This window comes from Zootoca vivipara, chromosome 3 (assembly GCF_963506605.1).
Source record: "Zootoca vivipara chromosome 3, rZooViv1.1, whole genome shotgun sequence".
NCBI lineage: Eukaryota > Metazoa > Chordata > Lepidosauria > Squamata > Lacertidae > Zootoca > Zootoca vivipara.
In genome coordinates, this window is record NC_083278.1 from 70,738,624 (window position 1) to 70,846,994 (window position 108,371).

General features: G+C 40.5%; 1 protein-coding gene across 6 annotated transcripts; it reads left to right on the forward strand.

The window, feature by feature from the left end:
• Positions 1–15,341: 15,341 nt before the first annotated feature.
• Positions 15,342–106,495, forward strand: AFDN (afadin, adherens junction formation factor). 6 transcript variants are annotated; one of them, XM_035108552.2, is made up of 34 exons: positions 15,342–15,682; positions 37,425–37,620; positions 40,736–40,848; positions 41,494–41,654; positions 43,927–44,087; positions 44,329–44,486; positions 46,450–46,561; positions 47,611–47,778; positions 52,390–52,434; positions 62,412–62,506; positions 63,722–63,981; positions 65,128–65,197; positions 66,636–66,748; positions 68,720–68,781; positions 70,096–70,301; positions 73,030–73,050; positions 73,797–73,942; positions 74,586–74,680; positions 75,494–75,759; positions 76,165–76,308; positions 77,323–77,521; positions 77,932–78,035; positions 78,333–78,419; positions 85,701–85,766; positions 85,895–85,968; positions 87,244–87,362; positions 88,484–88,678; positions 89,275–89,366; positions 89,466–89,654; positions 91,069–92,097; positions 97,011–97,145; positions 99,033–99,321; positions 102,635–102,716; positions 104,420–106,495. In XM_035108552.2, the coding sequence occupies exons 1-34, from the start codon at positions 15,572–15,574 to the stop codon at positions 104,562–104,564; spliced, it is 5,508 nt and encodes a 1,835-aa protein (XP_034964443.2). In that variant the 5' UTR covers positions 15,342–15,571; the 3' UTR covers positions 104,565–106,495. The 6 variants fall into 6 exon arrangements, with proteins under 6 accessions (XP_034964443.2, XP_034964448.2, XP_034964444.2 ...); XM_035108557.2 differs by lacking the exon at positions 52,390–52,434 and having other exon boundaries at positions 40,733–40,848; XM_035108553.2 differs by lacking the exon at positions 73,030–73,050.
• The last annotated feature ends 1,876 nt before the right edge of the window (positions 106,496–108,371 follow it).

Consider the following 108,371-nt stretch of genomic DNA (forward strand, 5'->3'; position numbering starts at 1 on the left):
GGTGCCATCATCTGTGGTACTGCCCATAAAGAATCATTTGCAATTGCAGATCTATGATTAGCAGTCTTCCAGGAACATATGGCTGAGTTTCATAAAATTCCTTCATAGTCAAATTGAAGGACATATTTTGTGTGAAATGGCCCTCCATTGGGTGATCAAGTAGCTATGTAGCAAGAGGAAGGGTGTTGCAATCATATGCTGTTAAGGTTACCATTTTGCATCTTTAAGGGGCAGAAACAATTCTATGATTCCAGGTGCAGTTTTCTCTAACATTGGGAATGTTTAGTTTTGGTCTGTAAGTCTGCTATTAATGGCGAAAACCCTGCATGAAAAGGGTTGCAATACTACAGGCTATACCTGAACATCATCTACTGGGATTTGACAAGCTTTAATCATTTAACAATGTGTATTTGGATGATGCAAGGTCAATAAGATAAATGTGTTTGAAAAAAGAGGGAAATGTTTAAGGAAAACACTGGAAGAACAAGTATTGAAGTGAATTGTTTTCCTTTACTGCCATTATAAAGCCCATCAGGAGGATTATAGTACTTTGAAAATTCAGGATAAAATCCTATACTGTACACACCTACTTTGCAACAAATCCCGCTGAACTCAACAGGATTTACTACTGAGTAAACATGTAAACGGCGTTTCCGTGCGCTGCTCTGGTTTGCCAGAAGCAGCTTAGTCATGCTGGCCACATGACCCAGAAGCTGTCTGCGGACAAACGCCGGCTCCCTCTGCCAGTAAAGCAAGATGAACACCGCAACCCCCGAGACGTCCGCGACGGGACCTAACGGTCAGGGGTAACTTTACCTTTAAACATGTATTGGATTGCAGCATAAGCATATTACCTATGTAAGTCTTATTTCATAACAATCTACAATTCAACACAGTGGAGACCAGAGAAAAATAGGAGAGATGGAGTCATAGGAGAAGGACATGTGTTTCATGCATACACACACTTAGCCTTATTTACAGCAGGCACAGGGTAGCCAATGTGGTGTTCTACAGTTGTTGCTGATCTAATCTTTTTGTCATCCCTGGCCAATGATCATGCTGACTGAGGCTAATGGGAGTTATAGTCAAACAAACTCTGGAGGGCACCATATGATCACTAAGGGGCTTGGCCAAAGGACTGTATCCAACACCGCTCTTTCACTTGTGCAGAAAATTTCACAAGGGAACTTCCCTTTCATCTCCCCTGCATTCCCCCTTGCATCTTCAAAATCTGCTTCAGAAGGTTGGGGAACCCTCTGCATCAGATATTGGGGGGTCTGAAGGAAGAGGAGAGGAAGGGGAACTCCCTATAGTGCAAAGGGAACTCTGCTTACACAGCATTGGGTGCAACCCATAGAGAGGAACTGGAAGGAAGATTTGATGGAATATTCTTCTGAATATAATGTCTCTATCCCATATACAGTAATTTATCAATAAGACATGAAGCCACTTAATTTTAAATGGTTAAGATGCAGTACTCCGAAGGAGTCTATTTTTTGGCAGGAACACTATTTTGCACACACTGAGGCAACATGCTGCTTGATCCTTAATCTTGCACCTGTTGTTTAAGAGCTAAACAACAATTGAGCCATAACATGATGCTTTAAACCACTTGTAGATATGATGCAAAGGCCACCATGCTTTGGAAAAGTACTGAGATTGGGGTCAGGTGTCAAAATGCATCCAACATGAAAGTGCACCTGCAGCAATGTTGTGTGAACAGAAATGTCTCTGAGATTATGGCACTGCAGGAACTGATGCTGAAAACCCCAGTACTGTATATTATAAAAACTTAAGAGATGGGGAGGAATTAATTGTAAGCAGCAGGGACCCATTGGGTGGTGGTCTCATATTTATAGAATTCTTTTGTTAGTGAGAAAGATATGGGCTAGCTACAACTGGTATAAAGGACTGCAGACTGAAATGGGTAAGGAATCAAAAAACAAACCATAGCATTTAAACTTTGGGAAACTGCATTTTTGAAAGCTGGAGTAATGTAATCCAAGTTTTGTTGATTATATGTAAGACATGGGCCTAGAGTCACATGAAACATCATATCCCATTGTTATTGGATAAATCCTCCCTTCTGTTCGCAAACGTCTTTTTAAAAGTGTAAGTTGTCCAGCCCCCATGACAGACATCTGTAAATTACATAAATAGTAGATTAAACAATCTGTTGTTAAGAGTTAATTTTGGCCATAAAGTGCTCCAGGTGAACTGGAAGGGGGATATTGTAAATAGGTTTTGTGATGGCTACATTATATTTAAAGTACAAAATATCCAGGCAAATCCTGAATGATTTAGGTTACAATCCTATAAGCACATTTACCAGAAAAGTAAATCCTATTGAATGCAGTGAAATGTATTTCTATGTAACTATGTTTGGGATTGGTCTGTAAATCTGAATTAATACGGTGCAAGTGTGTTCTAAGAACAAGGTTAGATTGAGTGTGACCAAAAATTATGGCATTTCGGTTACATTAAGCAGTGTGTTCTGCAGGGAGTTTCATATATCCCATCTCTTATCTAAACTGAAGCTTTTTTTTTTTTTTTTTTTAGCAAATTGCCTGTCGGAAAGATAGGCTTTTGGTTCCCCAGTTCTGTAGTTAGGAATAGCTGTCTATGTTACACACAGAGTGATTTGCAATTTTGTGGGGTTCACCAGCAATTCTGTGGTTACTTAGTTTCTGTCATGACTGAAAGCCTTTAAGTCGGTGCATAGGTGAACAGCCTCCAAGCCTATTTCCCACCTGCTCCTGTTGCTAATTTCTTCATTAACAAACTGTTAGAATTTATTTGTTTGTTTAAATTTGTTATCTGAAGATCACAGGGTGGTTCACAACAAAAAAATATAAAACGAGAACACAAAATACACAATAAAACAAGAGCAAACCATTAACCTAATGCATGCTATTGAATTAAGAACATTAAAAATAAAGAACATACAAAAGTAAATATGATAGTTAAAAAACAAAGAGGTTTTGCATGCAACAAAAATTCAATAAGAAGTTGGGGGGGGGGACTCATAAATAATAATCCACAGGAAGTTTTTGTCTGAAACCTCTTGGTTTCTCGCAAATGAGTAATGGGACAAACAGCTCTGCACTGCAACACACTGCAGTAGACAGGAAAATGAAACTTCAGTTGGTTATTATGGTTTCCTGCTGTGGCTTTCACTTATGCATTGATTTATTCTTGTCTGAAAATTTCGAAGGCAATCTGGATTGCTTACTTGACGTTATCATTTACCACCTCTTTTCAAAAGTGCTATGAACTAAATGGTTTTAATGGCAAATGGAAACAGAGACGATGCTGTTCTAATTTATTTATTCCTTATACACATGTGCACATATTACAATTCATAAACTTCTTCTAATGGCATGATTGGGTAACCTTGCATTCCTTACTGTCACCATTGCTGAAGGCAGTGGTGGCCAAAGCTATATTATTCTGCACTAAGAAAATAAATTTCTAAGTCCACTTAATCTGTATTCTGACTCCTGTATAAACTGCAAATCTGCATGTATTTCCATATTTTGTATAATTTATTCTCTGCTTATAAGAAGGAACACTGAGTTATGCATGTCCCACTTCTGAACACTGCATAACTTGCTCAACTTCCCATGCAAGGTTCTGAGATTCCATTGCCCATACACTCTCCCTTCCAATCCTATGGGCTTGAAATAGATCTTTATAAAATGAAAGTGGATCTTTTTGGATGTTCAGTCCTGTGCTTGGAACCAAATTATGTCATTGTGCTTAAATTGAATACATGGCATCTTAATGGCAGAAGCGACTGTGTGTGACGGCTCAGAGATTCTTCTACATCTGTGTAATTTTGTCCCATGTATCCAATGGACAGCCTGGTTCTAGAGCTGAAGTGAAGAGAGGTAGGACTGTGCATAAGCATGGAGAGTCCTGAAAGAAAAGGAATTTGCATATTACTTTATAGGGAACACACTTGCTTAGTTTTTAATGGGTTAAATGCCTGTTTTTACATTGGAATACTCAAAGCAGAATGTGAAGATTTGGAGAAGCTCTCAAAATGCACGATTCATAAATCATGTTCATTTAGAATTTGATTATTAAAGAATTTTACATTAAAATTAGAAAGCTGATTTAAAATCTAAGAGCACATTTCTTAAGATTATCAATAATCTACTGTTTAAATACTAAAGGAACTGACTATACAAGAGATTCATCAGCCACATATATTTGTATCTCATACCAGCTTTATAGTCTGTCAGCTTAATCCAGATGGCTAAATTCTGCTTCCTCAATGGTTCCTGGCAGATTTCAACACGCTGTGAACTATTGGTTTTAGATATTCAAGATTTAGAAGACAGTGGGAAGGAGGACCACATCTAGAATGTATCAGGCTGCTGCTATTGATACTGTGAAGCAAGCCTTGCAAAAGGAAGTCCACTATATGCTAGGAAACTTGGGAATATATGGATAGAAGCTTTATTAGCGCATAATCAGAGAACTGTAGTCGATTCTGAAAGACAATCTATCCTTCTTGCATGACTTGAATATCCTTACTTAAAGACAATTGCCCAAACAGAAGAAACTATGTACCAGCAACAATGGCCCACTCAACAGGGATGCATATATAGGCTCAGCAATTGCTCCTGTAATAAGGTGGCGGCAGCAGGGGTAAGGAATGGGGATGGACCATTTTCTGTTCTGCCTCAAGTGCCCAAAACATCCTGGCCCAGCCCTGTAGATGCTCACTTGAAACTATCAGATTTAGGATCAGGAGAGACTGGGAGGAGCAAGCTCAATATGGAGGGTAACTGTCCCTTGTTAATGTTTATATGTTAATATTGGCTACCAGTTCAATGCCCTCGCTGTCCAGGGTGGGTGCGCTCCTGAGGGAGGTGAGGAGCTGAGGGTGCCCTTCTAGGCACGGGATAGCTGCTCAGGTGCACAGAGAGGTGTGTGCGCCCTGCAGCTGGGGGTGGAGAAAACCGCCCACAGGGGCGAAGCCAGCCGCCGATGGCAGACATTCAGCCTGCTGCCCGCCCATGACTCCCAAGCCTCTCCCAGCTGACAAAATGAAGGGGGAATGGGGGGGATGCCACCAGCAAAGTAGCACAGCTCCCCCCTTCCCCCAACAGCTCGGGGTAGGCTTGGGGGTCGAGGGGGGGTGATGTGCCGAATGTCACCCCCCTCAGGGATGACACCCGGGGTGGCGCCCCCCCACTGCAACCCCCTTCCTCCACCACTGGCACTGATTGGATCTTTTGCCTCCTGGCAGCCCTCCTCTGCCCAGTCTCCTATCTAGACATGTATGTGTAAAATTTGTCAATTGACAAAAGGCACGAAAGCTGATGCTAGAAATATATTTGTTTTAAAGGTTCAATTAAGCTCTTTATTGTATTAGTAAATGAACAAGTTATGGTTTTTAGCAACTAAAAAGGTCAACATTTAAATTGAATGTACACACATCCCCCCCTTCAAAACTTTACAAATAAGTACATTAAAAAAACAACCCAACCTTATATATTGTATGTGCTTGAGACAAACAGCCTGGCTCCATATTTCTAGATTTCAAGCACATAGAATAAGAAGGTGTACTTACAGGTCAGGCTGCACAGTGTGGTGAAGCATGATTTTATTTTATGCTGACATGGCGGGGACCTCATAAAAGAATCACAACAGGATATGCTGAGGTAAAAGTCGGGAATTGAGATGCCACGGATGAATCCTGACATCAGCTTTTTCCAGGTGTTGTAAGCACTATGGTACTCGCAATCAGTCTCGCAAACTGATTCAGACTAGTGAACACCAGCAAACCCAAGCATTCAAGGGGAGAGATGGGGTTGATCTGTTTCAATGTGGACTACTAACAGGGTAACAGGGCAGAGGGAATTAGGACAGCTACTGCATCTAAACAGAAATGGTAGCCCGAAATCCCTAAAACAGGATTTTTTTCGGTATTTTCTGTTTTAGGCACTACTAGCTACTGCTGCTCCTAGTAGCAATGTTTGGAAGCTCCAGTCAGAAATTCTGTTCTATATCTTTGTTCCAGTGATGAACAATCTCAGCTGGCATTAGAATGGAGGTGCAAGAGTTAAGTACACTGATTTTAAGTGGCACTGTGATTTCCAGATTACAGTAAATGGTGGACTGCAAATTAATAGTGCCTGTGAAAGCCTTCCCACGACTTGAATGTGTCATGCTGCCAGCAGAGGATACTGGCAACTTTGCAGCATAATGTGCTAAAGAGGTTTCACTTCTGGTCAAAGGTTTGAACTGGCAGGTATGTTGGGATCATCCAAAAATGTACATCATACCAAGATACTGGTGAAGTCCAAAATTAGGCCTTTAATGAACATGGCTACCAGATGTTTTACAAATGGGAGAAATCAAACAGAAAAACATATAGCTCTTTAGTTTTTTTCTTCATCTAGCTAACAATTTAACTTTTACTTTCTGGCTGTTTGCACTAATTGCCTAGTAAGGCATCCACACCCTCATGGCTTGTTACCAGAAATAGACCTTACTACGGTATGCCTCAGTTGCTTTATAAAGGGGGTACGGGAAGAAGCAACATTTACATTTATCTGTCTCAGAGGGCTGCTGAGCCATAATTAATTAATTCTTGGTGGGGGCTTTTCCTTCTTCAAAAACCAGGTACCTTACATATGCCTGCATACTTTGAAGACTTTCATATCAGCTAATTAGAACAGTGGGACACAGACTGTGCTACTGGTTCTAAATATTAACTTTTGATCATACATTACTGTCATTAAACTAAATGTTTAGCTTGAATCAATTTATAAATCATCCTACATTTGGTGAAATAAAATTACTTTGGGTAGAGTATTTACTTTCCCAATGTTATCAGTATCATAGAAATCCCAAGTGGTACAGAGAGGGGGGAAAGTATTTGATCCCCTGCTAAATTTGCCCGTTTGCCCTCTGACGAAGAAATGACCAGTCCATAATTTTAATGGTAGGTTTATTGTGGCTGTGAGAGACAGAATAACAACAGGAAAACCCCTAGAAACCTAGAAGACAAAAGTCAGAGATTGATGTGCATTATAATGAGTGAAATAAGTATTTGATCCCGTCAACCAGCCAGATGTCAGGCTACCTGGTATCTTCACTGTAATAAAATAATAATAATAATAATAATAATAATAATAATAAATTATTTATTATTTATACCCCGCCCATCTGGCTGAGTTTCCCCAGCCACTCTGGGTGGCTCCCAATTGAATATTAAAACAACTAAAGAGCTATATGTTTTTCTGTTTGATTTCTCCCATTTGTAAGCCTTGGCCTCAGTTCATCAAGCTACTTGTGCATCTCCCTGGGAGGAACTGAGCATAATGTCATGGTGGCTAGTTTGGAATCTGCTGGATTGATTGCTTCTGTCGACAGGTATCTTTTGTACAGGTACTGTAGTGAGCTGGGATTACAGGTAAGACCTCTCCCTTACAGCAGGTGCTTCTAATCTCAGCTCGTTACATATTATTATTATTATTATTATTATTATTATTATTATTATTATTCCTCCCAGGGATATGCACAAGTAGCTTGGTGAACTGAGGCCAAGGCTTGTCGGGAGCATTTTGAAACCATAAAAACAGCATCTATGGCTGTGTACATATAACAGTGGTACCTTGGGTTACAGACTCTGCTAATCCGGAAGTAGTACCTCGGGTTAAGAACTTTACCTCAGGATGAGAACAGAAATTGTGCGGCGGTGGCGCCGCAGTGGCCCCATTAGCTAAAGTGGTACCTCAGGTTAAGAACGGTTTCAGATTAAGAACGGACCTTTGGAAAGAATTAAGTTCGTAACCAGAGGTACCACTGTACTGTCTTAAAATGCAGCGAAGTTGTTCGTTTTTCTCAAAACACAGTATTTAATAAGAAAGAACAGGATATGGGGTAGATATGAATTGTAACTAACGTCATGGGTTCTCCATTTCCCAAACCAGTCATGGAAGTACACTGGAGGCAAAGTAGTGTGTATTTTGAATCCCAGTTCACTTTTTTGGGGTGGGGGTGGGCACTGGAAACTGACCTATACTAAGTCAGACTATTAATCTCCGAGTATATTTCACTTCAGTTGCTATGTTATAATTTACGGTAGCTTTTCTTTTGCAGTTGGTAAATAAGTCTACTTGAATTAGGCTGGAATCCTAACTCTACTTAACTGAGAGTAAACTCCACTGGACTTAATTCTGAGTATACATGGTTAGGATTGTGCTGCAAGTTGTGATTCTTTTGGCATACTATTATATAATTGTTTGCAACTCATGGGAATGGGCGTGAAATGAGAAATAACTAAATTTAAAACCCCAGGGCTTTTTGATAGTTGGCCCATTAATTTCAACAGGCTTAGCCTACAATCCCATACTCACTTAAGTGGGAGGATGCTCTCCTCAACTCAATGGCCCTTCTGATTACTCATGTCAGTGACTGCCCTTTAGGCATCTAACTTTGCATAGGATTGATACGGCTCTTTTAAACACATATAGGGTCGCAACGCATTTGATATGAATTACATGTGTAGAGTTAGGAAGCTGAAGGCCATCAAATATATTCATCTTATAATTCTCATTGGTGTAATAAAGTCCACCCCCCTCATATTGGAAAAACGCATGTTAAGTGTAATTGGCTGGCTTAAACGATACTTTGATGCATGTAATCTACACAACTAATGAGGATGAGTTAATTTTGCAAGGGCAAGATTTTATTTCCTAGTTTGTGTTTACACTGTCCAAACATGTCATTCTTATTCAGGAAAAATATTTTACTTCAACAGGTGTTTTACCACAGTACAGAGAGCAACAACAGAATCAAATGTATTTTTCTCCCTTTCCTGAAAGATCTAACTTCTCTTTTAAACTGACTGAGGGGATGGAACGGGGAAAGTTGACAGAAGCTGAGGAGTATCTGGTTGGGAACAAACTATCCCTCAGATATGAGGTTTTTTTATGATCGACCAAATGAGGGAGGGAAAGACATTGGCACCAAAAGTGCAGGAGCACACCATAACAATTCAAAGTGGACTGAGCACTGAGGGTAAAAAATGACAGACACATATGGAGAGAAATACTGCGCATAGATGTATATATGCTAGTATAGCAACATCTGAAGCAAGATAGACAACTGTTCTTTAAAAAAGTATATAGTAGGTTCAACAGAAAACTGGTATAATTGAGAGAAATGTTATCTCTAGATACAAATGCTATGGGAAAAACAGGGAAGTTGTTGCTTCTTCATCCCAGAATCATAGTGTGTAACCTGGAGGGATTTCAATATTGTATTTATGTAATACTGTTTTATGTAATATTTTGTCTAACATGTTATGGAGAACTCAAAAGCTTATCACACTTTTGTGACAATTTTGGTTGGTTCTAATAAAGATTATGTGGATTTTGGAGTTTTCTTCTTCTCGTGAACCAACACAAAGCAAAACAGTAGGAGAGTTTGTAAGTTATTTCAAGTGTACTGCTGAATCTAATTCCAGAAAACCTGTTGAGTGAGTATCTATCTTTGAAAGGTACTTTCTGGCCTTTAAATTCAGTGACCCAGAAATCTGATCCTGATCCGAGTTCTGAAGTAATTTCATTGTGCAGGTTAACATTACAAATGTGCAACATTTATTCTGGTTGTAAGATTACTGAGAAATTATGCAGGCACTGAATAGCAGAGGGAAATTAGTTGTGACGACCAATGAGAGCCAGTGGTAAGTTGAAGCCAGGCGAGAGCAGGGTATGAAAAAATAGTTGAGGAGCAAAATTACTGAGAATGCTGCAGACCCCATAAGACCCAGCCATGTGTCTACTGAAGCTGTTAAGTTTCTGGATAAGTAGGCAATAATTTTTTCAAGCTTATCTCTACAACAATGAGGACTAGGGTCTGACCTTTATATTCGGCACAAGATATTCTGTCACCACACCATGTACTAGAAAATAACTTCCAGTACTGTACAGTGTTGGCAAAGGAATTCAATAATTTTTTTGATATGAGCCTACCTCAGCTAAGCTTAAGTGGATCCTTTAAGAGCGCTGTGGCAGTTGGCTAAATGCATATATAAATAGCAAAAAACTAAAAGGACAGGCTCTCAACTCATAATTTCCTTGATTTTATATTGGCTTTCAGATACTTCTGATTATTTGAACTATCCCTTCCAGCCGTTAGGATTTTATGGTAATTTCTGCATCTTTTAGAAATGAAATTCCTTAAAAAGAAAACAATGTATAATTTTATAGATAGATTATAACAGTGCAATAAAATCTACATAAGCCTTAGAGCAGTGATGGGAACCTGTGGCCCTTCAGATGTTGCTGGACAACAACTCTTGTTATCCCTGGCCAGTGGCCATACTGGCTGAAGATGAAGTCCAGCAACATCTGAAGGGCCACAGGTGTTCCTACCCTTGGCTTAGAGGTATCCTACAAACATGCAACTTTCTTGCATAAAAATTCAAGAGAAGCTTTGGATCAGATTACAGTTATCTCTTATAACAGTGTTTCTCAACCTTTTTTGGGCCACGGCACAATTGTTCCGTGAAAAAAATCACGAGGCACACCACCATTAAAAAAGTTAAAAAATTTAACTCTGTGCCGCCCTATATTATAATTATGACTGTAAGAAACACTTGCCAAATATTGCTTTCCGGCGGGTCAGTGGTGTGTATTGGCGGCCGCCAGGCTCGTTTGCACTGAGCTTTGGGAAAGAGGAGGAGAAATATTGCTTTCCGGCAGGTTATTGCTGAGTATTGGCGGCCGCCAGGCTCGTTTGCACTGAGCTTTGGGAAAGAGGAGAAGAAATATTGCTTTCCGGCGGGTCAGTGGTGTTTATTGGCAGCCGCCAGGCACGTGACAATGCAAATTGCCCTTCTCGTCGCCGCACGTCGCGGCACACCAGCCAGCGTCTCACGGCACACTAGTGTGCCGCGGAACAGTGGTTGAGAAACACTGTCTTATAGGACTTCAGCAAGTAAATGTAGGCTCTGGACTTTCTAACCACAGATGAATGCACATGGAACAGTGACTATAATAGGCTTTTGTGCATGGCTTTGAGAATGCTACGGGTTTTGTTTCTTTTTTGCTGTTACCACATTTGCAAAGCTGTGATCTGAGTACACTTTTGCCACCTTATTTTTTAAAAAATGAGGAAAAAATGGAACCAAAAAAGGACAAAGATAAGGTCCACCCAACTGTACAGATAGCTATAGCTCACAGCTGGAACAAGTAACTTGTACCAATGATAGGGTAGGTATTGTAGGAGGAAAATATAAAGCCCCATGGCCCACGTGTGTGGGGTAAATAGCAAAAGAATCGGCTGGGCACCTGGATTCAAAACATGGGGCTAAACAGACTCTCCAGCAGGAGAGAACTCTTGGTAACAGAGCTTAAATTCACATAAGTCAAGCAGCAGAATAGTGTGGAAATGTAGGCTGTTAAATCTTTTTATCCTGTCTAGTTTGCTTGCAAAGTATTCCCCTCTTTCTATCCCTCTTGCAATGAACACCCATACACTTTTAAGTAAATTTAAAAGGCTTTACTTACAAAACGTTCAAAAAGTCAGATTCATGCATAAATCCAAGCTGCAGCAAGGAGAACACAGGCAAAATACCCTTGGCTAGAAAATACCCTGTTTCTCATATTTTAAGGCATCCCCATAAAATAAGCCATAGCAGGATTTTTAAGCATTCAAGGAATATAAGCCATACCCCGAAAATAAGACATAGGAGCAGCAGCAATGCCGGCCGCGGCAGGAGGAGGAGGAAAAAAATAAGACATCCCTTGAAAATAAGCCATAGTGTGTTTTTTTGAGGAAAAAATAAATATAAGACGTGTCTTATAATATGAGAAACACGGTACAGAAAGTTAGCTTTAAACATATGCTCTGAAGTTGTTGTTTGCTTAGACACGTCTTCCTTAATCAGTTACATGGCATGGACAGAGATGGAAAAGGAAGAGAATACTTCACTTCCTCCATCAGAGAAGGGGGCTGAGTCTAGAAATCCAGCTCTATTATCTTAACCCCTTCATGCACTAACTAGCATCCATGCATGGTTATGCTTGACTGCAATTTCCCAAAGGTATTACATGAGCTTGATACATTTGTGATTATTGATTCTTGACAAGCATATGAGAATGCTAGCTAAATACCCTCTTGTGGCCTCTTCAGAGGCACATGAACATATCCAAAGCTTTTGTGCAAAATTCTCATGGAAAGGGAGGCCCCCCAATTGAATTATAAAGTTTATTAAAATAATTCTATTACGCCTTTTACATTGGCTGATACACATTTTTAAAAATATTTAAAACCCGTATTTAAATACAACTAAAGCACTCAAGTAATCAAACAGAAATCCAATCAAAGCAAGTACTGAATTAAAACAAAATTAAAAAATTCCTTCCAGTAGCACCTTAAGAGACCAACTAAGTTTGTTATTGGTATGAGCTTTCGTGTGCACGGTGAAGAAGTGCTACTGGGAGGATTTTTTTTATTTTGTTTTGACTACAGCAGACCAACACGGCTACCTACCTGCAACTATGTACTGAATTATTAACTTTTGGATTTTCCTACCCCCCAAAATAATGAATGGGTTATCTGGGGGAAAGTTCTGAATTCTCTTTGTGCAAAGATATCCCTGTAACAGAAACACAACTTTAACAGAATACAAGAGGATAATGACCAAGAAAAGGAAGTAAAATTTATGTATTTTTACAGTTCAGTGATTGTTTAATAAAGCTACAAAAAACAGACTAAAAATAGTATTAGTGTTCCTGAAGAGCCAGTATTATTTTCCCCATTTTTAAAAACAAGGCTTTTCAAAGAGTTTCCTGGAATAACTACTGTACTTCATGCACCTGCAAAGAATGTGCAACTAAAAGGGTTGGCACTGCAAGATAGACGAACAGAGAAAAACTAAGTGTCATAAAAAACACCCACATATACCCCTATCCCCTGCATTAAGAGGAACACCAGTCACTAAAGGAAATTGGGTAAGCCTGGCTGCATGGAAGACAATGTTGGGGAACGCATAGAGCTCACTGGATCCTGACCAGGGTTTTTTTTAAGGGACAGAAAACCCTCCTATATCCACAGCAGTTCTCTGCTAATCTTGACACTGGTGTCAAATAAAGCAATAGCTTTAAAAATTCCATGGACTGAACCCAAGAGGTTATGCACATGCTCTGTTATGGAGTCCTTGATTAATGGAGGAACTTAAGTGACTAGAACTACAATCTCGCGGGAATACTCTTAGGGAAAGACCCACCATTAACAAACTAAGGCATACATCTTATGTGAATTGACAATCAATTTTTTAATTTTTTAATTCCCTCCCACCACTTTTATTATGCTTTATTTCCTAGGGCTCAGCACAGCTCAACATGTTATCCAAACACTTAAATATACGTGGACTAAAAGTTATCCTCAAAAAATCCTCTAATAGCCACCCACAAAATCCTTGCCCTGAACACTGAAGGCTTACGGTACTCCCAGAAAATTGGCAATCTTAGCATTTTTCTGGTATCTGGGAAAGCAAGTTCTAAAACTGGAGAGCTTTATTATGAAACAAATGAGAATGGAGAGAATGTGTATGAAAACATTGCCTAAGGACAGATGAATATTGTACAATGAGCAGAGATATATTCCCCCCCCTACTTTTATCTACTTCCCTTGCTCCAAGAGATGACTCATTCTCCAAACCGGTCTGATGGGCATGGCCTCTCTTGCTTTTTCTCCATACCAATCACAGGCTCTCAGCTGCTCTGTAAAGCCTCTACACATGTTTATCTTGTTTGCATGCATGTGCCCATGTACACCTCCACTCGGTGCCCTGCTCCAAGACACCTGCTATCTCTCCCAGCCTCTCACTACCAGACTAGTGTAAGCCTAAAAGAGCAGTCCATGCATCTGGTTAAACTAATTTATTTCAATCAGCTTAATACATTTTTAGCTGTCCTCTGGGGAAATGGTAAAATCTTCAATTTTAGACAGAAGCCAGGCTTATTCATTCTCACAAGCACATAATGTGAACAGGGAACTGCATTTTACAATATCCTGATGCCAACCCTCCCACTTGTGTCACTCAACAGAGATTCTTACTGGGCAGTTTTTCATCCTAAGTGCTGTTGGCGGATTCTGCAAGGAAGCAACAACTTTGGCAGGGCCTACTTTGCCAGGGCTGTGCCAGGTCCCTGTGCAAGAAGTTCCTTGGGAAGTATTTCCCGTGGCACTTCCAGTCCTAGTGCAAGAGCTGCTGGAGGCAACTGTGCAGCACAACCCACCTGCAATCAATGGGCCTTACTCCAGTAGGTGATCTTGAACACGGCAATACTCTACCCGTCTACGGTACTGAGAAGGCAGCCACGCTGATTTCCATGGGACCAACTCCCAGATAAGCGTGTATAGGATTACACTGCAAAGATGACCTATTTCAACACTACTTTCTCAAGCCTTACCTAAAAATACTGTGGGTAACCCTACCCTCAGACTGCTGTCTTAAACATAATTTCTGAGGAGAAACCTCCGGTGCCTATTATAGTGGGGCTTACTTCCCAGCAAAAACTTGCATAGCAATTCGCTGTGCATAGATATTCCTATTATTCCCATTTTAAACATGAAGCATTGCAGGTGGGTGACCAGGACTTGCCAAAACTCTCGCAGGCAGAGAAGACAGGGTTTATTTCAGCAAGTCCCACCCTGCTTTTCTTTATTTACATTTTTTTTGGTGGAAAATAAATTATATACATGCACACGCTTAGGAAGGCTGCAAGCCTCCCTTCTGAGTCCCCAGAGAGCACCATGGCTAAACAACAATTAATCCCTTCACGCGATTGCCATCCTCCCCAGCGCCTGCCTCCGCAGCCCGCCGCCACGCACAAACCCAGCCCCCTTCAGCCGCCACCCTTCATTGTTCTTGCCGCCACGGCAGGCTACCGCGCAGCTCTCTACCCGTCCTCGCTTAGTTCAAACCAAAACGCCCTCAACTGCTAATTTCCCCCTCACACACGGGCGGGAGGGGAGAAGCAGGAGGAAGCGTGAGCACCGCGCGCTCGGCCCTCTTTCGGTGCGCGCGCTCGCCGGGCTGTTGACCTGACACCCGAGCATTAGAAGCACAGAGGAGGCACGCACGCGCACGCGCGCAAGGAAGGATGGGTGGGGGGAGGAGGAGGAGAGCGGCGTAGGTGACGCGCTCGCGAAAGAACGGCTGAGCGGCCGCGCGCACGGAACGGTGTCTCTCCCTCCCTCTGTGTGTGTGTGTGTGTGTGTGAGAGAGAGAGAGAGAGAGAGAGAGAGAGAAAAGGCGGGGAGGGAGGAAAGGAGACAACCGGGGCGGGGAAGGAGGCGGCGGAGGACTGAGAGACGCTACCGAACAGGAAGCGCTGCCACCGAGCCAGGAGCCGCTTCCCTCAGCAAGCGAGAAGAGGGCAAAGTCTGGGCTGGTGAGAGCGAGGAGGGGCGGCACCAGCGACCGGATTCCTCCCTTCGGACCCCTCCGCCCCCTTACAAATCCGCCGGGAACTCCGCGCGGCCCTCCCGCCGTGTAGCTCCTGGCTCCAGGAGCCCCGGAGGGCTGCTGAGGATGTCGGGCGGCGGCGGCAGCCGGGAAGAGGAGCGGCGCAAGCTGGCCGACATCATCAACCACTGGAACGCGAACCGGCTGGACCTGTTCGAGATCAGCCCCCCCACCGAGGTGAGCGCCCGGCCGGCCGGCATTCTCTCCTTTCTCTCTCCCCGGAGCCGAAAGCGGGCGGAGAGGGAGGGGATCAACGTCTCCACACGCGGCCCTGCTTTCCGCCACACGGACATATCTCCCGGCCAGCTACTGCCCTCCCCCGGTCCCTTCCTTTCCTTACGGAGGTGAGGCCGGCGGTGGCGGCGCTTCCTACAGACGCCTCCATCCTCGCGGAGGGGAGGCTCCGCCCCTTCCCGAGGTGAGGGACCAGGCAGCCCCCCGCTCGCCCCCTCCTCCGGGAAAAGAGATCCTTCATTACAGTATTGCCTTCCGACCTTCCTCGTGCCCACTTCACTGGCACGATCACATGGAGGGAGATTATGTCCAGCGCCCCCTAAAATCCCCTTTGGATGCGGAGCAGGGAGGCAGGCAGGCAGGCCGACCTGCACGGGCCCTCATTTGCTCTGGGCGACGAGATAAGCCCTCCCGTACCTGTACCCGCCGTGTCTCCCTTCTTTTGTAAAAACAGTATCCCCCCGCCCCAATCTGACTATTTACACCCTGCGAGGAAGAGGCGTTGCTCTCGTTTTTCTCTTTTATATGACCCCCCCCCCCCCAATGGCTTGCAGCTCCTACGATTGCGCCCCCAGCCTGGCAAGGTACGGGGCTCGCCCACCCCGCCCCCTCCAGGGTTTGGCTCAGCCTTTCTTTCTAGCGATTGCTAGTGTTTGCTGAACCCTCCCCGTTATCCTCACTATCACCACTGGTCGTCGACCCCCCCCCCCCCAAACTAAAGTACTCCTTTGATTCGAAGTGGTCTCGCGGGCTAGCGGCATTTATGGAAACAGGCTGCCCCTTTTGCCTGAAACATCGTGGCTTAGCTTAGGAGGAAATGTCGCAGGGGATCGTTTGTTTGTTTCTCTGTGTGTGTGTGTTTGGCGGGGAAAACATTGGTGTGTATCGAATAAGAATAGGCTTGTTGTGTAGGAATCCGGAGTGAAAGGGGAGGGAATTACTCTTAATTGAAAGGGATGGTGTGGTGTAGAGATCAAGACCTGGAAAAGGTGTAATTATTATCATCTAACCGAAATAAAGGAGTACTGTACAAAAATCGTCTAATTTATCCGAACCCGTTTTGGAAACTAACCTGTAAAAAGTGTTGCATCTGTCCACAAATAATTTTCTTAAAATGAGCTGCTGAGCTTTAAAGGGGGAGGGGAGCTTTCCTTTCCTATGATATTAGCAGAATGGTTTTGAAAATGCTAATAAAACTAGTATTATGAGCAAGTTTCACAATTATGGGAACAAGTTCTACAGGAAAAACTTAATTTCCTCCTAAAACTTTTTTTAATGAAAAAGATTGGATACTTCTTTAAAATTTAAAAAGTTAAAGCCACACCCCATCAGGTTGTTGTCAACATTCTTTTTGCTGGTCAGTCTGTATGCTTGAGTTAAGTATGAAAGGTGGTGTGGGGGGAAGTTTTGATAGGTAGATTGTTCTCTGCTGGCAAAACAAGACTGCTCTCTGCTTATTGGGTGGAGGCTGATCATGTGCCTGTTCCCAAGAAAAAAAAAGGAAATTTACACTTGCTTTTGGCTCCTGTTAGTCTTTAGTTGTTAACAAAAGCCCAGTGATGAATAATTGAATTATTTTCTTTGGTGTTAAATAGTTAACATCTAGAGAGAATGATTTCAGATTTATTTTCTAAGATCCTGAACTCATATTAACTTTAAATGTGTATGTTCCCTCACACATTTGTGCAGTGTTTAAATTTACATTTTATGTAATATTAAGCCTTCCGTGGTCTTCTGCTGAAACAAAAATGTATGTGACCTATCTCCATTTTAAAAAGTGTTAGCACTAATATAGTTGGAAGTGGCTTGTTAATAGAATTCTTTTTATACCTGATCATTTGGCTCTCCTCATTTTATGACAGGTTAGAGTTGTGCTGTCACGATTGTTGATAGCTGCCAACATAGGAGCTTGAAGATCCAGTTGTCTTAGATCAGCTATTCAAATCTATTGTGATCTTCCTGTTCAAATCTGTTTTAGATAATGGGACTGGTACAACTAGAAAAATGACCTGTCAAATTGGCCAGGGCTCAGTCATTTGTAGACTTATTTTGATGCTTATCTTACTACACATAATGCTAAAATATCTATGCTTCTGATTGGAGCACTAGACCTACATGTTCCTCTGATGGCTTCTTAGTCTAATTTCATTATTTATTATTATGGAGCTTGTTTTAAGCTTCATATTTAATGCAATATAATGCCTTTTTTATCAACCTTCCATGTTTTAATGAACACACACACACACACACACACACACACACACAAACAAACACAATTCCAGGTGCAGGCAGAACTTTGTTGTGGTTGTTGGGTGTGCCATGAGATGAGTTCTGGTGAACCTGAGTCCCTTTGTGCATGTTTGAACTATTTTAGAAAAGCTTTGCTTTGGCAATACAGAAATGTTTCTTGGATTAGTGTGTCCAGTAAGGCTGCCATTTACACACAAGCTTTGCACTTCCTCACAGTGGTTCCACCATCTCCTCCTGTCTGTCTGTGGTGCAGGCGTGTCTCCATCACTGTGGTAACTGGACTGCTCATTGTGTATCCCCTCTACCTCCTTCCCCACAGCTCTATTTTATTTATGCTCTACTACACTTTTATATGTCATGGGGGTGGTATAATTGCTGGTCTGCTAAGGGCAAACATGTATTTCAATGTATTTCAACCAGTTAATTGGGCATAAGTTGTGAAAATGGGCATGTTGTGAAAGCATAGTTTAGCTGAAATATCCCAGATAGGTGTTGGAAAGGTGTTTCAGAAAAGACTCCACAATTATGTTCAGTGCTGAATTATTTTACAGAAACAACTAAGCTATAAACAGAAGTACCGTGTTTCCCCCTTTTTAATACGTAGTCAAAAAGTAAGCCATGGCAGGGTTTTTAATCATTTGAGAAATGTAAGACATACCCCGAAAATAAGCCATACTTCCGCGATGTGCGGAGCAAGACCACTGAGCGCCCCAACCAGCTAGCGGGACCCAGCATGCTGGCTGCAACAGGAGGAGGAAGCCTGCTGGGTCGGGTCAGTGCCCGGAAGCGGTGGCTGCTGCTGCAGCGCCGATAAAGCGTGCAGCAGTGCCGCACGGAGCACCGAGGGCACAAGCCAGCAGGACCCAGCTCCTGCAATGCCGGCGATGGCAGGAGGAGGAAGCCTGCCAGGTCGGGTTGGCGCTCGGAAGTGGCGGCGGCTGCAGCGCTGACAAAGTGCGAAGCAGCGCTGCACACTCTGTGTGTGTGTGTGTGCGTCCGTCTCTTTCTCTGTGTGTGCGTGCGCGTCTCTCTCTCTCCCCGTGCGACTTTCTCTCTCTCTCCCCCTGTGTGCGCGTCTGTCTCTCTCTGTATGTTTGTGATCGCGTCTCTCTCCCCCCCCCTCCCCGACAGAGAAAAGGTGCCGCGCAGGTTCCTCTTTGGCTCATCATTCAGCTGCCCTGGCCTCCTTGCCGAGAGCTGACGCCGCTCCTCTCCCCCTCCTTCCCGCACGGAGCACCAAGGGCACGAGCGTCAGGAGGAAAGAGAGAGGGGCTCGTTGCTTGCGGAGGGAAAAGTGTGGGCTCGTTGCAGGTTTACCTCACAGCTGAGGGGGCAGCAGGGGCCAAGCACCTTCCCACCCCTCCCCAGAGCCCAGCCCGCAGGCTGTTCCCCTCAGGAAATGCGGCTCTTCCCGTCCCCGAGGAGAGCCGCCGGCCCTGGAGCGCCTCTCTGCCGCCCGAGGCTCTCGAAAGGCCGCCTCAGAAGCAGGCAGCTCCCTTACGCCATCTCCGTATCCCGCCGGCGGGGTTACTCAACCCGTTTGGCAGGACTGCCCCCGCCCCCGCCTCTTTGCAGAGTTTGTGCAGCTTGTGCGGCTCTGCCTAACTTCTTGCGCGGCAGGCAGGCGGGCGTCCTCCCATCGGCGCGGCGAGCTTTGCAGAATCGGGTGCTGCAACTCGGAAGCCGGCCAGGCGAAGCTTAGCTGCCAATCAAAAGGACAGGGGTGTACGCAAGACGTTCTCCTTAGTTGCTTGGACCAGTTTGGTGATGGTGATAATGATGCCCTTTGTTGAATCGGTAGAATTGTAGAGTTAGAAGGGACCCTCGGGGGTCATCTAGTCCAACCCCCTACAATGCAAAAATCTCAGCTAGGTCATACATGGCAGGTGGCCATCCAGCCTCTGCTTAAAAGCCTCCAAGGAAGGAGAGCCCTTGACTCAGGATGGGTAGGAGGGGAAAGGGAGAGAATAGAAGAGGCAGAAAACGGAAAGGACCATAACAAAGTGGCAGAGCACCCTGTGCTCTGTATGCATAAGGATCCCAGGTTTAACCCCCAGGTACCCCCAAGTTTGAAATCCTGGAGAGCTGCTGCCAGCCTGGTTGACAGCAATAATGGTAGAGGACACACGTAGCATTAAAAAATCCCAGTTTCAATTGCTGCAATTGCTTGCTATGTATTATGTATTGTATTTAAATAATCTCCTTATTTTCTTGTTTCATTTAATGGATGTTATGTACATCATGTTGTGCGTTATGTTACAGTATTATGTTGTAAAACCTGGATAGCTCAGTTGGCTAGAGTGTGGTGCTGATAATGCGCGTGGAAGAGAGCGCTGAGCATCCTGAGCCAGTGGGACCCAGTTGTACCGGCACTTTAAAAAAAAAGAAAGAAAAAAAGACACCCCCTGAAAATAAGCCACCGTGTGTTTTTTTGAGGGAAAAAAGTTATAAGACGGTGTCTTAAAAAAGGGGAAACACGGTAGTAACAATTTAGTGATTCATACTGCATGCCGCACTAAGATGAATGGTGAATTGTTTACTTTGATTGCACCTAAGAGGTCAATTTACATTTTCCCCTTTCCCCCTACCCCCAAGTACTGGAGGAAGCAAACCATAATCCCTGGATTTGTGTTGTGTCCGAAACAGGAATTCACTCACAAGAAACAATGATATGTAGCCAAGGTTTGTTATTGGCGTACTGTTTGCAGTTTGTTGGCATGAAATAAATCATGATCCCAGGTATAGACATGGCATGAAGCCAGGGAATCATGGCCTGTTTTCTCTGTATACTAGTAAGAAGGAGTGAAAGAATATTCTTAGATGTCATCACTGTAAACTATTAACTGTGATGTGCAATCCGGGGCAGTGCTCTTCAAGTTTTCAAAGTGTTTTACAAATGCTACCTCAATAATTCTTACAACAGTCTGAAAGGCATAATTATCTGTATATTGCAGATGGGCTGAGACAGAAAGTGGCTTCCCTAATGCCTCTTAGTAAATTCACAGCTGATGCTACTAGGAAGTACATTTGACTCACAATAATGACTAGATAATGTACCCAGATTGCTTTTATGGGAATCACTTCTGTAATATATAGTTCATAAGGGCCCAAATTTTGCTTTGCTTTTTATGCTATCTTTTCATACATTCAGTCATGGACTTTCTTGTGAGAGTTATTCCTTGACTGGAAAATGAAGTGTGTGGATCTGTGTAAGTCAGGAGCAGAAAAATGACAATCCAAATTCAGAATGAGCAGGGGTTTTGCCCTCAGAAAACATGAGAGGCAAAATAAGTAGAATTCCTTGAACTCCAACGAGTGTCATATCTTGCTACAGTTTGCAACCTCTCCTGCCCTGCTTCTACTTTAGTACTGGTACCTTTTTTTTCTTTGGCCAGTCTTTTTTCTACCCCTGAGTGATCCCAGGCAATCAGGGATAGTTTGGGAGTGTGGTAATGTCATAAAGTGAATCAGATCTGGACATGTAGTGATGTGTTCCAAGACCCAAAAAGGTTGTGGAGCCCGATATAAGCAAATAGTATATAATTGAATAAAGATGTCTTCTGGGAGAATGCTGTTGTGCTCAGGTCTTGCTTGTGTGCTTCTTATGGGCATGTTGGCCACTATGAGAACAGGATACTAGACAATAGGGGCCTTTGGTCTGATCCAGCAAGACTCTTGTGTTCTTATGATATGAATACTTCCTCTATGTGCCATAGCCTATCATGATAGCCTGCCTTTCCCTTACTCTCATTTATTCTTTTGGGAAAATGCGCATGACCAGTCAAGAAGAGAATGCTGGTAGTGCTATCTGATTGTGAGAATGGGGTCTATAGAATTTTCACCATTGTGTAACATTACATTTTTGATGTGGGTATGCTTGAAATGTTATCTTGGGGCATAATGTGTAGCAGCACTATTATGAGCTTGTGCTACTGCTAGTAAAGAGCAAACCAATATTGACAACCAGGTCAGAGGGCTGCAGGGATCAACCTGTTTCTCCAAAAACTTATTAGTTTTAGTGAGAACAGCCTTGTGCCCATCTCTTTGGCCAAGGAGCCTATACAATGACACAATAGAAAGAGGCAAAAGCAGAAAATGGGACTGTTGTGTCTGTATTCCTTATATCACTCAGTTATGGGGTGGTACTTTTGCCTTTTAAACATGATGGGGGTTGGATATTGGGTTTTTTGTGTTAATGTATTTTGTGCTCTCATTTTGTTTTTTTATGTTGTGACCTTTGTATGAATTAAAATAAGTAAGCAAGTTCTACTGAGTTCGGTGGGATTTATTCTATGAAATGTCTGTGTAGGATACATCTATGCAAGATTGCAATGTTAATCAAGTAATCATTTTAAATGTGAATATGAATGAAACTATAGTTCCTCTGTATTTTCAGATTGTGCATGCAATATTGTAGCAGTCACCACAGGGGTGAATGCCTCTTTTAAGATGATGCTTGTCATTCATAGTGTTTATATGCAAGTCTAATAACAGCTTTTTAAAATAGGCAGCAGATGTTTATACATTGGGACACCCCTGCATATCAATCAGATGTTGCTGTTTTTTAAACTAGGCTAATCTAACTGATTAAACGCTGCATACAGGGATAATGTGTGATTCAGATACCTATTGTTACTGGCAAGCAGAAACTTATACAATTACCTGACACTCCTGAAATTTTTGGGCAGAACAATCCTAATGGAGTGGGGGAGGGGAAACCTGTGGCCAAGCAACTGACAAATCTGACTTATATTTGCTGGGTGGATGGTGAGGGAGAGTGGCTGAAGAGAAAATGAGGACACCATCTCCAGGGCTGGCATATTTTTCCTCCTATGTCAAGTGAATAGGAGCCCTCAGGTCTAAAGCCTCCCTAGATCTACTCGTGACGTGCCCTTTTAATCTTGAGGAGGCCTCTGGAGGTGGACCTCCCTCTCTCCCTGTGGACAGGTAGACCTGCAATATTCTGTGGCAGCCACAAAGGGTCATAGGATTGTGTCCCGACTGATTTTTAGTAATCATTCATTGAAAGGATCACACTTTGAAAGTACAGTGGTATCTCAGGTTACAAACGCTTTGGGTTACAAACACTTCGGGTTACAAACTCCGCTAACCCGGAAGTAGTTGCTCCGGGTTGCAAACTTTGCCCCAGGAACGAAAATCGTGTGGCAGCAGTGGGAAGCCCCATTAGCGAAAGCGGGCCTCAGGTTAAGAACGGTTTCAGGTTAAGAACAGACCTCCAGAACGAATTAAGTTCGTAACCCGAGGTACCACTGTATTTATGGATTGATGCTAACTGATGCTTATTTTTAAGTGAATTGGTAATTATGAAAACTAACATATGTTTTAAGTTTTCTGAACCTACAAGGCTAGAGTTGGTGGTTAGAATAGTAATTTTGGGGGGGTTAGAAAGAAAGGAACTATTGCATTTTTTTGTTTACAGCTTTCAGTGTGGAGATTTCTGGAACTGTATCAGAATCATTTGACCAGTGTGCATACATTTTAAGGTACTCTTCACTGAGTTTATCTATCAGAATAAACCTTCCGTGCCATAATTTTGTTCAAAATTTTAGTTGAGATAACTTAGGAAAAGACAGGTATCAGCAGATTAAAAAAAATGTTTACCCAACCTTAAATATTTCACTAGATATGGTGATTGCTAAGCTTTAGGAATGGAAACATTATGCTTGATTCTTGGAACATACCTTTAGCATCTCTACATAGTGATTGAAATCCTGGCTGTATATTGTATTTATATCATAGCCTGTCCTGACACTAGACCTTAGAACACAAGTAACATCAATGTGAACAAGACAAAAGGATCCCTCATACTTCAGCACTGTGAAAAATCATCTTGAAGAATATACATTGGGTTTTTTATTAGTTTATTATGTCAGTTAGAAAAAGCTTTCACAATTCAGTCTAATATAAACATGTTAAATTTCAAATTTATAAACAAAAATCAATGGTCCTCCTGTCAAACACTTCGAGTAAGACAGTTTTCTATGTATGTAAAAGAATAAACAATGGAGGAAATATCTGACTTCAGGATCAAGCAAAGGTGATTTATTCAAGGATGTGTTGTGAACTTTCTAGTGGCACCAGGGGCTGCACATCATCAAAAGTACCTGTATTAAATAAGATCAATATATGTCTTCTTGGATCTCATTAGGGTCATCTGCTGACACCGTGCCCCCTGGTAATCTTTTACTCCTATTTTATGGCATCCAGCTACCTGAGTTCTGGAGTATGTTGATTTCTCAAATTATAAATATGGGTTAGTCACAGTATAGTCTTATTGACATTTTCAATGAGTAAATGATCTTACTGCAGGGGTAGGGAGCTTGTTTCAGCTCAGGGGCAAACTTCTCGGGGCCACGTGCCACAGGTGCTGGTTTTGCCAGAAGCAAAAATGGGTGAATCAACAAATAACCGTTTTTTAAATCTTTGTACAGTAGGCTAGATTTTTCTCTCTCTCTCTCTATTAGAGGTAGAAAGGATAAGTGTGGGGCAGCTTCAAAGAACAGTACTGGGAGAAACAGTTTACTTTGAATGGAAACTGCTTTCCCAGCAATTAGACTAAAAATGTGTTTTAGCTTTTTCAATCCTTTTTTGTCTTTTTGCAGGGTGGGGGAGTGGTCTTCAAGAGTGTTGCTGGGACAGGAAGGGTTGGACAGTTCTGGATCTAGCCCAGGCATCCCCAAACTGCGGTCCTCCAGATGTTTTGGCCTACAACTCCCATGATCCCTAGCTAACAGGACCAGTGGTCAGGGATGATGGGAATTGTAGTCCAAAACATCTGGAGGGCCGAAGTTTGGGGATGCCTGATCTAGCCCTTAGACTCAAAATGGTATCCCAGACCCGTTGTTATGCATGAATATTTTCTTGTGGCAAAATGCGTCATAGCTGTTACCTTAATATTTTTGTTGAATATTTATGAAAGAAGAAAAACTTTTGAGAAAGCAGTTTTGTCCTGAATAACTTAATAGTTAGCTTCTCATTTGGGTTGATAATTTCAAAGTTTGCATTTTATTTTGCCACAATAAACTGGCTTAGCAAATTCCTTATAAAAGGTGGCTACTGTGGTCACTGATCTGAAGGAAAACATAGGTCCATTGAGTGTTATCTGTTTTAAATCTGAGCAGCTGTTTTGATTGTGTTATAAAAGGAAGTAAGGTGATGACTCATAGGACCCAGAGAGGTGTTGTGAAAAATAGTTTCTGGTTTGGCCTGTGTAACTGAAGGTGGGGTAGGAAACCGTGTAATGAAGTAATAACTTTGAGACTGGTATGCTGTGATGCTGTAGAGAAGAAGAAGAAGAGTTTGGATTTGATATCCCACTTTATCACTACCTGAAGGAGTCTCAAAGTGGCTAACAATCTTCTTTCCCCTCCTCCCCCACAACAGACACTCTGTGGGGTGAGTGGGGCTGAGAGACTTCAGAGAAGTGTGACTAGACCAAGGTAACCCAGCAGCTGCATGTGGAGGAGCGGAGACGCGAACCCGATTCCCCAGATTACGAGTCTACCGCTCTTAACCACTACACCACACTGGCACTAGAGATCTAAAGAATTGAGAGACTGATGTATGGAGATGGTGTTAACTGGTTTTCATTATGATAATTTTAAGATTTCTTAACAGTAAAGCATTTTGTGCTCAAATAAACTCTCCCTGATCCTTGAGATTGAAAGTTTAATGTTTGCTACTTTTTGATTCATTGGTTTTCTCTTTTGTAACCTCTGTACCATTTTCAAGGGCAGCCCCTCATAGAATATATTCCTGTAATCTATCCTTCCTATTCTTGGTTCAGGCCTGGATATGTGACTGAATCAGCTTTTGTTGCCCTAATTTCTTGATTGAGGTGGGACATGGGGAATGTTACTGTTCTTGATTTTTCTGTGGCTTTTGATACCGTTCACCATTGCATCCTCCCGGACCCACTCTCTGAAATTGCTATTTGAGACACTGTACTATAGTGGTTGTGATCTTCTCTGTAGGGGCAAGTCTAGAGAGTAGCATTGGGAGAGTGCTTATTGGCCACTGAAGCAGTGTTGACATTGACAAATATGGCTCATTCAGTATCCACATGCTACACACCTGCTTATTTAGGGGAATGCAACATTATCTAGATCAGGCTGTTCCTTCAAACCCCAGAGAAAGAGTTGAGTGTCACCATTGTACTGACAACACATCACTCCAGGTTCTCTGATAACCCCCTCCTGGTGGCTTCATATACCGTGTTTCTCCGAAAATAAGCCATACCCTGAAAATAAGCCATACCCCCCAAAATAGGCCATACCCCAAAAATAAGCCATAGTGATGGGCAGTTTAACCTTGTAGGTTAAACTGTACCATACTTAATAAACATAAAATAAGACATCCCCTGAAAATAAGCCACCGTGGGTTTTTTTGAGGAAAAATAAATATAAGACGGTGTCTAATTTTTGGAGAAACACGGTAGATGTTAAAAAGTATGGGAGACAGAACAAACTCTGTGGGACAACACGTGCACTCCTATGGGACATTATATGAACAGGTCATTCATATGAACAGGATGCAACTTTAAATGTGCAGTAGTTGAAGTTTTTTTTAAAAAAAATCCTGGGCTTCAGTAGGTTAGAAAGAATGTCTCAGCCAAGAATTAATCTTGTATGTGTCCAATAGTAAGTAAACTTTCATAATCCTTATGAGCATTCTGTGGTTTTGTGGCCTGCCTTTGTATACCTCTGCACTTGAATTAATGGTTGAATAACCTGTTACATTCAGCAGATAGTTGTATTGCTACTCCATGGAATTGCAGACATGTTATAGAACAATAGACTTCAATTCAAGGCTGAAGAAATAAATCTGTTGCAAGCTTCAAAACGATGCTATTTCTGGTCTGGAGTGGAAACAGGTGTAAGAGAGGCTTGTGTGATTGCCCATCAAGAAGTGGCAGGTAAAGGGAAAGGTAGGGAGGCTCTCCCCGCTTTAGCAATTACAGGCAGATTTGGCCTTTGGCTTTCAGTCAGAATACCCTGACCTAGTGATCTGAAAATGAGATTGAAATTCTTGCACTGCATATTATTAGAATGGATGAAACATATTTAAGATGACCTGCATTATTACTGATATGTCCTGGTATTTCTGCCTGTGGAATGTGGTATGGTAGAATGCTGTTCATTCAAATTTTATTTAAGGCAACGTGCTGATTCATCTGAAGCAAGTGACAGCATTTCCTTCTGAGTATGTACCAGAGCTGACCAGAGTTGCCACACAAGTTTTCTTGTCATACACAGGATACACATACTGTAATATTTATTCAGAGAAGTGTTGGTGAAAGGGTGTTGAGAGAAGGTGGCTTTTTCACCCCCTTATCCCTTCCTGAACCCCTAAATAGGATGGGATATATCACAACAGGAGAAAGGGGGAGATGGTCAATATTTGGGCAAAAACACCTTCCGTTAAACATGCCATGGTGGTATTAATTAAATGTGACTTAATTAGGTGAATCCCAACGTGCTAGCCATAGTCACGAACAAGTGTTTCTTTCAGAAAATCTGATTTTGGTTCATTAGAACATTAAAAATCATATCCATGCAAATTATGACAAGTTTGTTAGGTTGTACAACTGAATTACTGTCTAAGCAATGAAGTGCTCAGGGTGCTTTATGTATGTAATTCTCTTTGTACAGTAATATACTTGATTGCCTTTCTTTTTAGTTTTATTTATTTAAAACTTGCTGCCTTTCAGTTTAAATATTTTTCAGGCTAACATAAAATAAAAATTAAATATAACAAGATTAAATAGCTAACTATGAACTCCAAAATACCATTACAGCAGTGATATTTTAAAGTTGTATTGTGGTGGTTTGCTTGTTTTTTGCACGCCGCAATACAAATGGAACATGTTGTAGCCTGCAAATAATAAGCAAACAAAGCAGTATAGTAAGCATGAATATAAATATACAAAGGTGTGTTGATTTGTTCAAGCTCTGTCAAATAATCAGCGTGCATAAGAAGTTGACTTTGATTTCATGGGGTTTACAAGCACAATCCTGTTGTCATTCCCTCTGGGATCAATGCTCAGGGTATGAGTGCAGTGTCTTGTGTAACCAACATGACATAAAGAAAGGTGGATCAAAAGACAGTTGGGCACGGTGGGCTCTTGTTTCTCTTCCTCTTGACCAGGGTTTCCCCAACTTTGGTCTCCAGCTGTTTTTGGACTACAACTCAAATCATCCATAGCTAGCATGGCCAGTGGTCATGGATGATGGGAATTGTAATTCAAAAACAGCTGCAGACTCAAGTTTCGGAAACCCTGCTCTAGAAAAACCACAAACTGTAACCGAGATTTGTTTTGCGGTTTGCAGCTCATGGTTTGGAGAAGACAAAGCACAAACCTGGGTTTGGATAACATGCTTGGCCAAACCATGGCTTAGCTCGCAGCAGTGCAGGAGGTGTAGGAATGCAACAGCTGCAGTCTCCTCTCTGGGATCCCTTACTGTCAAGTCAAGCTGTTTCTTTCTTGCTCTTTTTTGTAATCAGATGGCAGGAATATGTGTTCAAAGCAAAAATGGATAAGCTTAGATTCTTGTGATCTTTAACACATTTGTAGGGTTTTTAAAACAACCAAAGCACTGAATATATTATTGGTTTGTGGAATATTTCATTGGCACTATTTCTCAACAATACTTTTTTGTCTCTCTGCAGACTATTGTCGCTTTCTCTTGAAATTCATTTTCAAATATTTTATTATTTCTCTTATTGCTGTTAGCCTTTTAGCTGTAACTAAATCTGTACATACATTAGACTTTCGGCATTTAATATTAAGAATTTTATGTGTGTCCAATTTTTAAATCTAATGTTATAAAGTAATGTAGCTGAACATGTCTTTGCTTTCAGCTTGATTAATGGGAAGAAATGCAAGTTCTCGCACATGATTCTGTGATTCCGGGACATTTTCATGGAGTTTCCCATGTTGTGTCCTGTAATTATAAGAAATGCTTTTGTAAGATTCCACAGCTCTTTGCTTTCCCCCCTTGCTTTTGTTACATTTTCAGTAGCATATATTTTGTAATTGTTACTCTTGTGTTCTGTTGGGCATAATATTAATATATGTTATTGTTTGATAGCAAGAAGAAAACAGAAACATCACCTTCTAGATGCTAGCATTTAGTAGGGGGGGGGGAAGCTGGTCCAGGGATAAAATGAGATATAGTTAACCCAAGTTCTGAAGAAGGGTTAGAGACAACAAGAAGATAAAGTAGCCCAGGAAAACTGTAGGCTATTTCTCTAGTTAAAAGGTAGTTTTTATATAAGGCTGAATGTGAGGGCTAGTGTATCCTGTCATAAGGAAATGGTAGACCTGCTGACAATTCATTCTTGTCTTAAGTCTATATCAATTATAGACTATATCAATGTGCCAATTATTTGTTGTAGCTGAATTGCCAACAATATTGTGAGCACTCATCTTGAAATTTGTGTTGAACAGAGTCTAATGTTATATGGGAGCTACAAATCTGGAGAAGGTGGAGAAGGGACTCTGCACTCTAAATGGGACCTGTGAAGTTAGGGCTTGGCTCAGTTCTGTTTGTGTCCTGTTTGACTCTGCTTGGTGGTGGTGACTGGTAGTAATTCTGGTAGTGGTGAGTGCACTGGAACACAATCCTTATCCTAAATAATGGGGTTGGAAATGGGAGGTAACAGACTCAATGAAGTTTTAAATGTGTGACACTGTAAAGCGGATGAATGTGTTGTGATTAACCCCTCACTCTACCTGAGATGCATTCTTTGCATTTTAGGGGTCCTTGTACAGCCCAGCTATCACAGTGTTAAGTCATTTTGTTTGTCTGTGTTTAATGGGAGATTAGACAACTTTATTGAAGATAAAGCTAACAGTGACTACTAGGAACAAGTGGGAGAGGAATGTTGCCTTCGTGTTCTGCTTTTGAGCTTCCCATGTGCATTTGGTTGGTCGCCGAGAGCAAAAGGGTATTAGAGAAGAGAGTCTTTTTATGATCTACCATGGCTCTTCATTATGTCTATCTACCCAATCTAAAAAGCCAGTTTCCAACTTTTCATTGCACTGTAGCATTACCAAAAAATAGAATTCAGAATAGTGCTGTCTAAATAGAAACAGGCATCATTTTTTTAAATTGCTGTCCTTGGTGACCACTTCAGGTTTAGCCTCCTGTACCCTTTTGAAGCTACGAACATGAGTTTGACCAAGCTGTAGGAGGCAGTGGAAGATAGGAGTGCCTGGCGTGCTCTGGTCCATGGGATCACGAAGAGTCGGACACGACTAAATGACTAAACAACAACAACACCCTTTCCCTTTGCATGTCAATTAATGGTTGTCATACAATTTTATGATAAAGCATTGTATTTAGGACTGGAAAAATTTTTGACGAGAGCTCCTTCTTCCCAACATTGGGTACTCAGCCTTCATTGACAGAGATTCCACAGGGGGATCTTTCTGCAGAGGGCCCAAGTAGCCTTTACAATACGTATGCAGAAGTTCTTTGTGTGTGTGCATGCAACTTAGCTGTTGAAACAACAGGCATTTTGGGTAGTTCTTAAGACATTCAAATTAGAACCTTTGCTCATAACTCTGCATTGTATATACAGTCGTACCTCGGGTTACGAACTCGATCCGTTCCAGGTTGCAGTTCGTAACCCAAAAAGGTTGCAAACTGAGCGCCATTTTTGCGCATGCGCGGAACACACACGCGCCGAAAACACTTCCGGGGTGCGGAGTTCGTAACCCGAACTGTTCGCAACCCGAGCGGTTCGTAACCCGAGGTACGACTGTATAAACATAAAACTTTATAACAGTGCTTCAGACAATTTATAACAGTGCTTCAGACAATTTCCCAATGAAGAAAATAGAACCATAATTTTTGTGGAACTCCTTGACACAGGAGGTTAGGTTATCTCCTTTGCTGGTGTTCAGTCAACTAGAAAGTTCTTTTATAAAAAGCTTTTGACTTTTGTGGTTTTAGGGGGTTTTATAGTCTGGCTCTCTTGTGTTCTTTCTTCTTTTGCCTTTATTAACAATCTCTTATATCATATGACACATTTCATACAGCATATCTCGTATAATATATATAGTACCTCGGTTTGTGAATGCAATCTGTTCCGCGGAGGTATTCGCTCGCCGAGGCATTCGATTGCCGAAGGCATGCTTTTGCACGTGCACAGATTGCGACTGTGCATCTGACGCCGCGGAACCCGGATGTAAACACTTCCGGGTCCGCGGCGTTCGTAAACGGAGGTTTTCGTAAACAGAAGTAGGCGTAAACCGAGGTTCCACTGTATATATACATATGTATTGTACACCTTCTTGAGTAAGCATATACTGTATATAATCTGTGTAGGCAAAAACCATATAGTGTATAATTAGTATTCTGTTTACTTACATAAATTAAACTGATTTGTATTTTTACTATCTTTTGTTGTCTTATCTATTTGTTAGCATGAATTAAAGAAAGAAAAAAACTAAACAAAAAAGGTGTAGTTGAACTTCCTATCATTTCCTGGTGTATAGCCTTATTCTAGTCATGAATATACCTATCATTATTGAGTTATTCTTTGTTGTTGTTGTTGTTGTTGTTGTTTAGTTGTTTAGTCGTGTCCGACTCTTTGTGACCCCATCGACTATAGCACGCCAGGCACTCCTGTCTTCCACTGCCTCCCACAGTTTGGTCAAACTCATGTTCGTAGCTTCGAGAACACTGTCCAACCATCTCATCCTCTGTCGTCCCCTTCTCCTTGTGCCCTCAATCTTTCCCAACATCAGGGTCTTTTCCAGGGAGTCTTCTCTTCTCATGAGGTGGCCAAAGTATTGGAGCCTCAGCTTCACGATCTGTCCTTCCAGTGAGCACTCAGAGCTGATTTCCTTCAGAATGGATAGGTTTGATCTGCTTGCAGTCCATGGGACTCTCAAGAGTCTCCTCCAGCACCATAATTCAAAAGCATCAATTCTTTGGCGATCAGCCTTCTTTATGGTCCAGCTCTCACTTCCATACATCACTACTGGGAAAACCATAGCTTTAACTATACGGACCTTTGTCGGCAAGGTGATGTCTCTGCTTTTTAAGATGCTGTCTAGGTTTGTCATTGCTTTTCTCCCAAGAAGCAGGCGTCTTTTAATTTCGGGACTGCAGGAGCCCAAGAAAGTAAAATCTCTTACTGCCTCCATTTCTTCCCCTTCTATTTGCCAGGAGGTGATGGGACCAGTGGCCATGATCTTGGTTTTTTTGATGTTGAGCTTCAGACCATATTTTGTGCTCTCCCTTTTCACCCTCATTAAAAGGTTCTTTAATTCCTCCTCACTTTCTGCCATCAAGGTTGTGTCATCTGCATGTCTGAGGTTGTTGATATTTCTTTCGGCAATCTTAATTCCGGTTTGGGATTCTTCTAGTCCAGCCTTTCACATGATGAATTCTGCATATAAGTTAAATAAGCAGGGAGAAAATATACAACCTTGTCGTACTCCTTTCCCAATTTTGAACCAATCAGTTGTTCCATATCCAGTTTTAAGTGTAGCTTCTTGTCCCACATAGAGATTTTTCAGGAGACAGATGAGGTGATCAGGTACTCCAATTTCTTTAAGAACTTGCCATAGTTTGCTGTGGTCGACACAGTCAATGGCTTTTGCATAGTCAATGAAGCAGAAGATGTTTTTCTGGAACTCTCTAGCCTTCACCACGACAAGGCATTGATCCATGAAGGGGGAGTTATTCTTTATATTCCTTCTAATACAGTCTTACAACAGTTAGTGCCTTTTGACTTATTTCTCATATGTTTCACTATATAAGGGTCAATCAAATGCTGCCATACCGGTAGATGTTATACCACTGTTATAATTTTGTAAATATTTCTTATATTTATCCCTTTTTTGTACAAATACTTGTCTTGTGTTGCCTCTCAAGCTATTAGTCAGCTGTGCCATTTCTACATATTCCTGTAATGCTCAAATTTTTTGGAATATCATTGCCGAGAATGCTTAGCAGAAAAGCCTCAGGCTTTTATAGAAAGGTTAACCCATAGATTTTTTTTCAGCTCATCATAAACAAGGCACCAGAATTCTCTAAATCTTCCTACATGTCCACCACATATGATACATGTCTCCATTGCTTTCCCCACATTTCCAACAGTTGTTTGCTATGTTTTTGTACATCTTTGAGAGCTTTGATGGGGTTAGATACCACCTATATTGCATCTTTAACATGTTTTCTTTAATGTTATATATAACATGCCGTAAACTTCATAGTTGTTTTCCAGAGGGAAAACCTCTGGCTCTCTTGTGTTCAGTTCTGGGATGTTTTGTTGTGGTGGCAGTTTTTAAAAATGAAATATCATTGCTATGTTGTTGGTGTATTGTTTTAGCTGTTTTGGGCATCTCTATTCAGAGAGGAAATGTGAGTTATAAATTATAAATGTTCAGCTTTTGCCACACCTTTTCTGTTGTGGAATGCTCTCCCCTGAGAGTCTTATGTGCCTAGATCTATTCTTGCCTTTTAGAAAGTAGATGAAGACTAGGGCATAGAGCCAATGAGTCTTCCTGCATTTGCGTATCTGAATTTGGTTTAGTGAACTGCAGGGAGAGAGATCAAGAGAAAGTATGTGCTTCGTTTCTGAAGAGCTGCTCACATGCCACCTCCTTTTCTCTCTGGCCCATGAAAAAATGTTGGAATTCCTAACTTGAATGGGGTGGTGAGGGCTAGTGGGAGGGATTGCTGTTAGTACTGCACTGTAAAGCAGCACAGTATAAATGATGATTTCTCTTTTTACTCCTGGAAGTATGTGGGGTATGTGGTGAGCAAATGGGGTAGGTTATGGAGTGAGAAAATCAGATGAGTAGATAGGAAGGTTCATTTCTTGATTATTGTTTTTGCAGGGCTAACCAGTCTGTTTTTTACATACAATTTATGAGTGGCTCCCATATTTATTTTTTTAGTTAGTTCTCACTTTGACTCTCCAGGTTTCACAAGTCTTAGGAGGATTTCTGCCCCTTCCCCTCTTCTGTGCTCCTTCCCCTGGCTAGGGAACTACTCCTCAGTGGAAGGGGGCATATATGTGAGTGCATGTCTTGTTTCTGAGCTGCTGAGTTAGCACTTATGCATTAGTTTTGCACTGTGGAGGTTTCCAGTGTACCCTAGCAAGTAAGACCTAGAGATTCCTGTCATGGCTTTTAGTACGTTATTGTTGCTTAGTGTTTGGATGTTCACAAGATGCTTGTGGATTTAAGTAGGATATCATTATCTTAGTTACAATAAACATTCCTGTGAAACAATGAAAGTCGTATGTTGTGCATGTATATGAACTATCTCGCATTCCCTTTATCAGATAATTCCCTAGAACAGGGGTGTCAAACTCAAATTCATCGGGGGCCGCATCAGCAGTTTGGTCACCCTCAAAGGGCCAGTTGCGTCTGTAGGACTATGTGTCCACTCTTTATTATCATAAATTATTGTCACTGCATTCAATTATTACTGTTTTTTGTAATAATGTAAGCTCATTCCCGCCCCCACGCGGATCACATTCCTGCGTCGTGGCGCGTGTGTGGGAGGGGATGTAAACGAGGGAAATTTGAACAAAAGGTGGGGATCGACGGCTTCCGGGGGGGGGCGCAACTAAACCTTCGGCAGGAAGGAGAAAGCCACTGCTGGGATTAAAAACCTGCAGATGGAAAGAGGGCTTCCCTCTCCCGCCCTGCGCACACCCAAACCCCGCTAGGCTGGATGCCACACGCTGCAACCCACCCCATGCTTTGGAGAGGGGCAGGAACATGCAGTGCAACGCCAACTCCCTGCTTTGCTTTTGCATCCTCCTTCCTCAGCGCCAGAGTCCCTTCCGCTCGCGCTGAGGGAGGGCAGCGGATTTCCCGAGGAGGAAGGCGGCGGCAGCCCCAGCAGACGTGCATCTTCGCCTCAGAGCTGCTCTTCCGCCCACCCGCGCTGTTGTCGTCTTCGCCGCCGCCTCTCCCTACAGGGACTGCAGGCAGAGGAGGCTTGAAACCCCCCCCCAAAAAAAATTCCCCTCCCACCTACTCAAACCTCGAGGCGACTCCATCTGGAGCCCTACATCACGAGGGGCTGAGAGGAGGAGGCGGCAGAGCGGGAAGAGCAGGAACCCGTGCCGTCGTCGTCGCCTCCCTCCCGGCCGCCCCCCGGGGAGCAGCTCCGCCGGAACTGAGAAGCCAAAGGGCGGCTCGGGGGTGGGGGGCAGAGCAAAAGCCAGGCACCCTCCCGAGTGTCTATGAGGAGAAACGGGGGAAGAGGGAAGGGAAACCCGGCTCCATCAAGAGAGCGGCTGTTGCGCTTCGCCTACTTCCCCCTCAGGCTCACTCCGCGTCCCTTTCGCCCGCTCGCTCGCCCACCTCCCGGATGCAGCCGAGGAGAGGAAGGGAAGCGGCGGGCGGCGGCTCCCCATTGCCGCCTCACTCGCTCTCAGAGACAACAGCAAAGCCCGCCAAAAAAAAAATCCAGCACTGCTCTGTCCCGGCACCAACTTTGCCGGTGGCACCTGTAGGGCTTTCCTACCTCCTCGGCGGGCTTCCTCCTCCTCCTCCTCCTGCATCTCACTTCCCCGTCTGGCCGCTGTTCCACCGCCTCCCTCAGCCTCATTCAAAATTGAAATTCCCTGGCCAAGGCCGTCAGCGCGGCTCCAGCGCCCCGGCCTCCGCCTGCAGCCCCACCCCCGGTTTTGACCCTCGGCCAATCGCAGGCTCCAGAACTACTGTCAGCGGCTATTGTCGTTGTCGGCTACGCGGGCCACATGACGAGGTCTGGCGGGCCGGATTAGGCCCCCGGGCCTTGTGTTTGACACCCGTGCCCTAGAATTTCACATGGCAACTACTTTAATAACTTGTCTTGAATTTAGGGCTCTAAAGGTTAAAGCTAGCACTTTGAATTGAGCCCAGAAGTGGACTGGGACCCAGTGCAGATGATGAAGCACTGGTGTAATGGGATGATATTGATCATGCTCAAATAATCTGGCCACCTTAATTTGGACCAACTGAAGAGATTCTGGACTGTTTTCAGAGGCAGACCCACACATTATAGTAATCAAACTGGGAGGTTACAAGAATTGGGTGAACTCCAGCAAGCCTTTATTTGTCCATGTAGGGTCACCGTTGTTACATCACCCCAAGTTGATAAATGCATAGTGCATTAATTTAAGAATGCAGCTATTGTAGAGCATGTACCTTGGCTGTCTGAAGACGATAGACTGCTTTGTGAGGGTAATGTTCCTTTAAGATATGAGCTAGAAAGAACCACCTGAAATATACTAGAAGTGAAGGGATGTTGCCAGTAGCAGTCAGAGTGTGTGAGAGAACAACCCAGAATGTTAACTAAGATGGACTGCTATTGTACTAAAGCATGTAAGAAGTTTCCAGCATTGCTGAATAATGCAGGGATTTATTTTCATAACTACAATTTTTTTGCTGGACATTTTAAATATTTTAGGATACATAATTTTGAAAATATAAAAAATAACCCAGCTGCATTTGCCTGAAATTGTTTCTCCTTTCTGTACTTACTCATGGTTTATGAAGCTTAGGGTGATCATCATACAATTAACCAATTGTAATAAAACCTGAAGCAGTGGTGCAGTTAATACACTGTGTTTAAACACCAGTCTATAAAGTCTATATACACCTTGTGTATTGTTTTCAAATAATTCAGATTTCATTCGTGAGATTCTATAGTACAGACTCCAGTTGAGTCTCCCTTGGGGGCTGGAGGTGGATTCCATAAGTAGGGATCATCACCAAGAAGGCCCTTTCTCTGTTTGCCGTCACCTCATGTCACGTGGGGAAACCTGAGAAAAAGAGCCTCTGATGAAAATCTCAAGGTAAAGGCAGATATAGAATCATAGAGTTGGAAGAGACCACAAGGGCCATCCAGTCCAACCCCCTGCCAAGCAGGAAACACCATCAAAGCATTCTTGACATATATGGCAGAAGACGCAATTTGGAACTATTATGATACAGATCATCCAATTGTGGAGTCTTAATGTGATGCATTCACCATGATAAATGTTGTTTTAGGATCAGTAAACATGCTATTCATGAAAAGTGCTAAAATTTAAAACATTGCAGTAGTCAAGCTTCAAATGCAGATCACTTGGAGTTATTTGTTTAAACTGTTTCTGATATAGAACTAAGCATATTTAAAATCAAAGTACTCCAGTTTATATAGGTGTATGGGTATGGACAAGAGTTATCTGCTATGGCAGTTACCTGCTATTTCTAGTTGTGGGAAAAGTAAACATAAGAGACTATTTCCTCCGCTCATACACTTCTCTTTCATAGAATGTGTTGAATATGTAAGAATAACTTGGTGTATTGGAGAGGCAAAATAATTGATAAATGTATAGAAATAAATTATTACATGAAAAAGCAAGTGAATTGACAAAATGTCATTGATTCTATTTTATTTCATTACAGGATCTGGAATTCCATGGAGTTATGAGATTTTATTTTCAAGACAAAGCAGCTGGAAATTTTGCAACAAAATGTATCCGTGTGTCTAGCACTGCTACAACTCAGGATGTAATAGAAACACTTGCAGAGAAATTTCGGCCGGATATGCGGATGTTATCATCCCCTAAATACTCACTTTATGAAGTGCACGTCAGTGGAGGTTAGTGTATTAAGTTTGGGACTACTCAAAACTTAAAACTATATCTATATTAATTGCAGAGAGCGAGGGAGTAAAATTTGGCTTAGAAGATTAAGTAATTTCCAATTACTGCTTGGCAGTTACATTGCTTGGCAGTTTCCCTTGGCAGTTACATTGATTAGATACAACAAAATTGTCGGTTAAAATGACATATTGAAAACTTGCAACATAAAAACATAAAGTCACACACACTCACAAATTACAATATAAGAAAATTCAGATTCAAAATGTCAGACCTCAAGATTTGGCCTCAGAAAAAAAGTCTCCCATTGCCTTAATGAAGAGGAAGATCTTGCATTGGTTTTTGAAGGCTTGAAGGCTTGTTCTGAGATTATTATTTTTTAAAGAAGTGTGTCCACAATGCTGGGTTTACAGTAGTTTAGAAGGATTTTTCATTAACTGATGCCAGCTATTAGTCCACACAGTAATGATAATATGAATTAATTGTATTCTCAAGGATTAATTAATAGAATGCTTTTGAACATGGAGTGTAAATTTCAGCTGGCTCAGAATGTGGTACCGTGTTTCTCATATTATAAGACATGTCTTATATTTATTTTTTCCTCAAAAAAACACACTATGGCTTATTTTCAAGGGATGTCTTATTTTTTTCCTCCTTCTGCTGCTGCGGCCGGCATTGCTGCTGCGCCTATCACTATGTCTTATTTTCGGGGTATGGCTTATATTCCTTGAATGCTTAAAAATCCTGCTATGGCTTATTTTATGGGTATGTCTTAAAATATGAGAAACAGGGTACCTCACCTCTTAAAGACAGTTGGTATTATACACAACTACTTTCTTTCATTTGTACTGGGTACTGATTTCTCTCTAGGGCCCTGCTTGCTAGAAACAATGTGTAATCTTAATATAATCATGCAGGAAAACAGTTTCTACAGAAAGCTCAGAATTGCACATCTGAACAGAATAACCAGTCATTGTCTTGAACAACAGTAGAATGAATGTTAAGCCAAACTCTGAAACTCCTTTAATGCTCTCTTCCATTGACATATTTTTTTTTCAGGCTGTAATATACCAAGCAGTGCATGCACATATAGCATACAGACACTGCCTTTAATAATTATTTTAAAGTATTTTACTCATTTGCATATTTTTCTTTTGGAAATTAACCAAATTTTCTAGGCTGCATGTCAGGATTTGATGCTAACATTGTATACCAGTTGATAGTTAGGAACTTCATTAGGTTTTCTGGAACTGCTTGTAATAGTGTTTTTTGTGTGCATATCTACTTTTCTGTGGGTTCTGCTTATTCTTGACTGGTTGGTACTGTTAAGTGTCTACTGTTTCAGCTTTTAAGAAGCAACGTTGACATAAAATGCGTTGGGCTTCTATCTTGTTAACACTGTTTTTAATTTTTTAATAATCTGTTAGATGTTGATGTCTGGATATCTGGAGTTTGGTATCATCACTGTGTTTATGGCACTCTATTTTATTTCATTCTTGGCTGGTTTAGGAATATGAATATTGACTATGAACTAGTTTGTGTTTTGATTTGGTAGTGGATTGGATATGCCTTGGTAAACTGAAGCTGAATTGAGAGTCAGCATGGTCAAGTGCTGTTTTGTTTTATTGGTTTTAAAAACTGTTTCAGGCTTACAAATTTATCTTACCGTATATACTGGCGTATTAGACGGCTTTTGAACCCAGGAAATTTTTTTCAAAAGTTGGGGGCCCGTCTTATACGCCGGGTCCAAGAATCTGCAGTCACCGCATACGGTGGGGGGAGCTCAAAAACGGCCGCATCCCCACTGTATGCAGTGACCATATGAACGCAAAGAAGCGCGCTTGGGAGGGGGCTGCTCCCCGCCAGGGAGAATGGCTCCCTCATGGCTTTGTGACCTGGATCAGCGCAGAGATACAGTTTTGTGTATTTCATTGGTGTCAAGCTGCTGCCTCTTCTCTTTTTGTCAGCGCAAAGCAAAGGGATCTCTCCGTCTCTCTCTCTCTCTCCGCTCTCTCTTTCACTGCTGCTCAGCGTCTTTCGCTGGCTGTGTGAGCCTCCGATGTCTCTGCCCCTCTATCGCTATCCTCTCTATGGTTTCTTTCCCCCCCTTTTGCTGTCTCTGCCTCCCTCTCCCTCTCCCTCCTTTTGATCGATGTCTCTGCTTCTCTATCTCTCCTCTCTCTGGCTTCTTTCCCCTTCTCAATAACTAAGCAAGCAAGCAAACAAACAAACCACCATTTCCCCGGCTGCAGACTTGAGTGCTGGAGAAGACAGCCTCCCCTCCCCGCCAAAAAAGGGCTGGAGTACATCCCAAATTCTATATTTTAACTTGAAAAGTAAGGGGTCGTCTTATACGCCCAGTCGCCTTATACGCCAGCATATACGGTAATCTCTTACCATAAAATTTTAATCCACATTCCCCATTTCTTATAAAGATGTTCAAAATCTAACAGAACAGCCAGAATTTTAAAAAGTTATATTACATGTTCTTGAATTTAAATTGGATATTTACTAAATATGATGTTTTTGTAAGTACAGCTTGAGGGGCTACTTCTTAGTAGAAGGATGACTTTAAAAATGAAGTAATGGCTAACCTGTCAGTTTCTAGCTTTGGCTTTGTGAGCAATATTAATCTGAAATGGTAATGAGGAAATGGCTTTAATAACTGTCATTTAAAAAAATAAAAAATAGGAGCCATAGAGGAGCCCCTCCTTTCACTTATGGAAGGAGCTTTGAAATGAATAAATATTAGAATTGTCTGAGTTGCCTACTGGCACAGCTTGCCAGTGGTTCATATTCTGCTCTGATTTTAAAACAGGGCAGCTAACCAGGTATCCCCCAAATGTTATGGACTGCAACTCCCATCAGCTCCAGCCAGCATGACCAATGAATAGGAATGATGGGAGCTGATATCCACAACATATGGAAGGTACCATGTCAGCTGCCACTGCTTTGAAAGTTCTGATATGATCTTCTGCTTCAGAAGTGCAATAAATTAAAGCATGAATTAAATCTTGTTCTTTGGCTAGTAAGTTAACAGTCAATGTACTGCAATTGTTGATCTTGAAATAGTAAGTAATCACTAGTTGTGCTTTATTTCATATTTTGAAGAAGAAAGAAGATTGGATATAGACGAGAAACCTTTAGTTGTACAATTAAATTGGAACAAAGATGATCGAGAAGGAAGATTTGTACTCAAGAATGAAAATGATGCACTTTCTGCAAAGGTAAAAGAAAGCAATATTACTGTATATTTTGGACACTATTGTAAATGCATTTGAGTTTTCATAAATTGCCTTTGGGCTTGCAACAACAAATCTGGCAATGTATTGTGGGTACATATGACCGAGTTTTGGATAATCCTTCTCCATTATATTCACATCCTACAGCCTATTAGTGTGTGTCATCAGACAGTCTGCTCTGATTTATTGTCACTGCTGGGCAGCCATCAGGGATCACATCTCTGCTAGCTACTGACTTGACTGATGAGGCTAAGCAGTTGATTGCAAAATGTTTCTGGGGTATCTTCCATGGTCAACAAATTAAGTTAAAATATCATAGTTTTGCTCACAGTCAATGAATATTCAACTGACACTTGCTGAGGTGGCCAGTTGGTCAGATTACTCCAGAGGTCCTGGTTTATGCAAGTGATTTTACTCTTAAAATTTATTGCAAAGAAATTACAGTGAGCCACCATCAGTTCTGCCTATTGCTTTGGGCCAGGCTGTAAAAGAACCATGCTACGTGGAAAAGCTCTGCTAATATGTCGCCTGACTGCATCATGTTTCAAATAAAATGAAATAAGTTTTCATTTGGAAATTAATGTGGTTAGAGTTGCAGTAGATCATGATACTAAACACTGTTTGTTTCAGAAGGCTCAAAGCAATGGCCCTGAAAAACAAGAAAAAGAAGGAGTGATTCAGAACTTCAAACGAACTTTATCAAAAAAAGAAAAGAAGGAAAAAAAGAGGCGGGATAAAGAAGCATCACGGCAAGCTTTAGATGGTGATGGGCTGTTTCATGGGGATGATATGTGAGTATCAGTGCATCAAATAGTACAATGTCTAATCTGTACATAGATGAATACTTTAACTTGGGGAGACGTCTCTTAAAATATATGAATATTATACTTCCTTCAGGGTTGGTGTATACAAGTTCTCATTCAATACTGTCACATAACTTAAGGGTTATAAATTGCATCCAAAGGTAGTTTACATAATCAGAGAGACTGAGTTAACTGCTCTCTTCCAGAGCTAATGTGTGAGGGAAATGCAGATTGGCAGGCTAATGTGACCATTAATGCTTTTTCTAAAAAAAAAACAAAAAAAACATGCGGCCAAACTACACATTGTATTAGACATGCACAGGTAAACCATCAGGCTTAACCTGGTCACTTCTATTTTGGGGGAAAGTGTGCATAGGGTCCCAATCCAGAATGTGTCCCTGATCCCGGCAGTGCTTTTTACTGTAGACACCAGTAAAAGCAAAAGCAGTCGAGAAAGTGATTTTCAGCAGAAACTGGTGTGGACTCCCAATCCAGACCAGACCACCACACCAGGATAACCATGTTTGTTTCCCTACATATGAATGGGCCTGAATAACAGAGTTTTGAGATTCTCAGGAATGTCTCTTTTCATTTTGACAAAATTCCTTTATCTGGTTCTGTAAATTGCCCATTGAATGTATGCATTTCATATGCTCAAATATGACTTCTCCCAAATGGGGAGATGTAGTTTAGTGTTACTAAATGGCCTCGGTCCACCCCCATCGTTCTGCCCAGACACTGAGATCCAGTACAGAGGGCCTTCTCAGTGGTGGCGCCCGCCCTGTGGAACGCCCTCCCATCAGATGTCAAAGAGAAAAACAGTTACCAGATTTTTAGAAGACATCTGAAGGCAGCTCTGTTTAGGGAGGCTTTTAATGTTTAATAGATTATTTTATTTTATTTTTCTGTTGGAAGCCACCCAGAGTGGCTGGGGAAACCCAGCCAGATGGGCGGGGTATAAAAATATATTATTATTATTATTATTATTATTATTATTATTATTATTATTACCTCTGTTTAAAGCCTATACTTACAGCAACAAAGAAGGATGATTCTATGTAGGTTCCTTTTTCGAGGTAGTATATGTATATTTGTGTGTGTGCACGCGCACGGGCAAAAATGGAATTTGGGACCCTATGGCAAATCCATCTCAAGCTTTCTGAAGGAGGTTGGGAATATTAAATCTCCTTGATTATAATCAGTAGAGACTTTTTTCCTCTGTAGATGACAGATGCCTAACACTGTAAGCATGTCATCAATCCTCTGCTGGATAAAAAGCCTTCCTAGGATAGAAATACCCCTTTGGTTCATGGAATACTTAAGTTTGGTTCTACCCCAACATGTAGATGTTTACTACAGGGTATAGAATTGTTGGAGGTAGTGTTTTATGTAAGTTTTATGTTTCTTGTTATGTACCTTTTAAGTGATGTGCACTTGTATGCTTCAAGAGCAGGTTCATTGTTTAGGGTTGCCCCATCTTTGTTACTGGAGGCTTAGTTAGCCTTAGTAACTAGGAGTACCTTTTACCAGCTACAGCTGGTATACCTACAATAGCTGTTTTGGGACAGAAAAGCCTGACCACAGCCAGTCATGTACAGTACTGGTCACCTCAAGGCTCAATTATTGAAGTGCACTCTGTAGGGCAACTTACAGGCATCTTCTGGAAGCACCAGTTTGTGGAAACAAACTAGCTAGACTCTTGGTTCAGACTGACTATATGCTGCTAGGTCAGTTTCAAGGCTCTTGTTTTAATTTACATGATTTAACAGCTTGGATCTGGGAAGCTTTAAGGAGTACCTGACTCCCTATATCACTGGCCAGTCACTGATGTCTCAAGGGGGTCACTGTTAGTGGTCCCCCATGGCTTGTATCCATGAGGAGTGTGAATTCAGTGTTGTAGGACCAACTCTGTGGAACTCCCTCCTAGCTGAGATTAGAGAAACCACTTTCCCCTTTTTGTTGAACTTGCAGCTCCTAGTAAAGACCTTTTTATTTCAGCAGTCATTTTAAGTATGTTAGAGTTAACTGAATAATATTTAATGTTTCAGTGGATCTGAAGAAGTGTGCATGCATATGAAAGCTCATGCCAATGACAAACTTAGTTGGTCTCTAAGGTGCTACTGGAAGGAATTTTTTATTATTATTTATTGTACAGTAAGGTTATAAGGATTCAGCCTGTCTTAGACTATAGTGTTAGGCGGTATAAAAATTGCTGAAATAAATAAGCTATTTCATTATTGCCTTAAATTACTATTGGCAGTGAGAATTCTCGCCTTGCAGCAGAGGTCTACAAAGATATGCCTGAGACCAGTTTCACACGAACAATATCTAATCCAGAGGTGGTAATGAAACGACGGAGACAGCAAAAGCTAGAAAAGAGAATGCAAGAGTTCCGGAGCTCTGATGGCAGACCAGATTCAGGTGGTAATTTAGAATAAATCAATAATATTCATTGGATGGGTGGAACTTACAGAATGTGTGCTGACTTCCATTAGTCTTCCTGGGGACACTTCAGGGGCTTTTGAAGTATAAATACATAAAATACCGAAGTTCCTTCTTTTTGCTGTTTTAGTGGATACTGAAAATCAATTCAAGTGCTTAGGTTGTGTGACTTACATTTCATTATATTTTTAATTTAAGTTACAAATTATGTATTTTTCAGGTGGTACATTGAGGATTTATGCAGACAGTTTGAAACCAAATATACCATACAAGACAATCCTGCTATCTACCACAGATACAGCAGACTTTGCAGTTATTGAAGCACTGGAGAAGTATGGTCTCGAAAAGGAAAACCCCAAGGACTACTGTATTGCTCGTGTGAGTAAATAAAATAGTTCTTGAAATAATCCTGTTGCTTGGGTTTTTTAAATGATGATGTTGTGGTGGGGAGATTCCCCACTCAGCTTATTTATAATTTATTGTCTGTATCAACATGATAACTTGGTTCCTCAGGTTCTTCAGACCTTAGGGTTGGTATGGTTGGGCAGTAATCTTAGTTTTAGTATCATATAACTTTATGATCCTGCCAAGTGATTTTATCTGTTGAGTTCTTGGCTGTCTTGGTTGGCATCTTGCCCTGAAGAAAGTAGCAAAAATTAGTGAAAGCTAACAGTGCTGAATAATGTTCTTGATCTGTTTTTAAAGCAAACTAAGGTTTTGACTAAAAGGCCTAAAGTTCCAACCAGATGCCCACACAGTCTCAGACAGCTGTTATTGTTAGCACATGCTGACATTCAACTGTAATACCATGAGCAAAAGTGGTATATTCCTGTTGACTGACATGGATAGACGTGTCTGTGGGCTTTATTTTGACGGTTGATTAAAGTTGTTACCTAACTCATTGCAGTATGGGCAAAAGCTAAAATGGGTGGTCAAGAGGAACTCTTGTTACAATCTGAGAAAATTCTAAGATTGAATCCATGAAGTACCTTACATACTATGAACAAAATTTATCAAACTTCTGAAAACATAGTACAAAAATTCCTGAGTATGGATTGACTTTTTTCACCACATCATTGGCAGATATCTCTTTAAAGGTTTGTGTATGTAGCCAATTATTTTTCACTGTCAGTACCATTTTTTCTGAAGTGTCTGGTTTTCCCATCTAGAAGGTGCTCTGAATTGTAGCAGTACAGTCCTCTGTGTTAAAAGTTGCAAGGGCTGTTTCGTTCCTATAAGAAGCCTGAATTTAGGCCTGTAGGTACTGGAGCTAGGGTTTTCCTTGATATTGATCTCGACTATGGCAGGAAAGAGGCAGGTTTGCTGTCTAGCAAAAGTCTGAATTATTGCCTTTACTAAGTGAAGGCAGAAGGAAGATAGGATGCCTATCGTGTAGCAGAAGGAAAATGCACATGTAAAAACTAATTTCTCTGTAACCTTGTGTAATCTGAAGTGAGGTGACCAGTGTTAGGGTCTTCTGTATTGTGGTCACTTGGGTGCTGATTTCCTTTCCATGTTAACGGTAGTTAGTAAGATCTTTTAATTTTATGGTTCGATTTATTACTTGGTAGTAGAATTTATATACTGTATATCTAGCCAAATCTTAGATTTGTGGAAGCATATTATTGTATTTGTGTACATCTTTTTCTGGCATATTGAAGCAGAAGTCATAATATAAAGTTATTTGTGTCATTCCTAAATTGTCAGCCATAGTCTCCCCCACACCTTCTTGATCACAATACACAACTTGGCAGATATTTCAGAGTTTGGTCTTGTTTAAATGTAAACATAAAACCATGGTTTTCTGTTCTGAGAATATATCACAGCAAGCCTGGGCATTCAGTCCTTCTTTCTTGTGATAGGGAGGAAGGCATTGAGAGCTTTTGCATTTGAATAAGTCACCCTTCCCCATTACTCCTGAAATTGGTGAACTATGATTGTACAAAGGGTCATGTGAGCCCAAGGTTTCTGCAGGCTTGTTCCCACAACAGAAAAACCATGATTTCCCATTATGGCTGAACAGGGCCACTGTGATACTATCCTACCAGCCGTGATGCAGGCATAAAATTTCACTACCTGCTTTGTAATATCAGAGTCATAAAACTTGAAAGGATGCATTCTTACTACCTTTTGGTTGAGCAGTGAGCACACGTAATATAATAATAATAATAAATTTTATTTGTATTCCGCCCTCCCAAATAATATGGCATGGTGTACTTTGTACCAACAGAATTATGTACTGCTTACGTTTGGAGAAAGGAAATGAGAGGGTGGTTTGGCCTCTGAATGTTTATCCTTGGGTAACTGCTCTGTTCAAACTCATAATTTATCTTTTCTGTAGGTCATGCTTCCTCCTGGTGCTCAACATTCTGATGATAAAGGTGCTAAGGAATCTATTCTTGATGATGATGAGTGCCCACTTCAGATATTCAGGGAATGGCCAAGTGACAAAGGTAATTTTAGTTGTTCATAATATGTAATAAAACCCAATGGTCACATACTGGCAAGGCACTGTGAACAAGCCAGGAGGAGGAGTGGGTTATTAGCCTTAAACCTAAAACACTTGCACTTTGTTTCTCCCCTTGGACATGGATGAGTCCTTGTTGTCTGGTCCTGTTATTGTTTGCCTCAGTGTCTGAATGATCAGACTATTGCTTGTATGATCTTGTTAATCAGGATTTGAAACAATTGTTTGTTGACAGGCAGTCCTCATGCACGAGGGGAGAAAGGAGTCATGAGCCCAAGGCTCGTCCAGGTATATTCATGAAGCACCAAACAATGGCTAATGGAGAGTCATAAAACTTGGCTTACATTGCAGAAGTTAACTGCTTCCACTTTGCTCCTTTCTGCTCACCTGGGAGGAAACAAACCATGATCTCTGGCTTAGCATTACATTTGAGATCATGGTTTGTTTTGCTCCAACAATCCATTTTTTTGTACCCAAGGCTTTGTATCCAGTAGTGTTGCTCAGTGAATGGTGAGGCTTCAGTCAGCAGGATGCAAAGGAAAGCAGGGTTGTTGTTTTTCTGTGTTCCTCTCTCCCACCCCTGGGCTGCAAAGACTTGTTATTAGCTTACTGATTGTGGTTTGTTTAGAATGAAAAGGCTATCCATTCAAATATAATATATGATCTAATGTACTCTAGAGCAGTGTTTCTCAACCAGTGTGCCTCCAGATGTTTTGGGACTACAACTCCCATCATTCCTGACCACTGGTCTTGCTAGCTAGGGATGATGGGAGTTGTAGTCCCAAAACATCTGGAGGCACACTGGTTGAGAAACACTGCTCTAGAGCACTGGATTCTGGAGAACAGTAATAAGTTATGTTGAAAATATTTTAGTTCTTTAATCCTCATATTTAATCCTAATTTTCAATTCGATCATTATGTTTAGGAGAGCACAGTCAAATCTGTATAGTTAATAATATACAATATGAATTTAATTTATTTATACCTTAAGGACAGGAGAGACCTCAGATGTTTTGTTTGTGGTTTTGTGTTTAGGGATACTGGTCTTTCAGTTGAAAAGGCGACCACCTGATTATGTTCCAAAGAAGTTGAAGAAACAATTTGATGGAAAGCCATTAAAGGGGAAGGAAAGAGTTGACGGGTCTGGTTATGGCTCTTCCCTTCCTCCAGAGAAGCTACCTTATCTGGTTGAACTAAGTCCCGGTAAGAATTTCTATTACAATAATGGTCATCCATTTTTTGAATCACTTGCTTTCAGGTCAACCCTGATGGACTCTAATACTTTAGAGTTCACTATCCTCCATTTATTGTGCTTTATGGAATAGAATTGGTAGGGATGGGTTATTTTGATTGCAGTTTCCAACCGAAGTTTTAAGGTTTCTGGATCATTAGTCAAGGGTACTTTTGGATAAGTTGGATAAAGCAGCTTCATCAGATGGTTTTTGAAGGAAAAAAAGGCTATGTTTGATATAGTCATCCATGAAATCACTGAGGTAACAAAAAACACATAATAGCAAAGAAAATAACAGACTTATATTTCAATATTCCATTTGAATATAACTTTATAGATTTTCATTTTTGAAGTGTTTTGTTTCAAATTGTATAAATAGATACAACATTAAAGATAAATGTATATGAAGATAGATTCGCACCACGGAAAAAAGGTTTGCACAAGGATTCACATGGTGCTGTATTAAGTAGCTTCTGTGTTGGAGCTCAGGCTTCTGCTTCCGTAACAACATCTTTTGGCTTTTGTTTCACATTTCTTACACAACACTTTAGAGTGAGGTAAACATTTCTGGGAGGGGTTGAGATTTTGACTCTCATGTTTTTATTGCCTGCTTAATATGTTATTGATGCTGTGCTTTTATTAATGTGGTATTTTATTATATAGCATTTGTATTTTATGAGTTTTTATGATGTATTTGCCCTGAGACCAGATGATAAAGGGCAGGGCGAAAATAAGATGAATAAGTTAAACAGAATAGTCCTTCCCAGAGTGGAGTGCACCTTTTACATAAATTTGGCCATATTGTATCTAAACTGTTGTTTTTAGTAATGGGAGCATAGGAAGCTGCCTTATACAGTGGTACCTCGGTTTAAGAACAGTCCTGTTTATGAACGATTCAGTTTACAAACTCTGCAAAACCTAAAGTAGTGTTCTGGTTTGAGAACTTTACCTCGGTCTAAGAACGGAATCCGAACGGTGGAAGAGCACCAGCGGTGGGAGGCCTCATTAGGGAAAGCGCGCCTCAGTTTAAGAACGGTTTCGGTTTAAGAACGGATTACCGGAACAGATTAAGTTTGTAAACCAAGGTACCATTGTTTTTTGTCAGTCCAATGGTCAATATAGCTCAGAAATGTCTCCATTGACTGGCAGCAGCTCTGCAAGGTTTCGGATCAGGAATTTCCCCCCAGCACTACCTGGAAATGCCAGGGATTGAACCTGGGACCCTCTGCATGCAAAGCAGGTGCTCAACCACTGGTGCTACAGTGCTTCCTATATATTACAGCCCTTCTTATAAGCTACTGTCCTCCTTTGTCTTATTTCTACCAGCTGCTCACACTGTTCTCACAGATGCCAATATCTGTGAAAGAAAATCTCTAACCAGTATTTGGAAAAAAATAGCTTTTAATAGCATTTATAGGCAAATGCTTCATATTAAGGAATGCTGCAAGTTCCCCCCATGTTTTTTAGGAATATGAACAGCAAAAGCCAAGCTCCTCCACCCTTTCACTCTCACCTTTGCACCCCCACAAGTCTAAAAGCCACAAGAAGCATGGGGTTCCTTATGATCAAGGTATAAACTTATACGACCTTGCAAATATAGAATTGGCAACAGAGAGGTGCAGAGGGCAGAAAAGTATTTGACTTAGAAAGCTGATACTATTTGATTTAAGGATTTCCAAATTTAAAATTGGAGGGACAAATGCACCCCTTATATTTTGTATTAGTAATAATTGCTGGTTAGAACAAGCCTTATTAGAAGGAGGGAAGCCCAGTACAGTGATGCATTCACAGTGTTAATAGACAGCTACTTCTAAAGGCAGGTAGTTCTGTTGCATCTGTGCATCAGGAGTGATTGATCCAGTTGCATCAAATGCAGAGATGTGGCAGAATCACTTGCTGTGGTGGAGGATGAATTGCAAGGAGATAAAGCCAAAACAATGAATCCTGAAGGCAGCCCTGTTTAGGGAAGCTTTTAATGTTTAATAGATTATTGTATTTTAATGTTCTGTTGGAAGCTGCCCAGAGTGGCTGGGGAAACCCAGCCAGATGGGTGGGGTATAAATAAATTATTATTTATTTATTTATTTATTTATTTGGACAGACTTTTTGTGGGTTGAGTAGTTTAGGTTCATGTAATTTAATTAATTCCTGGTGAACACAGTAGTTGTTCTCTTGCACTTAGGGCTTATTGTTGCATGAGAGCCAGTGTTGCATCATGAATAGTGTTGTTGTTAGACCTGGGTTCACATCCTTGTTCAGGCATAAGTCTCTTTAGGTAAAGGTAAAGGGACTCCTGACCATTAGGTCCAGTCGTGACTGTCTCTGGGGTTGCAGCGCTCATCTCGCATTATTGGCTGAGGGAGCCTGCGTACAGCTTCCAGGTCATGTGGCCAGCATAACTAATCTGCTTCTGGCAGCACACGGAAACACTGCTTACCTTCCCGCTGGAGCAGTACCTATTTCTCTACTTGCACTTTGATGTGCTTTCGAACTGCTATACTCTTGAGATCATCATCTTCTGATGCCCCTCTTAAGGGGAGGGGAGGGGAGGTGGGTGGGTGGGTTAGTTATTGAGTGGGTGCTATTCATTGGTGTCACCCTGCATGTGGAATGCTCTCCCTAGGGAGACTTGCCTGGTTCCTATTCTGATAATTTTTCAGCACTATGCAAATATTTTTATTTCCTTTTCAATTCTCACCTGTACTGTTTTGTGCTGCTTTTACCTGCTGCTTTTTGCTGTTTTATCATGTGATTTATTTGTAAGCCAACCTGAAAATATTATTATTGAGGGTGGCATGTCAGTATATATAAACCGCAGGTGGAAAATATATTCTGGGTTTACAGTGTGGAAAACAAAGCACACATAAATGTCTGCAGTGATGTGTCAATGGTTTTCCAGTGTAGGAATTGGGACTAGTAGAATTTTGGAGTCTCACCACCTATCAACCATGTATGCAAATGTTCCGTTGCAGAACTGAATTCAGGTTATGCAGAAGGATGAAATCAGAAAATACTGAAACCAGCCTCTGTCATTGTAAACAGTTCTGGTTTGGAGTTCTAGATTGTAGCTTGAATTTTATGATAATATGAAATGTGATCTTTATACTTGGAGTTATTTGTTATGTGGCTTTTGTGTCATAAGTAAAGGGGCCCCTGACCATCAGGTTCAGTCGTGTCCGACTCTGGGGTTGTGGCGCTCATCTCGCTCTGTAGGCCGAGGGAGCCGGCGTTTGTCCGCAGACAGCTTCTGGGTCATGTGGCCAGCATGACAAAGCCACTTCTGGCGAACCAGAGCAGCGCACGGAAACGCTGTTTACCTTCCCGCCAGAGCGGGCCCTATTTATCTACTTGCACTTTGATGTGCTTTCGAACTGCTAGGTGGGCAGGAGCTGGGACCGAGCAATGGGAGCTCACCCCGTTGCAGGGATTCGAACCGCCAACCTTCTGATCAGCAAGCCCTAGACTCTGTGGTTTAACCCACAGCGCCACCTGGGTCCCTTGTGTCATCAGTAGAACACGGTAAATACAACAAAAGTAGTACCACTGTTCTAATCCTTTAAGAATATGTGTCAAGTGTATTCTGATTTTCATATAGTTTGCCTCCACTTGGGAACCATAGGGAGCAGTTCTTTATCCTTTGAAAACAAGTTTTGCTCCATCCTCCTGTCTGTGAATTTTATTATACATACAGTATAGACTTCTTCCTAAAAGAGGATTTTTTTTCTTGTGGTTCTTTCACTATTATTCACTTTCATTTGTCTGATATTAAGGTATGGGAGAGGAGGGTTGAGGCAGTCATAGTGTTTCCAACAAGAACTCTTCTTACCAGAAGGAATATGCAGTTTTGAATGTGCAAGATACTGAAGGCTGTTGCTTCATTTGCACTATCTTTCATATGGGGATAATACGTGTGGAGGTTTTGTACAGCAACCAGTTATCATGTGGGGTGCCCAGTTCATATATGGCAACAAAATAAAACTTAACCTCCAGCATATGTGATAGTGCACATGATTGTATTTGCACACAGATTGTCTGGATGTAGGGAAAATATCTCACATGACAACATATTGGGAGACTGCTACTCTGCCATTTAATTCCAGCTTTACTTAATATTTGAAAGCAGGGTTGTGAGTGGATGTACCTTGGCATCATATTCTGTGCGTTTGTAATGGGTATGATGGTACCCCAGTACATCCACCTATGTGAATGAATGGAAGACACAATATTTTCTTAAATTAAAATGGAAGTCATATGAATTAAGGTTTTAGTTTGTATACAGCTATTGATGGCCTTTCCACTTTGCTTGGTGATTTTTCTGTGCTTTCTTCTAGCAGCTTGCTGCCAACTACTTAACAATCGTATTAATCCATCCACAACACCAATGTCTCTATATTCTGTGCAGTATTTAAAGTTGAAAGCGTTAAAAGCACTTCATCCTTTTAAATTGAGTAAGTGTTGTTGGCTTACAGTTTCACTCTTTCCTATCTTTTCTTTTCTCTGCTCTCCTCCGCATGTTCTGCATGGTATCTGTTCTGCTGATGCTGCCTTCACCTGGGTCCTGTGCATGTGTTTTCTAATCCCAGGGAGAAGGAATCACTTTGCCTACTTCAACTATCACACTTATGAAGGTAATGCTGTTATTTAATACTGTTCTTTCTCACTAGTCACTAAAATCTGTGCTAGCAAAAAAGGCTTTTGTCAATTTTGAAAACAGATCTTGCATTTTTCTTAATAAACAGAAGCTCAGATCTAACCCTTTCTAGTGTTTAGCTTCAGGTGTGGAGGAAAGGAATAATTCAAAATTAAACTTTTTTTTTCTAAAAAAAATCCCTAGTATGCTCTAAACACTATCATCTGGAGGCCACATATATCAATATTAGAAAATTTTGTAAAATTTGGGTACTTGCGAGGGTTTGGGATCACACATCTCAGTTCAATTTCTACATGCACATGTACCATCCACTGAGAAAATTGACAGTTTATAATCTGGGACTGGATAGCATGGACTGGATTCAGCTTCCAGGAGGCTGTCTTCTCCCAAATAGATGGATGAGCATTGTTAAAAATCCTCTGATCAAGGTTATACACATGTAGCAGCCCATTACTGCATATTCATGCAGTTGGCTTGTGGCCAATAACTTGAACAATATGCTTTACATTTCTAGTTGCAATTAGAAACCTCTTTCACAAATCAGAAGATGACATTGTTTTTCTTTCACTACCTAGAGTTTTAGTTTGATCAAGAGGCAGTGTATGTGTGTGTGTAGAGAATGAACACGATTTCTTTTGTAACAGTTGTTAATGAAAAATGTTTATGAATCCTTTGTTTCCCAGTTATGTTGGTAGCTAATCTGTTTTTGTTTTTTGCAAAAGAGAAACAATGGCAATATACTTGGTTAAACATGGTGTTTGAAATATAATAGTGTTGCTTCTCTTCTGAAATATCACCCATTTCTGTAAGTTGGCTGTCAGCTGCAGTGTTTTCATAAACTTGTTCTGTGGGCTGGGGGCGGGGAAAGAATGTATTTGTGTACCAGCAGAAAATGTAAACTCTTAGGCTTAATCTCAGTTAAAGCAGCAGACTGTTTTCTTGCTGCTACTAAGATATTCAATCCATTATGAAGAATATTTAATGCCTGTTCTGTCAATTCTTGCTTTTTAAAACCACTTTTAAAATAATGCATGAATCCTTTTTGGTGGTACAGGAAAAGCCCTAAAGCTCTTGGGTTCTCTTAAGTAGGTCACATAATTTTATATACATCTTTATAATGTGGAATTGTCAAGAGTTGTCTGTAGTTTCCAAGATGTCATTGCATTGGCAGTTCTATTAAGCTTTAATTCATGAGTGGGCAATTTACGCCCCCCCCCCTGTATCGTTGGGCTCCCAGCTCACATTGCGTCCAACCAGCCTGTCACAAGTTTCCCCAGCCCTTATTTAGGTCATCTGTTTATAAGTAAAAATAAGAAAGCTACTGATAGTTCTCAGTTATTGTTGAGCTAGTAAAGATCTTGCAGTAGATAATTCCTCTTCAGGTCAGATGTCAGGGCTATGACAGTTGTTACTTCTGGAGAGAAGGCTCATTTCTGGCTCTGCTTTTGTCCAGGAAGCAAGGCGCCTGCTATTCCTTAGCCTCTGTCTGGGAGCATAGCCCACTTTTCAAATTTTATTTATTAACAACATTTCTAGCCATAATATAAAGCCGTCAGGGAGGCTTACAATAAATAAGAAATAAAATATTAAATGAAAAATAAAAGGAACTTGAATATATAAAAAAAGAAACTCGCCAGAACCCCAAAGTTAGAAATGCAGATTTAAAAACTGAGAGGGCCAGCATATATAAAGGCCTAGGTGAACAGAGAGGTCTTTACCTGGTGTCTAAAAACCATAAGGATGGTACCAAGTGGAGGTTTCTGGGAAGGCTGTTGGAAAGGGAGTGAAAGAGACAAAGGGGAACCACTATGGTAAGTGACTCTAGATCTTGTAACACTCATCTTGTTGAGCATAGGGATGGGCTTCCCACAGCCAGACCTGCAGGACTGCTGGAGATAACAATTGGGTGCAGACAAACACATGGTCATGGTGAAGGAAATGCTCTGCTTCATTTCATTGGGTTAATAAAATAGGTTGTACAGTAGTGCTTCTTGAAAATGCAAGGCCTGCAGAAGAGGAAGCTTTTATCTACTTTTAATGCCATCATCTAGCCTTTTTTTTAAGTAGAATGGCCAGAGTAGTAGAATGAGGTGCTAGTGTATGGGAGGTATGCCTCTCCCATGTCCCTCTCTAGTTTCCACTTTACTGGTTGTGCTGGGGGAAGGGGTGTATGTTTGTATGTCTAGGTTGCCAATGAGAGGTGCATCTGCTGTGTGAACAGGTCAGCATGTGTTGCCATCAGTTATAGGGCTGGTGTCAGGTATCTGCATGGTTGGACATTGCTTAAGGTCCACATCCCAGCAGAAGGCCCACTGGCAAGAGTCCCCTGGACCTCCTGCTCCTCTTCACCACTGCACCCTGCTTATTCAGCTGCTGCTTGCTTTTCTGCACAGTGCATACTGAGGTCTTCTCCATTAAGACAGTTATTGTTAACTTTTACCTTTCTCCATAGTCTGCGGTGGTGCTGTAGAACCTCATGGTCTACAGAGGTTCTACTGGGTTCACAGATCTTTGGAAGGGCCTCAACAAACTAGCCAGAGTGGCAGATTCACCTGTGGATCTGCTCCATGAATTTGTCTATTCCTCTTTTAAAGCCATCCATGTTGGTGACCATCACTACCTCCTGGAGGAACAAGCATCATAGTTTGACTATGCGCTGCATGAAGAAATGCTTTTTAATATGTCCTAAGTCTTCCAACATTCAGCTTGTTTGGATGTTAGAATCATAGAATTGTCAAGTTGGAAGGGACCCTGAGAATCATCTAAAACCCCCTGCAATGCAGAAACATGCAGCTGTCCCACATGGGGATTGAACCTGGCACCTTGGCGTTACCAGCACCATCCTCTACCCAACTGAGCTAGTATTATGAGAGAAGGAGAAAAACTTTTCTCCATCCACTTTCTCAATGCCATGCATTCTTTTTGTTTCCCCCCATCTGTGATTCTTTTACCCCACTCCCTCCCTTCCAGACTTACTATTCCATGCTTCCATATATTTTTCCTCTATGCTGGCAGTCAGGTTCACCATATTGCAGTGAAAGGAGGTGGTGGTTGTTTTGCAGGGGGGGGGGGACATCCTGAAATTTCACTTGAAACAATTTCACTGATTTAAATTGATGGAGAGCCAATTTAGCATGCTTAATTTAGTACAAACAACTTTAATAATTAAAAAGCCATGTTAATATTTTACGTCACTTACATATCTGAAGAGTTTTCCCAATAGCTAAGAGTAGTTTAGCTGTTAAGTCTAAACAAATGCAAAGCTTCGGTTGAATGTTATTTGTACCTGAATACTAGTAAATAATTTAGGCCTCTCAGTTGATTAGCATACTCTTCCCTTATGTTATTTACCTTTTTAAGAAAAAAAATGAAGGTACAGAAAGCTGTTAACATACTAATCTTAACATACCTGAAGAGTTGTGTGCATGAATATATGCACTTCTTAAAGAAAAACACTTTTTAAAAAAGTTAATTGCAACCTTTTTTTGTATTTGTGTAGCACTGTGTCAATCCCAGTTGGGCAATTTGACTTGTGTTCTAATCATTCATTATGCTTCTAATTTATTTTATGCAGCAGTGAATTTCTAAAATTGGAGCATAACTGTGGCAAAATATAGCACTTTGCTGTTTATAAGCTCTTCTCCAAAGAGCGCTGTGTAACAACACATCATAGGAATGGCTTTGTTTTTCTTTACAGCATAATCTGGGGTAACCAACATGGTGCCCACCAGATATTGTTGGACTACAACTCTCATCAACCCAAGTCAGCATGACTAGTAGTCAGGTGGAGGACACAATGTTAGCTACCCCTTTTGTAATCTTATGCCTGTCTGTTCTGAAGCAAGTCCTACTATTTTCTATGGGAGTAGATGTGTATTTATTTTTTGTAATAATATACAAATAATATACTCCGCCTTTCACAAATTTCCTCATAAGTTGGCAAGTGTATATAGACAGAGCAACATACAACTGCAACATATAAACACATAATTTAAAACATTTAAGTTAAAAACAACAAATAACACCACAATAGTCAGCACATTGAAGCAGCGATCAGCCCAATAAGACCCTGAAATGCAGTATACAGTGGTACCTTGGTACTTGAATGGTTTGGTTCCCCAACAAATTGGCTCCTGAAAGCTGCAAACCCCGAAGTAAGTGTTCTGGTTTGCGAACGTTTTTTGGAAGCTGAATATCCGACGCGGCTTCTGCGGCTTCCAATTGAGCGCAGAAACCTCCTGCAGCCAATCGGAAGCTGCACCTTGATTTTCAAACAATTTTGGGAGTCGAACGGACTCCTGAAACGGATTAACGTCGAGAACCAAGGTACCACTGTAACAAGAATAAACGACCTTCTCTGCAACAGCGCCCTGTCTCTGGAATGCCCTCCCCTTGGAGCTATGTCCAACACCAGCCCTGCTTGCTTTTTGTCGCTTGGTGAAGACACAGCTTTGTGCCCAGGCCTTTGTTGAGGAGTGAGAACTGTAATGAGCCACGCAATATGCAGCTCATTGTCACCTGCTGCTGGTTGATCTTCTGTATTATAAGGGTGTTTTATGATGAATGACTTACTTTGTATTTTTGGTTATTGTTTATCTGACGTCTTCGATGTTGCGTTGGGAACCCTCTATAACATTGTGGCATTTGGTGCTGGGGCTCCAGTGGGAAGGTGGAATGTGAAATGTGCAAAACAACAACAACCCACCCTATCTCCACTTAAATACACAGCTGGAAGAATGATTCACACACCCTACAGTCACCTAACTAGGAACTGCCTATTGAGAGATGATGAGGACCATGGCATGAAAAATTTCCTTCTCCCCACTTAGGCTGTTTCTTTAGTGTAAATTGTTCTTCCCTCTCATTTGCCCCCTGGAAAGTTAGCATGAGCACAAATAGCAGTTATTGGGTTACTTTCAGGGGTGAGGAAAAGTATGGAGAAAGGAGAGATAAACCTCCCTTTTTTCCTGTCCTGTGTCTCCAACCAGATCAGGTTGTCGTTCACTGCTGTTTTTAAACATTTTCTTATTACACTTTCCTTTTTAAAAATCTCCTGCCACCAGCTGTCTCTGTTCCAGCTCCTCAGTTTGTTGTCATTTGGTATGCTCTTCCCTCAAACAATTGCATAGCACACCACAAGTTGACAGCAGATAAAAGCTTATTATAGCCCAGCTAAATGATTTAAAAATAATTTTTCCCATCTCTCATTTTCCTTCCTGTTTCTGTCATCCCTTCACCACCAAGAGCTTGTGCAATAGCTCTTGAAAGCCTGGCACATGACCCTTGCTCTGAACATTATAGGTAGTAGTCAACTAAGTTTTACTCAGAGTAGACCTGTTGAAATTACCGGACAAACTTACTCATGGACATTGATTTCAATGGGTCAGTTCTGAGTAAAACTTGGTTTATACTATACAGTAAGAGATCAGGGTAAGTCAGGCATGTGCTACATAATACCACAGTTACTGTATATTTGAAGCCTTTAAAAAATGGAATTGTCTCCTTTGGTTCCCGCCCCTCATTTTTTTGTACTTGAGCATACCTTGGGATTGATCCAAGCATGCTGTTATTTCCCTCTTATTGCTCAGTGAGCCTGTTTTGGCTATAATGATGTTGGTGCACTGGGACTGAGTATTTCAGCATTAGAAGGAGCAATGCTGTTGCTCTTATAAGTAGAAATCCTACACACACACACACACACACACACACACACCCTGCCCTTCTTCCCAAGTACCTAAAGTGTGGTGTACATAAAATGATATTAAACTACCTTTCATATAATCAGGTTAAATGTGTTTGTTTCTCTTAAGGGAAATTCAGCATTTTTTATATTAAAAGTTCTGCTTTTAATGTAGGTTTTATCTGGGCAGATCTTTGTGATCTCTCCACTGCCTCCTGTGACTGCTTAATTAGTACATATTGTTGCTTTTGCTTATGTATTGAATGCAGTGAGAACGAGAACGCTGCTTAAAAACTGAAAGAAAGTCTCATGTTGAGGCAGCTACTTGTGTAAGTGCTGAAGCAAGAATAGATCTACATAAGAGCATCTTAATATTACTTCCCTAAACTGGAATTGATCAGGATTGTTCTTAATGAATACTGCTTTGCTATGTAACTAGATGGTTGGTGTGAATGTTCAGTGGAATCCAGCGAGTGCTCAGTTGGGGAAAAGGGATTTAACATGTACCTGTATGGAAAAATGCTACATCAGGGGTGTGGAACCTCTGGCCCACAGTAGCATTTGGAATGCCATTCTGTTTTCACCCAACCATCGGCTGGGATCACTGGTGGTGTCAGGCAGTGGGTGGAAGGACAGGATTTAATCTTGTATTGGCTGCACAGCATAGAGAGAAGTACCGTGTTTCCCCTTTTTTAAGACACCGTCTTATAACTTTTTTTCCTTAAAAAAACACAGGGTGGCTTATTTTCGGTGGGATGTCTTATTTTTATTGCGTCAGTATGGTACGGTACAGCAATTTGCGCGCTGAACAGGCGGTGGAGAAGTCAGCTGAGAGGCGTGTTTTTTCCCTGCGTCTGTTGCCGGTTTGCTGGCTCCCTGAGCACGCAGGAGGGGCTGAGGAGGTGACAGGAACAGGGCCGTCTTAAGTCTACCCAACACTGTGGGAGGCAACTGAGCAGGAGAGAGGGTGGCGCTGTAAGAAGGACTCAAGAACATGGCCTCATACCAGATAATAACTCTGATCCATCTTGCTGAGGATTGACTGCACTTGGTGATGGAGGCTCGCTAGGGTTTCATGCAGGACCTTCGCAGAGCTACCTGAAGATGTGGGATCTTCTGATACTTCAAGGAGATGGTTGTGTGTTGCGCTCTGGATGACAGATGCATAGATCTGGAACTGGGCTGAGGTTGACTCACTGGAGCTGCTCTCCTGGTTCCAGGGTTTAAGGGCCAGAAGTATAAAGCAGCATCCTATGTTTCTGAGGAGAGAGGGAGGGAAGGAAGGAAGGAAAGAGGGAGTGGGAGGGAGAGAGGAAGGAAAGAGGGGAGAGAAAGAAGAGTAGGAAAGAAGGAAGGGAATAAAGAAGGAAAGAAAAAGAAAGAGGGAGAGAAGACAGAAAGGGAGAAAGAAGGAAGGAGAGGGAAAGAAAGAATAAGAACGAGGGAGAGGAAGAAAGATGGGAAGGAAGGAAGGAAGGAAGGAAGGAAGGAAGGAAGGAAGGAAAGGAAAGGAAAGGAAAGGAAAGGAAAGGAAAGGAAAGGAAAGGAAAGGAAAGGAAAGGAAGGATGTGGAAAAGAGAGGAGAGGAAAATAGAATTTGGTAGGCGGGGAAAGTGGGGAACAAACTAACGAAGGCTGAAAAAGATGTGTCCGAAGGGGAAAGGGGGATGAGGAAAACAAGTGAACCGTAAAGAGGAGGAGAGGCAAAGAGGGGAAAGTGAAAAGGAACAAAAGGAGAAATCTGGAGAGTTGGGCAGGAGGGCAGGGGAGAGGTGGGCAGGGTCCTGCCTGCTCCCACGCAGGGCTTCCACGCCTCGTCAGTGCACGAGGCTTGAGACAAATTACAAAGGCAAACAGGGGCTTTCGGGGACGGTGGCAGCGGAGCTGGCAGCTTTCGCGCACTCGAGGCGAGCCGCGCTGACGGGAGAAAGGTGTCTCTCTTCCCCCACCTCCGGCACAGCGGCGAAGTTTGCTTTGTCTCCCTACTTCACGCCCTGAGGCGCCGACTTCCCCAGGAGCAATCACCCGCCCCAGGATCGGTGCCTGGAGGATCGCTGCCTCTGCAGGACTCTCGCGCGGAGGTTTCCTTCCGCAAGCTCCAGGCACCGATCCGCTAACGGCGCCTGCAAAAGGGGCCTGCCCACATCAGGACAGAAGAAAGGGAAAGGCATCCTAGAAAGAGAAAGCCACGCCATGTCCCTTTCGACCGGTTAACGTCCCTCTCTCCCTTCGTGGAGGCTGTCAGAGTAAGCGCGGCTTCTCTCTCCCCACCTGGGCTGCATCTCATTCGCAACAGTGTGCAGAGAGAAAGGCACCTCTCTGCTCTGTTCCGCCCCATTGTGAACCCAGCGGGCAGCGGCACGATCCCGGCTACATCCCCACGGCAGCTCTCCCTGCCTTCAAGACTGCTTTGCCAGAGGCACGGCGATCTGCACCCCAGGAGAGCACGGCATCGGGCAGCTGGCCTGGCTAAGTGGGGGGGGGGCGCCGCTTGACGGAGGCAGCTCCGCCGACACGTGGGCGGCTCAGTGTGCATGCCTCCTCGATGCGCCTCTGCTGGGCGGGCGCCGGGCTGCACCGTGCCATTCAGCCCAATGGGAAGGACGCCCCTGGGCAGGAGCAATGGCGGCTTACTTTCGGGGTACGTCTTACTTCTATTACTTATAGGAAAACCCTGCCATGGCTTACTTTTTGACTACGAATTAAAAAAGGGGAAACACGGTAAAGCATTTCTGCACAGCATATTTTCCCTTTTTTCAAGGGCTTTCAGACACTGCCTCCACCAGTTTGAGCTTCAAATGGGCATAGAGGGTGCTAAAAACAATGCCTTTTGCAAACAATGGCTACTTGCACACAGGCAATGCTTTCAAAAGACAGCTTTCTTTTGAAATCATTGCTTGCACATGGTGTTTCTAACTTTCACAAAGTGCCCTCCTTCCCTCCCTCCCTCCCTCCCTCTTTCACACACACACACACACACAGAGAGAGAGAGAGAGAGAGAGAGAGCGCTGTTTGAGCTCTGTCAAACAGGAGCATGGGGGCTGTTAGAAAGCCACTTGCAAACAGCAGCACGGCTTTCAAATCTTGCTGCACTAGCTTTGAAGTCCCAACAATCCTAATTTCAAAGCCCATTGTCAGTTGATTGCTCACCTGTCAAATTTGGCCTGCCAGGGGGGTAAGGAGATATGGATCTGGCCTGTCGCATTGCTAGAAGCACCCCTCTGCTGCATTTCTTTTCACCTGTTGCAATAGCCTCAAAGTACTTCTGACAGTCTCTCAGGATAATTGATCCATGAATTACACTTTTAGATACTGTATGTGTACAATTCTCCCCAGCAGCCAAGTTCGGAGTTATGGTGCACATCACCACTACTCATATGCAGTTAGAGTGAGAACTGAGAAACCATGAACTGTAATATATTAAAATGTGAGGAACATTTTTTAAAAAAGAAAATCCACTAAATGGAATATTTTATTTGTTTATTTATGATATTTCTAACTTGCCCTTTATCCATAGACCCTAAGGAAGGGAAATATGCACATCAGCAGCTACTGAAAGATATAATCAGGGATAATTTAGTGCACGAATCCAATGTTTCTTTTTGGGGGGCAGTAGTGGGAGGCAGCACTTCTTAAAACATTTTGTTTGTACTCTTTAAATTTTATGTATGTATGTATTTACATTCTATACTGCCCTTCATTCAAAGATCACAAGGCGGTTTACAATATATACAATATACTGTATATACAAATTGGAAATTATGGTTAGGAAAACAATTGGATTCTATCATATCAACTCGTACTCAGGGTAGACATGTTGAAACCAACTGAAGTCCATTGATTTAAATGGTATACTCCAAGCATCACTTAGTTTGATACAACCAGGTAATGATATCTAGTTCAGAGTAGACCAATTGAAATAAAGGGATTTAACTAACTTAACTCGATTGATTTCAATGTGTCTGCTTTAAGTGTGACTTAGTTGGATGTCAGCCTGTATATTTAATGTTTCTTCCTGTATTATCTCAAATTTCCCCGTGCTAGTATGTTTTTATATGTTTATAGTGTTAGTTATTTGAAGACCTGGATTTATGTATCATAACATAAACATAATTACTGAAATAAATACTATTTTAAAACTTAATTGAAATGTGCTTTGGAATTCCAGCAGTGGTATTTTGTTATTCAATGTCCTTGTGTATATTCATTTTTTTTATAAAAAAGTACATGCTTTAATTACCTCTGCAAACAAAATAACTTGTTCTTACTTGCAGATGGCTCTGACTCAAGAGATAAACCAAAGCTCTATCGTCTGCAGTTAAGTGTGACAGAAGTTGGTACAGAAAAATTTGATGACAACTCCATACAGGTAGGAAATGTATATTGAGTCAAGAAAAAGAGTTTGGTTTGTATAATCTGCAGTCTCCTGTATTTGGATCAGACAAAAAAAAGGGGGGGGTTATTCTTAAGAGCAACTTTAGATCCCCCCTCTCACACGAAGAAGAGAGAAATAGGAAGGAGAGTGCACAATCCTAAAGCCATTGGAATCATAGCAAACTGAGGTTCAGCTTCCCCCCAACAAAAGGCCTGCACCCCCTAAGAAAAATCCTAGATACGCCCATGAATTTGCAACATGTCATCATTGCAACAACCCATCATTTGTTTTGACATTGAATTCTGTTGAAACCTTTGTGTGACCCTGGGAAGAGGAATGATATACTTTCCAGACTTTCAGAACCTAGACAGTTAGTTGTTCTGGCTGGTTGATTGTATCCAGTTGATTGTATTCATTGTTAGTTCCACTCAAAGTACATATAGGCAATGACCAACTTATGTGTGACGACCTGGAGGTAGCCGGAAAAGGAGGTGGGGCAGGGGCAGAAGTGGGTGAAGAGGGCTTATGCTCATTCTTCCAAAGCGTGGATGTCAGGAACGTAACCGCCATACAATTGGTCGTTGCCTGTACTCCCATTTAAATTAATGGACATGACTACCTTAGATTAATAAATTTCAGTGGGATCTTTCCTGAGCATAGGTTACTTTTGATACAGCCCAGTATTTTTAAATGCTCCTGGTCAACCCTTTCTATTGTAACCGCTTAGCTTCATGTTCAATTGTGTACTGAAAAATGTTAAGAAAGTGGGAACCAGGAAAAATAAAATAAAAAAGGCTTCAGTTTTGAAAGTTGTAAACGTATGTCTGTGGACTAGCACAGATGCTAGATGGTATTGTATTTTTTACAAGATAACATAGTTATTACATCAATTAATGTTGCTATTACCCAATCATTATACTTATCAGCTTACATGCATTCACAGATGGCAGCTTTTGGTGGTTTCTGAAAGATATTTGATCCCATCACTCATGGTACATTTTGAGGAACTTGATGCTGAACTACTGCAATTAATATTGGGGGGGGGGGAGTACTTTGCTTATTTAAACCAAAACATATATGTACATATTAGCATGGGTTTTATTTCCTGTTGTTGTTGTTGTTGTTGTTGTTGTTATTGTTATTTTATTATTATTTTAAAAAAACTGATATCAGTTTTGCTGCTTCTAAATTTTGGTTATTTATTTTCAGTTGTTTGGTCCAGGAATTCAGCCTCATCATTGTGACCTCACTAATATGGATGGAGTTGTTACAGTTACCCCAAGAAGCATTGATGCCGAGACTTATGTAGAAGGTCAGCGGATCTCAGAGACCACTATGCTACAAAGTGGTATGAAGGTTCAGTTTGGGACCTCTCATGTATTTAAATTTGTGGATCCCATTCAAGATCACATTCCTAAAGGACGTCTAGATGCAGGACACATGGTGAAAAGTTCACGACTCAAACCTGGGTAAATCACCATTTTCAAGCAATAATCCCAAACTCAGGAAATTATTTAAGATGATGATGGCATATCAATGTTTCATTTTTCAAGTGGCAACCCTGATAACAATAATACGGTTATCTTACCGGTACTAATGTTTAATACTCTTGCTCCATCTTGTGAAATCTTTTGGAATTTCTAGTTGCTTAATTCATACTTAAAACTAATGTTGTGTTATAGAGTTCCATTAATAAAAGAGCAAAGTCAACATAGCTAAAAGCACCATGCTATACTATAATAATTTTATAAATGTTATAATTTTATAAAAACAAGGAAGAAAATGCTGCGCGCCTTTCATATTACATCCATTTAATTGTATTCTTTATATGTCATGAGGTTAGGCATGATGAAAATCACAGTGGTCCCTGAACTGTAGTAGCATGAAGAAACAAGTGTTGGACTATCTTTGTATTTGCATGAGAGAGAGAGAGAGAGAGAGAGAGAGAGAGAGAGAGAGAGAGAGAGAGAGAGAGAGAGAGCGTTTTGTTTACAACATTTCTGCACTGCCTTTCCATAAAATGACTATGAGAGCCAACAATAAGTACAACAAATAAAATAATGACAAGAATATCAATGAGCAGAACAGATTAAAATGTGGCAGTTTTGAAGTAACTTCCTAAATTACTTTTAGTGACCTTTCTATAGTGTCATTCTTTGAAAATGAGATAAAATCTTTCTGTGTGTAAACATAATGTATCAGCTAGTAACAAATTCCAGAAGCAATTAGTCTAAACATTGTGTTATGTTTCTGGATATTGTATGTTGCTAATAATTTAGTTCAGGGGTCCCCAAACTAAGGCCCGGGGGCCGGATGCGGCCCAATCACCTTCTCAATCCGGCCCCCGGACGGTCTGGGAATCAGCATGTTTTTACATGAGTAGAATGTGTCCTTTTATTTAAAATGCATCTCTGGGTTATTTGTGGGGCCTGCCTGCTGTTTTTACATAAATGGAATGTGTGCTTTTATTTAAAATGCATCTCTGGGTTATTTGTGGGGCATAGGAATTTGTTCATTTTTTTTCCAAAATATAGTCCGGCCCCCCACAAGGTCTGAAAAACTGAAAAAGTTTGCTGACCCCTGATCTAGTTCTTGAATATATGTTGTCTTTTTAGAGCTGTACAGGAAACTACATTTGACTTAGAAGGAGATGTCCATAGTGGAACAGGATTGCCTGCAAGCAAGGTAACAAATTGTCACCAGGCCTAGAAATGTGCTAAGTCATTTTACAACTAATAATTTAAATACGTTTTAGTAATATATACTGAAAATCTGGCCATGAAATCAGTCAGTAAGCTTTCTTTAAAGAGTAGTAAGCCTCTACTCTTTGAACGAACACTTTTTGGTTGACTTCATGGCCAGATTTTCAGTATATATTACTAAAACATATTTAAGGCTTCATGTGTTGTCATAGTTTTATTTTATATGCACAAGCCTCAGCCGTTCATATTTCCTCCTTTCTCTTTACTCTTCGGATGTATATATACAGTGGTACCTCGGGTTAAGAACTTAATTCGTTCCGGAGGTCTGTTCTTAACCTGAAACTGTTCTTACCCTGAAGCACCACTTTAGCTAATGGGGCCTCCTGCTGCCACTGCGCCGCCGGAACATGATTTATGTTTTCATCCTGAAGCAAAGTTTTTAACCTGAGGTACTATTTCTGTGTTAGCGGAGTTTGTAACCTGAAGCGTTTGTAACCTGAGGTACCATTGTACATGAGAAGGAGATTGAAAGCTTATGATGGGATATTATTACACTTCTCTGTGACATCCAGACTTGGAATTGTGGTCAGTTTAAACTATGGCTAGTCAGAACTAGGCAGGATCAGAACAAGGTTTCATAACTTTATTAATCATAGCTTATCAAACCACATTTCCCTAGGTTTAGCCATCATAGGGAGTTGTACTTAATTTAAAGTATGGTTTCTCATTAAATATGAACTTCACTTAGGTCTTGTAAAAAGCATTTTTACACTGAAAATCAACCTTTTCAGATAGTTTTATCAAGGAACCTCTGTATTGAATTTCTGTACCTTTCAAAGTAGTATTGGATCACTGTCCAGGAGTCCACTATTGGAACTCACTTCTCACATAAATAGAAACCACACCCTAAAATGTGGCCAACATTAACTTAAACAGTGGAACCTCGGTTTATGAACACCTCGGTTTACGAATTTTCGGTTTACGAATGCCGCGGACCCATCTGGAACGGATTAATTCACTTTCCATTACTTTCAATGGGAAAGTTCACTTCAGTTTATGAATGCTTCAGTTTATGAACAGACTTCCGGAACCAATTACACCCATGCTTCGGGTTAAGTACACTTCAGGTTGAGTACTCTGCGGACCCGTCTGGAACGGATTAATCCACTTTCCATTACTTTCAATGGGAAAGTTCGCTTCAGTTTAAGTACTCCGCGGACCGTCTGGAACAGATTAATCCACTTTCCATTACTTTCAATGGGAAAGTTCGCTTCAGTTTATGAACGCTTCCGTTTATGAACAGACTTCCAGAACCAATTGTGTTCATAAACCGAGGTACCACTGTAGTTGCAGAGAAAGGGTGGGCAAGGCAAATCTCTGATATGTTTTGTGATAAATGCTTCTAATCTTGTGTGGAACAGAGTACCAACAGATTGGACAGTGACAGAATGTCGGCATCCAGCACAGCTGAACGAGGCATGGTCAAGCCAATGATCAGAATAGAACAGCAGGATTACCACAGGCAGGATGGCAGGTACCAAATAACGTTTTTCAATTTCTAAGGTTGATAGGGGCAGTCTGTATATTTTGATAATCAACTTCATTTTACCCCAAAAGCAGGACAGAATATGGTAGGATGTAGATGTAAGATGTAGAATTGTGAGATTATTTTTAATGGCAAAATATTTGATTTCAAATATTCCATAGGTGCTTTTTTTATATATATATACAGTATAAAGCAAGACATGGGTCATTTCATTTTAGCAAAAGAGCATTAAAATATGTATAAATATCAGGCTGTCTGGCAGATCTTTACACGAAGGTGTGGTAATAGGACAATACAACTTTTCAAAAACAAGTGGGCCTTTTGCATGATTTGGATTGGGGAAAGCCTATGCACTTTCAGAACTACATTTGCCATAGATAGCATTATGAACCCTTTACATGTTTTGAATACTGTATTAGGTTTCAAACCACTTCAGGAATTTCTCATGTAAAAGAGATAGCAAAACACAAATCACAATTTCATAGTCCTGCCAATAGTCATGATTCAGATTGTGTTCAAGTTTACTGTGAAATCTGTCCGAGCTAAGGCAGTCATTATATTGCTTTAAAAGTGGGGTGTGTGTGTGTGGATTGTACAACTCAGACATATATTTAAGTGTAACTGTCAGCAGAATAGCTGGGGAAGCCATTGTCATATTAAATTATGGTCAAAAGAGGGAATGAAGGCAGATCTAATTAAATGTTCCCAAGTACAAATTTAACTGAGTTGAAAGAGGTTAGTGAGCAGAGACCATGATGATAAACGACTTGCTGCATCTATTTTCAAATGGGCATTTTCAGGTTGTCAGTTTCTTATGCAATGTCAAGAGAAATATATGCTTATTTCCGATTTAAACTCAGTACACATTTTGAAATGGCTGGCAATAGCCTTGTACTACTGGAGAAAACCTTTACTGGTAATGGAAAAGTGTGACCACATAAGGTTTCAAGTTGCAGGGGAGTACTGTTGGATTGATTCTTTTAAATAGTAATTTTTTATTAGTTTTCAATTACAATTCAATAATGGCCTCATTATAACAATACCAATTTATAATACAATTATTAATACCAATCATTAATACCAGTCAATTATATAATTTAGATAAAGTGGCCTCCTGCATGCTAGGATTGATGGCTTGATTATTTGCTTTATTTCTGTGTTCCAAAATCTTATTAATTTCCATTACATTCCAGTCATCATCATAATCCCATATGCAACAACTGCAATATTAATAACTTCTGTTCGTGTGGAGCAGTTGGATTGATTTGGGGGGGGGGGGGGATGGCTTGCCCTCCAGTCTGTAGGCCATAGTAAATGTCACTTCTGTAATAGACACACACTTCGTCTTGTAACCAGAGACTCTCTGGTTTACACATTTGAAAGTGATAACGGGCAGTTTAAAGTCTAAAACCACAGTTAATTTTCCCTGTCACTTTATGTCACATTAGTTCACATATTAAGCTATTAGTCATTCCTTAAGTGACCTACTTGCATATGACCCAGCCTTCCAGGTCTCATAAAAACATAGTTTTTGAAATAGTTGTATCTATTACATTGTAGTAGCACCTGTGGATTTAGTGTGGTGCTAGTAAGCTAACCTCTCGTTCTTCTTTTATGTAGCCTCATGCAGGGGTCTGTGTGTGTAACATGAGCTGTTTACAGCAGCTGACAGGCTGCCTTGTGCACTGCAAATTCATTAAAATTTCATATTCATCTATAATGCAGACCTTCAGTTCATGATCTATCTTGTTAATGATCAAGTATAACTTGAGAGTGAATCTAACAAGAAGAGGGGAGAATCAATCCCCCCCCCCAGTACTGTATTTTTCAGTTCATGTGAACAAAAATGGTGTATAAAGTCCCAGAAGCAAAGCCTTTGGAGAAGTCTGTATCTTTTGATAGTGGAATTAATTTTCACTCTTTAAACTGGACTTTTAAAGATCTGCTTTCTGTCTGTAGACCTCAGGACGCACATGGACCTGAATTGATATTACCTGCAAGCATTGAATTCAGGGAAAGCTGTAAGTAATAACATTTCAAACAAAATCTGGTTAGGTGTGGCAATTTTTATTAACAGTTTTTATTTCATTCTCATAGATAACTTCAAATATGCGAGCAGTTTGAAAAGTTACAGTGGTCACATTTTCCCCTCAGTTCCGGTCATACTCCTTACAGAAGCCAGTGAAATGCTACAAAGTGAAATAGTTGTTAAAGGTTATAGCTATCAATCCTATGCCTTTCCCATGGGACCACAAAGTTTTTAGAAATAAGAGATGAAGGCAGAAATAGAAGCAACTATTGCATTAAATAAAGACACCGGTTTTATCAATAATTTTAAACTACTTAGGAAATTTAACTACTTAGGTTTTACTAAGTAAACTTGTAAACCACTTAGGTTTTACTAAAATCAACCAGTATCTAAATTTTGTTGAAAATAAAATATTTTTTAAAGAAAAAAAATCATGAAGTTGCATATTTGCAGAGCCATTTGTCAGAAGGTTCCTTTATGTACCTTCAAAATATTTCTAGACCCTCCCAAAGGTTACAGGAATCACTCCCAGATATTTTCTTAGATCAGATAAGTCACACTTTCTTTGGCATAAAGATCTCAACCTATTAAAAAGTTAGCCTCCTGCAAATCAGTATACTGTAGTGGTCCGTTTTCTTTAGTGGCCTGCTTTGCAAATTACAGCAACATCTGGCCACTCTACACTTTGCAGTAGGCCAGTGTGTTGTATATGGGCTGCCCTGCAAGACAATTTAAAATACTCAGGTCCAAAACATAGCAGCCAGATTACTGGTTGGGGTTCATAACCCCTGTTTTAAAATAGCTGCACTGGTTGCCAGTTTGTTTCCAAACCCAATTCAAGGTGTTCACATTGCAGTTTAAAGCAATAAACAACTTAGGTCCCAAGTATCTGCAAGACCATCTGCAGAGGTCTTTGGAGATGCAGAGAGCTCTCAGAACTTCTGTTACCCTTAGAAATGCAGGGTATGATGTCCCAGGAGAGGGCTTTCTCTGTAGCAGCCCCTGAATTGTGGACTGTCCTTGCCATAGAAATGTGTCCAGCATCTTCCTTGTACCCCTTTTGCTATATGTTGAAGATGCACCTCTTTACCTTGGCCTTTGACAGTCCAGTCCCTTGTACTGAGGGACCAAGCTCTTTTGCTGAATTTACATTGTTCTGTTCCACTTGGAACAGTTTTATGTGTTTTATAATTGTATATTCTGTGACCCATCCTGGGACTTGGTGGTGACGGGCACGGAATAAACCTTGCTTATAAATAGAACAAGTTACAAATTCATCTGATCTTGGTTTATCTTGTTTTTGCAGCTGAAGATTCCTTTTTGTCTGCCATTATAAATTACACCAATAGCTCAACAGTTCATTTTAAGCTGTCGCCTACATATGTTTTGTATATGGCATGTCGGTATGTATTGTCGAGCCAGTACAGACCTGACATCAGTCCTGCTGAACGTACTCACAAAGTTATTGCAATAGTCAACAAGATGGTGAGCATGATGGAAGGAGTTATACAGGTAAGCTGCAGTTTTAAGAGAATTTCTGTGAATACATTTTCATAGCTTAACTCCCCACCCCCACCCCCAAAAAACTTCGCTTTTAGCAGGATTGTTTAACTAGATAACTGTGGCTGAAATCACATGGTCAATGTGATAATGGATACCACAGGGCAGTTTATAAATACCACACGAAATGACTTCAATTGCAGTGTAACACAAACAAACAAAAAACTAATCAAGGTCCTCTAAAAACAAAAATAAGATCAGTAACAGGAGTCTCTTACTTGCGTATAGATCTTTATGTCAGATATTGAACAGGAGATTCAGATAATCATGGTTTTAGAAAACCCCTGTATTTAAGCATTTTAAATGGTATTTAGCTAGGTTCTACTCAGAGTAAATTAATAAACCTTAGTCTTTTCCATTATCTTCCATTGGTCTACTCGAGTAGGACTTGAGTAGTAAACCAACCTTTAGGTTTCATTTGTTGCCCAAGTCCATTTCAATAGGTTTAATCTGAGTAGGGCTAAGATTGGGTATCACTCTTTGCCAGCATGGGTCTCCAGCTCAATTTTTTTGTTCCATGCTGTTGTCTACAGGAGGGGTAGTCAACATGATGGTTTCAGGTAGTGGTGGACTACAACTCCAGTCATCCCTGACCACCATACATACAGGCTAGAGTTGGAGTCCAGCAACATCTGGAAGGCCTCACATTGGCTACACCTCTTTTTTTATGTGTTAAATCCAGAATTCTCATGGGTGGAGCTCTGTTGGAGGAAGACACTTTTTATGAAATCCTCCTTCCCCTTGCAGCCTTGTGTATGCCTTGTAAACTACTGGGAAGGGTTAAGAAAACCTCAGTGTGGGATGTGGCTTGTGGATTGCAGGGGAGGCGCCTCTGGTTCACAATTACTTTCAGGAACAGAATGAGTTCTGAACATGGAGGGGGAACTGGATCCAACCCATTGTCTCCTATATATGCTCATTTATGCCTTCATATTAAAAAGAGTTGTTGTTTTTTGAATGCTTGGAAGAAATTACTGAATTAAAAGAAATTCAGGCTTTCAATTGCAAATAGTTTGCTCATCACTCAGTTTTTATTTTTTTATTTTTGGTACACATGGTGCGAATGTGAGCAGCAGCAGCATCACTCAGGGTTTTTAGTTTTTTAGTTTTTTGTGTCCAAGATTTAATTTTTCAATTAAAACATACTTGTCTGTTAAAGCAATTCATTTATTATGGCTCCACTTGTATTTTTCTTTAAATGGTCCTATTTCTGTCTTCACCTGTCTCCCTGTTACGTTAGTAGTGCTATAGATTCGGAACGCAGTCCTGCCTGTACTACACACTCTGAATAATATGGAGATCTATCCCATTGAAGCCAGTAGAACCTTCCTGGCAGCAGAAGTGATTGAGGGTTGTATGGGGTGGTAGCAACACCTTCCTGGTGGTGGTGGTCTTGTGCACTGGTATGTGGCAGGGCAGTGGTGAGGTCAGGGGAGCTCTGGGTTGGTGTCATCAGCATCCCACAGGTGTGTGTAACTGCTAGACACTGATGTCAACCTGGAATGCCCTCAGTCCATCCCTGTTGTGAGCGCAGTGCTGCTGGGAGGTAGGATTCCCTCTTCCAAGCAACATGCTACTGCTGCCTCCTGCCACTATGCTATCACTCCTGCCACTATGCCACACCATGCATTTTGAGGCAGACAATTCCACACAGTCTTCCTTTACAAGATTGTAGCATCTAGATTTCTTGGAATGGTAGTCCTTACCATCATGTAGCAATTTTGAGTGCATATCTGCAATTCTCACAATAGATTGTGCAATAGTTTCTGATAGATTGAATGTTATCAGTTTTGCTTTGATTACAAAAATCTGATCAGCCTTTTATTTAACAGAAATGTAATATAAAACAAAAAGTACAAAAATGTACACCTATCATATTCCCTTGGGCCTCTGTTAAATTTAGGCTGTAATTCTATATTCCTACATGGGAGTAAGCTCCAGTGAATACAGTAGTAATTATTTGTGAGTAAACATGTATAGGATTGTATAGTTTTCAATCTGCTCTAGGCATGCAAATTCTATAGTTTCCATGGAGCTTGAGACAAACTTTTATTATAATTATGTTTATGCTTCCCTTCAATCATATTTCCAGGGTGGTAGGCAAGAAAGTCAAATGTAAATCCATTCTTAAATATGAAGTAAAATAGAAGGAAGAATGTCAGAATTTCAGTTAATCACTGGAGTTCTGTTTGCAGAGACCCTCCTCGATAGTAATTAGATTAAAAGCATTTTTAAAATAAGCTATTGTACAAGCAGTATCCCAGTGAAAATCCAGAAAATGGATTAATTGTCACTGCAGAAATTCTAGTGGCAAAATTACTGGGGATAAAACAGTCACAACCATAGAAGAGTGCTCTTAAACTGTGACATTTCTACTAGTTTTGTTTAATATATGAAAACTGAACTCACCTGACTACAATGCTATATGTCTGGCAGTGAGAAGTGAGAGCTGCCTTCTCATGAAAAGGAAAAGCTCTGTTGTCTTCTGTGGAGCAGATCTCCATGCTACTCTTTGGAGGATTGTGCAAATTTTTCTCAGTTGTATCACATCTAGTGGTAAAATGTTTTAATGTGACTGAGCATAAGTCTTGTGCCTTCATATTTAGTGTTTGATTTCGAAAACTACCATGAATGTTCACAAGTTTCTTTCTTCTGTTTGATTTCCTTCGTTTTTCTCCAGGAGGTAGACCAGGTTGATCAGGTAGGATATATTGCTAGGAACTGATCCTAGCTGTGTTGGCTTAGCTCAGTTTCTCATGCTGCTTCCATGTAAAATACAATATTTCTACAGCTGGATTGAACAGTTCATAACCCTCATTCAGCAGCTGGAACATGCAGTACTAAAATCCTTTTTTGACTGCGCAGCCTATCAGCATTCCATAATTTCTGCTTAACGCACTTCAGTATGGAGACATAATGACAAAAGTTCTTTTTCTTCCCTTTTTTTTGTTTTGTCTGTGGTTCTGTTCTTTGGATCTCATCTGAGGTTGCCTGGCCTAGCATTTGTGGTCGGGAAATGGTGAGATAGATCAGTACTCGATACTGAGTTGCTTGGTGTCAAAGCCAGTGGCTAGCAGTATCTGGGTGACAATGGGCATTAGTCAACATGTGCTTGCGCACATACAGATTACCAGATAATGCATACATCTAAGCTTTCCACATTTCATAACAACATGCTAACTCCATTTCACAAATGGCATTTGGAATATTTAATAATTTATCATTAAAATATCGCTTGTAATTTGAAGCAATTGCAAGATGTCCAGGATATATTACTTACAGTTTCATAGAAAATCATTGCAAATATCTGGTAACTGAGTTACGTTTGGTAATATGGAGGGGGTACTGGTCTATCTAAACAGAGCCTTTTGATAATGAATGCAAGCTGAATTGCCAGAGGAAGACTTCCTTTTGATGTTTACACAACTTTTTGAAAAATATTTTCAGAAACAGAAGAATATTGCAGGGTCACTTGCTTTCTGGATGGCAAATGCATCTGAGCTGCTAAACTTCATTAAACAGGATCGAGAGCTTAGCCGAATCACCTTAGATGCGCAAGATGTTTTGGCACACCTAGTTCAAATGGCATTCAAGTAAGATAATCGGATTTCTGTATATAGTACGTTCATCAAGTTTTTCCTTATTCAGGAAAAGTTATACATTCTTATCTCCAAATGCCTTTAAAAACAGATATTGAGTGTTATCCAATGTTAGTCATACCCAGAGTAAGCTCATTGAAATCAGTGAACTTAAGTGCACTTATTTCAGTAGGTCTACTCAGAGTATAATTAATTGGCTATTACCAGTGTTTTCATTTTTAAAAGAATTAAAGTTGGTTAATTCATTTGTTTATCATATCTGTTAGTTGCTCAATCTACTGGCGCATCTTATTATGCTCTAAGTGAGGAGGAGTTCATCCTTACACTTGGGCACAGTAAAAATTCTGAAGATTCTTTATTAGAATTAATTTATATTAAGAGTGAAATGTACAAGCGACCTGTGTAATTAGAAGTAAAAAAATAAACTCCTTTTGGTGTTATTTTTCCAGTTTCAAGCAATCTGCGTTGTGTGATAGAGCTAGTAGATTATATGTTAAGCTAAATTGTTGACACTTAGGTAAATTCATTTTTTCCATGGCTGCAGGTTTTCATCAGCCTAATTTCTATGTTAATGAATCTAAATATTCTTTAAATGGGTGGAAGCCTTAATATTTATACAAAATTTTATTTTTTTCAGATATCTGGTTCATTGTCTTCAGTCAGAGCTTAACAACTACATGCCTGCATTTCTTGATGATCCAGAAGAAAATAATCCTCAAAGGCCTAAAATAGGTTAGATCACTTTATGATATAATGTACTAAGCATAAGGCCTACTGTCATGAGAGGAGCACAGTGGGAGACCTTATATATTACAGGGAACTGCAATGTGGTTTTGCATGTACAGTAAGACGGAGTTCCTCATCAGCAAGCTGCATGGCAGCCATTGATATCTAACCCATCTTTCCTGATATTGTATGTTAGAATGTAACCATGTGCGTGTGTTTGTGTTATTAATTGTTATTTAATTAATTGTTATTTAATTATTTATTAATTAATATTAATATTAATATTAATTGTGTGGAATAATGCATGGCCCTTCCCACTTGGATAACTCCAGTAACTGCCCTAGGCAGTTTCTTTGAGGACTTTAAGCCATGTTCTGTGGCAGTGCCAAACAATATAAATATAGTATTTGTGCTAAGGACATTACCAATTACGCATATTGACTGGAAGGTCAGCGGTTCGAATCCCCGCGACAGGGTGAGCTCCCGTTGTTCGGTCCCAGCTCCTGCCAACCTAGCAGTTCGAAAGCACGTCAAAGTGCAAGTAGATAAATACCAGCGGGAAGGTAAACGGTGTTTCTGTGCGCTGCTCTGGTTTCGCCAGAAGCAGCATAGTCATGCTGGCCACCTGACCCGGAAAAACTGTCTGCGGACAAACACCAGCTCCCTCGGCCAGTAAAGCGAGATGAGCGCTGCAACCCCAGAGTCATTTGCAACTGGACATAACTGTCAGGAGTCCTTTACCTTTACCTTTTTTTAACGTAACAGAGTAGCTCAACCTGGAATGCATAGCTGAGTAAACTATTGTATTTTTTCTTCTAGATGACGTCTTGCATACGCTGACTGGAGCCATGTCCCTGCTGCGGCGATGTAGAGTGAACGCTGCATTGACCATACAGCTCTTTTCCCAGCTGTTCCACTTTGTCAACATGTGGCTTTTTAACCGATTGGTTACTGATCCAGATTCAGGATTGTGTTCACATTACTGGGGAGCCATCATCCGGCAGCAGCTGGGGCACATTGAAGCCTGGGCAGAAAAGCAGGGCTTGGAGCTGGCTGCTGATTGTCATCTCAGTAGGATAGTACAAGTAGGTATTTGGTAGTAATAGGAAAAATAAGTGCTTGCTTGCATGATCTTGGAAGATTTTCCTCTACTAATTTAACAATGGAAATTCAGACTTAGCCACCTGTATGAAGTCATATGAAACCAGTGTCTGCAAAGTAGGGTTTGGGGTGTTCAGTTGCTTAATTGCATCAATGTGGTTTTCCTCAGAGAGGTCTGTTTTCTTGCCATACTGAGGAGAGCTATTTTGTACCAACTGCCTTATTTTTAAAAAATGTGTTTTCTAGTTTAACCTGTGCTAAGAGTTTCAAACACAAAATGTGTACTCATTCAAGAGCAGGGTTCCACTCCCCAATTTGGTGTGTAGAGGTCCACTGTCATGTTTCTTCATAAAATAAAAGTGATCCTACTAATTGTGCTTCTTTTTCAGGCAACTACTTTACTTACTATGGATAAGTATTCACGTGAAGACATTCCAAATATCAACAGTACCTGCTTTAAACTCAATTCTCTACAACTGCATGCATTGCTACAAAATTATCATTGTGCCCCAGATGAGCCATTTATTCCAACCGTGAGTTAATCTTGACTTTTATTTATTTATTTATTGTGGGGAGGTTCTTATTAAGGCTATTAAACATAATTTCCCTATAAATGTTTATATAGTGAAAGTTACGGGGTAGAGTATGAAAAAATAATGCTAACTTTATGTAATAATAAAAAGTTTGAGACATCTGAACCCCATTTTTTAAACGGTGATAGTAATTCTTAGCTTGAGTAGCCTATTCCGGCTCACATAGAGAAGGAAGAAAATACAGGAACCCCATGTTTTTCATGGGGGTTGTGTTCCAGGTCATTGTATATGACAGTGCTCTGCCCATTACACCCCCTTTTCCGTCCATTTCCAGGTCACCACAATGCTCGCATGCGCAATCATATATCAATTGGACGCACATAAATCTGCTTCATTGTTTTGAGTATCAACAGATAGGTTAATGATGCATTTTCAGTGCTCTTGGACTTATTTGTGTTTCCAATTTTGGGAAACATTGCAGTATTCTATTTATGGAATACATCTCTGGTGTAGCTTGCTACAAGTTCTTGAATTGTAGGTGGGAGGGTGGCGAGAGCAAAAAAAAACCCTGCTAAATAGTCAAACTAGGTTAAAAACCTAATGTTTCCCTTCATTATTTTTCCTGCTCTTCAAAATACAGATTTAATTATGATAAATATGTAACATCCAGTATAAATCAGTTTCTTCCTATTGCAAAAATGAATGCCTGCAATTCTTGTTTTGGTATCAGTATAATAATCCCCTTTGTATTACTTGTTGATCACAAATGTTTAATATATTTCTAATAATTTAAAGAATTTCATTTAAAGGGTACCTGCAGGTGGGGTTAAAGCTCACAGCTACGGTTGAATGAAAGCTTTTGCCTCTTGTATCTGCTTCAGACAACATCAACCTAAACATATCACATACATATTTCGCATTTGCTAATTTGGGGTGGCTAAAGTATAAAATGATAACTTTATATTATTGGATTCTCATGTACAGCATTGTTTACTCTCTCTCCCGCCAAACTAGGAATTAATAGAAAATGTTGTAGCGGTGGCAGAAAATACCGCAGATGAGCTGGCTCGAAGTGATGGTAGAGAAGTACAGTTAGAAGAGGACCCTGATCTACAGCTACCCTTTCTTCTGCCAGAAGATGGTTACTCATGTGATGTTGTCAGAAACATCCCAAATGGGCTGCAAGAATTTTTAGATCCACTTTGCCAAAGAGGTTAGTCCTTTTAGTCTTGTACTGAGACAGAAAATGCTTCCTCTGCTGTAGCTCAGCTAAGTAAAATTCATGTTGTCTTTAGATGTTTGGAAATCTCTTCTTGTCATTATTTTTTATGCAGGATTTCAGCAACTTTTGTTGTCATGGAGATTTTATTTGGGCATCCCTTAAATCAAGAAAAGGAGTTTCTTCTTTCCAGATTTGTATTATCATGTGATGCACATTCTGTGTTGCCTCCTTTGTCTTTTAAAAGCACAGCACTTGTCACATTGATGATCAACACTGTTTTTAGTAATGAACCATTTGTATGCATGGTATTTGTTTTTTTTCTGGACTCTCAAATTACCTCATATGAGACCTGGGAGAATACATTCAGTTATACGTTGTCTCCCACACCCTATCCCTTCTAGGTTTCTGCAGATTGACACCTCATCCACGTTCACCAGGAACTTGGACAATATATTTTGAAGGTGCAGATTATGAAAGTCATCTGTTGCAAGATAATGCTGACCTGGCAAGTACTTATCTTCTGGACATTATGGGAGAGGACGTAAACCATATGCAGAAACTAACCTGTTACTTAGGGTGGCACCTAGAGAGTTAAAATACAGATGATTGGATTTACTATATTTTTCCTTCAGCATAGCATATTAGTGCTTTCCTTAAGCTATTCAAAGTGCTTCATTTTGCAGCATAGAAGTAAGTTGAGAGCAGAATTACCTGCAACTGTATTAAAGTACCCAGAATGAATTCTTACTGCTGTGCTCAGTGTCGTGGAATACAGAGTTTAATCTGTGCTTTGTTTCTGTAGGCTCATCCCTTGAGGAAGGAACCTGAGATAATCACTGTGACACTAAAGAAACAAAATGGGATGGGTCTGAGCATTGTGGCTGCTAAGGTAGGAATATATAAATATACTAGAAAGCTCTGTCCTCCTGCTTGCTCCACACACACACACACACACACACACACACACACACACACAAAAACCCAAGCAAGGCTGTTTTGCAGCCCCTTTCATGCCCTCACTTTCATATTCACTCCTATTTTTGTACCTCCTCCCCCTCCTACTTCTGCAGATAAATGTTACTGTACCTTTAAGAATAGAATTTTGAAGACTGCCAGCTGGTTCAGTTAGGGGTGGTTAAGTGATGGATGTTGTACATATATGGTGTTTGCTTGTTAATAAAATACTTGTACAGTATTAAATTACTGCATTGAATCTGGACACACATGGTACCAGGAGTGAAGTAATATTTGAGGGCTCCTTTATCTTATACACAAGGTAGCTGAGGAATGAAAGAGGGAGACAACAATGGAGAGACATGGGGGGGAAAGTGGCAATTTAAAACAAGCCTTGAGTACCATAAGAAGGGAGTAGAGAAAGACTTTGTTGTGGTAGCTTTTTCATGTTGGCCTCTGTGTTGTCCCCATTTCCACTATTTATCCTTTGTTGTTTTTCCAATCCTCAGTGTTCCTCCCTTCAGATAGCCCCCATTGTCTTAAACCAGGGGTCAGCAAACTTTTTCAGCAGGGGGCCGGTCCACTGTCCCTCAGACCTTGTGGGGGGCCAGACTATATTTTGAAATAAAATATGAACGAATTCCTATGCCCCACAAATAACCCAGAGATGCATTTTAAATAAAAGGACACATTCTACTTGTGTAAAAACATGCTGATTCCTGCACCATCCGCGGGCCGGATTGAGAAGGCAATTGGGCCGCATCCAGCCCCCGGGCCTTAGTTTGGGTACCCCTGTCTTAAACAATCCCTCCCCCCCCTGCCCCGCTCCCAGTGTCCCTCTCTTCTCACTCACATGCTACTGCTGTTGTGCAATAGGCTTTGTCTTTTGGTCCTCTATCCCATCCTGTTTTCATGCAAATCTAGGGTTCTGATGAGGCACTCCAAAACCTGCAATGGGGGGTTGCACAGTGACAGATAGGACAGTGAAAATATAGGATATAGAGATCTATTTTCATGATCTCACGGCAAGAACAAATCTAGACACTCAAGTTTTTCTTTTTGGAATATTAAGTGAATAATTGAAACAAAAACTTTTATGTATTGTGTGATACATATTCTTTATATATGAGAAACACCTTGCTTACAATTTGCACCCTTTACAAACCAGCATTTCCTCTTAATAAGTTGAATGTGACTCATTTTAAGAAGTTAGGTTTGGGAGGGAGGGCATGCAGGGAAGATTTTCTCAAATATCGAGGACAAAAAATAGGGGAGAGAATAATTTTGACTAAAAACACAGCAACTTCTTTAGTTATGAAAAGTTATTGAATATCCTTATACCCATTAGTTATCTTTCTAAAACATTAAAAAGTTTGAAAGGAGTGATATATAAAGTGTGTACGTGTATATATATACACAGAGAAAGAGAGAGGTTTTGATTTTGTCCACAGTAGCCATAAAGTGAGTAACTGAATTGCATCTCATCCTATTGACTGAGGTGTGGGGAGTGAACAGGCAGGAGAGAGGCTCACCCTGATGACTTTTCTGAGATGTACATTCTAATGTGAATTAATGTGAAAAACAGTACATTCTAATGTGAATTACTGTGCCACCAGTTTCCAACCACCAGATGGTGTACTGTACCAGTATTGTAAAGCTGCCACACGTTTAACAAATTTAAACAGCTAGTTGGTAGGTGGCAGTGTTTTAAAACAGCATTTATATTTCAAGGAATAAATTTTAAGATCTGTACTGTTTATTTCAATAATGATCTTGCATCATTTAAGCCAGAAGCAAGTCATTCACTTTTGTGTTCTGCTATTAAGATACAAATGAACAGTGCAACTTTAGTGATATTTTTGCTGATTGATACATTTTTACTTAGGACGTGGTTAGTTGCCCCAGAGTATGAATGTGGGCAGGGCTGTTTCTGGCAGGTGCAGGACACAGGGCAAATTTGCACACTAAGAATCTCTAGAGGCGAGACCTTCAACTTTTTAAGAGCTCTGGACAGATGTAGATTTTTGAGCAGGTGCTGTGGACATCACACCCTCTGGCCACTTCTTTTCTACCTTCCCTGAATCAGGGAATCACACAATCTATCTCTCCAGAGAGAGAGAGAGAGAGAGAGAGAGAGAGAGAGAGAGAGAGAGAGCGCATGCACACACTTCACTTTTTCAGTGAATCTCTGTAAAAGTCATATTCAATAGAATTAATTCAGTAGAAAAACACTTAGAGCAGAAAGAGGAAGTGAGAAAATACACCATTTTTCTAACTTTCTCCTTCGGCTCTGTATACTTTTCAAGGGAGACAAAGAAAACCTACCTCATGGTGAAATAGTTACTGAATGGGAGGAAGGCCTCAGAGGCTTGGTGAGCCCTAGGGGAAGACCTCTAGGGCACCACTGTGCCCATGGTCACAATTCTGGCAACCTCCACTCAAGCGCTCCCTCTGGATGGTCATTGCTACCACTGCCACTCCTATGCCTCTTCCTCGCCTCAACTCCCAAATTGCTGTGCCATTTTAACACAGCAACAGTGCTGGTGCACTTTCCTCCCCTTTATCTGAAGAAAGGGTTGCTTCCTCAGAAGCTAAGCAATCAGGGTAAGGTGGTCCAGGAAAGGGACTGTGTTGGTCATCCTCACAAAGGATTGAGTTCCAGAGCAATTTGCTAGAGATAGTCCTGAATTCCTATGCATGTCCAAATTACACTCACAATACTGCGGGTTGTGTATTTTCAGCTTAAGAACGCGGCGGACCCGGAAATGTTTACTTCCGGGTTCCACTGAGTGCACATGCGCAGAAGCGTTCTATCGGCACTTCGCGCATGCGCGGAAGTGCCGCTCCGGATAAGTACTTTTTGGGGTGAGAATGTCACCCCGTAACAGATCAAGTACATATCTAGAGGTACCACTGTAATGGTTTCCAGTAGTGGCCTTGCTGATGCTTCATTTCTGTTGCAAGACTTTTCTATAGCAGGAGTACTTTTTTGGTGGTAGTGGCTGGATTGCTCGGGGGTCAGGGGGGCAGTAATACTAAGAGACTAAGGGCAGAATTTAGTGCTCTAAGCCTGAAAGATGTTTCGATGCTAAATGCTGCCTGACTTCCAACCACACTGTGGTTACATTTTATGAAATCCAGATGATTTGGAAGCAGTGTGTGCATGCAGTTTACTTTAAAAATATATCACGGGGTAGGATGGGGAGTGAGGGGAGGGGTTAGCATACGACTTCTTCCCATCTGTGGGCCAGCACTTACTTCCTGTTTAATTTGGATTTTCTGTATCTTACTGAAACGGCCGCCTTGATTTTTCCAGGCAGTGCCTATAGTTTAATAAAGCTCTTAATGATAAACTAAAGGCAGAGTAGCATAACTGATTGTACAAAGGGTTGGAATATTGTATTGGTTGTAACTAGTGTTGATAAATGCTATGCTATATCAGTGTCCAGTTCAGAGCTGTCTTGCTGGGTGTTTTGGAAAATCTGGCAGACTGATGTTTGGGTTGTAGTTGAAGGCTGAAAAAGGATTGAAGAGTTGTATTTCTGGAGTTAAAATGTGGTTTTCTGTCGTTGGAAGAACAGAATCCTCGGTAAGTCTGTTCAAAAAGTGCTTTCCTATAAACGTTTAAACATTATTCCAGTATTTTTTGCTGTACTTTGGCCAATTTAAGTTGTCAGTGACTACTTCATTTAGCACTACTTGTTGTTGCATGCAGCTAAGTGATGTTCTTTTTAAAAGTTAGCACAATAAATTTTTACCTTAAGCCAGTTCCTTTTCTGTGCTTTTCAATGACAAACTTAGTGAGAGGTTTTAATCTACTGTAGTCTGTCAAGTGAACAATTGCTTCATTTACTATTGAAAGATTATGAATAATGTAAGATGTGCGCTTTTCCTTCCATCTATAATCCAGAAATATCTTTATAAATCTTGTGATTTTGTTGTGTGAAGAATGTTAAAACATATTAAAATTAACAATCTAAACACTAAATAAGAATAAAATTAACTGACTTCAATATATTTATTTCTGTAGAGGTTCCTTTCGTTATTTACATGCCATTTAGATTGATGTAAGTATTGATACTGAACTACTTGATGGCATAGTTGACCTAAACACAATCATAGTTGAAACACACATTTTTCTCTGTGTCAGTCACCACTCTTCACAAGGAAAAGTCAAAACATTCACTATAAAGCAGTGTTTTGTTTTTATGCCTGTACTTTGATATTAGAAAGGAAAACTCAATAACTCTTTCAAGTAATGATTGAGAAAATATTTATTATCAATGACAATAGTAGAAAGAAAATCATTGCATTAGGAAAGTGCAATACTGCATTAAACCACTGATTTATGTAAAAATGGATTTTTCAACAAAGGGCTTTCATCTAACCTTTAATGTATTGTTGATGTTCACAGCCTAACAGTTCTGCATACTTACAAACAATCCTATGTATGTTTACTTAAAAGTAATATGTTAAAGTAATGATAGCAATGTAAAGTAATGATAGCTGCATTTAGGATTGCAGCCTCAAGCACCTAATTCTTTTATGAATTGTAACTAATATAGCTACCGTTATTCTGGATTCCGAAGCTTATGTTAAGATGGGATAAAAGAAGAACAAAGCTTGATCCTTCTTTTCTACACTGCTCTTAAAATCATAGAATTGTAGAGTTGGGGACCCTGAGGATCATCTAGTCCAACCCCCTGCAGGAATATGCAGCTGTCCCATATGGGTATTGAACCTGCAACCTTGGTGTTATCAGCACCATGCTCTAACCAACTTCAGCTTCCACTACTTCAAATTTTCAAATAGGATTAGTAGCTGATATTGTCACTGTTTAGCAGTTTCTTGAAGAAGAATGTATAGAAAGAATGTGAAAAGCTTTATATCATTCTCACTTTCTGTTCTGCTATGTCTCAGAAACAAGCTTTTATGAGAGCCACTATAGCCCAAATGGGAAAAGTAAATGGCCTGATTGCAGTGTGGATTGAGTGCCTTTGATCCAGAGATCTATGAGCAGCATTACACACACAGAACACTCCCACTCAAATAAGGAGTATAGAAGAGAGGTGGTTTTCCCCAGTTGCCCTTTCACTCACGGACTGTGAACATTTATTCTGGAGGATCACAGTGAGACAGGGAATTTGCAAAAAATCACAAACCACTTCCATGAGTGGGAGCCTCCACTGAATTGCAACTCCTTTCCATGAATGGGAGGGTTTGTAACATTTACAGAACATCAGGCGACTCTTCTCTGACACTTGAGAGATCACTCAGAGTTCTGTTTTCCACATGGAGATTTAAAAAATGGACAAAACATACAAGTGCCCCTCTGACAGTTAGAAGCAAAGTCCTTTCTACCTTCTATGTAGACTAAAGTTATGCAGCAAATTGAGCTGCATATATAGCGGGGGAAGGTTCCTAGCTAGGGAAAGTCAATAGTCCAGTGGTTGAGCACATGCTTTGCATGCAAATAACCCCACATTCAAACCCCATTATTTCCAGGTAGGGCTTTGATGGAGTCTGCCTGAATTCCGCTGACAGTTGGGTGTCTACAGTATTGTGCTAAGGAGACCAGTGGTCTGACTTATACATATAGTACATATGGAAGTATATGTATGCCTATACTTATACCACATGTATGTATGGAAGTAAATTTGTTACAGATGAGTTCTCTTGCTTTAGAATCTATTTTAATACTTACAAGGTGTAAAAAGTGTTATAAGTGCTGTATAGATATTAAAGATAAGATTGGTATATTGAGGGTTGGGCACATAATAATAATAATAATAATAATAATAATAATAATAATAATAATAATAATAATAATTTATACCCTTTGCTTCTTCTGCCACACTTGTTGCGGTTTACAAAATCAAAGGTTCTGTTAAGGAATTTGGAGCAAAAGGAAGAAGCTGTGGAAAGGGGGGGATTAATACTGGTTGCAAATGTTCATTCACAGAAGTATATTCTTGTATTTCAGTTTTAGAAGCCATTGAACAATACACATGCAATGCAACTCACATAAATTCAGCAGGGCTTCTGTTTAAGAAATTGCAAGCTAACAAAATAACCAGGGATATAGTGTGATGTAGCTGTTGAAGAGTCTGAATTAAGAGTTGGCAGTACTTGTTCACCTCACAGTTCAACTATGAACTTGCATTGTCTTGCCCTGGACCACCTAATATTTTCCCCTCAGTTCCTCTGCCCACCAGCCAATCAGTAATATAAGTACAGGGATGGTCATAGAGTTCGGTGAGATCCTTATATCAAATAGTTTTATATTTTAGTTATCAGTGGGTAAATGGTTAAGTGAAACTGCAATATCATCACACTCCTATATTTCTATTTGTATAATAAAACAAAATGTAAAGAATGTCATCACACAGCCCCTGTTGGAGGATTTGTAGTTTTGTGTCCCAATCCTGAATGTGCATTAATTCAGGATGGGATAGGGGAGCAAATATGAAGTGGTGGTTTAAAGCAACAGAAGTTTGAGTAAAGCAAGGTAGGAGGGAGCTAACAGGAAAATGTTTTTTTTTAAACAAGCAAACACTCATATGTGTGCAATATCAATCAACTGAACTTAACATTATTCAGCTGACAGGCTTAAGAGTCTGTTCATCTTAAAGGTACAGTAACATCATCATGGAAGAGGGGGGAATGCAAAGGGGGCTGTTAACTAGGAGGAGGCATGAAAAAGGGGTGATGTATGCGCAGAGGAGAGTTGGAAAAAAGGAGGAAGAGGGAGATAGGAAAAAGAGGATGAAGGTGAAAATGGGGATGCAAAGAGCTGTGAAAAGGAGAATAAGAGGTGTGGGAATGCAGGTGAAAGCATTTGCATGAAAGGGTCTGTGGAATAGGAGGGGATGATAGCTTCAGAATGGGGTGGAAGGCGAAAAGGGTGCTTAGTAGTTGTAATGTGTGGGAAGAAGAAGATGCAGGTTAGCAGGATGTGCAGTGAGGATGCACGAAAGGAGGGGGAAGAGGAGGAGGCATGGATATGGGAGTGAAGATGAAAATGGTTGCAAAGCAGGACTGCAGAACAGAAGAGAGAAGTGGCTTCAGAAGTGTGGTTGGGAAGGTGAAAAGCAAGCTTAGTAGTTGCGTGGGGTGGGAAGGGATTAATGTGGGGAGAATGGCACGATTTGCTGCTTGTCAGAAAAAGCAACCTTTATTGTGCATATGTAATAAGAATTGTTTTATCTCTTTCTAGGGGGCTGGTCAAGATAAACTTGGAATCTATGTCAAATCTGTGGTCAAAGGTGGTGCTGCAGATGTGGTTAGTAGTACCTTTAATTATTAAATTACTAAAATTTCAGTGATTAATTTTGAATTGTTATAAGCTACATAGTTTAGCTTGGCTAATCTCCTATTGTATAATGTACCTTTTATGAAACATTTAACCAGGATGGACGACTGGCTGCAGGGGATCAGTTACTTAGTGTGGATGGACGCAGTTTGGTTGGACTATCCCAAGAGAGGTATGTCATGCTTTTATGTGTTCATAGAAGAGTGGTGTGGTTATAAATTACATAGGACTTTTCCTCTCATCTTTTACACCCCTTGATTTGATTGACATATATTCCATTCTCAACCTCCTCTGTCTTTAATCACTGGTCATGACATAGATGTTGAGACACATTTGCTCACGCAAACATGTGTAGTGTAGTGCTGTGACTTGCAATGGCTCTGGAATTTTTGAATTGTAGGAGGCATTTGGTTTGTCCTGAGAAAAGCGACTCCGCTTTTCATCTCTATGCTGTCTGGTCTGCCAGACTGTTTAACCAACTTGTAGCACTTCTATTAGAACCATATGGGAAAAATTGAGCCCTTTTGCAACAGTTGCAGAAGTGGGGCTGCACAGATTGGCAACCCAGCCAGATGGTGGGGTATAAACAACAACAACACTAGTGTACCCTTTTCTGCTGCAGTACCACTGATAGTAGCTCAGAGTGCCTCATCAAAGAAATTTCTGGTTCCCAGAGTCTGTGATTAAATCCTGTATTCGATTTTAAAGCTTGCAGTCCTTGCAGTTTTAAAGACAGTCATTTGTGCCATTTCTACTTTAGTAAATAAACTGGCAATTCTTTCTGTGGTGTGTGGGGTTTTTTTACTTAGAGAAAGTTTGGATGACATGTGTAGCGTGCAAGATATTAGATGAAATTTTTTTTCTACTCATGGTTCATAAACAGGCTGTAAGAGAGAGGGCTTGCAGAGAGCAGCCCACTCTGCTTACTTCCATCAGATGGGAGAGCAGCAGCAAGTCTGGGAGGGAAAACCAGGAACAGGAAGGGTTAAGAATGGTCCAGGGCTCTGCTCCAGGCTGGGAGAAGGGAAGCAGGGGTGGAGCTAGCTTCAGCAGGGGCTGGAAAGGAGGGAGTAAGTTGAACGGCACCTCAGGAGCCTGTTTTGGGACCACGGAGGACCCATAGAGCAAGGAGGAAGGGCGTTTGGATGCCCAGTCTTAAAAGGGGGGTCAGAGCCCACGAGACGCCATTGTGGGCTTCTGCCCCATGCAGAGCAGACATGATTTGAGACATCTCACCACTGTATATAGCATGCACAATAAAACTCTGAAAATCCAGAGGATGTGTGGAGTGCTTACTCGGGAGTAGCCAGCACCCATCTGTGACACAGGCCCTTATTCCAAATATTACTATTTTAAACAAATTAGTTTTATCTTTTATCTGGAAAACTTATATTTTGTGTACTTTCTCTTTGATCTTTAGTACTATCTTGCTACTGTCAATTTTCAGGGCAGCAGAGCTGATGACAAGAACAGGATCAGTAGTGACTCTAGAAGTAGCAAAACAAGGAGCAATTTATCATGGTTTAGCAACTTTGCTTAACCAGCCGTCTCCAATGATGCAAAGAGGTAAAAAACTGAAATATTCTTGTCCACATACATTTTTGGGTGAAAACCAATCTTAAATCTCCATGCTTTCTAGAAATTGTGTTTGAATAAACATAGTACAGCCTAATTCACTCATTATTCTTTCTCTGAAGGAGAGGCATATACTGTAAATCCTTAAACTCTAGTACAATGCAGTCCTATGCATGTCTACTCAGAAAGTCTCACTAATGGGGCTTGCTGTTGGACAAATTTTCATAGGACTGCAGTGTTGAGTATGTTGAGGGTTGTTCCCCAAAAGTAATGAGAGCACAGACTATTTCATAATCTATTTCCTTCTCTGTTAAATTTGAGGAATGATCATGACCTGTTGAAAGGACAAAACAGTCAAGATTGTCAAGCGTTCTGAAGATTAGATTAAAACATTTTCTATGGGTTGGTACTGTTTGGCAAACATATATTGAGTCTGACCTCTGATCCATCTGGCCTAGTACTGCCTGCTCTGACTAGCAGCAACTCTGCAGATACCTGCTGCATAATATCCTTTTAGCTGGAGATGCTGGGGATGAACATAGAACACAATGCATGCAACACCTGTGCTTTTGCCCTGACTATGTGCTTCTCCAACTTAGATAGGAGTGAGAATACTGCATTTCATTTCTTTTGGCCCAGTAAATGCAGATTGTGTGGCAGCTCTGTTCATTTGTTAATTTCACTGGCTTGGAATGAACTGTAATTCAAGTGATTCCTGATTCATCTCTCATTCAGAGGCCCCTGGCAAGCCACTTTCATTTTGGGTGAGATACTACCGTACCACCTCAGTATTAATTCACCTTAAGAAGGAAGCAGGAAGTGCTTCATAGTTTAGCCTCTGTCTGAGCTTGTCTTCAAAGAACCTTCCTTCTAGTAAATAGAAAAGAGAGTGTCCAGTGACTAAAGCCCCATTTGACCAGCACACAGCAGGCAAATTCACAGATAAGTCCAAATTCTGAATTTACTTCCCTTCACCAAATTTCATTCATCTGGGATTAAGGGAGTGACTTTGAGATCACATACCAAGTTCAAGGCAGCTTTGAATACAAGCAGTAATCATATGAGAAGTTAAGCACTGATTGTTCTCATACAACTTCTCTCTCTTTCTGGAGTTTCAGACCGCCGTGGCTCAGGAAAACCCCGACCAAAGAGTGAAGGATTTGAGCTATATAACAACTCCGCTCAGAATGGATCCCCTGAGAGCCCCCAGTTGCCTTGGACAGAATATAATGAACCAAAGAAATTGCCAGGGGATGACAGACTGATGAAAAATCGAGCTGATCACCGATCTAGTCCCAATGTAGCAAGTAAGCAGGAAATGATTTAAAGATGTTTATATGGACCATGTTTCTGTAGAGGACTGAAATGCTCTGAAAAGGAATGGAATAAAAATTTGATAGTTAGCTACCGGGGCTGAATTCTAAAGAAGGTGGTAGGCCTCCACAGATGTTATGAAGCACATCAGATTGTGGGTCCTCACAGGCCATCATTCAGCTTGTAAGTGCCTGGGACAAGAGGTGAGCCAAAGAAGAAGAAATCAGAGGCTTCCAGGAACCTGCTGTAGTGGGTATATGTATATGTAAAATTATGTACCGAGACCCCTAAGTACATGCATACATCATTTGATTTTTTTGTTGCCTTTCCATAGTTAAAACCATGCTCAAGGCAGCTTACAACATGAAGAAATATACATAATATAACAAACATAGTCATAAATAGGTAGAGTAGGCTTGTTATTCCACCCCTGAAAAGCTAGCTGTGAAACAAATTACGGGTATATACTATTTTCTTACATTATTTAAGAGGAGCAAACAAGTTTATCAACCTTGTTATTTCTCTTAGTTTGAAGCAGTTCTCTTGTGTAGGCTAACAAAGATGGTTAAAAAATAAATTTCCTCAACAGACCAGCCTCCAAGTCCTGGGACCAAGAATGCATATGCAGCTGGAACCACTAACAAGATAACATCAGTGTCTACGGGAAATCTTTGCACAGAGGTTAGAAGTAGCAAGCAAAAAAACATTTACCATTCATAAAACAGTGTGGTGTGTTTTAATAGGTACAAAAGTGTAAATGATCTTTCTATATTTATACAGGAACAGATTCTACCACCCAGACCGGAAGCATATCCTATCCCAACACAAACTTACACTAGAGAATATTTCACATTCCCAGCCTCCAAATCCCAGGATCGAATGGGTCCTGCTCAGAATCAGTGGTCGAGTTATGAAGAGAAACCCCAAATTCCACCTGAAAGTAATCATTATATCAGTGTTGCAATGCAGGTTAGAAATTTGCTTTTATCAACTAAGTTAACTGAATGGTTTTGGTGTTGTGGTATGGAATAATAAGATTATTGTCCCCCTAATATTTAGTACTTGTAAAAATATATCTGGTTTGTTACAGCTGCTGTTTGTTATTGGTTAGCTTTAAAAATTAGAAATTAAAGGTTCACAGTATATCTAAATTGCTAAAAAAAAAAAAAAAAGGTTCCATACATACTGGCATCTTGTATGAAAACTTGACAATATATATTTAGAAGTGATGTTTGAAACATACCAATAGTAAATAATATTGGGAACATTTCTTTTGCCAAAGGTTTGTGTCTTAAGAGTGACTGTAAATGCAGTTTAGTATTCAAAGACTGCGTTAACTATTGTCAAACCATAAAATGCCTGTTTAAGTTGTGTTCGCTTTTAAATGCCCAAGTCATTAGCAATCTGCTAGTAGCATTTTCACAGTGCATCTTACACAAGTTGCTTTGTGTTCAGTGCTTCTGGACTAATAGAGCATAAGAAATGCTTTCATTCCAAACAATGCATTCTTTCTAGGTCATGGTTAAGGTCATTGATAGAGAAGCACCAAATAAGTTGCCTTTGTTCATAGTTTCTAACTACGATTCTTTTGAATCGGGTCAACTTTGTGCCTAAAATAAATCTTGGAAGGAACACTAGAGAATTTGGAATTAAAATTTATAGATGGTTTCATTGGAGCTTCTAAGGTATGTGGTGCCTTATTATCAAATGCTATTACATGCTGTGCAGTGGTTGTGTTTTTCACTTAATGCTGGAGAACTTCATTGTGATCTAATCCAAATGCAGCATATCTATGAAGATGGAATATTTTACCAGGGATTTAATGATCAGATGTTTTCCTACCCTATATAACTATGAGGAGGAGTGGGGAAATACAGCAAAGTGAACAGATGGTTCCACTTCCTGTGCTGCTCTTAGGGTTAATTGTGATTATAATAAAAGCTTGTCACAGCAGTTGGGAGGCAGGACTAGATAAGTTACTGTGCTTCAGTTATTCTTGTAAGCTGCTAGCCCTACATCTTCTATGGGAATACGTTTCAGAGCTGGAAGTAGTTTCAGTTTGGCATTGTTGTGAGTTCTGTGTGAGAATGGATATACAGCCTAAATTAGGTTGCTGTTCTTTCTCCTACCAAAGTAATTTCGTAATCGTGTATCAAAGCTCACAGACCTCTAGAGCTTGCATAACTTGTTTGGAATGAAAGCCTGTATGCAGTACTTGGAACTGTTGCAACATGCTGTTTATGAAAGTGTTGATTTTACAGGAAAGTGAGTAAGTAAGCATTTCATCATCACTCTAGAATGCTATAGACTGTCATTCAGTAATTTTTTTATGTACTGTATATGAATTCTAACATGTGAAAACTATTTCTTCTTCTTCTTCAAGCGTGTAACGCGTTCTCAGGAGGAACTACGAGATGATAAAGTTTATCAGCCAGAAAGGAGTCGACTAGAAGTTGCCATACGAAAAGATGTGGAATATATTGATCGCAAATCAGACAGTGATCCATGGATGAATTCTTCTGTGGATTCTAGCACATCAAGCCAAGAGCATCTAAACCATTCCTCTAAATCTGTTCCCCCTGGTTCTTCTTTAACCAAAACTGGACCTGGTCGCTGGAAAACTCCTATTGTTTCTCAACCAGTATCACTAGTGACTTCCCAGTCCACCAGAACCGACCTTCCTCCCCCTCCCCCTCCTCCACCAGTGCACTATTCAACTGACTTTGATGGGCTGCAAATGGATTTGCCTCTTCCGCCACCGCCACCACCTCCAAGCCAGTTGGGGCCACAGTCATCATCTCAGGTTGCTGCTGCAGAACGCAAAAAGAGAGAAGAACATCAAAGGTGGTATGAAAAAGAGAAAGCCCGTTTAGAGGAAGAGCGAGACAGGAAGCGTCGGGAGCAGGAAAGAAAACTGGGGCAAATGCGTTCCCAGCCACTAATTCCTGCGCAGTCCCTACTTCCTCCAGTTTCAGTTCAGCAGGTGAAACCAGAAAAGCCTTCAACATTGCAGAGATCCCAGGAAACTGTCATTAGAGAATTACAGCCCCAGCAGCAACCCCGAACCATTGAGCGAAGAGATCTGCAGTACATCACCATCAGCAAAGAAGAGTTGTCCTCTACTGATAGCTTATCTCCTGACCCTTGGAAACGAGATGCGAAGGAGAAGCTGGAGAAGCAGCAGCAGATGCACATTGCAGACATGCTGAGCAAAGAGATTCAGGATCTTCAAAATAAGCCAGATAGAACAGCTGAAGAGAATGACCGCCTGCGCAAGCTCATGCTGGAGTGGCAGTTCCAGAAACGACTCCAAGAGTCAAAGCAAAAAGATGATGATGACGACGATGAAGAAGATGATGATATTGATACTATGCTGATTATGCAGCGACTGGAAGCTGAGAGAAGAGCAAGGGTAAAATGAGAGAATGCTTTTAATAAGCTGTTTGCATTCTAAAATGTATGTTAGCCTAAAAAAAAAAAACCCACCTTAGATATCACCACAGGATAAAGGAGGACTGGACTCTCATATTGTCCCTGTCTCTCATTGTATATAATGAAGTTTGGTCTAATCTGTTTTGACTTTGTCCAAGTAAGTGGTGTATTATAAGCTACTAACTAGAAAGCTTGAGCTGAAGATAGCTCTATTTCCAGTTCCCTCCCCACCTCCAGCCCCCCCCCAATAGCAACGGAATGACCAGAAAATTAGATATCCTTTCTAATAAATAGATGTTGATCCCTGCTTTGTTTAAGTCTAGTATATGATTGCATACATATATAGTTGTCCATAAGGGCAAAAAGTGAAGGACTGTCACCTGAATTTTTTTTAAGTAACCCTATTTTTAATTCTGCTTGATTTTTGTACATTCATGAAGCCAATGCCACAACATATTTTATGTTCATGTTTCATCTGTCAAAATGCATAGCATGATTTGGATTTTTAATTCCACAACAGTGATGATGTGGTTCTTTCATTGGTAAAAACACAAAACTACAGAAACTGATTAAAAACGTACATAAACTTTTTTCATGCAGTAGTATATAAACTAAGTCAAGGATTGTGTACTTGACAGTGATGAAAGTTAAAAGTGGTGCAATTCTTTATTTAAAGATTTGCAAATAACTGGTCTATAAATTATGCTGCTTTTGCCACAGTGAAAAGCATTTGCTTTCCAAGGCAACCATTTTATGCATTTTCTCAGTGAAAGCATTGCTTTATTTTTATTTTTATTTTGTGGCTCACTTTTGTACACTGCAACTTAAATCAGTTTCTTAAAGGCTAAGTGTGCCCTTGACAGATTCATTATATGGTATCTTGTGGTTGCTGCCTCTTGTTTTGTCACACAGCTTTTTTAACTACATTAATATATTATTTAAAAACAAAATTCTTTATTTTGCGTTATCTAATACATTAATCTTGTTCTTTTAAAATCTGCATTATAAGTCTTTGTTAGGTGGTCATCTCTGTTGCATAACATCTGCTAAATCATTCCTTTCCACTAGGACTGATAAATTTACATTTCGTACATTTTAGAAATATACCCCCCCATCTCTAATAATCAAATATTTTTAAAATGTGGTAACTAATTGGCTGCTTTTTTGCAATAAAAATTGTATAGCTCTTTATCCACTTATAGATGGACTGTGTGTTCTATCTTAAAGGACACACTTTACAGAAATAACTTGCTTTTTAAAACAATTTTTTACTGATTTATTTAGAAAGGTTCACCAATTCCACATTAGCTTATCAAACAGTGCTTTTCATTTTTCCTTTTATACAGCTGTAGTAACAAATCAAAGTGCTTTTGGCATAGTGCAAATCTAAATTTATCCTTATTTTCACTGAGCATCTTTCTTTTTCCTTCTCTTATTACCTGCAGCAGACTGCTATGCCAGCAATCTCTGTTCTAGATTTGGTATGTTCTTATTTCTTTCTCTTCAATGCCTTTTTCTTGCTGCTTTTTATCTTTTTCTTCTTTTTAAATAATAATGATCCAATATGCATTGGATATTGCTTTCTAAGTGCTTTATGGCAGGGTGCAATGTGTTAAATGGCTGTAAGCAAGCACACAGTCATTGCTTGAGGTATGTTCCTAGCTTTTCCCCCTCCTGCCTTTATTCTTTAAAAGTTGTGTTCTGTTTGCATCTTTGAATTGTTTGCAGCTGTGTCCTACCATTTATATGACTAATATATTTAACATTTTCCAAAAATAACCCTTAGCTTTGATAAACATTATATGTAGCTGGGACTGAATGGCTCCCTTCTTTTTTATTGTTGTTACTCCCTTGTCCCGCAAACCATAGATTTAATTAAATTTATTCTAACCATTTCAATATTCAACTTCTAAAGCATTTATCGTTTCTTGCTCCCATGATGGATTTACATTGTTTGGCATTCACAGTTATTTCCTAGAAACTATTTGCTTTAGCACTTTGCTTCTTGGAATGCTACCTTGAAGTAAAAACTTTGGAACTCATTTATAGTTATTCTAAATATCTCTATAAAAATAACCCCTTAGTTGATCAGTAAGGGATATGCTGCTAGTAAGTAGCAATATTGTGTCAGAAGCTAACAACATTATAATATAGGCAGAACTATGCATCTCAGCAGACTTTCCATGATATATAGCTGTTTTATGAGGCAGAAATGAGATTCTCTGTACCCTGATTACCTGATCTTTTCTTACTTCTGTTTGCCCTGTGATACAGCTTGTGATCTGGCTGGCACATTATAGTTTCCTTTCATCAGCATTTTTTATTTTTATTTTTCCTCAAACAAAACCAGTGTATAGACATTAAAATAACTCTCAAGCTATAGAAAATATAGAAAGCTTTCTGATTCTGGATTTTTAGAGATTTAAGCACCTGTTTAACTGTCTTACTGGAATCCATAGAACTTAAAACTATCTAACATTGGTAGGCTTCTGATGATGAAGTATATAAAATAGAATTATAGTTTTAAAAAATTGGCTCCCTATCCCATTTAATTTAATTTATTTTGAAGCTTCTCTTCAGAGTAACACCACTATGACACTTTGGCATTCACAATTTGAGTCTCTTCAGCAGTGTGGGACATAGTCCAGTAGTTCTCCTTTATTCTTTCATGACCTTTTCTAACAGGTTTTTAACTAGATAATATCCACATATCTCTTCAAGGACACTTTCTGAAATCCTTTTACTTCTGTAAAATCTTCCCAGTAATGTAAGACGATCTGTTGTGCAGAAATAGGCCCTCCTTGAACATGAGTGAATACTTTTGCACTTACCATGCACTTTATTCACATGATTTTTTTTCCATGTTAAATGACTGCAAATGGTTCCTTCTCTGTGGAAATCCTTATGCAATGTTTTAATGAGAAGAAGCAAAGATATTACTCTAAGTAGCTATTCACTTGGGCATGCTGTCAAGGCCAGATCGATTCTAGTGCCATTTTTTAAAACTAAATGGGCAAAAGGATCTGTTCCTTTTGACTTGCATACCTTGTAATTCTTGTTTCTTAACAAGTTTTTTTCTTCTTCTCTAATTTACACTGTAAAGTACATAGCTGGTTCTTTAGTAGGATTAGTGCCATTTTCAAAAGCTGAGTAGAGTTAGAAACAAACCTTATGCCTGCTGACCCACATACCAGTTGGGGGGGGGCAAGTGAGAGGAAAGAGTTAGATTTACCAAAATATTGTACACCTATACATTTATACGGTACTATAAATTCATTTCACTGCTCATTAAGTCAGCTCGTCAGCACTTAGGAAAGGGGTGTCTAATCTGCTGTGCTCCAGATGTTGTTGAATTGCAGCTCCCATCATTTGTACCCATTAGCCATGCTGGCTGAGGCTGATGGAGGTGTAATCCAGCAACATCTGGAAGACCATAGTCCAGCGATCCCCGGTTTAAAATGAGGTGAAATGAGGGGATGAAAAAGTTGTGATGGATTTTTTTGAATTAGTATATCTAATAAATATATAGAGAGAATGGGGCTTTTCTGTGGTGGCTCCTCAAATATGGAATTCTCTCTCCAGAAAGTCTCGCCTAGTGCCATCATTACATGTCTTTAGACACCAGGCAAATTCCTCTTTGCCCAGGCCTATGGCTATTAAATAATCTGTGGCCTGTAAAAGTGTGGGGCAGAGGACTGTTTCTATTATGTTTATTTTACTATTAGGTGTCTGTCAGTATGCTTTTTACTATATTTTATTATGTTTTTATAATTGGTGTTTTGTACACTCTTACCTCGGGTTACGGCCACTTCGGTGGCGCGTTTTCGGGTTGTGCACCGAACCCAGAAGTCCCGGAACAGGTTATTTCTGAGTTTTGCCGCATGCACAGAAGCGCCAAATTGCGACCCGTGCATGCGCACATGCGGCGCTGCGGGTTGCGGACGTGCTTCCCGCACGGATCACGTTCGCAACCCGAGCATCCACTGTAATGTGTTTCTAATATTGTACACTGCCCTGAGATCTTTTGATAAAGGGTGGTATAGATATTGACATAATGATGATGTTGATGATGATGATGTTCACTACAGCATTTGTGTGCCTTTTGAACCTTCCAAATTCACTTACTGATTTAAAAGTCCTATTTCCCCCCTGTCCTCGCATTCTACTTTCAAGTGGACCAGCAATTTCATAAAGAGATGTTGATTTCAAACAGATTAGCTCTGAGAATTTCACCATTACAAACGAGGAAAGAACAGCAAGTGCCTGGTTCTTCTTGTGCTTGTATCATTGTGCTCTCCAACATGGACATGTGATATCTTCTTTAGTGGGGAACAGAAACTTGCCCCACATTAGATGTTTGTTTGGGTGGGGAGATGCTGCAAACATCCAGCTAGTGGTATAGGAAACAAGTGTAAGTCTCTTGTATTCCCTTCCCACAGATGTAGCCAAAGTGCTGCTCTCCAGATGCTGTTGGACTACAGCTGCCATGCCATCATGCCTAATTGTGGCCATGCTGCCTGGGGTTGATGGCAGTTGTAGTGTAATGACACCCGAAGGGCATCACATTAACAACCTTCACAAATGACTGAAGTTAAACTGTGGAAAACAATCATGCAAGTTCTTTAGGGGTAGGGGAAGAAAAGAAATTCCTCTGCACATTTCTTTTCTCTCGGTAAAAAACAGTATTAATTTTCCAGAGTTTTAAGGGGCAATACTGATCCTCATCACATGGCCAAAATATTCTGTTTTAGCGGTGACAAATTAACACCTGTGTTGGACTATGGGTTTTTTTTAAAAAAAAATGAACAAACCAAGAGTTTCTCTTCAGAATTTCTGTACTGAGGATTCATTTGCCCTTATTTGGAGGGGAAATTGAAGACAGATCTTTGTTAGCTACAGGATGAAGAGCGTAGACGGCAGCAGCAGTTGGAAGAAATGCGTAAAAGGGAAGCAGAAGACAGGGCCAGGCAAGAAGAAGAGCGCCGGCGCCAAGAGGAGGAGCGGACAAAGCGAGAGGCTGAACAAAAGGTTGTGATCCCCTTGAGTGAAGCAAAAAATCTTTGTATGCTTGACTGCTAAGAATTCATTTTTTTATGAATGGTGGATGGACACCCTATTTTATGCTACGTAGAACAGGTTGGCTCTGTGCACAAACCTTGAGAGTCACTGCATTGCTTGCTACTTTTATAGTGCTTAACAAGTATTGGATGCTGAATGCTAGCTAAAACCAGTAAGCAGACTCCATTGACAGGCTTAATAAATGGCAAGAGATGGACAAATGCAAAAATAAATATATTACAAGGTTGTTGAATATTTAGCATAATGAGAGAGATTCAAGATGAAATTCAATCCAGGTGATTAGAACAAAAGAATGAAAGTGGCAAAAAGGTTTTAAAATATTTTAAAAATTAAGAGAAAAAGACATTTTAAAGATTTTTAAAGGAGGGAAGAGCCATCAGGCAAGGTATGAAGTTGTATAATTCCATATGTGCTCTTTTCCTCACCTTTCACCTCCCTCTTGTGTGCAAGTTCTCCATAACCACCCACAGCCAATCTTGTTGGGCCATTCTCACCATAGTTAGCAGGATCCTTAACCATGTAGTTTCACTGATTGGAAGTTTTGAGCTGTTAGCAACAATCTCATAAGGAGCAGTGCAAATGTAAGAACCATGGATTAGGGAGCAGGCTGACTCCCTACTTATATATGAACTCCTCTTTCCCATCTCAAAAAATGTTCAGCACTGAATCAGCCTGTAGTTAACCATGGTTAGCAACGGCAGGTGTAAAATTGAACCGTGGTTGAATAGCAGCGCTTCAATGGCTCCCATTACTGTTCCAAAGAATAATTGAGGGAGATGGGAGGGGGGAGGTTGTATTAGAAAGGAATGAAGAGGTATGGGCTCTTGCCAGGTCCTCGGTCCATTGTATGGATTGTCTCTTATGAGGTTGCAGGTAACAAAGCTCAATAAGTATAAAACTTCTCTGTATCAATTGAATGGTAAACTGAATCGTAATGTTTGTTTTCATTGGTCTGGTACGTATGTGCAAGAAAGTTTGGCATTAACTTTCACTCAATATTGAATATATGTTCAGCATGTTATTTGTCAATAGGGACAGGAAATACTACTTGCCTTCAGTATTAGCTTAAATAAGAGAGTACCGGTAATATCTGTTCAATCATTTAATTTCAAAGAAGTTGTACTTTGTACTGTATATACCAGGCACGTCCAACAGGTAGATCGTGATCTACCGGTAGATCACTGAACATGTGTGATAGATCACTGGCTCCCCCTAAAGAAGCTCAACAACTTTGGCTCCCCTAAAAAAACTCAACAACTTTGGCCTGAACCCCCCCCCACACACACAAAGGGGGTAGATCACTAGCAGTTTTTAACTTTGTGAGTAGATTGCAGTCTCTTGGGAGTTGGCCACCCCTGGTATATACAGTGCTTCAGACACCTTAGAATACAGTGCAAGAAGCTCTATCGAATTGACAGGCTAGAGGAATACCTAATTTCTAGGGCAGTATGTTGTCAAAACAATGAATGCCAATACAATTCTAAAGTGATAACTTGAAAAGGATGGGTAAACTTTGGTGAGCTACTGGTTTTTTTCTCATTAAAAGCAAGGTAGAATTCTACATCAGTTGTACGCAGCCTTATGTGTGCACCATTCCTTTAAACTCTATGCAATGTTTGGTAATGTTTAAGTTTATTTTTTTCAGTGAAAATATGTGCCATGTCTTAAGTGCAAAGATGATTCCACATTTGAAGAAGCTTGTAAATAATTTATAATAGTAAACATTGCAAATTTACTGGGTATAAGAGACGAACTTGTAACTGAGTTTTGTTTTGTTGGTATAAAAATGGCCTTCTCCGACGTTTGTTTGACCATTTGTTTCCTTTGGACCCACAGAGGCGACAAGAAGAAGAATATTACAATCGCTTGGAAGCTGAAAGGCGCCGTCAGCATGATGAGGCAGAACGGAGATTGCTGGAGCCCGATGAGCCTGGTCTGTACAGACCTCCGCTTCCACGGGAATATGAATTCCCACCCTTGCCCCCTTCATCTAATGCTCCTCCTCCCCCACCTCAGCGAAACACCTCTTACCTCAAAACACAGGTCCTCTCCCCAGATACGCTTTATACTGCCACGTTTGTTTCATACAATGATGAGGAGGAGGAGGATTCCTGTCTAGCAGCAGGTCAGGATAAGTACTCCAGTACAAGAAAGTCTTATGGTGACCTTCCTCCTGCCAGCCTTAAGCCACAGCAGCCCTCACGCCAGCCACGCCCAGCCTCAGATGGCATATTTCTTTCCAACTCATTCCAGCCATCCTCGGTCAATGCCAACAGTACTGCTTTCAAAACGAGCCAGCCCCCTCCCCTACCAAACAAACCGAGTTTCATCAATCCCAGCAGCTCAAAAGGTAGACGCAAAATTTTAATTAAGAATCTTCTCTGTATGAAACTCTCTCCACATTTCCCACTATGGTGTTCTCAACAAAATCACTTCATGATTATATCTCACTTGATCACTATCCTAAGCATGGTGGTCCGACTGATGTGCTACTGTAAATCCTATTTTTAAATGTGTGTGGTCTTTCCATTTTCTTACCAAACTCTCTGTAATTCCTACTTTCATATAATGAAAGCAAAGTGATTTTTTTATTGAAAAAAATCCCCATTCAACCAGCTAAAAGTACTGTTGGTTTTGGCTTTTGTTCTGTATCTCGTTTCAGCTACTGTTTCTTATTTTCACTGGGTCCATGGTGCTTTCACATTTCTGAGCCACATGTTTCTCATGATAATAGGACATGTGTGTCTGGTTTGTTAATAATGGGAAGATGTTTTCCTTCTGCTTATTTGGCATGTATCTCATGTGCAAATGGCTTTAAGAGTATTACTACCAAACAACAGTATTTGAAATGTTAGGTGTATATTTGAAGATTCAGGAGAGAGAGGTTAATTAACTTACAAACAATATCAATAAGCATATATTGATGCTTCTAGCACTGGTTGCCTAGAGTTGAAGCAGAAGCCTATTTTTCCATTTCTAGTGCTTCCTCCCTAACTTTCTCCCATAAGTTACTTTTCCTGACTTTATTCTCATTAGCATAAATTAATAAACCTCATAACCTTGGCAGAAAATAGTTCAATTATCTGCAGAGCACAACAATTCTAGTGTAAAAGAATTGGGATGCCACACTGACAAAAGGTTGTGGTTGGTTTAGCTTTTGATAATTTGGAAGATGAAAACCAATTTATTAAAACTCTTACTTTTCTAAGTATTCTCCCAATTTAATTTTGGTAAGCGGGGCTCTTTGAATGTTTTGCCCTTTAAACCACCATGTGTAGTGAGAAGCGGGAGGCCAGCAAGGCTTCTTCGGTTGCTCTTAATGTTATAATAGCAGTAACACAAAATAGAAACACACCCACTGATGTTATCTTCTTTGAGTACCGATGGGAAACCTATTTAGAACCTCCAATTTATGTGAACTGGTGACTAGATTGTGCTGCTATGTAGCCACCACACCTGTCTCTATTCATGCTACCCAGTGCTCACCTACTACATACAAAGAAAGAGTTGAGTGCAAACTTAATGAACAAATAGGTAGATATAATATTTGCCAAAATGAGGGATACAGTATTCCAGCCCTGATGTCATTTAATAAAAATGAATTAGTAAAGTAGTTTTTTGTACTTCCTCTACTGATACTAATTTAACAGAACCTGAACACACCCGCTGGGGTATTTTAATTCATGCAAATGATCAATTGCCAAGTTCCAGAATAAAACTTGTTTGAATATTATATAGTGTACATATAAATACTTAATTTCAGCCTGAAAGAGGTCAGTTAGTGGCCATCCTTTTCTATTGGTTGACAGGGAGTCAGTGTAGCACAACATAATTAAACTGAGTTGTTTCAAAAATACTGCTAATCTTAATCCTTACCCCTAACCCTTTTCATGTTTGTGAGGGGCAGCTACATCCTCCAATAAACTACTAGCATCACATTTTAAGATACAAATTAATGTGGGTACATTTTGGTAATATTGAAGAAGGCTATGTAATATGATTATTCACCTTCATTTCAGCACATTCTTAAAAGCCTATAAAAACAGGTCACACATTTCTCTTCAATGTTCAGTCAATACTGCCTGCATAAAATACAAAGCTCTTTGCACAAATGCAGAATTCACTATACAGCTTGTCATCTCATCATCTCACTAACACATTTCTGCCCTTTAATGAACACTACTAACATATGGCAAATTGTGCTTCTGCAAAACTCCAGTTCTTAAGCTCCTTCCACTGGATCATTTGGGATCACTTCAAACATTGGTGGTCACAAATTTGGCAATAAAGCTTGATCAGCCTTGACTAAATATACAAATGTAGGCTAGCTGCATTTTTCTGCTGTGCAGATCTTTCAACATTGCAAAAAAGTTTTTTGGCTTTAAAATTTGGCAGAGGACAGAATAATTGTTTGTTATAAATATTTAGTTAACATGCATGGTGGATTCTGTGCATTTATATTCAGACTGCATTCTTAGTTTATTGGAGAATCTATAGAGTTGAATTAAAAATACTATTGGAAGGAGCATGCACTTGTTTTTGTGTAGATTAAGGCTCACAAGACACAACACAGAGCATCAAGAGACTAAAAATATCAGTGGAAAACGGACAAGGATTTGTGGCGACACTAGTGTTTTTCTTAACAGTACAAAAAGCAAAAGCGAGGGAGACCTTAAAATGTGGGTGTCGATATTTCAAGTATAAATTATGTGTTTCGTCTTGTGGCCTTTGGAGAAGATAAGTCTAGAATGTGGGAATTTTATGTGTGAGAACTGAATATAAAGGTGCAGTGCTGTGAAACATATAGAAACTTAGAGAAAGATATGACAAATTCCCCATCTCTTGAGTATGTTTTACAAAATTACTAAATAATTTTGCAGCCTTAGAATACCAGAAAAGTGTCCACACCTTTGCAATCCATATATTATATGCCATAAAGTTAGTCTGTGGGTAATACTTAAGCAGGAAAATGCAATAATTCCAGTTCTCTGGCCTCCCTTGAAACTGGAGAGATAACTATCTTGCACCACAGGCTGCTTAAATTCATTAAGCTTAATTGGGGTTTAAGCAGTCTAACGGCATACTGAATTTCCACATTTCAATTTGGAATTCTTAGTTGATTTTGTTGCTTTGTGATATATGATCATTCAAATGTGCATTTGATTTGATTTTATCACAATCATATTAAAAGAGTAAAGTCTTAAGGCAAAAGCATTTGACAATTATTTGTTTTAGTAGGATATGTCTTTCATTTAAGTAATCAAGACAGAAGTGTATGCTTTGAATCATCTTAAAGGATAGAAAGCACAGATTGAGCCATCTTACTCTATCTAAAAAGCACTGCAGCTTTTTGTGTGTGTGTGTGGTGGTGGGGAGTAATATTGCCTTGTGGCACTGAACAGATATTTCATTTGGCCTTGTACTTTTTCTTGCATAAGGCTCAAACTACACTGGATCTACTGGAGCAATTGCAGGCCCACATGAACCCTTCCGGGACCTGAGAGAGAAAAAAGCAAAAAGGTGAAATGAAAAATGCCTTAAATAATAATGGTGAATGTATGTAAGCAGTTTACTTACATCTTGGTTTAAATATTAGATACTTGAAGTTCAAAAGCGTTTGAACATAAACATTGTAGTCCCTCCTGTTAAAGGAAATTATTATTTGAAACTTAGAGAATGCCTGACATTTTCTTACATTTATGTGTAAGAACTAAATATAAAGTTGCATTGCCGTAAAACATAGAAACCCCTGCAGCTAAGCTGGCATTGCTCTGTTTCCTGTGGACCACTTCAGTGAGGCCAAGGGGGGGGGGTCTTGTCGTCTGGACAGCCCAGGACCTCCATACACGCTGCCCAGGTTTGCGCCCCAAAGAAGTCATTTGGGTGCTTTGGGTTGACTTCACCCCTGGGGGCGCACTCCATTGTCTCTCAAGACAGGCAGATGCCAACAACCATACATTTGTCAAAAAATAGACGGCCTGTGCTGACAGCTCCACTACAAAAGGAAAAAAGGAGGCTGTGGTAAAGCCATTCCTCAAGAAACCTTCCCCAAATTCAGAAAATCTTAAGCAATTACAGGCCAGTTGCCAGTCTCACCTTCTTGGGCCGGGTTTCTTGAGTGGGATAGTCGCAGACCAGATCCAGGCACTTTTGGAGAAAACTTATTTTCTAGATCCATTTCATTTGGGGTTTAGGCCCGGTTTTGGTATGATGATAGCAGTTGGGAGAGTGACCTTTCAACAGCTTTTGATACCATTGATCGTGTTATCTTTCTGCAGCAGCTATCCCAGTTAGGGGTGGGTGACACCGCTTTGTGGTGGTTCTGGTCCTACTTGAACGGTCTCTTCCAGAGAGTGATGCTTGCGTAGTGCGCATCAGTCCTGTGGAGCCTTCAATGTGGAGTTTCTCAGGGTTCCATTTTAACCCCCATGCTGTTTAACATCTATATGAAGCCACTGATTGGGGACATCCGGAGCATTGGAGTACATTGTCAGCAATATGCTGATGAAACACAGCCCTACTTAACTACATCTGCAGATGTGGCAGTGGATGTGTTGGACCATTGTCTTGCCTTGGTAATGGCCTGGATGAGAGCCAACAAACTGAAGCACTGTTCCTTGGCCAGATGGATGGGAGATTGCCTGCTCTTAAAGGGGTTATACTCCCTTTGAAGTAGTGAGTTTCACAGTTTGGGGTTCCTCCTGTGCCATTGCTGCCACTTGAGGCTTGGGTGGCCTCAGTGGTGCTGAGTCCCTTCCACCAGCTTCAGCTGGTGGCCCAGCTGTGCCCCTATCTGAACAGTCTATGGACTTATAAACTCTGGAGAGGGTCATTGGTGTTTTTTTTGTCACTATAGTATGTATTATTGTGTTTTTATATTATAAGCTACCCTGTGATCTTTGGATTAATAATAATAATAATAATAATAATAATAATCTAAAGTATGAACTAATTCTGTATAAAACATTGTAGCAGTCTTTACAACAGCACTGACATTTGTACATAATCTGATACAACGTGGACAAAATTGTCCATGCAAAAATAAAGACTAACAACCCAATCCTAATCTGGTTTACTTGGAAATAGGCTTCTTTTAGTTCTATGGGATTTACAAATATGTATGCAAGTGATTGCAGACCCCAGCTAAAAGATATGCAATGCATCTAGATTTCTGGCAATGTAATACTTCTTTCTGTAACACTGAGTTCTCTCTTTCTTTGCAGTCAAGATGCAGATTTACCTGGTGCACCAGAAAACTTGACTTTTCGGGAACGTCAGAGACTCTTTTCCCAGGGTCAGGATGTGTCCAACAAAGTTAAGGCATCTAGGAAATTAATGGAATTGGAAAATGAATTAAACACAAAATAGGATTAAAGGCACCTTATGAAACATAATCCGAAGAATATCTGTGGGACTAGGGAAGGGGCTGTTCAAGAAGGGAGAAGTGTCTTCTGACAATTGAAATGGAATCTCAACATCTGGATGGTTGAGATTTAGATATGTTGCAATGGCAAGAAAAACATTTTTTCCCCAAGAGCTTGTGTTTATTCAATGAAAGCACTGTAAAATGTATTTTAATTATATGAATCAAATGTCATTATGTCCTTTCTCCACACCCTTTCCTTTCTTTGAGGATTTAACTACTTCTGCAAAGGTCCTGGATCACACTTACTGAAGAATTGTTGCTTCCTTGTCTTACAAAAAATACTTTGTTAGCTGCTACACAGATAAAGTGGCTATAGCTTGAACTGCCTAAACTAAACTCTGCACTGGCTTGTTGCACTCTAGATTGTTTGATTCAAAGTATGAGGTGGTAGACAGTTTACTAGCATATCACTAAAAACTTGTGGTTAGAGTCTGGGTTTCCTTGGATATTCTCTTGCAGTAAAAACAGAATTGAATACTCTGAAACTAAAAGGGCTGTGTTAGCACATTTTAATCCTTAGACACAGAGTGATATCTATATTCATAGAGTTTTGGGGACATGAAATACTTGACTTGATTTATATTGGTGACAGTCCAGTGATGTGATAAAACATGCACCCTGGATTTTCCAGCTCTTCTTCCTTCATCCCTACACTTGAGCTGTAAACTACTTTTAAAACTTGAGTTGTGAAATCCTTGGTAAGAGCTGAAAGAAGAGATTGGTAAAATGTAGATGGACGCATAGGAATGGTGTGTGTGTGTGTGTGTGTGTGTACATGTAGATTGAGAATACAGTGTTTTAAAACTATGTAGAAATTCCAGACTTAAGCAATAGGGAATGAGTTTCTTCTGGTAGCTCCCATTGTAGCTAAGACAAAACCAAAGTTAGATGTTAAAAGGACTAGAAGATTTCCAGTACTAATAGATAGCGTATTAAGCACTACTTCCAGAGGGACATGGTTACTATGACTGTGATAAGAAAGATGAAAGTATTGTCTGCCAAGAATAATTTTACTGCGGTGGCCTGGCAGCACATCACTTGTCCTTCATGTTGAGAAGTGCTGGTCAAGCAGCCTTTGGTTTACTAGCATCCTCTTTCTATATATTGTAATATTGGCAGTTCAAGCTATCTTTCACACTATATTGCAGCATTATTTAATTTTTAAGCAGTTGAAATCTTTTTTCTCCCACAGTTCCTGTATGGCTGATGTTGAGAATAAGGACCTCATTAGAGTTTGTTTCTCATTGTGTGATGTTTAAAACAATATATTATATTGTGATTCTAAGCAAATTTTCTATTTGATAAAGCCCTTAATTGGGTTTTAGATGATTTTTATGTATAATATGTTATCTTATAAATATATATTTAGGGAATTATGCACACTTCCAAATGCAAAGGGTAGACTTTCACTGCCTTAGAAATCACTTTTAATAAGAGTTGTATGATAAATAAATGCAAGTTAATGATATTAAAATTGGAGTGTAAATATTTTTTTTTACATATTTCAGGTTTCTTATTTGAAAGTGTGCTTTTACCGTTCACCTGTTAAATATGAAGTAGGAGATTAAATTGGTTGAAAGTGTTAATGAAGGATTTGCATGCTTGCTATATCTGTTAATCAGGAAAAGCAAGCCTCCCCCAATTTATCTTGAGAACACTAGATATTCTGTGGCTGGAATACTGTTGCTGCTAGAACCTAAGCAAAGAAATATCACTTACCGTGGAGTGGATTTGACTGCTACTGGGCATTCAGGCCACATGTGAATATGAGTAAAAGTGCTTTTCATAACTGTCTGTGCATTATTATGAAAAAAGAAACATCAAAACTGCTGTAGTTTCCCATTTCTACTGTATTTCACTTGCAACCTATTTTTAATAAACTTTGTATTGTATTTAACTTTGCACTGCATAATGTCTGTATCAAGAGTATTTGTTCAAATCACAAATGCCAATATCAAGTTATTTTGTTACACATAAAATATAATCAGAGACACAAAGTACGTAATTGAATTTTAGCTTTTGATAGAGCTATAGAATCTCTAGCATAATACAAATGAATGTCTGTTCAGTAAACCAGATTCGCAGTGAGCTGTTTTTGCCACTTAAGAACTTGTAAAATACCAAATTATTGGTTTACATAGGTATTAGAGCAGGGGTGGGGAACTGGGTAAAGCAGGCATCTCCAAACTGCGGCCCTCCAGATGTTTTGGCCTACAACTCCCATGATCCCTAGCTAACAGGACCAGTGGTTGGGGAAGATTGGAATTGTAGTCCAAAACATCTGGAGGGCCGAAGTTTGGGGATGCCTGGGGTAAAGCAAGTGGCCAGATCTTGGGTTCCTTAACTGTCAGCAGGCCATATTGGATGGGTGAGTTCTGCCCAGTCAATTCCCTGGTGTCACTATGCCATTTTTCCCATTTGTAGCATGACAAGCCGCACCACAAAGGAAAATCCAGGCCCAGCAAAGTGGGCTTAAAGTTACCACTGATAGGTGCTGACTTCAAGCTCTACTTTCTACTGGGATTGGCTGAACTGCAGTTTCTCATGGTAAACTCTATAGTGCAGCCAATCTCAGCTAGCGGGCTCACAGTGCCAGTCAGCTAATTGGCAAGGGAGGCTTGCTAATGCATAATGAAGAGGGCACTTTAAGGCTTCTGATGGTCCATTGGCAGCCATATCTCCACCTGCCCCATCACCTGACATCATATAATGACAGCAGGTGTGGTGTAGGTGGCCACAGTTGGAGAAATTGGCCTCACAGACCTAATTGTGCTGTACCTACCGTAATAAGGCTCATGGGCTAAAGGTTTCCCACCTGAATTCAGAGGCGGGAAATTCTTATATACAGCATATTTAATGGCAGTTTGGCTATAAACCAGACCAGGGAGCCTCCAACCCACAGACCAAATTTGGCATTCAATGCCATTTTTCCTGGTGATATCAGCTGAGGTACTTTGTCCTTCAAGCAAGCAAGGGACAAGCAAGTGGAGAAAATATTAAAGGAGCCAGTACAGTATGCCGCAGTCTCTCTCTTTTCCCCTATCCAATGCCTGGTTCAAATAAGTATTTTAAGGAGGTCAGTGTTTGAGGCAATCTCTACCCACACATACACCTTAAAGATGGCTCTGAACTGGAGGTTCTAAGAATCGGCATGGGCAAGGCTTTGAAAGCAGGGGGGATTTGGTCAGGTGGGCGGGGCAACCCACATACATGTCATGTGATTGACAGGTGACTTGTTCACATCCACCTGTCCAAGTTAAGTCCACCACTGAAAAATTTCCTTTTGAAAAATAAGTGTGTGGACATCTTTGGACAGAGAGTATGGGGAAAGCTATAGGGGCTTCAGAGCAGTTATATCAAGCATTGGTAGTTGCCAAGAAAGTTCTACTCCTAGTTACAGGTATCTAGTCTCCATAGATTGGGAGATCTCAAAGTGCTGGAGGATCTTAAGACAGAAACAAACTCCAAGATCCACATAAAGTCATTTTCATGCACATTTAAATAACCCAACAGGTGTAAAAAAAGCCTCTGGCATTCTGAAATGTATAGATGATCTTAATCTCTGACAGGCTGTTTCATTCCTGGTTAGTTTTGTGATACAGATTAGTGTTTGCCTAACTACGATCTTGTTTTATGCAGAACTCAGTGCTGCACTGTCTCATGCCTACCCAAGGCTCCTGATCTAGGCTTTAGTAACAGGAGGTGTGGAACTAACCCCTGTGCCTCACATACTACTCATTCCTCTGTCA

What these genes read in the sequence shown, in the direction of transcription:
- AFDN (XM_035108552.2), top strand. Translation starts at nt 15,572, where the DNA reads ATGTCGGGCGGCGGCGGCAGCCGGGAAGAGGAGCGGCGCAAGCTGGCC. An exon ending in ATCTCAGTAGGATAGTACAA is followed by an intron (nt 75,760 to 76,164) that starts GTAGGTATTTGG and finishes CTTCTTTTTCAG; the next exon opens with GCAACTACTTTACTTACTAT. An exon ending in AGCGAGAGGCTGAACAAAAG is followed by an intron (nt 97,146 to 99,032) that starts GTTGTGATCCCC and finishes TTGGACCCACAG; the next exon opens with AGGCGACAAGAAGAAGAATA.